This window comes from Barbus barbus, assembly GCF_936440315.1.
Source record: "Barbus barbus genome assembly, chromosome: 11".
Classification (NCBI taxonomy): Eukaryota; Metazoa; Chordata; class Actinopteri; order Cypriniformes; family Cyprinidae; genus Barbus; species Barbus barbus.
Window position 1 is genome coordinate 19167345 of NC_136739.1, and position 144179 is coordinate 19311523.

Consider the following 144179-nt stretch of genomic DNA (forward strand, 5'->3'; position numbering starts at 1 on the left):
AACAGCCTTAAATATTTTTTCATTATATTAAATATATTTTCATTTCATTTGGCACTGAAACAGAGTGCTGCATCAATTACATACAATATTTTTGTAGGCCAACCTAGAAGTTTGCATCACCCTGGTTCCCTCAACAAAACTCAAATAGGATTTTTCCTTTGGCTTTTGGAAAAAAATAAGCTCTGTAACTAATAAAAGTTTATGATTCTTACATGTTTTGTTCATCATGATAACCTCCGCAAATTAACAGGTTTTATGAATTTTGAAGCCTAAATACAGTCACCCCGAGCTAATTAAAGGCTATAAAAGAACTACACCACGATTTCAACATCACAACTATTAGGCTTAGGATAACTCATTCAGTCTTTATTTAAAAACATTTTAACTAAAAGTGAAAATAGTTAGAGAAAATAGCTAGCATTGGGAGTTAGATTAGTTTGCAATAGTACAATTATAAACACAATCAGGCTGTAAAAGCGGACTATATAGTAGATAAGTTTAGCATGACGTACTGTAGTCCCATTTAGCCACATGTTAGTAACTACCTTTTTTTTAGACAAGTTTAGACCCACAAGTTTAGACCCTACACTTTAGGTACACCTGTTCAATTGCTTGGTAACACAAATTGCTATTCAGCCAATCACATGGCAGCAACTCAATGCATTTAGGCATCTAGATGTGGTGAAGACGACTTGCTGAAGTTCAAACCGAGCATCATAATGGGGAAGAAAGGGGATTTAAGTGACTTTGAACGTGGAATGGTTGGTGGTGCCAGACGGGCTGGTCTGAGTATTTCAAAAACTGCTGATCTACTGGGATTTTCACGCACAACCATCTTTATGGTATACAGAGAATGGTCCGAAAAAGAGAAAATATCCAGTGAGCGGCAGTTGTGTGGACGAAAATGCCTTGTTGATGTCAGAGGTCAGAGGAGAATGGACAGACTGGTTAGAGATGATAGAAACAGTAACTCAAATAACCACCCATTACAACCAAGGTATGCAGAATACCATCTCTGAACACACAACACGTCGAACCCTGAAGCAGATGGGCTACAGCAGCAGAAGACCACACCGGGTGCCTCTCCTGTCAGTTAAGAACAGGAAACGGAAGCTACAATTCGTACAGGCTCACCAAAATTGGACAATAGAAGATTGGGAAAAAATTTCCTGGTCTGATGAGTCTCGATTTCTGCTGTGACATTCAGATGGTAGGGTCAGAATTTGGTGTAAAGAACATGAAAGCATGAATCTATCCTGCCTGGTCTCAACGGTTCAGGCTGGTGGTGGTGGTGTAATGGTGTGGGGGATATTTTCTTGGCACACTTTGGGCCCCTTAGTACCAATTGAGCATCGTTAAACGCCACAGCCTACCTGAGAATTGTTGCTGACCATGTCCATCCCTTTATGACTACAGTGTACCCATCTTCTGATGGCTACTTCCAGCAGGATAATGCACCATGTCACAAAGCTCAAATCATCTCAGACTGGTTTCTTGAACATGACAATGAGTTCACTTTACTCAAATGGCCTCCACAGTCACCAGATCTCAATGTTTCCAACACCTTGTTGAATCTATGCCACAAAGAATTAAGGCAGTTCTGAAGACAAAAGGGGGTCCAACCCGGTACTAGCAAGGTGTACCTAATAAAGTGGCCAGTGAGTATATATTATTGATGTATTTTATGTCATGGAATTAAATGTGAAAATATATTGAGATTTTGTTAACCATAGACCTTATTTCAGGCATTTAACCAAGAACCCATTAAAAAACCCTTTGTCTGGGTTTTGGCTTACAAAATATGTCCCTGCAGTACTCAACAGAGTCACTTAACATCTAAACCAGAAGCATCACACATCCAACAGTGGCATTCTTGGGTCTAAAGCAAATGAGCTCATCAGCTGAATTATTACTGTTATTATTATTATTATTAGTGCATTAAGTGCATGACACTTCTTAAATAAACCATTTAGGCTAACCCTCAGAAAATCACACAGACATGCCCTATTCTGAATTAGTTACAGCTACATGCCATCATACAAATAATATAAACCAGTATGCTCACCATTAAAGGTACAAATTTAATTGTTTACAGCACTGTTGATGAAAAAGGAAGTTTAAAGGAGGATGTGGGTTTCTAGAAGGACAGAGATGAAGTAAATGTGAGTGGAGAGGAGGAGGAGGAGTCATTAAACCTCCTTACCGCCGCACCTGTCTCCTCCAACAGGTGAAACTTTACCTCGTCTCCTCTACCTGTCTCAAATGGACCCTTGGGTGACTGTTGACCTTACACGTGAACTTGAGAGGCATCACATTACAGCTTTACATTCATCTTCTATAGATGAAAGGACAGTAGCTGGTAAGGGTGTCTGACTTTGATGTATGAGCCGGAGTGACTAAATGACAGCAATTAGTTTTGAAAAATGTTAATAGCTTCATATTAAACCGCAAAATGCAATAATTCAATTGTAATTCTAAATAAATAAATAAATACAAAAAAAGAAAATGTATGTTGCAAGATAAAAAATTAAGCAGAACTACTGTTATTGTTGTTGTTTTTGTATTGTTTTTTTAATTGTTTTATTTCACCTGTTTTACTTTCATTTATCCTTTGCATTTGAGGTTTTGCTCATTAAGTTATTACTTTAAGAGCACTTTGGGTCAACATCTGTTAATATATAACTTCTGTTGTATATATAAATTTGTATTTATAAACTTTGACTTGACTGAATATCATATTTTCACAAAACAAGCATTAGATTTCATAACCATACTATTCTACTATAACAAACAAGCTAATTCAGGGATCATAATATGGGATCATAAAAAACAGACTCAAAAATAAAAAAAAATAATTAGTGTCAGAATTAACGACCCAAAATTATGACCAATAATTATGTGTCTTGTTGCGCACCAAGAAAAATGCTAAGCATATTGGGTCCTGTATTTTGGACGTTTGCATGAGCTGATTGATTATTCAGTTCATGTTTTGTCTCTCAGCTCTGATGATGACAGTCCTGTGATTCGCCAGCCTTGAATCAACTCTCATCCTAAAAATGCCAAAGAAGCCTGAGATCTGAATTTAGTAATCAATGACTGATGAAGGTGATGAAGACGTGAATCAGACTGAATTAATAAAACAAGTGCTTGTGTGAGCGCTGCTGCTTCTTAAGGTAAGAAATGTAGGTTGTGAGCGTGCGATCGAGGGAGTTGAAGAGGAGAAGGGGGCATCTTGTAACCAACATGCGGGGGCAGGAGCTGAACACCCCTAATCATGCCTCAAGCACTGCAGAGAGGAGGAAGGAGACTGAAAGACAGGAATATTGGAAACAGACCAAGGAAATCCTGTTCTTAAGATTGGCAAGCGTAGAATCGGCATTGGAGTCTAAAAAAAATTTAAAATGAGGGGATTTGGGATTTTACCAAGACACTAAACCCAGGAGGAACGGTGTTTGTTAAATTTTTCCTTTATTCCTTAAGTCATTTCCCTTTTGCTCTGAGAGGGGCCTGTAGGGCCCTATGTATGCTACGGAGGTGAGCATGTTTCAGACTGCACTCAGAGGATGCTGCAAAGAGCCACAGGAAACAGCCCTCAAACGATTTTACAGTCTGAGTCCAAAGAAAGCACATCTCAAAGAACAGTCATGCGTCTATTCAGGATCAAACAGCCTTAATTATTTTTCATATTCACAGTAACAGGCCCAACAATACCCCTGACACTAAATATATCATTTCCTCAAGCAAAGATTACATGTTGCTTTAGCTGAGGTATCGAATTACCTAATAAAGACGTGCGATACAGAACGAAAACCAGCCACTCATACGCTCAAATAAGCAACAAATTAATTAAGAGTTCGCTATGCGATGGGGGGAAAATCTTTAATGGCTGAGTCACTCTTGCATGATAGCACAACATAATTGCAGATTATTGCATCATAAATTTCTTGTTTTCATATAAGCCATTTGAGGTGCCACCATGAGGTTTTAGCAACACTTCAGTAAAAACACACATCGGTAAAATGTTTAAATATTTACACTAAATCGTGTAAACAAAATCTGACAAAATCTATCCTCTTAATAATTCACCTACACAAACCCAACATCTGGAAAGAGATGACTCGGTCATCAGGTTTCGTAGAGCTCTGCGCTCGTTAACCCAAAACAAAGCACTATTTAGATCAGATTCATCCGTATGTGCTTTTCTATCAACTGAGAGAAATTAATTAAACAGCACTTGCTTTTCTGACTAACTCAGCGCGAATCTCTATTAAATTTCTATAGCAGCATTAAAACAGTAGTAGAGCCGAAAAAGTCTATTCAAGTGTAAGATTTCACATTTTCATTTTCTGCTTTAGGATGAGCATTGTATTAATATGAGTGTTTCTTTATTATTTTGCCTGCATTCAGACACTGCAAAATCTTAATCAGTCGTTAGCTTTAATTAAGGTCATCTTTAAAAGAGGAAATTTTCAATTAAGTTTGAAGATAATTAATTTCTAATCTACACACTGATACATTTTGCAATAGAAATAGGAATATTTTTGTATGTTTAGTATCTCATGATTTATTTATTCAAAAAGCCAAAGGCTGCCTTTTTGTGGTTAATGGGGATAAATAGAATCTAATTTATGCTTCGTTTAAAAACCAAAGTTGCCTAAGATAGTAAAACATTTTAGGATAAATTAAAATGGATAGAAATTAGACAATTTTGGCATACAGTAACAGTCTAGCGCTATGAAATAACACAGGTATCTTACGAGAAATGTTTGAGTTCATACTGAAAACATACAGTATGTGAAATAACTATTGTAGGCCTTTTTTCCAGGAGAAAATACAAAATAAGATATTTTCCATGTCTTTTTTGTCAATACAATGAAAGTTAGTGGGGTCTTCTATCTGTAGAATAAAGGAAGTCCTACAGGTTTAGAATGACATGAGGGTGAGTAAATGATGTTAGAAATGTCCTTTTTGGGTGAACTATCCCTTTAAGTCTTATTTGAATTAAATCTTATTTGTGAGATAGGATAGGCTAAAACGAACCAGATTCATAATAGGGTAAACATTAAATAAACATTAGGGAGTTAAAGGCACAATGCAGAACTGCTGGAGAGAGTGAGCTGAGCTCCAGAGTCCTGTGATTGTAAATATGAAGGCTCAGTCATCATGGAGGATTACAACATTGTTATTGTTTGGGTATAATTGTTGCATCACCAACAATGCTTGCCAGTTACAGTAATACCATGAATAAAAACTAAAATAAGTGGAGCTCATTGTCATCATTTCGTCTTAATATCTCTGTGCCATCCAGGATAAGTCGGTGCTGCGGTATATATGTCACGCCAGAGTGGATAAATTAGAATTGACACTAATAGCTTAGTAAAAGCATACACAGACTGTAAGCATCAGGGTATTTCAGATCAATCCCAGCATTCCCCTGATCCGCCTTTTAAGGTAAAGGCCTGGGAGGTTGACGCCGCTTCTCCTGTGATGCAACAGGACCGAGAGATATCACAGCTCCAAGCCACCTGTCAATCTTCCATCCACCTCCCGGCGGACTCCCCACCCACCAAAGCCAAATTGCAGCTGGGCGTGCGTGTGCGAGCGTGTCGGGGGGCTCGAGGGACGGAGCACAAAAGAGCGGAGAGCTGACCAGCGCTCAGGTGAAATTGAATTGGAAATCTTCCACGGCTCGTTAGCATAAGAAAGGAGCGTGTGGCTTTAGACAAAGACTCCTCTTCTCATGCAGAAAATCAATCTCTCCTGGGGCCCGGCTATTGTTCATCTCCGCAGTACAGGTGTCCCTTCAATGGTCCTTAATCAAAAGTGTCAAAACAAAGTTAGGAGTTATCTCCCCGCCGCTGTCTGTTGGACTGCGTGCACGCGCTCGCGCACTTCCATGTGCTGCGGAAGGATGCGTGACTGCAACTACGGCTGACGTGAAATAACGGACATATTCCGGCATGTATCATGATACTTATTGATATTTACCTCACTGTGCTTTCCAGGGCTGACACAATAATTGGTTTCCAGGATGGAGAGAAACAGAAGTGTCCTTATGCTCAATAAATGTCCCTCAGAAAGCATCACTTCTCTGTTGAACCCCACCACAGGGGCCATGGCAGCCCATATGTGTTTTTCTCTTAGCAGGGACACCAAGAATTGGCTGAGTGTACTGAGGCTGTAACACAATAAAGTGGGATGGAGAGCAGTGGCCCCCAGGTCTGTTTGCGAAGCACAGATTAAATAAACCGAAATTAAATACAGCAACCTTCTTTCTGAAACAGAGCCAATGTCCGCCATTGTGTGATGGCAACATCCGTCCATCAAGACCTTCAGGACACGCATTAGCTGATCTGAATCGAAAAACTAGGGAGCTGAAATCGACATTTGACGTATTTCTCACCCGTGATGTTTAATGCAGGAGATTTAACATTTTAAATATGGCATCTCCAATAGGACATCCTCATCTTGAGCATCTCCAGAACTGCTGGAGTTAAATCTCCCATGAGCCCACCCTTCCAAAACCCATCCCCTTCTGGTCAGCTCCCCTGGGCATGCAAACGTTGGGTTGATTAAAAATCACTTAATAGAAGAGAAAAAAATAAAGCTGTCTCGTCAGCTTGACGGTTCCACAGAGACTCATGGGACATCGGCCCCGAGTAACACAGTGCTATATTAGAATCCAGCACATATGGCTCATAAGAGATGATTAGATGGACATGTTTCTGTCAGTGCTCTGGTTACACTTTCTATTTCTTTCTCCGCTCTAGAAGCTGTAACTTCAAGATTCAAGGAAAATCCACCTTCATGTCATTCCAATTATGTATGACTTTCTTTCTTCTGTGGAACACAAAAGAAGAGATTTTTTAGCAACAGTTTTATTGACCATTGACTTCCATTATACGTTTCTCAAAATAACTTATTTTATGCCCCACAGAAGAAATAAAGTCTTTGGAACAACAAAGATGAAATGATGACAGAATTTTCATTTTTGGTTGAACTATCCCTTTAAATGCTATGTGGTTCCTCTCATTCTTAACCAACTAACACTGGTGACAATGGATGAAAAGGGTGCTAAGTGACATCCCATAAATAAATGGGTCATTTTGGGCTGATTTGCATCAAGGATGGATAACAAATGTTCTAGCTTTGTGACAAGTGTGTCAGCCTGTGATGGCGTAAACAGGTGAAGGTGGAGCCATGCAGCTGGGAATGACAGGACAAACATGATGTCACTAAAGTCCTTCAATACATCATTAACAGATGGCGGATCTCCCCTAATATTCATCAACACCCAACATGCAGTTAGTGCAAAGACACCCCATTAAAAACAGACACTTTAACAAATCTATCTAACAAAAAAATGTAAAAAGCATTTAATAACAATTATTATTGCAATACTAATTAAAAAAGATTATAAATTATTGTATAAATAAAATAGTATAAAAATAGTAAAACAAAAAATAAAATAAAAACTACAAATAAAAATAAGTATAAAATAAAACAAATGGGGAAAATGTACCTTAATAATACCCAAAGACACTCATATGAGAGACCCAATAATAATAATAATTTAATTGTTGCTGTTGCAATTAGCATTTTAAGTTTTAAGGCACTTTAAAGAATTTCAATAATACCCAATGATACTTTACATTAACTTAAGCACTATGCCACTGACACTCCACAGAACTTCAGCGTGAGGAGTCAGTGAAGCAGAGCAGGTGACAAAAACATTTCTCCTACACAGATAAATGTGTGAGCAGCAGCACAAGGATCACTTCTGAACAAAAAATTGGAAGTCAGTATTAACCCTCTGGGGTCTGAGGTGATTTTGGGGCCCTTGAGATCTTTTGACATGCCCTGATATTTGTGCTTATTTCAGCTACTTATAATATACTATTGACCAACATGTATTTTTTTTTTTGTATTCAGTACAAACTGTGCTACAATAATATGTGACCAGGATGGATGTACATGTTTGCATTTTTTAGATTAAAAAAATTATGCGTGGTTAGTAAGTATTGGGAATTTTTTTTAGCTGAAATAAGGCCATAAAACCCACACTAAATAGTCCTGAATAAGACTTTTGAGTAATCAGTCTTGTAGGCTAGAATATTTACTTCACAATTATGTGAAAATTATTCTGCTTACTCATTCACAGAAAACAATATATTGATTTAAATTTTTAAAGACATGTTTTGTGATTGAAAGCCAATATGCGAGGGAGTGGTAATGGGCTTGAATATTAAGTGATTTTCACCTGAGAGACAAAGAGCCCTCCCCTAAAGCTGCTAATGGGCCATCAGTGTGACTGTGACTGAGGCAGGTAAGACAGTGTGAGGAGATTGAAAAAAAAAAAAAATTATTATTTGTATTTTATTTACAATACAGTATAATCAAAACATACATAATGAAGGTCAAAGACACATTATTGTGCACGCTGATCTAGCTACAGAGATGTGAACAGACTTTGACTCATTCCTGCAACAGATTCTGTTCAACAAGTGAAACAAGCACCTGATATTTACTTGTCTTATTTAAGACCAGTAATGTGAACATAGCCTTACTGCGCCCAGACATCTGACATGAGACTCAGGGGGACACTTCCCAACAAAAAAGGGATCAAGGGGGCATGACAAAAACAGAGCTGCCAGTAATCCCTCTGGCAGCTATATTGGATCAACCCTAATCTGTCTGAAGATGAAGAGTCTACAGTACCTCAGAAGGATTAGATCTAAAAAGCCTCTCTATGTTACCTTCAACCTCTGACTCCAAAGCCTCAAGGGCTACGTCTCAGGCTTCTCTAAGTGAAACTGACCCTAGTCTAATGGACACACACTGTCAAACCAGCGGCTGTGAGCTCTGGCAGCACACTAAAGAGGCTAATTTCTTTGAACACATCAGAGTATATTATACAAGTCCATTTGAACTGCTTTCCATTCTTGATCTCATAACTCTCACCCATGATTGGTGGCTTATTGAAACATTGAAACAAAAACAAAAAATCGAAAAAGTTCTTCAAGGAAACTAGAGTAGAAATATTCATTTTAAAGGCTGCAATGCACATCATTTGCACAGATTTTTGCCTTGATTTTTAGTTTGGACTACGCTACTTGACAAAAGTTAGCAGATTTTGGGCATTCTGAGTTGAGTTTTCACAGACATCTACACAATCTGTCACCTGTCTGACTGATTTCATCCAGTCACAATAGATCAAACATGTTTGATACTTTGTGCCAGTTTTCAAACACAATGTTTTCATTTGTCACGCATCTCCAAGCATTTCAGGGTGCATGTTTCTGTTTGAGTTTCTTGTGTTCAGAATGACTAGTAGTGTATCACCCTCAGTCATTTAGTGTATGAGGCCCAGTTTTTCCTCTGTATCCATTTATAAAGTCGACAAGTGTTTTGAATGCTCAGGGGTTTTAAAGGGGTCATATGATGAGATATCTTGTTTTCCTTTTCTTTAGTGTGTTATGTAGCTGTTTGTGCATGTATAAGATCTGCAGAGTTACAAAGCTCAATGTCTCCCACAAAAGGATTTATTCTATCTAAAAGAGAAGGCTGATCCAGACCAGGCTAAAACGCCTCATTAAAAAACGCCCCCACATGTCTATGTCACAATGTGGGAATATTTGCATAATGCCGCTCAAATGTTCACACAAAGAAAGAAGGCGTGGTTTCAGTAACCGCAATAGTGTCGATGCAGCCAGGGACAGGGAGACACTGTGAGTTTCTATGCAAAAGCAAAAGCACTTTATTCAACCTTCCGAAAGTAGATGCAATTAGAAAATATTTGGTTAAGATTTGTTTACAACAGAACAGCACAACCCAAATGTTCGAATTTGTGCAACGCATTTTATGGAGGACAGTTTTGTGAACCTAGGAGAGTACAAGGCAGGCTGTGCACAAAGGCTATTTATTAAAAAAAGGGTCAATTCCAACTTTGCTATGACAATCTGGCGTTTCTGAATCAGTGACTGTAAGTATGTTTTGATATTAGCTTAAGTATTTGCTACTGACTGTTAAAATACAGAGTTTTGTGAGTAACGCGTTTTGTGTGTGTGTGTGTATGTGTGTGGGGAACAGGGTCACATCACAGCGGAGTGTACAGCCCGTCAGAAATCGTCTGAACCACGGCTTGTGTACTGCAAATACATACGGGCATCATCACTGTGTCTCTCACGCGACTCTGTTCCCCTTTCGGGCTTGCACTGATGGTTAAACTAACTTGAAAGCTGAAGCTTGCGATTATGGAAAGGGGCGTTACATTTCCAACGCGTGCTTGTGGTGTTCGGCCAATCACAATGCACTGGGTCAGTTGGCCAATCAGAGCAGACTGTGATTGTCGGAAGGAGGGGTTTTGTAGAAAATGACGCGTGTGAGAGAGGCGGGGCATAGAGGAACTACAAAATGTACAATATTTGAAAAATAATGTGTTTTTTGAACATTAAAGCATGTCAGCATATTCTGTTACACCAAATACACCAAATAATGATCTTTAAAATAGCATCATATGACCCCTTTAAAATCTGTTTAGATTTTAAAGTCATGCAGTGTATTCCATCCTTAAAATATAACCATGGCAATCTGGAGTGAAAAGCTATGGAATGGGCATTGACTCATGCTGATTTAGTTAGACAAATTAAAAAAATGTAATCACATGCCATAACTCCAACATAGCAGAAGAACCACTAAAAACCTTTAAAAAGATCCAATGTCAAAATTGCAAAGCCTCATAAAGACAATCAACATGCTGAAAGCCACATGAGGTTAGTGATTAGGAGCACAAACATTTTTCAAAGGGTGATGAAGAAAGAAGGGTGAAACATATTTGACTCTGCTTGATTATTCCCATGTCAGAATGACATTGGAAATGACAACTTCACTGGCTGACACTGAGAGATGGACAGCTCTGACGGCACCACAACAGTCAACAGCCGATGAGTTCACCCTCTCCTTTAAAACCAATGTGACTGACAGGAAACACACAGCAATGTTGTTCCATTCACTGAGCTCACAATAGATCATGAACAATGGAAAGAAATCAACAGAAAAGAAAGAGGACAAAATTGCCAGAAAACAACTCTAGTGTACTGTAGAAACCAAGGTAAAAGACAGACAGCGGCTGAGCATTGCTGTAAGGTTACTGTTGATGTTTATTATATGTAGAGAATATGCTTTCAGTTGTAAATGTGTGGCAAACCAGAACCTTAAATAATGGTCATTAATAGTTCACTGAACCGCAAACAACCTGTATTTCTAAGGATGGGGCAGCAAGGTGCTCGTTTCAAACTCTGAGCTGGTCAAGGTGAAACTGCTCCTCATGAGGCAATGTGTGTTGAGATAAAGGGAGAGATACTGCGTGCTATTGAAAAACAAGGAGAAAGAGAAAGCAATCAGGGACTAGATGAGTGTGCGCTGTGACAGGATCTCCCCAGGGTCAGGAAACAATGTCACCTCCCACACAAAAACACTCTTGGGGTCAGCAGAAAATACACCAGGCTGGCCAACATTTGTCTGACTGAAAATACAAGATGATGGTGGGAGAAAGTAAGTGAAAGTTGAACACATTAGAAAATGGGAACAGAAATGATGTACAGAAATGAGCAAAGCATCATGTGGCGTATGAAAACACTAGATTTCTATGAATTGCCATGCTGGTTTTGGATCAACTGAGTGTCCACAATAATAAGGGAAACATTTTGAAAATCAGATTAGAAATTTTAAATTCATATATATATATATATATATATATACAGTATGTGTGTGTGTGTGTTTATATATATACATATACATATATATGCATGGACACAAACACACATATATATATATTTCAGATTTTATGTCCCCCAAATATGTAAGTGAAATTTAATACATTTTTTTTTTTTTAAATCTTGCTCACTTGCTCATCATAAAATATGTGTAAAGTCATGGCAGTGTTTTATGCTGTTTTGAATACATTAATATAAGCATACAAAAAAAGTGAGCATGATGTTATTGGCCCCTTATGCTAAAAGAGTGGACTAAAAAAGCATGGCTGACCAAGATAGTCTAGAAAAGAGAAAAGAAAATCTTGGCAGAGTTAAAGTCTGCAAGGATTGAAGGAAACGGAGATGATGGAAATGAGAAAGGGTGGAGATGAATAGGTGGGATGGAGAGGGCAGAGAGAATTAACTTCAGAGATGGAGAGAAAGAGAGACAGGTGTACTGCAGAGAATAAAATGACATAATGATGGAGTCACAGAGTGATGGAGGGAAACGCTAGATAAAAAAGGGAGTGAAAGGAGAAAAGAGTGATGGGTAGAAAGCTGATTTACATCAAGATGGGCATGACTGTAAATGAGAGGCTCCTCTAGGGATTGTGACTAATTAAAGTGTCCTCTTTTAAAGGGACCGAGATCAGACTGACAGGCAGCTGTTGGGAAATGCTCAGTGTCAGAGGAAACATCCCATTATGCATTGCTTTCACAGACCATCCAACCCGATCCCTAATTACAGTCTGGCCCAGTCAATGTCACTTAGATTCACAAGTGCCAGCACTAATGTGCCATACACACATACATTTATACATATAAACACGCAAACATACATACTCTATATGTGCACTCAGACCCTTGTCACTCAACTCATGGGAAATCAATTTAAAAACGACCACAGCTACACAAACACACACCGGCATACAAACACAGGGTTGTTATGATACGTTATGGTTCTTCATCTCTTTCTGCTGACCTCCGAGCGGAGCGGGTTCAAAAGGACCCGCACACAATCTCGCACAATCTAGAAAAGCTGAAACTAGAGGGGAATTGGATCACCTCTGAGCTGACCCAACCACGGTGACCTCCAGCTCTGTGTGCCCTCTGGCGTTTCAGGGCATCCAATCCTGACCCCTCGTCATCACCTCACTCGCTCCCCTGTCTGGTCTGTGCCCGAATCTCCATACGATCCTGTCAGATCCCATCTAATACACCACAGCGCTGATGAACCATCTCTAGCGGCTTTATAAATGCTCAAATAGGCAGAAAACGTCCTGTCTCTTGGGCCACACACCGAAAAGTCATTACGCGTTGTTATATTGTCTTTCATCTAAAACATGCTCTCATACACGCACACACACCTCCTCTTAGTACGCAGCCAACAACATCATTTTCATCTGCATGCCAACGCAACAATCAATATGCATGAGAGGACTTTTTGATCAGCATGCTGGCTAATACTTTACGTAGCCCATGTCGTCCTTCACAGCATCAAGCATATATGTTTTGTCAGTCAGATACTGTTACAAACATATCAGATTACACACATATGGAGCTATGAATATTCAAAAGGCAAGCGGTTTACCTTATATAGCATACAGTATGATTAGATTTGCATAATTCTGTTTCATTTCAACACTTAGCCTACATGGGCAGGGAAATTGAAACCACACACACACACACACACACACACACACACACATATATATATATATATATATATATATATATATATATGCTTCAAATTATTAACATAACAGTGACTAAGAAAAAGGAATATTAAATTTCAATACTAGTGAAACTTAATCAATACCATAATGTTGATTAGTGCAAAAAATAATTAGATTTTGGTGAGGCATTTACAATAGAAGTGAATGGGGACATTTTTTGGAGGATTTAAACAGAAATGTGAAGCTTAACTTTATATAAGCACTTACATTCATTCTTCTGTTATGCAAACTCATTTTTTAGGTTGTTTTAAGGTATTAGGCAATGGCTTGCCATGTCAACAAAGTTGTAGAATGAAATATACTGATTTTGTAATGTAGTTTAGTTTTACACTAAAATCATGTAAACATGAATATTGGTCCCGTCTATATGTTGAAACAGAGCAATGTAACATTTATGGATTGGCTCCATTCTCTGTGTTTCACTGTAACCCAGATTTTAGCTTCTTTTTCCTTTTCTTTTTTCCTTTTTTATGCGGTGGATTGAGCGCAGCTTCGAACATTCATCTAAGAGTAAATTTTCAAAACTTTAGAAAAGAAGCCCCCAAAAAATCATTTGTCCCACCATGGACCCTTTCAGAGCAACTCGCAACTCTCCAAGCGACCGAAAGCTCCCTCTGTACTCACACGCTTGCCTTTAATAATCCGAATGAATGGTAGGCTGGTAATAAAACAGGATAGGTGCAATACAGGGAGATACAGTCACCTCGCAGGTCAGAGCGCTAATATGTTTTCTGCGCTGCTCTACATATTCAACAAACCTCATAAAATGAAAAAGAGATGGAAGATAAAGGGCTGAGCATGGCAGTTCAGCATTCATCCCGTCATTAACGCCTTTGAATGCGAGCTTTCGCGCAGAAAGACGGATCCTCTCGAAAAATCTGGCGAAAACTAATTCCATTAAAAAAACAATTACAGAACTGAATCCATGTCCCGCTCTGAGGTCATAACTGCCGCTCACCTCTCCATGGTTACTGTTTGTCTGTGTGTTGAGGTAATTATGGGCTGTTTAGGCGAGACCCCAGTGTTTGTGTAGCAGGCCTCAGTCTCTGCATCTGCATGTTACCACGGCTACCCCTGCGGCTTTGTCTCACCATGACCTGTATAATGAGTGTCACATTAGCAACACAACAAATCAAAACCCACAGCTGTCAGCCATATTGTGTCATCCTCTTTTAATTAATATGATAAGTAATGCTTATTAGACGAGTCTGCTTCTTTATCGCTTTTCAATTTGCTCAAATTTAGGCAAGGCTCGAAAAAAGGGGAAGCAGGGCTTTAGGAAAAAGAGCGTCAATACGCGCTGATGTTTTACACCATCCATTACGCTCCACAAACACATGCGTAACGCCAGCATTAGCGCTCATTCAGAGCCATCCCTCAATGAAAACTTCCCATTTCCTGCAAATTGGGAATTCTTGTTTTTCATGCGGCAGGAAAAGTTGCTGGAGCTAATCGCGCCTCATTTTTCTGGATGACATCCTGATGTCTTTGAGGAGACGGAAACGTAATCACTGGCCTGTGTCACCTCCACGCTGACACCCGAACCTTTGCTCCTCGAAAAGGAGTGGAGAGCAAGCCCCAGCTGACAGCAGCACATGAGCTTATGAGAGACTGTGATTAAGCGAACGCTGCTAATCAATGGAACATTCACTTGGTTTCCTGCACCACGACTCATTCCCGACTCGGCCTTAATTGGCCTATTCTCTGGTAAATAAGATGAGTTTGCATCCCACTTCAGCAATTGGCAAAATAACTCACATCTCTGTCTCACCCCACGCGCGCACGTCGAAACATACAAACACGCGTCGACTGGATCTGATTCTGCATCGGTTCTTTGCAGAGAAAGTTCCTTGGCGTGGAGGGAAAGAGAGAGAAAATAAAGAGTATATTTACTTTGGAGGTCGAATTGAATTTGATTAGCGTTCAAAAACTGAGGGTTGCTGGATATGGCAACGTTTGCGCAAACAATAGAAAGAAAATGTGATCTGAGGTAAGGACGAAATGAAGTGAAATTAAGGCCTCCTTGAAATTAGATTTCAGCTGGCTAAGGCTTTGAATATATTCCATAATGGAGTCAACTGTAAATTCTCTTTCAGGCCAAATGCACAGCTAAAGCACCACCTACAAACAGAAATGAGAACTGCACATGGCTTATCATCTTCATATCTTTCCCTTACTATTTCAAGCAATCCCCATGTTCCAATTAGTGCACAAAAATTGTCAAGACCATCTTAATAATGAAAAATAATAATTAAAAGAATATTAGGTCCCACTTTATATTAAGTGGCCTTAACAACTATGTACTTACATCAAAAAGTAAAAAGTACAATGTACTCTTTGTCTTCATATTGTATTGCAAATCACTTTTGATACTACTGAGGTGGGATACGGGTAAGGTTAGGGTCAGGTTAGGTGGTAATGGTAGGTTTAAGGGTGGGTTAAGGTGTAAGGGATGGGTCAACAATGTAACTATAAATGTAATTACAGAAATAATCACAAATTTAACTATAAGTGCAATGTAAATACGTGTATGTACACAATAAATGCATTGTATCAAATTATTTATTTGAATGTAAGTATATAGTAGTTAAGGCCACTTAATATTTAGTGGGACCGAATATTATTTTTGAAAAGAAAACCTTATTAAGTATTTTGGCATCATCTTTTGTTATTATTTCTCAATAAATAAAATATTTGACTGTGTCAAGCTCAATACGTGTCTTACAATATCAGACAATTTGCCAGTTTTATGACAAGGAAAAGTTAGGTCAGGTTTTAAAATGTGATATGGTGCAACTCCTAAAAATCTGAATGATACTTATGAATTAATAATTTGGGATACTTAATTATTAAGATGTGGACACTCCATGTATTCATTGTGTAAGGGAAATGCATTATTATTACATCTTATAGTCACAAAACACGGTTGTTTTAGAGTCACTAAAACTCTTCTTGAAAACAATATAAAAGTTTTTCAAAACCAACATAAACACAGAAAAATACATTTCTAAGAAGCATTTTAAAGTACATTTTCTTTATCTGGACACAGTCATTTTGTGCCTTTGACCCTTTGACCAAAACAATTTAGTTTAAGACTGACTCAAAAGTTCTCCAACCTCTTCAACCAAATAAAGCCATTTAGCTTAATCGTCCAAGCCATCAATTAAACTCCATGTTGTTTAACCAGTTTTGAGATAAACAAATAAATGAAGCGAAAGTCACCGAATCCTGTAAATTGCACTGTCTGTGCTGCACTGACAGAAATGTAAGTGTCACTCAATTTAAGAGAACAGCACTTGTGTCGAAATAGACGCCATTACAGGCCTCTCCATGTAGCACCATTGACTCAAAGCGTCCTCTCTGACAGGTTTGTGTGTGTGCGTGTGTGTAGATGTGTGTATTCGCACTGACAGGTAAAGTGATGGCAGCGCACACCTCCCCTCTCACTGTCAACAACCCTCAGTATTCAAGAGCACACTAAACACCATTACAGATAAAACACACGTAAATATTAGTGCAGTGAGTGTGAGTATATGTGGGGTGCCCAGCGCAATGAGCCGAAACAAAACACGGGCAGACTGGAAGGTCCACACAAGTAAAACCCCTCTGTTAAATATCGTACTGAGCTTAGTTTCTTTAAGCAGGTCAGTGTCAAACTCTATAGCAGAGCATCAGTGGAAGTTGTGGGTGTTGATATAGTGATATTATTCCAAATAATAAGATATAGCTTTAGCTAAACATGTTATGAACAATTGTGGACCATTTTCCATCGATTTCCTCTTTTCAGCTCTTTGATATGGGCTTTGTCGAATTTCTGCCACTTGCACTTAATACAGGCTTTCTCCGTTTTCACTCTCATACGCAAAAGTATGTTTGTAAAACTTGCCTAATGATCAGATTGTGAATTGGGTAATTTCAAAATGCTTAATTGACTGTACTTTGAATGCCGGATTCAGTGTTCATGTGAATGAACAGAAGACAGATTTTAGTAAGAAAAACACTTACACTGATGTCAGACTGCTGTAATATTTTCTAGCATTAATAACAAAGCAGAGCAGGTATTAGCCAGAAATAGCATGAATTACAGTGGGGGAAAACATGATTAATATTAACAAATTTGTGTGAGCTCTTATTAAAATTACTGTCCTTGAAAAATAAATAAATAATTAAAAAACTCTGAGAACGGCAAAGGCAAGTGCCATTCAAAAACTAAAAGAGAAACGAACCACTCTTGTTCTCACTCTTTCGTGTCAAAAAGCATTTTGCTTGAACTCTCTGATCTCTCTCATACATACGTACATATACTTATATATGTGGGTGTGTTGTAAATTTATAAAATTTATCAGCTTTAATATTTTTGTTATCTTTTACATTTTGCTGTTTCATAAATTGTTTTGTGTATCACAATTTCTGTAATGTTTAAATTGCTGAAAATCCAATAAGTTCAATTGCGACAAATCACCCCATAGTGTGACAACATGCCCCTGCTATGTCAACATGTATATATAAAAAACAATGCTTTACTAGGCAATAACAGTGGAAATATTTGATAGCTTCTTTTTGTAGCCAAACTATATGCAAGAAAAATACAAATCTATCCTAAGTGAGAAATATCCTCGTTACATGCTAGATATAATTATATTTACCTAAAGTACATTTTAATATATCGATCAATTTGAATGCACAAATTATCGTGTATTAGAGAGAATCAAAAAGAGTTAACATTATGTCTAAGATTATGCCATTATAGATAGAAAAATGATATTGCATACTGAAAAAAAAAAATTCTTAAAACACTAAATGGAAAAAAATAAGGAACATGGAATGTGTGGCTGAAACCTGTAACTCATTGTGTTACCAGACAGAAGAAAAAGTACTAGTACACCTCATCCCATACCGTCTCAACCACAAGAGAAGAGACAAATTAAGGAAGCAATTCACACAAACTGGCAAATAATGCTATCAACATCACATCAGAACGTCAGCAGACCTCCACTAATTCTTCCCCTAAATACAAAAAGACAGACAAAAGGAGATAGATGTTAGAGAGGTAATAGTCATACATCATCTCCTTTGCGTGCACACGCTGTCAATAGGACTGCAAGGTCTTGACGCTAATCACTACGGTTAGATAAAACTGTGAGGGTTAATGGTCCATATGGCCCTGCAGCACATGAAGGATCAAGATAGCAGCCAGGCCTCTGTATCACTGCCCTCAACAAATCCATCGCTCGTTTGCTCTCTCTGTGTTGGAGGACAGAGGACTTGTTAGGTGGGGGCAATTGATTCAAGCAGAGAGCACTCTTTTACAGCCCAACATTCAAAGCTGCAAAACTTATTGTAAAGTCAGCGGGTGAAAGGGAGGGAGTCTCACCCTAAAGCGCTCCCTTTTGTAACCCTGTCACCTTCGTTCCAGATTTATAATGCTCTATTACAAAAGTGTGCATCGAAGCCCTATTCAATTAGCCTATCAAATTCTTTATAGCCAGATTGTGAATGGGTTATCAGAGTTGGAGATAAGAGAATTTACAGAGCTCGTAATGATTCACAACAAAAGGGTTTACGCACGCTGTGTGCTGCCTGCGTCTTTATTAAAAAAACAAATAACCTTCCCAAAATAAAATCATGCACAATATGCTTAAAAGCATAACAAAGCCATTACGTAACGGTTAGATATAAATCTGACCTTCTTCATTTGAGCAGCAAATTAGAAATCTTCAATATAAAATACACACACTCACACACACATATAAAATGTATAGAATTTATATAATGCTATGTATATAAAATACTCAATATAAAATGTTATATATTTTATATAATTTTTATATAAAATATAAATATTTTATATAAAATATAAAATATACCCACAAAATCACACACAAACATAAAGTTATATATATTGAATGTAAATAAGTATATATAATACTTATTCTATGTCATTCAAATTATGTAAAGATAAATAAAACACATACGCAATTTAAACGTGTATTAAAATATTGAATTCTAATATGCTATTTAATATAGATACTATATATCAGATATTAATTAAGGTAAATAACAATTTAATATATATTATTAAATGACCTTCTTAATTTGAACAGCATATTAGATGTCCTGTGTGTGTCTGTTTATGTACTGTATATTAAATAATACAAGATACATAAATATCAAGTATTTTATATATTATTAATATTTTATTTCGTATTTTATAATGTGTGTGTGTGTGTGTGTGTGTTTATTAATATGCTTACATAGCAATTCAAATAGCATATTGGAATTAAGTATTGTATATACATATATAAATTGTGTGTGTGTACAGACACACACACACACAATTTATATATAATACTTAATTCTAATATGCCATTTGAATTGCTATGTAAGCATATTAATACAACTTAATAGTATATAGTATCATAGTGTATTATACTGAATATCATACATGGAATTCTCTCTCTCCAACGATACAAAAATACGTACTCTGGGCTGCTTAAAATATACATACACATTCATAAATAACTGCTCCAAATATTCTTATACACACACACACACAGATATGGCCAGCTTTGACATGCATAATTCAAAACATAGACCTGCATGTCTCAATTCTGAATGACAAATAGATTGTGACGACTAGAAAATAGCACTAAATTTCCTTTTCACTAATGCAGCCAATACACTGTCCCCTGGATCGATGGAGATGCGCCGTGAGACGCTGACCATTACTGTGATTGAATCTCCACTTTGACGCTCTAATATGGAAGAGACTGTGGTACTTTAAGTACAGCGCCTCTTTTAGGCCTTAAAACAGTCCTTTCGCTATAAAAGATGGCCCAGCTCTGTATAGCGGATCTGTCTCTGCTAATGCGAATCACATATAAAAATACACTCGCTAAGTAAAGCAGCGAGCTGGCAGTCAGACCTGATGTCAATTCAAAAAGAAGTAAAAGCACATACAAACACTCATGCCAAAAAAGAAAAAGTGTGCATGACCTGTGACCCTGCCAAGCTGCATACTGTGTGTGCAAGTGAAGGATAAAAAATGAAAATGCAAATTGCCAGGACTGTTTACCTGAGAGGGAGTGGTTGACATTTGGACATCTGTCAATCAAATATTCAATAGTAGAGGCCGGTAGTGTGCATGGGACTTTGTTGTCATGGATACGGCTGAAGGTAAAAATGTGCAGCCTGCTGGGTCATTCCTTTGACTGCAGAGGCCCTGCGTCCTCATTCAGGTAGCAGCCAGGGGCACGTTCCCATGCCAACGCCCATCTATTTGTGAAATGTAAAACCTGGTAGTAAGAAATAAGATGATTCTTTCCTTTCACCTACGTCTGTAAGTCACGTCGTGTTCAACATTTTTTTTTTATATATCTATGAGTGTGTGATGAGAGGCCATGAAGCCATGTCGCAGACAGAGATAAAAGGGAGATGGCAGTGAACAATTGTGCATATAATGGTGAGAGAATTTTCTGTCACTATACTTGTTATTTTTTAATAAATATCATCTAGAGTTAAACATATATTAAGATTATTGTTCTGCTTATGCATGGTTGAATGCTGGGGAATTTAAGGAGCTTTAATTAAATCTGTTTTCTCCTGATAGTCTATTCAGTGGTTGTTTGCGGGATTATTGATTCCACTTTTGATGTTTAATTGTAAAATAAATCTAATTTTAATTAATCACAATGATGACACTTGCACTTTTTGTAATGTTTGTTGTGTTATTTTTGCTGGATAAACAAAGTGAAACAAAGGCACAGTGTTTGTACCTGGGTTGATGCATTAATTATAGTGCAACAATATTCATTTTTACAGGGTTTTTTTCCTATAGAAAAATACAATTAAATCTGAGTTTTAATTAATTACTCTGTGTTTAAAGTGTATATGCAGTCCATTTTAAAATTAGCATTTGCCAAATACAGGTACATCTCAAAAAATTTGAATATCGTGAAAAAGTTAATTTTTTCTTGTAACTTATATCAAAAAGTGAAACTTTCATATATTTTAGATTAAAACATTTCAAAAGTTTTTTTGTTTTAATTTTGATGATTAGAGCTTACAGCTCATGAAAGTCAAAAATCAGTATCTCAAAATATTAGAATATTTACATTTGAGTTTCAATTAATGACCATCTCTACTGTATAAATTCCAGGTATCTCTTGTTCTTTGAAACCACAATAATGGAGAAGACTGCTGACTTGGCAATGATCCAGAAGACGAACATTGATGCCCTCCATAAAGAGGATAAGTCACAGAGGGTCATTACTGAAAGGGGTGGCTATTTACAGAGTGCTGTGTCAAAGCATATTAAATGCAAAGTTGACTGGAAGGAAGAATTTGGGTAGGAAAAGGTGCACAAGCAACAGGGATGACCGCAAGCTTGAGAATACTGTCAAGCAAAGCTGATTCAAACACTTTGGAGAGTTTCACAAGGAGTGGAAGTCACCACGCTCAGACGTCTTCGGGAAAAGGGCTACCAAGCCACTTCTGAACCCGAGACAACGTCAGAAGCATCTTACCTGGGCTGTGGAGAAAAAGAACTGGACTGTTGCTCAGTGGTCCAAAGTCCTCTTTTCAAATGAAAGTAAATTTTGCATTTCATTTGGAATTCAAGGTCCCAGAGTCTGGAGGAAGACTGGAGAGGCACAGAATCCATGTTGCTTGAAGTCCTTATTTTTGCTGGATAAACAAAGTGAAACAAAGGCACAGTGTTTGTACCTGGGTTGATGCATTAATTATAGTGCAACAATGTTCATTTTTACAGGCTTTTTTTTTCCTATAGAAAAATACAATTAAATCTGAGTTTTAATTAATTACTCTGTGTTTAAAGTGTATATGCAGTCCATTTTAAAATTAGCATTTGCCAAATACAGATACATCTCAAAAAATTAGAAGTCCACAGGCAACGCAGCCATCTACCAAGAAATTTTAGAGCACTTCATGCTTCCTTCTGCACACAAGCTTTATGGAGATGCTGATTTCATTTCCCAGCAGGACTTGGCACCTGCCCACACTGCCAAAGGTACCAAAAGCTGGTTTGATCACCATGGTGTTACTGTGCTTGATTGGCCAGCAAACTCGCCTGACCTGAACCCCATAAAGAATCTATGGAGTATCGTCAAGAGGAAGATGAGAGACACCAGACCCAACAATGCAGATGACCTGAAGGCCGCTATCAAAGCAACCTGGGCTTCCATTACACCTGAGCAGTGCCACAGGCTGATTGCCTTCATGCCACGCCGCATTGAGGCAGTAATTCATTCAAAAGGAGGCCCAACCAAGTATTGAGCACATAGAAATGAACATACTTTTCAGAAGCCTGACATTTCTGTTTAAAATATCCTTTATTGATCTTATGCAATATTTTAAATGTTCTGAGACACTGAATTGTGGGTTTTCATTATCTGTTAGCCATAATCATCAAAATTTCAAGAAATAAAGGCTTGAAATATTTCGCTCTATGTGTAATGAATCTATATAATATAAGGGTTTCACTTTCTGAAAAGAGTGACAGAAAATATTGACCTTTTTCATGATATTCTAATTTTTTTAGATGTACCTGTATAAACAGACAACTGTTCAAGCTTTGTAAAGCGAGTATATCTTTAGCGCGCAGCTCGGATATGTTATAACGGTCTTGCGCGCCCTCTAGAGGACAAAGATAGCTACTGTACGTTACCAGTTCATTACCAGTTCAATTCTGTCACTTTACTCACTGTGCTGTTCCAAACCTTGACTTTCTTCCCTGCACAAAAGGATAATTCACTTTCGTTGTGTGGAAAATAGATGCAAAATTAAAGATGACTGAGGGAGCCAGTGCATAAGATCTGCTTTTGTGTTTCATAGGGTTTGACCTGCATGAGGGTAACAAACCATGGCAGGATGATAATTAATGTGTGAGCTGTCCCTTTAACAGTAACACAGAGGCAGACAAAAAAAATTTGTTTTATGAAGTCTACATAGATTAATATATAAGGAAAGTTCAAATGTCAGGACAAAAATGTATAAAACAGTTTATAAATTCATGCAAACAGTCTAAAACATGTTTTACTGCTCTGTTAAATGTTTGAGGGCTACAGCGATGGCACAAATGCATTTACAGACATTTAATTTGCACAAAACTCCACAAATGAATCGTTTTAAAAATATGAAAAGATTCATGAAATATAAAATTACATCTTTGCACTGTATCTGGAGAGGGTATAGAGCAGTATTAACTTGTATGTGCCAAACCCCTCTAGTTAAATGTTGTTACTGTTTTCCTACCTACTGCTTTTAATTTGCATCCTCGACTCTCATGGAGCAACGCTGCCACCTGCTGTTGAGCTGCAGTACTGACTCGGTGACTCTGACTGCACTCTATATTCATTACAACTTATTTAATGGACGGTTGAATCACACCAGCTGACATGCTTTTCTAGGATATAATTAAGAGAGTTTCAGAAAATAATCTGTGGTCGTCTGACATACAGGTTATGCTCTGACAGGAAAATTACCTTCGCGATGTCTCGGTCATAATCGTCGTTAACTTCACGTAATTACTGAAGTCAGATATTTATCTGAACTTGAAATAACCATCCTTAATTTTTAAACGGTTAAATTAGTTTGTAGCCTACCTAAAAGTTTGCAAAGTTGTCAAATGGGCTACATGAAAACTAGACGAGTGGGTGGAGAAATGATGCTTAGCTTGAAACTGTTGTCAAAAAAAAAGGAAATTAGCTCGCGCTTATTTCAATGCCTCAGAGACATTGAAATATGCAATGGCGTGAATAGGTACCTTTGATTAGGAGTAACTTCACAGATTTTCTTCTATCATTTTTAGCCTCTAAATCTCAAACTCTTTTGAAAACTAATTAGCTTTTTAAGTAAGCACAAGCGACAAAACTCTAAATATCACCACAAAATGCTGAAAGACTCACGTACTGTTGATAGCAGGTGATTTATTTGAGTGTCATCAAGCAGCATTATCAGAAGTTCTTATATAGAAAATCAGAAAATCCAGGAATATGACATTCTAAGTCTTCATCGCACCAGTTGCAGTAGCTGCTCTCAATTTTAAGCAGTTAACAGCTGAAAACTTGATAAATGTTTGTGTCACAAGGATATCCTACAGAGTTCTTGGTTTTTTGAAAAAGCATCCAAGATGGAAACAGCCTTGACAAAATCTGCCATTAACATTTATCTCCACGCCTAATAACTAAGTAGAAGAGCAAGTGATGACAGCAAATTCACGTTGAAAAATGTAATGTCCAAGTGACACAACAGATGTCCAGGTCCACCGACAGTACAAAACTAATCCTTAATAATCAAGTAGACACTTTCAGTTTTGGTCAGTGACAATCCTCTCCTGGTCCTGAGGTTCAAGATCAAACTCGCTGGCGTCCAGTTGCCCTCTGACCGCAACTCTTCACGCACATAATCCACTAGTTTTCCCAAGAGAGAAGAGTTTGGGAGCAGAATCCAACACCGTCCAGAAATTCTCAAGAATATATAGCTTTGCTCAGATTAAAGAAGAGGGGAGGGGAATGTGAGAACAAACGAAAAACCTGACAGGTCAGAATACAGGGGAAGCGCGAGAGGCCTTTGAGAAAGGTCGAAACGAGCCAGCAATTGCAGGAAGAAGAAAGATGGAAAGGAAAGAATCATTGAAGAAATGAGAAGCATGAGGAGACCATGCCAGGAGCATGAGAGAAATGGAGAGAGACGGAGAGAAACTGGTGGTTACCAGAACCACCCACTGTGCAGACTACAAATGAAGAGTCCAGGAACAATCCTTCCCTCCCCTCATTCACAGAGCCATAGTCCCGCACTGCCTTCTAGCCTTTCCACAGCATGAATATATTACTAGCCACACAATGACGTTGCTTATTGTTTATGAATTACTGGCCTGCCTGACAACAAAGGCTATTTTCATAAGAAAACTCTAATTCATTTCAGTTCCTATTTGATTAGAGGCAGAAGAAAAGAAGCCCTTCGGTCATAGCCCCCAGAGGACTGTTTTTATTCAGTCTGTATGAATAGGGCTTTATTGCTCTTCTTTTCAAAAGCTGACGGGGAAAAGCTTTTAGAGTTAAACATTGATGAAAAATTATTGGGCGGCTGTTTTTGTGCAATAACAAACCCTTCCAAAAGGACACTGAGCTCTTATCCTTCCACCACTCACGCTTTTCTTTCTTTTTTTTGGCAAATTGTAAAGCCTGGAAATTAATGACAGACAGTAGAAAAAGAGGGAGAGAGAGAGAGACCAGCTCAGCCACAATGCATGTCAAATCTAAATGATCGCAGGCTACTGAATAGACCAAAGGAGAGAAAGAAAGGGAAAGACAGCGTCTTAGACAAGCGACTGTGTGTGTGTGGGTGTATAGACTGGTCAAAAGCTAATTGATTCCATGTCCACAGAGTCCTGCCATCCCTTTTGCATTTCAACGACAGGTTGTGTGCTTTAGCCGTTACTGTGAAGAGGCTGTTAGTACCTGAGACAGAGAGTTAAACTTTTTAACAGTAACGTTAAACTGCACAACTGTTGGGCTTCAGACCGACATGAATGTCAATAATGAAGGTCTGAGGCATCTTCAGTAACAAATTGTGATATATTATGATGGTAAGGTAGCGCTAGATGTGTCCTTTCCACAAAACCAAAGCGTTGCTAAAAGCGACACCCATCTTCCAAACTCGATATGCTGTAAAAAAGGGAAGCGAACCACAAAGAACAAAAATGAAAAGGCCAACCTGGCATTTATCTGCAGGTTTTATCTACACTAAAGGATAAATCAGGGCTTCCTTTTATCAGGAGGGCATTATGCTCCTTTGTATTTATGCAGGAATATTTAACAGGAGACAAAAGGTGACTTTCTCCTTATTCATCTGTGAACAAGGCAATGCTGGCATTCTGAAAAGCCTGACATTTGAGCTTTTTGCCAACACCAGCAAAATTATATCCTTTCCATTGTAAATCAATGAAGTAGAATCATCGCCCACAAAGGGACTAGATTGCCTTGTCACTGTAATAGAGCCTGGCGCATGCACAACCTTCACCCAGAACTGTTGTGTGCAGACGAAAGACAAGGGCATAAAGTCACCCTTGTCATTGTGCCCTTCCCCTTGACATAGTACAGAAACTTAAAGCTTAAACTCACCCCACACGTCTGTTCATTCACACACTGTTAATACATCTGCAAGATGCGTTATCACATTGCTCATGTGGTAAACATCAGAGGTTAGAGTTGGAGGCTCAAGGTTTTCTCAGTGGAAAAAATGCCTACAGTTATAATTATAGTGAAGTATAAATTAAAAATAAATGCGAGGACGCATTAAATCGATCAAAACATTAACAGTAAAGACACTTTTTGAACTTTCTATTCATCACAGAAAACTGAAATATTAAGTAGCAACTGTTTTTGACATTGCCAATAAAAATTATTTTTTCTTGAGCAGCAAAACTGAATATTCAAATTATTTCTACAGGAAAATGTGAAGACTGGAGTAATGGCTGCTGAAAATTCAGCTTTGCCATCACTAGAAAAAAAACTATTAAAATCCTAATAAAATTTAAAAGTACATTAAACGAGAAGATTTAGTTAAAAATGTTATATTATTTCACAATATTATAATTAAACGATTTCACTGATTAAAACAAATAAATGCATCCTTGCTGAGCATAATAGACTTCTTTCAAAAACATAAAAAATATATTTAAAAAGTGTATTATGACGTAATTTTAAAGCCCAACTAATGCCAACGAAGTAGAGAAGCAAATAAACAACTGTCTTTATTTACAGAATTAATTTACAGTAACATGGAGCCGAGGTAAAGAACGCTAAATAAATATCCAACATGAATTCTGATGAGGCTATTCTATTAGTGTTGCGTAAGGGCTATAGGAATAAATGTCAAGTACAGTAATAAGTCACAGACAATAAAGTCCATAAATAAGAGTTTGGCTTTTGTTTTGGTCTCACTAAGTAAGTGACACTGAAATGTACACAGACATATCTTGCATAATTAAAAAACAAAAAATCCTGGGAATCATAATATTGAACTTCTGTCACAGCTTGAGTTACAATGGCACCTAAAACATGTACTGAACATACCGACATATAAGCATAAGCGTCATGTCCCACATTCAACATTTAGCGTGACATTTGCTATGCTTGTACACACTCACTCTGTTGATTCAGTGATTAAGTATCAACATTTGAGTCATTTGTAAACGATAAATGGAATGAAAAAGTTATCTGTACCACATCATGGAACTATTCACAGATTCAACATCTTAAATCAGAGAGCATCTGAATAAAATGTATTTAAAAATTAAACTTAACAGTAAAATATGATGATCTCTTGAACCTTTGTAATGACAAAGGTAATATAGAAAAACAGAACACTCAAAATCCCAAACATTAGTGGGATGTGTAGACTGAGGTATTGTCTCTCTCAACACCTTAACATCTGGTGAAAGACGAACTTGTCAGGGAAATTCACAGGTTACACTCATGCTACCCAACCAGATTTAGCTACGACTTCAAGCATGCATGATTGTTCAGCTAGAAACTAGTGGTTTTAAATTTCTTCAGAATTTCACGAGCCAAATAAAAAATGAAAATAAAAATCTGCTTGGTGTAGATGCACTAAAAGACCATCTTTTAGAGTTTGAACACCAGAATGAGCCACATAAGGTCAAATATGTAGCTTTGTGTTACTACAGACTCATACCCGCAAACATCAAAAGTGGTTTCAATGTAAGAAAACATATGATAATTTGAACGTTCTGGATGAACTTCAATGTCATTTTAACCATTAATGTAAAAGAACGAAAACTAGTAAGGGGAAACATTGTTATCATAAATTGGTCTCATCCCAAGAAGGATCGTTTATATTCTTTAACATTTTTCTAACTATCCTCTCCAGATCTTTCCGGGCTCTCTGTTCTTCCTCCAGGGATTTCTTCATTTTTTTATAGTCCTGTTAGAATGGTAAGATCATGTAAGCGGGAAATGGGAAATATTAAATATAGATTTCTATGTATTTAAATATTAGGAAAAACCTCCTCCGACCCTCACAGACACTCACCTGTTTAAGTTCTTGTACCTCATCTCTCAGAGCATAAACAACATCCACAAGGCTCCTAGGAAACATTGAATATCAAATATGTCAGTAAATATGTTTTTAATCCATATTGTAGCCCTATTCATTTTGTGTTCTCTTGACAAACATCCCTCTTTTTATTCCCATTATAAACCCTGTTCTGGGAATGGACAAATATGTGGTCTTACTTCTCCTCTGGAAGAGTCTGACCATTACTCTTCAACTCGTCTACACTGAACTTCTCCTCCCCAGGAACTATCAGTGCTGGACAGGCATCTTTCCACTGTCCTGTTTCAAAAGAGAAGCCCCGCAGATTGATTTCAGGAGGTTCAGTTAAATTGGATTAATTGATTAGGTCAGTACAGGACCACTGTGCCTCAGAAAATGGTTTGGACTGGATCAAACTTACACAGGACTGTGCGTGAGTGAGACAGGAGTTAGTCATGCAGAGAGGAATCATCCAAGAAAACTAAAAGCATTCAAAAACCAGAGAATCAAGGGTTTCCTGAAGGCCGGTAAAACTAACCACAAAACAAAATCCATTCATTGAAAATAAGCAGTACATTTATACAAAAAAGCCCCCAAATCAAACAAAAACCAAGCTTTTTGTTATAAAAGATCAATTTTTGAAAAAATAAACATACTGTACAAAACAACCCAAGATTTATTCAAAATGTGTATTACAATGTTTGTGGTATTTTGTCATATATTTGACTCTGCATATATATATAACAAACACAATGTCTTAATTTCAAACCACGTAAACATCACTGAATTATCTCTGTTGAACGGTTTTAAGAATATCTGAATGAATGATACGACCGACAAAAAGGTAGTAAATTCATATTTTCTTGTTCTTTTTTTAACCACAGAATAGAACTTGGTCACAAGAAATCACATAACATGAGGAATTATACTCTTTGTCATTACTGAAATAATTGGCAAGTCGATTTTCTTGTTTGTCTCATAAACACGTCATACATAAAAGAGGAAAAGCATCAAACACTGAGGCGTTGACAGAGTCTGGAATGAACAGTGAAGAACTCTTGACTATTACCATCCACGCACCTGATTTGAATGGATTCTAATAGAATTTAAACCAACATTTAATTCAACATTTTTTGTAAACTTCCATACGTTTTTAACCATAGACACCACTATAAACTTACATGATAGATACAAGCATACAAAAAGTCCAAAATCATTCAAAATACATTTACAAATTGAAAATAAATACATTTATATCACATAAGTATGAACAAAACGTCCCCAGTAATACTGTCCCTGGTGCCATCTGAGAACCATAGTTATGAATTCCTCTCATTCATGAAGCTCTCTGGTAAAAGACCCAACTTCTCATTTCATTTCATCTAATGTTCACATTCAGTAAACAAAGTCCAAGTTAATACCACACATTTCAGATGAATGACAATACTCTAGTATTTACAGAAACATTAAGAGATTTTAGCATCTTTTTTCGTTTACAGCAGAACCTGTCCTTGTTGCCTTCGGAGTGCATCATACCTTCAACAGCATTAATAATTAAACACATCCAGGAACGAGGGAATTAAAACATCATTTTTAAAGGACACTTAAATAAATACCAAATGCGAGGCAAACAAATAAAAGAAAAACTCAGTTAAGTGAGGTTGGTGGTTTTAGGGGGAGTTAAGATGTCAAGGCAACAGGGAACTGCTTCGGGAAAGTGCATATATATATGCAGAAAATAACGATGAGGTGTGATTAATACAACACTAAAAAATAAATAAATAAAAATGAATAAAATAAATAGGCATTACAGTGACAGATCATTAAATAAATAAATAGTTTCAAATAAATATAAAAAGTCACTTGAAATAAGAGGAGTGAGGGGGAGTTTAATTTTGGTGGGAGATGTAGGAGCTCTTACGGGAAACAGAGCCCATCCTGTAACTGTGGGCCGTCCATATACTGTCATAGTCAGAGTCCTCTGAGAGGTCCGAGGTGGCCTCGGGCCTTGAGATGCTGCTACGGCGGCCCAGAGAGTCCACACTGGATTGATCCAAAACGTGGTTATGCATGAGATCAGTGCCTTGCCATGCTGAAGAGGCCGTCCGTTCGCCGATGATGAGAGGGGGATTAAATCATATGAATGAAGGGACGGAGGGAGAATTGCAAATGAAAAGAATGGATGTGGATTGTGCAACCACACAGATGGGAGAACCAATTATACCCCAAGAGAGTAAATGAGTTTTATAAATAAATGATTAAATAAAAAATTATGTGTGAAGATGTCAAAATCAAAATATGGGGAGGAGGGGGTTATGAAAAATAAATGAACATTAAGTATGATGAGGAAAAGAGAGAGAGGATATTGTTATAAGAGATCCCAGAATTATCTTGTTAAGATCAACAGGCTTTAGTTTATTTCTATGTTACACACAGAAAAGTAGGTATGAATGAGGAATGTCTTAGACTAGAGGAAACGAGACAGAGGTGAACAGGCCCGCGTACGAGACTTACTTGAGTTCAGAGTCTGTCTGGTTTTGGCACTCGTGCAGTAGGCCTCGATCACTTTCAGGATCTGAGCATCTTCCTCCAAAGCTACAGTACCTGCGCAGGTCAGAGGTTACATCAGACGCACGATCTTTCACAAACTCTCAATATCAGTAACAATTTAAACCAGCTGACTTACTCTTCCTCAGTGCAAACTCCTCGTCAGACGGCTTCCTCTCTGGCTTCCTCTTGGGCAGCAGCTTTTTCATAGTTTTGGGGCTTTTACTGAGGTCCTGGAAGAAGAGAAGGAACAGAAATAATAGAAAAGGGACACAGAAATTGGTAAAACTGAGATTACAGAGCCATGAGAGAGTGTATGATGTTACTTAGTTAAAGAGTTGTGTTAATTAGTGTTGACATATCAAAATAATAGCGACCACAATATCAAGGGAAATAATCAACAATTGCGATGTTTGTATTATGTTATACTACATTTAACATTTTTTACAATATGTTATGTGGAAGTCCAGCATGCTGCATAATTTTCTTTAATTTGAGCCCAGAATACCTCTTTATAGCAGAGAGCAGCTGAGGGCCTGAGTGGGGGTGCTGGACGCAAGCAGCTCAGACTCCAAGGCTTCTGGGTTTTGGGGGGCTCCAGGGGGCCCCACATCATGGTGCTGTGAGGGGCCCCATGAGAGGAGGGGTGTGGTAAGGTGTGGTAGGCAGGAGCAACTGTCAGGCCCCGGCTTTCTGCATGTCTGGACGGCGTTAGAGGGTGAGATGGGAGCTGGAGGGGTAAAAATGAACTTAACCTTTAAGTTGAAGATAATGGACAGGCAAAACTTAAACCCTAAATAAATTAATTAATCAATTAATTTAGTGTTTTCTATTACACAAAGATATTTTGTAAAGTTCTTTATGTCTGTGTTTACAAATGTGTGTTTTTACTTTTTTGCAAAGCTCTTTGTGCACCTATAAAGCGTAAAATAAATAAAGATAGATAGATAGATAGATAGATAGATAGATAGATAGATAGATAGATAGATAGATAGATAGATAGATAGATAGATAGATAGATAGATAGATAGATAGATAGATAGATAGATAGATAGATAGATAGACAGACAGATAGACAGACAGACAGACAGTATATAGTGGCTATGAAAGTATTAAATACAGACAGATAAAAAATTTTTTTAAAACATTATATTTATCAATATTTAAAAGGATAGTTCACCCAAAAATTTAAATTACCCCATGATTTACTCACCCTCAAGCCATCCTAGGTGTATTTGACCTTCTTCTTTCAGACGAATTATATTAAGCTATATTAAAAAATGTCCTGACTCTTCCAAGTTTTATAATGGCAGCGAATGGGCATTGATATTCAACAGTCCAATAAAAGTCCAATAAAGTACATTCATTCATCATAAAAAGTGCTCCACACAGGTCAGGGTTGTTAATAAAGGCCTCCAGAAGCAAATCGATGCGTTTTTATAAGAAAAAAATATCCATATTTAAAACTTTATAAATCGTAATCTCTAGCTTCCGCTACCTGCTGTACATGCGTTCTTGAGAGAGTGGCGTTCCAGCAGACGACATTGGCATAGCGTAAACTCCGGTGAGAATATTCTAGTCTCGCGAGAATATTGTTTACAGGAGCAAAGGAAGCAAACATTCCTTGTTTTGCTCTCTCCACTGCGCTTCCACATTCATTACTTCTCACCGGACCTTATGCAACGCTTACATCCTACGTGATCCGCTGGAGCGTGCATAAGACAGTTAGTGGAAGCTAGAGATTACAGTTTCTAAAGTTGTTTATACAGTGGGGAAAAAATATTTGATCCCCTGCTGATTTTGTACGTTTGCCCACTGACAAAGAAATGATCGGTCTATAATTTTAATGGAAGGTTTATTTGAACAGAGAGAGACAGAATAACAACAAAAAAATCCAGAAAAACGCATTTCAAAAAAGTTATAAATTGATGTGCATTTTAATGAGTCAAATAAGTATTTTACCCCTTCGCAAAACATGACTTAGTACTTGGTGGCAAAACCCAAGCCAGCAGCCATATCGCCCTGCAGCCCAAGACTGGTTGCCCACTGAAGCTAAGCAGGGTTGAGCCTGGTCAGCACCTGGATGGGAGACCTCCTGGGAAAAACTAGGTTGCTGCTGGAAGAGGTGTTAGTGAGGCCAGCAGGGGGTACTAACCCTGCAGTCTGTGTGGGTCCTAACGCCCCAGTGTAGTGATGGGGACACTATACTGTACAAAGCACCGTCCTTCGGATGAGACGTTAAACTGAGGTCCTGACTCTCTGTGGTCATTCAAAATCCAATGGCCAAATTATGCCATTGGCCTCTGACCATCATGGCCTCCTAATCATCCCCATACACTGATTGGCTTCATTACTCTGTCTCCTCTCCATCAGTAAGCTGGTGTGTGGTGGGTGTTCTGGCGCAATATGGCTGCCGTTGCATCATCCAGGTGGATGCTGCACATTGTTGGTGGTTGAGGAGATTCCCCCCTTTCATGCAAAGCACTTTGAGTACCCAGAAAAGCGCTATATAAATGTAATGAATTATTATAATTATTATTATTGTTGGCAATCACAGAGGTCAGACGTTTCTTGTAGCTGGCCACCAGGTTTGCACAAATCTCAGGAGGGATTTTGTCCCACTCCTCTTTGCAGATCCTCTCCAAGTGATTAAGGTTTCGAGGCTGACGTTTGGCAACTCGAACCTTAAGCTCCCACAAAATCAGCAGGGGATCAAATAATTTTTTTCCCCACTGTATGGATATTTTTCTTACAAAAAAAAGCATCGATTCACTTCAGAAGGCCTTTATTAACCCCCAGGAGCCGTGAGGAGCACTTTTTTATGATGGGTGAATGCGCTTTGTTGGACTTCTATTGGACTATAAAATGTCAAAACCCATTCACTGCCATTATAAAGCTTGGAAGAGCCAGGACATTTTTTAATATAACTCAGATTGTGAGTAAAGCATGGGGTAATTTTCATTTTTGGGTGAACTATCCCTTTAAATTCTATCTGTGTGGTTTTCTAAGATGTGATGTTAAACAGGTGACTCACTGTGTGGCAGGGAACAGTGAGGGGTTTCATGCTGGGAGCCGCCATGGTGGTTTGCTTGATCTGTCGGTTCAGATGCTCGAGCCAGTCTTGCAGATCCTGTTTGTTATAGCAGATCACCTGAAGTCTCTCAAACATGCTTCCTGTTGATGAGTCAATGAATGACTAAGAATGATCAAAAACACTTGACTGTGTCCTCCTGAACACAACAGATCTGTCAGTTTGTCCTTACCTGAGAGTTCAAAAGTATTTTTATGACTTTCACAGTCTTCTAATAGGGTCACCGTCATCCCGCTCAAAGGCAGCTTGCCCTGAGAGAAACAAAGCAGACGTTTTCTCTTTGTGCAAGTGCCATTTTAATGTTTGAAAAGCTGTGGTTTGAGTGGATTTTAGGGGTGGTGGAGCGAGGATAGTGAGAATTATTTGGCTGTGTACTAATCATTTCTGACAGCAGCTGGTTTCTGACCTGGTAGATGAAGCCACTCATCCTTGGACTGGCAGACAGGATGAGCAAAACATGAGGAAACAGCAGAAGGTAACGTTCATGCTTATCCTAAAAAAAAACAAAAAAAAACTGTAATACCACACAGCCATTATAACTGTAGGACTATAAATCACAGAGGAAAAACTATTGGCATTTTTGTCAATATGAATCAGCAACAGGTCTATTTACTTGTAATGCACTTGTGCTGTAAATAACATGTTTCCACGACTTTTATTTAATAAAATTTGTATCCAGAAAATGAAACATGATTGATTCATACGGAATTCTGAGCCATAAAAACCCACTGCACAAGCACATCACTACTTACTCTAACCTTATTAATAACAGTAATTATACAAGGCTACCTGAACACAACTGATAGTTGTGGTTGCATCAACATTATTATTATTTTTCAATCAGAACGGTTTGTGATTGCAAACAAACATTTTTTCAGAGGGTTTTGCAATTTTTTTATTTTTTAGATTTAATAGAAGAGCCCAGAAGCCACTTTAATAGTTAAATTCACAATAAAACAGAAGCAGCAACAGATATTTTCTTCTATATTTTGATGTACATCTCAGTAAAACAGATTGTCAAAAAAGAAAATGCAGGGCAGAGTTTATCCATTGGTTGTTCGATGAAGGAAGATCTGAATGCGTGTTTGCGGATGATTGCAAGAAAGGGGCGGAATTTAAGAAGACTAAGTATTTTGAGAAGTCCCGCATACACTGCCGTTCAAAAGTTTGGGATCAGTAAGATTTTAATGTTTTTAAAAGGATAGTTCACCCTAAAATTTAAATTCTGTCATTAATTACTCACCCTCATGTCGTTACAATCCCGTAAAACTTCACAAATTAACACAAATTAAGATATTTCTGATGAAATCTGAGAGCTTTTTGACCCTGCATAGACAGAAAATGCAAACATAGTAAGTCAGAAAGCTCTTGGATTTCATCAAAAGTATCTTAATTTGTGTTCCGAAGATGAATGAAGGTCTTATGGGTTTGAAACGACATGAGGGTGAGTAATTAATGACAGAATTTTATTTTTGGGGTGAACTAACACTTTAATGTAGTCCCTTATGCTCATCAAGGTTGCATTTATTTGAGCAAAATACCGGGGGAAGAAAAGAAAAACAGTAATATTGTGAAATATTATTGCAATTTCTAATATTGGTTTCCTATTTTAATATACTTTAAAATATCATTTATTTCTGTGACGCAGCGCTGAATTTTCAGCAGCCATTACTCCTTATTTATCAAAGAATCCTGGAAAAAAGTATCACAGGTCCCAAAAAATATTAAGCAGCACAAGTTTCCAACACTGGTTATAAATCAGCATATTAGAATCATTTCTGAAGGATCATGTGACACAAAAGACTGGAGTAATGATTCTGAAAATGTAGCTTTCCTTCACAGGAGTAAATTATTTTGTAAAGTATATTCAAATAGAAAACTGTTACTTTAAGTTGCAATAATATTTAACAAAATTACAGTATTTTTCTGTATTTTTGATCAAATAAATGCAGCCTTGATGAGCATAAGAAACTTTTTTTTTTTTTAAAACATTAAAAAAAAACTTATTTTTGAATAGCACTGTATGTGACCAAAGAGAAGTCAGATGTTTCACTGGAAGAGCGATTTATGACATTTTTATCAAACATTGTCAAAAAAATAAATATAAATAAAAACCTGCATGAATAAATCTTTCACAATATGATTAATAACATGCATTTAGAAAAGGGTGAATTTTCATTTCATGCTGACTGTGCATCAGATCACCTCACAGCTGTGGTTCTGGACCATGGCCTGGCTCATATACAGCACTGAACCCAGGGTCTTAATGTCTTCCCCCTCCCACAGGCGAATCGTCTCAGTCAGGATCTGAAGCTCAAGCTCCTTGCGCTTCCGCACCTCCTGACATTGTGCCTGTAACCATGGCAACACAATATGTTAAGAAGGCTGGTTGCTAGCAGAATGATCCACACCTAACTGCAGCAACAAAGCCACGGGACGCCAGTCTGCTTAAGAACATTAACTAGGCAGTTAACACTCACTGAGAGATTCTTGAAAGCCGTCATACATTTCTGAATTTCTGTCCTGTCTGGATGACCCTCCTGAAGAGGGAAGAAGACCGTGTCACATTTAAATGCCACCAACCATTAAAATCTTAACAGAAATCACATAAACTCAATCTCTCTCTCTCTCTCCTACCTCCATGTGTCTCTCCAGTTCCTTCAGTAATGTGGGATATTTGTCAAGTCTCATGAAGGGTTTGCTGAGCCCAGAGGTCAGCGTGAGAATACCTGGTATTGACGCACCCCTCCCCTCCATGAACTCCCCGAGTTCCTCACTGCAGGGAAAGAAATGAGAAGTTATCACCAGTTATCATCGTAGAGGCTCTCTGTGAAATCAGGCCACAGTGTGGTGGTGTACCTGTGATCGGTGAGAATACTGACTGCCAATGGGTGGTTGGAGCAATAAGACACATAAAGAGACCTCATCTGGGGCATGAGATTCAGGAAGAACCCTCCCACTTTCTGCTGTAGCTCTGGAAGCCTTAAATCACAGAACATTGACGAGAATTATTACACAAATATTGTACTAATATTCTTCGAATATTCTGCTTAGGATTTTTCCGAACCTAGGATATAAATCTATATTCCCAATATTAACAACACATTCTGCAATTAATTAATCCCAAACATCTTAAATTTAAAGTCTCCAATTATTTTGTAGATAAACCACCATTTAAAAGTTTGGAGTCAGTAGGATTTTTTGGAAGAAAAAAATGAATACTTTTATTCAGCAAGAATGCATTAAATTGATCAAAAGCAGCAGCAAATATATTTATAATGTTACAAAAGATTTCTATTTCAAATACATGCTGATGAACTTTCTATTCATTAAAAAAATGAATCATGCAATTTATAATAAATGAATTTTAATATATTAAATTAGATAATACTATATTAAATTTAATATATTAAAAGTTAATACATTTATTATTTTTATCTTTGATCTTAGACAGAATATATGTATATTTAAGTGTAAAGTTTCTACCAAAAAAAAATAAAAATAACATTAATTCACTTTAATATGCTCAATTTACTTTCTTTGAGAGGCATAAATTCATAAATAGTTTTGCTGGTAAACTCAGTTAGCATTTTCCAAACTTATTGAAGGAATTACCAATAGAGGTCAGTGTAAACATTAGAAAACTCTAGTGATATTCAAATCCTTTTAATGGACCTCAGGTTACTGCCCAGGTCTATTTTCATCATCTAAGAGTCGAAACTTGATACATTTGATTGAGTCTCAGTTTCACTAAGTGCTTCGGCCCTCCTGTCGTAAATTACTCAGAGGCTATTAAGAGAGGGGCCGGGAATCACACGGCTGCTCACAGTTAGCATAATACTCACTTGGTAGTGTCCTCCAGTGACTGGACCAGAGTCTGCTGGAAAGTGCTGATTTCCTCCAGGTTCCCGAGAATGACACTTACATCTGAGGGGCTCAGTCTATGAGAAACAATAAGAACTGTTAATCAGTGTTCAAACATTTTACGCAAATGATAAGAAAACTTCAGGGGGCATGATTACATTTTTTTAATCACATTATTTTCTTAATTAATTACACTAAATTAACACATTACACCCAAAAGCCAAAGTCAGAGAATACAGAATAAACATGAATTTTAAAATGTTATCTTATTTTTTTATTGGTTGTGTGTTTCTTCAAGAGAAAAGCAAAGCTTTTTACTTTTCTGTCATCTGTAGAGGTCTCAGGTAGTTGGTCAAAAGGTTCTGGAGCTCCTTTGAATACTCTGTTTCAGTTTCTAAAATGTTCTGTAGCACCTGAAGACAAACAATCAACAGCTATTTTTAGATAATATATTTTTAACACAATGATTACAAATCAGCTGCGCTCATTCACAAATCAGTTGAGTATGATTACTATTTATGCACAAAATCTCCAAAATTAAGCAAATCAACCTGGTGAGCCTTGAAAAGGGTAAGTGATGGAAATGTGCTTACCAGGTTATAGTAGGTTTTACTGATGGATGTGGTATCAAAACCTTTGGGAGGGCTTTTAAGAGTTCCAGATTTAGGGGACACTTGTTTGTATGTAAAGACAGAGAGTTTTATTAATGGTGCACTGTGGATCAAGAGAAGACCATGTTTAATATATTTATAACAGTCCACAGCAAACTGACACTTACCAGACCCTTTAACCTCTCTGACATAATTACTTGGAAACCAGCCTGTCTTGCCATTGAGGGATCCTTCCCACCAACCCCCTTCTTCCGTGCGAGTAACATTGATGATGTCACCCTTACTGAAAGAAAGCTCGTCCTCATTGGTCTGCTGGAAGTTGAAGCGAGCTTTAACCACTAACTGAGCGATACTGTTCTCCGTCATGTCCTATGAGAGATAGAGAGTACTTATGTTTACATGATGCAGCCTTATAGTGTGCTAACAAGTACCAAAAATCAAAAATGACCCATTTACATGAATTAATCAAACCTATGAGCACTGTCACCGCAACGCCAACAATTTTATTTAGAAACATCAAACGAAAGACATCTTTGCTTTTCTACTGTAATACACCAACATGACAATTATGCACTGGGGTGTCAAGCTGCTCTTCACATACACAGAAATGTTATATATTATTGTTCAAATTTTGGGATCAGTAATTATTATTATTTTTTCAAGAAATTAGTAAGAATTAAATTGATCAAAAGCAACAGTAAAGACTTTTATAATGTTACAAAAGATTTCTATTTTGAATAAATGCTGATCTTTCAGACTTTCTACTCAAAGAATCCTGAAAATAAAGTATCAAATGTGTCCAGAAAAATATTAAGCAGCATTTAAAACAGCTTTGCTGTGTTTTCAATATTGATAATAATAAGAAATGTTTCTTGAGCACTAAATCAACATATCAGAATGATTTATGAAGGATCATGTCACTCTGAAGACTGGGGTAATGGCTGCTAAAAATTCAGCTTTTCATTAGAGGAATAAATTCCATTTTAAAACATATTCCAATAGAAAATGCTATTTGAAATTGTAATAATATTTTACAATTATTACTGTTTTTCCTGTATTTTTAAGCAAATAATTGCAGCCCTGGTGAGTATAAGACACTTCTTTCAAAACATGTTAATAATCTTATTGACCCCTAACTTTGTTAATGTAGTTGTAAAGCACATGTAAATGAATATTTGATTGAGATCCGCTGTGGCTGGTTAAGTGTTCTCACCCCAGTTTTACTCACAAGGCTGCGGAACTGATTGTGGAGCAATTTAGAAGATCGGCCCAGTGAGGACTGGGAGGCCAGTGATTCAAACGACTTGATCCGGTGGGCAGAAGAGTGACGGGTACATACAGAGTCGCTGCCTATGCCAATATCTACACCAACAGAGAGAACACAGAGGAGAATAATAACTAATGGGAACATCTGTAACACTGTCACACATAATAAGAAGAGCACATTAGCAACTTTGAACACATTTGAAACTTTTGATAACACTGTAATTTGGGGCTTTAAAGTTACAGTTTTGATTCTTTGGGGGTTTTTTATATCAAGTTTTTTAAAATGACTCAATTTATATTATGAAAATCTAAATAGGATCATTCTTACCAGCAGTAACTTTATTGAGGGCAACCAATGTAGTGAGGACTCTGCTGAAGTTGTGGCCCTGAAACAGGTCACCGGCCTCAAAAGGCTACAGAGAGAGAAAAAAACATTATATAACATCATTAATCTAGACCACCTACATGTCAGTTAAAACTGTAAGAGAACCATATAGGAAGTTTTATTAACCAATATATCAAACCCGTTGTAAACATAAATACCAAATTTACCAACGTATGTTTTTATTAAAACATATAATTAAGAAAAATTCTTGAGAAGGATCCCAAAACTAATCTAGTCTTCCAAAACATAATGGACAAATAAAAGTCGCTTTGTGATATCATTGTCATATTCACAATATTGCTTGCCAGCAAAAATTGTGAATATTGTGAATATTTCATATATGTCATCCAGACCTGTTATGAACGATAAAAGAGTCCACATACAGCATCTATTGAAGGCAATCATCAAGCATTCTTGTGTGTGTGCCGTTTGGCCTCTGAGCAGGTGGTGTGGTTAGAGGTCACTGATGTCTCTTTGCTCATGAAGTGAGAAATCGGATTTGTTCAGCTCTATATGGTCTGTCCTATGTTGATCTTTGCCAGTGATGGACAGTTATGTGTACTTCTATCAGTGGCTGTGTGCATGAGAACTTCAGGAGAAAATATCAGCTTCCGCTCTGATTACAGTTTATGCCCTGAGAGAAGCAATAACAAGTGTGTGTGGATGTGAATAAGTGGACAATGCATCATCTTGAGGGCTTTGACTTTAAAAGTAATACTGCTCCTTCAGTGATTTACTAAATCACTGTAGGAATATGTCTGTTTTAAAACAATGACCTACTTCTTCAGCTAACATATAAGAACATCCATCATAGGTTTTATGATAAATGTTCTTCTATGCTCTCTCACCACCATAAATCAATGAAAAATGTTATGTCAATTAAATGTAATCAGAAACAAGTCTGGGGTCAGTAACTCTGAAAAAAAAAAAAAAACTAATACTTTTATTTAGTAAGCATCCATTAAATTGATTAAAAGTTACATTATCAACATTTATAAATGTTACAAAATATTTATATAAATACAAATTTGTATATAAATTTTTATAAATGCTGTTCTTCAGAACTTTCTATTTATCTATCCTGAAAAAATGTGTCTCAGCTTCCACAAAAATATAAAACATCACAATTGTTATCAATATAGTAGTAATAAGCTAACAATAAGAATCAGTATATTAGACAGATCTCTGAAGGATCATGTGACACTGAGTAATGGCTGCTGAAAATTCACCATCACATGAATGAATTATATTTGAAAATATGTGAAAATAGAAAGCATTTATTTTGAATTGTAATAATATTTCACAATATTACTGTTTGTACTGTATTTTTGAGTTGTTGTTTTTTTAAATGCAGTCTCAGGGAGCAGAAAAACATTTAAAAAAAAATGCTACCAAACCTATGAGCAGTATTGTGTATGACACAATAAGAGCCTTTCTTCATATTTATCATATTTATAATACATTACAGTTTCAAGTGTGTCATAATGTGAAGGCGGACATATTCCTTTCACATCACACATGTTTGTTTCCAGTAAATTCCAAGACAAACAAACACAAACAAAGAATTAATTAAAATCTCTCTTATTTATTGCATATAACTCACTAGATTAAAGAATTATATATTTGGATATTGCTGTGCATTATTTAATTAATATTTAATTGTGGCGTGATCCCATTTAGAGTGAAATCAAACATTAACAACAGTGGGAGTTGTGTGACAGAGTCCGAGCAAAATTTACAGCCAGACTGGAGAGCTAAAAATGTCATCATGAAGTTAAGCTTGAGATCACATCATCACAGCTGAATGAGCTCAGTGCTTCATGGCGAAGGAGCTTCAGAAGAGGCTGCTCATAAGGCAGAGCGAACTGGACACAGATTAGCGAAATCCTGTAAACCACAAATTTGGAGCAAAGCGATAAGCTTTCATCCCAAGAGGTCAAAGAGTCTTACTTTAATACAAAAAAGTACAAAACAAACTCTCAGACAATTAAAAAAGCCTTTCAATCAGGCCTAGTTATATCACATAACCTATATGCCTGTTTTTAAGGATTACATACATCCGATAACAGGAAGATATACACATATTAGTGGTGATTGTAATGTGCCATTAAGAAGAACTACCTTGGTCAATTATCTTTTGCTTTTAGAGGAACACATGAGTGGAATAGACTCCCAGTGGAGCTGAAAGAATTAAAACATTTAACAGGACACTGTGGTTTCTCGAAAAAGCTGAAAATATGGCTATTGACCCATCAAAATTGTGATCATTTATAGTGATTTATGGATATGGTATGGTAGTCTGTCATTTTGTTTTAATATTCTTGGTTTATTTTATTTTCTGCTCTCAAATTTTCTTCTTGTTCTTAATTTGGTGTATTAATATTTTGTTTATATTTTCTTCCTGTCCTTAACATCAACCTGCCAAAAGGGACTACGGATGAAAATTAGCCAGTGTTGGCTAAATCTGGTGCATCTTACATATTGTTTGTGTTATTAATGTCCATTGTCCCTGATTAAATAAATGAAATGGAAATGGAAATATGGGAGGTTTTTCATTTGGGAATGTGCATACAAATCATAGGCTGGAGGCATGACAACAATAACATGTCCTTGCAATATCTGTGACAAGCGCTCACAGCTGTATTCTTTAACACATCAGACTAAAAAATAAGTGTTTACTAACAGCTCATTTCTATTCCAAAATTTAGCACACTGTGATGGTGCTGGTGATGACAGCGTTGAACCCCAATGGAGCCTTGGGCACTGCCAGGTCAAACGAATACCTTTTAACAGGTCAGAAAGGAGCAAATTACTGTCACAGAGGTGCAACAGCAAACGCGAAAGCAAGAATGCTCCATATGAGAAAACTCAAACCTAAACTCACACAATGTAGAGGAGGTAAAAAGCAAAGCGAATTGTGGGAAAGTATACAAATGCGAACAAACCCTGAGGTTAATTCATTAACACAATCTCCAGCAGAACAAACACCTCTAGAGATCACAGCGTAGAAGCAGATTTAGATGCACACCAGGCACAGCATTAATCTCAAAGATGGAGTAATGATATCCACTGAACTTGAGAAAAGATATTGTCAGTACTTGTTTAGATAACGCATCAAACATTACGCGGCTATAAGAGCTCCATATGTGACATGGGCCTCAACTTCCCACATCTAGATACACTTGACAATATATTAGCATTACCCTGAACCATCTGTTCCTTAATAAATGTGCATAGATCAAAATCCCACTAGCCTTTTGTATATCTTTCTGTCCACATTTGTGAAATTTGAAATTATTAGGCCATTAAGTCTAACAGTGGACAGAAGAAAACTGTACAGAGTTAACATAATTTACATTATAATACAATCAATATTAAAGTATAACTTAATATTATAATTAGTTTTAACCTACAATAGCACTGACAAATAAAACCCAATCATTTAATTTAGCAAACAACATGTCTGTAACATCACGCTTAATATTTTTCCCATACTGTATAGACCTCAAAATGTCTGTATGCATCAAAATATATATTTGCCTTTATATTTTTGGAAGGACATGCCTTACAAAATGATCATAATATTAGGGGTACTTGGAGTTAAAAACAAAAAGTTGAAATACATTATGAAAGTCACTTTTGTTGAACTTAACCAAGCAAAAACAAAGCTTGAATCTATACCAGAGCTTCAAATTCATGCAGACTCAAATTAAACTGTAACTTACATGAATGGACAAAGACACGCTATTCATAGATGACACAGCCCTATATGCTGTAGCGCAGCAAAATCCAGATATGTTATTGACAAAATTACAACCACAATCAAATAAACCCTAGCGACGTCTTCAAAACATTACCAAGCTTTTGTCCCATCAGACTGTGACAATGAACCGATGTGCAGGGCATGATCTCACTCACATGGTCCAGACAGAGTTGCGTCTCCTGTGTCTACTGCATGTCTCTTTTGTTGATTGTTTTCATTGTGGCGCCAATGCAGCAACATACAGTAGACCATAAATACACCAACTTACCTCGACGCGAAACGCCGCGCAGCCCTTGAGAAACTCCGTGATGTTGCTCAAGCACTCGCTGTCGTTCTTGGGATCTTGGTAGATCTGAGGGAAACGGGAAGAGCAGTTGAAAACTGTGAGAGCCTGGCTCGAGTATCCTGTATGAGAGTCCACGGGCTGACTGCCTGCCTGACTACAACCACCACATCCACACACACATCACGAAACAGATCTGCAGCACCGTGGAGATGGACAGCTGGAAGCGGGAGGAAGTGACGTTTGCAGATGGACGCCGAACACAATGGGACGTGGTCAACACACCCCTGCTCTAGCGGGGGAAATTAAAACGGGTCCGTCAGTCAGAGCAGGTATTTTGAGAGGTAAATGAGGGGAGTGCATTCTGATTCACACAGCAGGCATTTGTATATGTGACCCTGGACCACAAAACCTGTCATAAGGGTACATTTTGTGAAATTGAGATTTAAACATCATCTGAAAGCTGAATAAATGTGCTTTCCATTGATGTGTGGTTTGTTAGGATAGGACAATACTTGGCTGAGGTACAACTATTTGAAAATCTGAAATCTGAGGGTGCAAAAAAATCTAAATATTGAGAAAATCGCCCCAAAGTTGTCCAAATGAAGTTTTTAGCAATGCACATTACTAATCAAAAATTAAGCTTTTTATGGTTGGAGATTTACTAAATATCTTAACGGGACATGACCTGTACTTAATATCCTAATGATTTTTGGCATAAAAGAAAAATTGATAATTTTGACCCATACAATGTATTGTTGGCTGTTGCTACAAATATACCTGAGCGACAGACTGGTTTTGTGGTCCACGGTCACATATATCACAATTGGGGTTCTGGCAGTGAATTTGCCGCTCTGTGATTGCGTTTTTTAAAGGAAAATGTCAGGTCGTCACATTCGAAATAGACAAAACTCCAGCGTCAATGTCAGTGACTAAATTGTTTGTATACTGCAGCATGAAAGGCATATGGCATATGTTGACAATGTGTTGTGAACTGACCAACATACACTACAGAAAGGAAAACACGTGGTGGATTGGCACTGAAATGTGTCTGGGGTGAAACCAGAAGGAATTTAAGTCAATATATTATTTTATATCTGTAAAAAAAAAATTGTTGAGTCACCATTTAGCTTGTCAGATTGAAACCTATAGGCACTGAGGATCACTATAGGCACCTTTTAAACTAGCTAATTTGGATATCTTAATGTGTACTTGATAATGAACTTCAAAGACATATTTCAAGTGCCTCAAAGTCTTTCCCTTTTAATGGGGTTACTGGGGGTAACAGTTTTTTAAGTTCTTTCAGGGACTGCAGTTTGCTCCATTTTGTAGGTTCCCCAGAGACGTGTGCCTAGAGGTTCTCCAGAGGGTTCTGCCAGTGTGGCAATATATTTCTCCTTTTTTCACTACAAAATCATCAGACTGGGATAAAATGAATCCTTGTACATTTTTAATGGAAGGTGCCTGCCAACCCACTCATCCTTATCTGAAATAATCATAGGAATAATAGTATCTACAAAACAATTGAATGGAATGCAAATAACAAAAGTATTTGCATATAACAAACATATTTTGTAGATTTTAACATTTACATGTGCAGTTAGATGTACAGTTAAACACATTTCATCATGTCAATTTAAGAAGGGGTAGTTCACCAAAAATGAAAAGTCTGCCATCCCTTACTCACCCTCATGTCGTTCCAAACCCATATGTCTGTCATTCGTCTTTGAATCCCAAATTAAGATATTTGTATGAAACCTGAGAGGTATCTGTCCTACTATTGAAAGTCCATTCAACCTAAAATTTTGATGGTTTAAAAATTTCATAGTCATTATAATAGAGATGCATGTGAATCAAGTGATTTAATCTAAGTCTACTGAAAGTCTTAGGTTTCATTAAAAATATCTTCATCTGCATTCTGAAAATGAACAAATGTTTTATGGGTTTTGACATGAGGGAGAGTTATTGATTACAACATTTTCATTTAGGGTGAACATTTCTTTAACATAAATACCTAAAACTGCAAAATGTCATTCTACATGTAGGCCAAACCTCAAATGCTTCCACTAACTTGGACGGCATGAAGCAAAATGATGGTTTTATGTTATTGTTATGGCAACCAGATACATTACGATCTGATTTGCTGAGAGATGTTCAAGAATGAAAGTATCAGCAAATCAAATCGCAATGTCAATAAAGCTTTCCTTCTTTGCAGTGTCATCGTATTAGGAGCTGCACATGATACCTAAGACTGTGTGGCTAGGAAACGGATGCTTCATTTTAAGTCAGTGGGCCTTACAGTTGAAGCTAGCATATATTTACATGTTGTAATGAATTGTCAGGATCCTTATACGTCTGAACACCCTCATATTTTCTCTAAAATATTTTCTATTCTTTTAGAGATACAAAATGGACAAATCTAGTAATGGCAGTAACTGCCCATTGCAGGAGACAAATCTGCCTTATACATGAAAGCAAGTATCAAACAGACTTATTCTCATTATTGCACAGAGCATGTACCAGAAGAATTAAGTGCGTATGATAGTTTTGTTCAATTATTGCTTATTTTCAGATTTTGATAGTCAAAAACACTGACAGATATGTGGGTCAAAACATCGATGTTTATGTGCTGATGATAATAAAAGAAGTGACATGAGTCATGCAAGTAATATTTATTTATTTATTTTTATGTTGCATTAAATGACAGTTGCATAACAGGTTAGTTTTGTTGCACTCTGACTTATCATGTGGACAGTAGCCTACCAACAGAAACATGATGCTTCTGCCCACACCGTCTAAAAAAAATGTCAAGTGCACTATTATTTCTTTTTCCACTTTAAATATGCAAACTTTAGATTTTTGTTTTTTTACTTCCACATAGCTCTCTTGCCAGGATATACACCTGCTGTAAACATCCTATTGTTATGTTCACAGTGAGAGTGTTCAATTTGATACGCAAACCAGATGGAGCTTGAAAAGAGGTTATTGCTATCATATACTGTTAGTCATTGTCAGAGCTGACCCTGAATATGACTGATTTCTTAAAATGCACCCCCTCTGTATACACCAAACCAAGAAGGACAGACTCCATGCATTATTTATGGAAAAGACTAACTGCTTTAGAAAACATGCTGGATATCATTATACCTGAGTGGTCATGTGCTGTTTTAATTATAGAAAAAAAAATGCATTTCTAATTTGAATTCTGCTTCCTCTAAGAGGCATATTAAAATCTTTATGCCTCATAGATTTGCATTTACCCTCAGGTATCTTGTTCAGTGGAATATATTGTTTTCGCTCTGATACTATGAATTGTGTTATCGTGTGGTTTAATGTTATTGCATTCTGATTATTTCTGTGCAATTTAATAGGGATAAGAAAATGAATGCCATTTGTTATGCCTTTCCAGTTTGCATTGCATTGCATTTGACAGAAGCAGGGGCTTATGGGAATTAAAAAAAAACACTGTTTCTTTAAACGAGAGCGCATCTGCTCTTTTGTCTATTTACTGTCTATGGCGGCCCATCTCCAGTGTAGGCAATATAAGCGAGGGTTCATAGCTAACCTTGATAATACCTAACAGATTAATGCTATTCATACACAGCCATGTAATGCGATTTGCACGCGCTTATCCTCAGGTTTCCATAGCGTATACTAAGTAGGTTATCATTTACATCTCACATGGTTAATATATATGTTTTACTGGTTTTCTATTAAATATGACAGTCAAATGCATTCAACATTTAGCTTGGTACAGATCTCACAATAAAATCGACGACTGCCAATGTTGTTGCCTGGAGCAACAGCAGCACTAGCGCGCACTGAACGCCTCTACAGAACTGCTGCTGCTGCAAGGGCTGCGTTTACATTCATTAAACATCTGTTGTGACCTATATATAAACTATATATGCCACTTGTGTTATAAAAAATATCAAAGCGCGTGTAGTGTGAAGATTACAGGAAAATGAACAGTGAAACGCGGTGCGCCAAAGGGAGGATGCGCGCTTACTTTGTCAGTAGTGCCTGGACGCAGCCGCTCCAGCAACCTGCACAGGACGACCCCATCCTTTAGCGAAGACTGCAGAAATCCATCGGGGTCCGAAATGGTCTTTTTTGGTGATTCCAAAACCCCGAGCGTAATGAGCCAAGTAACCGTTTGTTCCGCCGGATTCATGGCCACACCAGAAAGGTTGATGCTCTCAGTATACCGATTGTAATGGGGAAAGAATTAGGCGGTCTGTTACTAACCAGTCGTTGAACTGGGCACCATTTTCCTCTAAAACGTGTTGTTTGAGGGATGGCGCATTATATGGCGCTCCATGGAGATGAGTAATGCTATCGCTTCGCTCCCATTTCCTTTAGTACGACAAGCTGTCAAACGCCTTTCACTGGAATACAGTCAGCGCACTAAACCTGCATCTTCCGGCAGATGGCATCACAGCATATGTGACCAGTCGGCTTCGCATCCTGCTTTGCATGTGGACTGCATGGGTTCACCTGGGCTCTTTGCATGACTAATGTGTCGTAACAGAAAGATCTAGTGCACATTTATTACAAGATCTATTTTTAGAGATTAGTGACAAGGAGCATTTGGTTAACGACTTTAATAAAAGGATGTTGTGAAGTATTTCTGTACATTGTGAGAGTGAATGCATGGATATATACAGTATAGGGGATACGATATGCAGTCTTCAACCCTCCCGTTATTGGGCAGGTTATACGATACTGTTGTTTTTATCAGAATAATATAGTTCATATGTGGTCCGCAGGGTGGCGTCCTTTCACAGTGGTTCGCGAACATCTCCATGAAGTACCCCCAGCCCGAGATTGTCCTCACTGCAAAACACAAGATCCAGGGGGCGTGGTTGAATCTAGATCCAACTCCTCCCACCTTACATATACCTGAACCTACCCGTCTCCACCTCCTGATCCCTAAACCTACCATTCTCCACCCCCTAGATGTGGATCCAACCCCGCCCCCTGGATGTTTGCTCTGCAGTGAGGGGCTACTGCCCAGCCTTGAACATTCTCGGTGCTTTCCAAACGGGATATATGGCCCTCCGAAGAGCACTTCGGAGTGAAAACAATCATGTCCGCCGTTTTGTAGGGTCGTTCCAAACTGAAGTGCTCAAAACTAACCAGGACTAGCCAGAAAAAGAAAAAAAAACAGATTTAGTTACTCATTTAATTAAAACTCAGAATATGACGCAAACCTGCAATAATTAAACGTTAACACAAATGTATCTAATCCCATTTTATTAACCAATGTCTTTGCTGCTGATCTTTGATCTCCAGTTCAACCATACTAATTTGACTTTAGATAAACTAATAATTGTGCTTTATTGTTTGTTTGTTTTTATTGCTGAAGAGTGTTGAACCTTCTTCTCCAGCGTTCAACTGTACAGATGTGAATTTACTTTTCCTTTACTTTTACTTTTACGCTCACTCCTGCTCCCTCCTGAATCATCTGGCTAGCTACCTAGAGGAATCTGAGTTCCCAATGGGTCACCATGGATACCGGTGGAGTTTCAGTACCCATCTCAAGAGTCAGCTGAAGGAGAGAAGCAACCCCTCTGTGGCTGGGAGAGCAGAACATCATGTTTTAACAGGCCTGCCATGGGACTACTCACAATCCCCCAGACCCACCATCTCTAGTAGCTGTAACCAAGGATGCCCTTGCATCTCTCTAGGTGGACCCTCGCCCCTTTTTAATTTCTTTAAACATTTTGATTCAATTTCACATTGAAGTATACTGTCTTAATCACTCTAGTTTTCTAAGTGTCCTTTTTATTTGTCTTTGCTTATTTAAAAAAAAATATATCAGCGTGTCTACTTGTAAAATACATTAGTGCCACCATCTTACACCATCTGAGCAAAGAGTGTCTATATTTTATTGCCCATCTCAATAGTTCTGCATTATATGTAAATGCAATACCATATGTATAAAAGACACAAAAATAAGGCTGTGCCTGTTTATTGTTTTAAATGACAGTTTTATGATTACAGTTTAAATTATGACAACAGCGTGTTATGTATCTGTTCCGTTTTGTGTAAGAGTAAACAGGACAACTAAAACTCAAGAAAATATTCTTCCTGTACTAAAACATGCACATTCATTATTCATGAAACTCTCATACACAAACATATCCTTTTGTCAAACGCTTGTAAGTGCTTTAGATTTAAACAAGCTTCACTGATTCATTTTAGTCCAATTTTTACACTTTTCTATGATTTTTATTTTTTTAATACAGCATGCTATTAAACTTATCTTTAAACTTATCTTTCTCTCACACTGCCTCTCTCTGACACTTGTGCTTTCTCGGTTTCAATCAATTTTTGATTATTTTTGTCCTCCAGGTGTGGCTCTCTCTTCATGAGGGTGAGTAATGACTGAGAGGTTATAAGAAGAGCGCTCTGAGTAATGAAACCACAACTGTGAGAAAGAAGGATCAGCAGCACATCTGGGACATTCCTGTTACTACCATGCACAAAAACACGGTTTGTGCAAGATGAGTTGCAAATCACCTTAAGTCATGCAGACTGATTAGTAAATTATTACTTTTCTTAGTGATCAGACTTATTTTATTTGGTGCATGGATAAAAATGTCCCTTAGAATTAACAATAAAGCAGCAACCTGAGCCAAATCTAGCCACAATATCATAGAGATCAGAGGGTTGACTCTTTTTGGGCTAGTAAGACAGAAATCTACACCCTAGAAACCCATGGTATCATGCATATATATATATATATATACATACACACACACAACCCAAATTCCAGAAATGTTGGGATGTTTTATAAATTTGAATAAAATTAAAACTAAAAGAATTTCAAATCACATGAGCCAGTATTTTATTCACAATAGAACATAGATAACATAAGTATTTAAACTGAGAAATTTTACAAGTATGTGGTTTTGCATTGTCTTGCTGAAATACACAAGGCCTTCACTGAAATAGATGTCATCCGGAGGGGAACATATGTTGCTCTAAAATCTTTATATACCTTTCAGCATTCATAGTGCCTTCCAAAACATGCAAGATGCCCATACCGTATGCACTTATGCACCCCCATACCATCAGAGATGCTGGCTTTTGAACTGAATGCTGATAACACGCTGGAAGGTCTCCCTCCTCTTTAGCCCGGAGGACATGACGTCCGTGATTTCCGACAAGAATGTCACATTTGGACTCGTTTGACCATAGAATACTTTTCCGCTTTGAAACAGTCCATTTTAAATGAGCCTTGGCCCACAGGACACGACGGTGCTTCTGGACCATGTTCACATATGACTTCCTTTTTGCATGATAGAGCTTTAGTTGGAATCTGCAGATGGCACGCCGGATTGTGTTTACCAACAGTGGTTTCTAGAAGTATTCCTGGGCCCATTTAGTAATATCAATGACAGAATCATGCCGATGAGTGATGCAGTGTCGTCTGAGGGCATCCAACAAAGGTGTTCGGCCTTGTCCCTTACGCACAGAGATTTTTCCAGTTTCTTTGAATCTTTTGATGATGTTATGCTCTGTAGATGATGAGATTTGCAAAGCCTTTGCAATTTGATGTTGAGGAACATTGTTTTTAAAGTATTCCACAATATTTTTTCACACTCTTTCACAGATTGGAGAGCCTCTGCCCATCTTTACTTCTGAGAGACTTTGCCTCTCTAAGACATCCCTTTTATAGCTAAACATGTTACAGACCTGATGTCAATTAACTTAATTAGTTGCTAGATGCTCTCCCAGCTGAATCTTTAAAAAATATCTTGCTTTTTCAGCCCTTTGTTACTCCCGTGCCAACTTTTTGGAGACCTGTAGCAGGCAACAAATTTGAAATGAGCTCATTTATATTTCCAGAATTTGGGTTGTGTGTGTGTGTATATACACATATATATATATATATATATATATATATACAGTATATTGGGGGCTGTTTTTAATGTGTCAAAAAAAATTGTCAAATTTATCTTAATTCATTCTAGTTGTTTTATGTTATGTGTACATATGTTTTAGAAGAATGTAAATGGCTGTATTTTCTATAAACAGGCCACCAATGAGTCAAGCTGATCAACCTCAAACACATCCAGTGCAAATACATAATTTTTTTGGAAAACAACAAATCAAGATGGCTAGAATGTGTAGGAAATCAGTAATTTTGAGATTCTTAGTCTCCTAATATTTTTTATTGGACAAGGTTATCTGTGTCAGATGTCAGGAAAAGTTGTAGCAAGTCTCACAAAGCCACAAAAAAATGTCATAATGCACTGATGTTCCTTTTTTGGTGCAGCTACAAGAGAATGCAAAATCAGTTCACAGAGAGAGTGCATGTCGCATCACCGTAAACTGTATCGTGGCTTTCATGATGCATTTATATCCTTAAAGATGTTAGGCTCTGTTTGCATTCGTTCTTTTCAGTGAAATGTATGAAGCAATGTGAGGGGAGATGGACTCCAACAGATGTGGGAGTCAGCAGTGAGTTACACAAGGTTATTTCTCAGCACACATTCAGTCAGACACATCTGGAAATTCAGTGGAAATCATTTCTTGCCTAATCCTTTTCTGTGGGCATGTAGGTTGCATGCATTCCATTCTTCCTTCGTCTTCACGGATGGCTAGGCTCTATTAGGCCTATGTCTTGTATATTTTAAAAGATATATGCGTTTGCGTTGTTAAAATCATAACTGAATGTAGGTGAGATCTTCCTTACAATAGATAGATAGATAGATACTTTTTTTGTTCGCTTTCCCTGAGGAATTCATGCTTCAGTTTCTCGGTGACTATGTTTCCCTCCTCCCCGCTTGCTTACGCAGGAGTGTATCTACGAGCATCGCCGTCATAGTGCTCTGACGCGATGTTTGGGTGACAACGCCGAGCCTCCGGTACATCAGCTTCCGCCCATCGCGTGCTTCCACCGACCGTGCCTCTGATGCGTGACCCGTTGACGCTCGTTCTCCTGCGGTGCGCGGTGCTGCGCTTCTGTACCTGCCAAAATGGACAACTGAACAATCGACCTCAACATGCCCACCATTAATGGAAGTAAGGGAAAACTTTCAAGTGTTTGTTTCATGCTTCAGCACGCATCCCAGGTTAGTGTCATACAAACCTAATGCGTTTAATTCCATTGTTTTTCAGGGAGAGACCAAAACATGACGATAACGACCATTTTTGTTTGGTGTTATCCAATTTGCTCTCTATAGCCTATTAGATTTTTTTTTCTTGTTAGGCTATTAATGATGAATTTCTACCGAGCATTTATGAGTGCAGTCTCGCGCAACGCTTTATTTTAATTACAAACGTCAACTTCTTTAAACATCTTTAAATTTAAACAAAACACAAACATTTTGTGATATACCTGTTATGTGCAAGTATATAGGCAAGTGATAAATAATGGCTGTTGTTTATTGTTTATGTTTTGTCTATGCTCCGAAATGTACTTTACACTAGTCGCGTACAGTTGCCATGGTTACCTAACACGATTTCTCATCGCCAGTCTTTTTAACGTTAGGTACAAATAGGCGCCCTAACTAACTTCCATTCTAACTTTAGTCTCCGAAATGTTTGAAAATGCTGATTATTGCTTTGTATGTTAGTAATAATGGGAAAAGATCTGTAGGCTAGTTAGAAGAGTCATGCTTGTCATATCACTGACAGAACTTCTGAGATGTGATGCTTTATGGTTTTGTCAGTTGAACTGTTTTCCGGTGTGAATCCCTTTGAGCGCAGCTTGTTTTCGGTTTTACTGTGTGACGCGCGCAGCTTTGATTAGGTGGTGTAACAAAACATTCAAATTCAAATTTTTAAAAAGCGACTTCCTCTTCTGTCACCCCGGAGAGCTTCTTCGATCTATCAAGGCAATCATCACCTGCCTCTCCTGCTGTTACATCATGTTTATCTCTGCGCTTTAGTATCTCGGTTTGGACTTCTCCACAGAGACTCGATGGCATCTTGGGGATTTTGCTCTGTCTGACTAGGTTCGCTTGTACTAATATTTACTGACGCATATTTGAGTACAATAGTAATTTTAAAAAACAATCCTGGGAGAAGACGAGTTGAAGATCAGCTGAGGGCGCAAAGAGGATCAGTGCTAAGTGAGTAGGCTAAGGTTAAATACACCTAGTTTAGCTTCTGAATTTTGGGAATCTCTCTCTCTCTCTCTCTCTCTCTCTCTCTCTCACACACACACACACACACACACACACACACACACACATTCACTGCTGCACTCGTGCAAACACACTGGCTTCATAGATGACTCATTCTCAGTCATTTTGAGGGTAACAAAACAGATGCTGTGAAGAAGGCCTGTTTAAAAAAAAATAAGGGATCATCAAAAAAAAAACATTGTAATTTCCTCCTGCTGAGAGTGAGTCAGCCCCTACACTGAGAGCTTTTGAGGACACTTGTGTATATTTCAGTTCAGACAAGTGCATGTGAGCAGACAACCATATGGCATCCAAGTCTCCTGCAGATAAATGCAGATGTCAGCTGTGCAGCGTTATATTCAGTTGCAGTGTATTCCTAAGGTTTCATTACAAATATGGAGCTCAGCTTATAATAAGTGGTGTTACATTGATTAGTACTGATTGGAAATGACCTGACTGCTCAGATATTTTCCAAGGTTGCACTGCACATTATTTTTGTATAGATATCTGTGATATCTTTCTATAAATATACAGTAAAAAGGCCTTAAATTTAATTCTTTAATCCAAACTGTATTGGAATGTCATAAAATGTGCACTACTCAAAATAATAATTCATTAGGGGCCAAGCCCGAAGGGCTATAGCCCCTATTGTATCTGTATGTTTTATTATTAGGGGCCAAGCCCGAAGGGCTATAGCCCCTATTGTATCTGTATGTTTTATTATTATTATTATTTTTGGCCCATGGGGCTCTATGGCAGCCCTATGAAGGGAACATAGGAAAATGATGAAATTTGGCACAATTGTAGAGATGGACATGAATAGTGATCTGACCAACTATGGGGTCTCTAGAACCAACTCTATAGCGCCACCACCAGTTCAAAAATGCAACATTGAAATGGTAATAACTCTTGAACCCCTTGTTCTAGAAAAATAAAACTTAGTACACCTGATTACACTCTTCATGCTGATCCCATTCAATAGCTTACAGTAAGACTCCACCCATTACAGTAGCGGCCATTTTGAAAAGTACAGTATTCTGTCTGTTCGCTACTACTCCTTGAAAATTGATTCAATTCTTCCCAAAATTGACTCAGATGATCTTTGGACTGAGCCGCACAGAAATGACTGAACAGATTTTTTTTATCCATCTTTGTTCAAAAATTATGATTTTGTGAACTTAACGAAGTCGACCCAAAATTGGTTCAGAGCCTGTATCTCGGCCAAACTTGGATCAATCGAAACGAAACTTGGTACGCTTCATCAACACCATGATCTGAGGGGCCACGCCAAAGTTGGGAACAGCGCCACCTATGGGTCGTGAGATACCAGAAATTCACATTTTTGCGTATAACTTTTGAACAGTAATTCAGAAAATTATAATCTTTGTGTCTATGGATTCCTTGGGTCATGACGAAACAGAAGATGTCAATTTTGCCAGGATTGGCTGAACCACGTGTCCGCCATTTTGAAATTTGTTATAAATTGCAATATTTTTTGAACCATTTAACATATCGGCACAAATATCGGTAGGGATCATCAACACCATGTCCCGGAGGGACCACAGAAGTCTGAAGACAGCGCCACCTAGTGCTCCAGAGATATAACTATTCTAACAAAAACACTTATAACTTTTGCAAATGTTGTCCAAAATGTGTCATTTTTATGTCGTTTCGTTCCCTGAGTTATGCCGATTCTGACAATATCTCATTTGTCATTTTCCAACATGGTGTCTGTCCGCCATTTTGAAGCAAATGAAAACCAGTGTTTTTGCTACTCCTCCTTCAAAATCTGTCCAATTGTTCCCAAAATTGACTCGGATGATCTTTGGACCGAGCCGCACAGAAATGACTGAACATAATTTTTTGAGTACTAGTGAAAAAAAAAGTTATGATATTGCGAACTTCACGAGGTCGACCAAAATTGGTTCAGAGGCTGTATCTCAGCCAAGCTTTGATCAATCAAAACAAAACTTGGTACACTTCTTCAACTCCATGTTCTGAGGGGCCATGCCAAATTTGGGAACAGCGCCACCTATGGGTCGTGAGATACCAAAATATTCACATTTTCGCTTATAACTTTTGAACAGTCAGTCAGAAAATTATAAGGATGTCAATTTTGCCAGGATTGGCTGAACCACGTCTCCACCACTGAAATTTGTTGGCTTATACTAGTGATCTTAGCATTCTTCTAAGTTACAGGCTAAACAATTACCATTCTGTTTAATGTGACTCTTCAGCTATCGAATTAACCATAAGCTGCGTTACAATTAACTTTACTTTGTGTTAAGCTGCTTAAAATGCTAAATAACGTTTCTGTCAGCTCATTCTCACACCTAATCCTCTCCTCAGCAGCCTGTCATATGTGTAACAACCGAGTGGCTCACTCTGCTAAGACACTTCCTTTGAAGGTCAGGGATTTCTTTGATTTGGGTTCGAATCCCACATAGAGCAGCTTTATAAAATCGTGTGTAATGTTGTGCTGTTTTGATTAGTTTCTTATCCAGACAAGCATGGTACAAATATGTATTGCTCCTGGATTAGAAATGCATGTTTTTATCCATGCTGTGATCATTTTTATTTAAACTCCTGTTTGTTGTAAGTTCATTCTCACCAATAATTACAAAGTGGCAATTTTTCACATTCGTTCAGTTTGTTCCATCTTTTTATTAGTATATTGCTGCTCTTCCCGTTCTGCACCGCTCTACGGGCCATTCGCAGGCTTGGCCCCGGAATCGCTGCTTGTAGCTATATTTATTATTATTATTATTTTTGGCCCATGGGGCTCTATGGCAGCCCTATGAACGGAACATAGGAAAATGATGAAATTTGGCATACTTATAGAGATGGCCATGAATAGTGACCTGACCAACTTTGGGGTCTCTAGAACCAACTCTATAGCGCCACCACCAGTTCAAAAATTCAACATTGAAATGGTAATAACTCTTGAACCCCTTGTTCTAGAAAAATAAAACTTAGTACACCTGATTACTCTCTTCATGCTGATCCCATTCAATGGCTTACAGTAAGACTTCACCCATTACAGTAGCGGCCATTTTGAAAAGTACAGTATTCTGTCTGTTCGCTACTACTCCTTGAAAATTGATTCGATTCTTCCCAAAATTGACTCAGATGATCTTTGGACTGAGCCGCACAGAAATGACTGACCAGATTTTTTTTATTCATCTTTGGTCAAAAGTTATGATGTTGTGAACTTAACGAAGTCGACCCAAAATTGGTTCAGAGCCTGTATCTCGGCCAAACTTGGATCAATCGAAACAAAACTTGGTACGCTTCATCAACACCATGATCTGAGGGACCACGCCAAAGTTGGGAACAGCGCCACCTATGGGTCGTGAGATACCAAAAATTCACATTTTTGCTTATAACTTTTGAACAGTAATTCAGAAAATTATCATCTTTGTGTCTATGGATTCCTTGGGTCATGGCGAAACAGAGGATGTCAATTTTGCCAGGATTGGCTGAACCACGTGTCCGCCATTTTGAAATTTGTTATAAATTGCAATATCTTTTGAACCATTTAACATATCGGCACAAATATCGGTAGGGATCATGAACACCATGTCCCGGAGGGACCACAGAAGTCTGAAGACAGCGCCACCTAGTGTTCCAGAGATATAACTATTCTAACAAAAACACATAACTTTTGCAAATGTTGTCCAAAATGTGTCATTTTTATGTCGTTTCGTTCCCTGGGTTATGCCGATTCTGACAATGTCTCATTTGTCATTTTCCAACATGGTGTCTGTCCGCCATTTTGAAGCAAATGAAAACCAGTATTTTTGCTACTCCTCCTTCAAAATCTGTCCAATTCTTCCCAAAATTGACTCAGATGATCTTTGGACCGAGCCGCACAGAAATCACTGAACAGAATTTTTTGAGTACTAGTGAAAAAAAAAGTTATGATGCTGTGAACATAACGGCCTCGACCAAAATTGGTTCAGAGGCTGTATCTCAGCCAAGCTTTGATCAATCAAAACAAAACTTGGTACGCTTCATCAACACCATGATCTGAGGGGCCATGCCAAATTTGGGAACAGCGCCACCTATGGGTCGTGAGATACCAAAAAAATCTAATTTCCACTTATAACTTTTGAACAGTCAGTCAGAAAATTATAAGGATGTCAATTTTGCCAGGATTGGCTGAACCACGTATCCACCACTTTGAAATGTGTTGGCTTATACTAGTGATCTTAGCATTCTTCTAAGTTACAGGCTAAACAATTACCATTCTGTTTAAAGTTACTCTTCAGCTATCGAATTAACCATAAGCTGCGTTACAATTAAATTTACTTTGTGTTACGCTGCTTAAAATGATAAATAACTTTTCTGTCAGCTCATTCTCACACCTAAACCTCTCCTCGGCAGCCTGTCAAACGGGCAGTGACCGAGTGGCTCACTCTGCTAAGCCGCTTTCACTGAACCTTTTAGGGCGTGGGTTCGAATCCCGGTTGGCTCAAGCCCAGACCACGAGAGGTCCTGTGGCCAGAAGCGGTTCAAATATTGCTTTTGTTCCAGACGTTGGATCTTCTGTGCGTTTGTTCTTCTCATCCCAAGTTCTGTTCAGTTTTGAACTTCTGTGCTTCTGAACCAATCTGTTTTTCTATGTACGTTCCTTTTCAGCTTTTTATTCTCTTCTCGCTCTGCGCCTCGCTACGGGCCATTCGCTGGCTTGGCCCCGCTAATCGCTGCTTGCAGCTATATTTATTACTGTAACTGGTCAATCTCATAATTTTATATTAAATAATTTTTGTATATAATTGACGAGTAAGTGTGTAATTATATAATAAAATACTTTTGGTAACACTTTATTTTACAGTGTCTTTGTTACTCGTACACAATCAGAAAGAAAGGTACAAGCGCTGTCACTGGGGCAGTACCTTTTGAAAAAAGACACCCTAATGCATTTATCCCTAAAGGGTCCATTTTGTTACCTAAATGGTACGTATTAATACCTTTTGAAAGGGTACTGTCCCAGTGAGAGCTTTTGTACCATTTTTCTGAGAAAGGTACAAAATTGTAATAACAGTAAATTATGCATAATTTCATGAAAGTAACCCTAAATCTGTAACAAGGACACCTTAAAATAAAGTGTAACCATAATTTTTAAATCAGTATTTCATGTAAGTATGATAATGCACAGTCAGCCTGTCATTACTACAAAATAAACGCCCTCCATGCTGGGTAAAACCCTTCAGGCACACCAGTAGGGCTGCAACTAACGATTATTTTGATAATCGATTAGTTGGCCGATTATTCTTTCGATTAATCGATTAATCGGATTAAAAAATATTGACCAAAAAAAACACTATTCCACATTCTGCCCAATGTCCTTCAAACAAACGTGACAACTGAATGCTATGAAAACATACAGTGCTTAATTTATTAGACCACTTATCATAATAAAGAGAAAACATATTTTAGAAATTTGTCAAAAATTTGTTTAAATTTAAAAATGTTATTGTCATTTATTAGACATAATAATAAAAAATGGCCTCATAACAGCTTGCATTCTTGCTGGTATTGTTTATGTACTTTTTGACTGCAATTGGGTATCGCGAAAAAAAAAAAATACTCAAATAAAAAATACAAGAAAAAATAAGTGCTCTGGTTTTCTTTCATAGATAACAGCAATAATGATATTATAGCATTAAAAATAGCCTACTACTGTTACTAAAGAGCTTACACATATTGGAGTACTAACCAGTACAGAAAGCCGAAAAATGATTTTGGTTATCACCAATACTGTTACTTTAGAGCAGCAGTGGCACAAACCTTACATAAACACATTGTTAAACTTACATAAATGTGTTAAGCATTGTAAAAATTGAATATAGTTTAAAGTTCCTACTCTCATACAATATTTTAATTTATTTTAAACCTTAAATTAACTTTCAACAACAGATAATTCAGCACAATGGATATGTTTGCGCTGAAAAGCCTATTAATTGTCTCCCTCTCTACTGTGTTCTGTCCGTCTGACGCGCGTGCGCGCGCCCGCCGCGCCGGCGCTCATTCGGTATTTTAAACTTAACACAGACTGTCAGGACGGACCTTTATACAAAAATGGAAATGCTCGCGTGAATTTGTGGCATTTATAGATAAGGATATGACCGTAAACTGAACGTTTTTGCGCTGAGGACGCACACGCATCTGTCAAAGCGCCTGACAGGGCAAGCCATTACTCTTATGCATTAACTTAAAGCTTAAAATAAAGAATTATCATGTTTTGGGCAGCTTGGATCACGTGCTTCTCCGGCAGAATCTCATTCTGTTTCCTCCACTATTTTTAGATGCATTTTGCCCATAGAAATGCATTATTCAGTGCCGTAATTTGACTAACCAGCTGAAGTTGGACGTGCACTGTGGGCAGACCCGATTAATCGATAATGAGAATCGTTGTCGATGATTTTCATAATCGATAATAATCGATTTTATCGATTAGTTGTTACAGCCCTACACACCAGCTCATTGTATATTATGTTGTAATTGTTTCTATTTGATGTGAGCTACAGCTTTTTCCTCCATCACGTCAGTTCTACTGCAAATGTCGGTTTGACTCCCATTCAAAATACATCCTTAAATGCTAATGGGTTATTCAAATCAAATAATCACAGCAGCTCTTATCCAGACTGGGGACAAATTGTCTTTAGAGTCATGCTTTATGCATAACTGCACTTAAGTATTGGTTAAAAGCACCATAGTGTCTCTTCTTTGCAAACAAAATCTACAAGACACTTTCACCCTGACACTGTAAATTAGCATTGGAAGATCATATGACAATCTCTACAAAAAAGGGTTGGAGCCACTAAAGCTGAGTTTATTTTAGCTGAATTGTGTGTTTACAAAAGATATTATGCAGTTTTGCCCTTCTGGCTGGGATATTAATGAGGCTGCTTGATCATTTACTGAATGAAACGGGGGAGTATTATTCTATAGATGAATTACTAACATAGCACTTGGATTACTCCTACCTAGATATCTAAATGAACAATAATTCATGTGTGATGTCTGCTGAGAACAGATCCACTAAAAGGGCAGATATGAAATGCAGCAGTACTGATTTTTGGAGGGAAATACTTATGCAGATTCAAATCTTTGGTTGTAGTCAGTGGTTTCCAGACATCTGATTGAGATGTAAAATGCGTTTCTGTATGTTAAGGTGAAGAAATTATTTGTTTGTTTAGTAGTTTTCTGTTGAAAGCATTTTAAAATCTAACAGAAGATTTACTACATCTTTTTTATTAAGGTCTTGTTTCATGATCACTTATTAGATCAAACAGTTTGTGTTTTCACGCATATGACTCTTTGCCCCAGTTTTGCATGGGCTAAATGTTTTAGTAAATGTAAATGCAGTCTTCGATATCACAGTTTTGATAAGCAGAAGTCGTGTACGTGTGCATTGTTCTGTACTGTATGTGGGATCATTGCAGTACAGTACAATACAGCACTGGGTTTCTCATTTTATCATATTATGGTCTGTTACCATCAGTCTGAATTCTGTGTAGGTGAACAAGCACATAGCATAGATGTGTAAGTCTTCCCAGGGCTGGTGTTGTGGTCATAGGTATTTTTAGAAAGAGCACAACAGGTGTCTCTGCAAGCATTAGTGTGTGAGTCTGTCTGTGCCTTTTCAAAATGGTCTTTTAGTTGTACTCTTTCAGTTGTAGAAATGCCAAATCAACAGTCTGCTATGATTAAATATTCCTCAACAGAAAATTGCCAATAACATAGGAGTTCCTGAAATAAAGTGAATAATACTTGGGTGGTTAAATGGTCTTAATGTGGTAGCATACGAGTCATCTCAGCTCCACATAAAATATAACAGCTTTTTTTTATCTAATTTTATTTTTTTAATCAAATTAAGTTTAATCTTTGATTTAGTTTTTTGATGTTTATTCGTAGTATTTTAAATTAGGAAAAAATCAAAGTGGAAAAGAGAATGAGTTGTTTTTAATATGTTGTAGACTGGCTCTGGCCATTTCAAAGCCAATAAAGAGTGAGAGGGACATACATAGAGAGAGAGAGAAGCATTTGCAGGTTCACCTGGGAAGCCTTGTTGTTGGTGAGGAGAGATGGGTCCTTAGTGACTAAAGGGAGCGAGAGAGATAATGAAGCAGGTGGATGAGAGGGAAGAGGGAAGAGTTATGCTCTGGAGGGAGGAGTGTGTTTTCGAAATATTGCTACAGGCTAGGAAGAACGATTGATGTGTATAATGTATGTTTACAATATCATACTGTTCTGCAGTTCGACTTTAGAAGTCTGTTGAAGACATGGTGGAGTTTAAAAATGAAAGGCCATCCAGTACAGTTTATGTGTGTATAGTGTTAAGGCATCTTTAATTTTGTACTAATTTGGTAAGATGAAGAGTAGACCTAGGATTGATAAATAAGTTTGCCTAAAGTTTAAATGTCTGTTGCTGTAGCATCTGAATAACTGTAATGTAAATGAGACATTCTTTCTCTTTTCCAAGTTTAAAGGAATATTTCACCCAAAAATGAAAAATCTGTCATTTATTTTACATGAAGTTATTTCAAACCTGTAGGAGTTTACACCAAAGTTCGCTAATGTGACCATTATTAGGTTGAGTTCCCCAAAAAGTGTAAGAAATATAAAAAATATTGAACATCTTCACCATCTTGACACATGAAACATTGGCTCATCCATTGACCATCTCTATATGACCAAAGTTAGAACATGGAAGTGTAAACAGTATTTTATTTTTATTATTATTATTTTTTTTTTTTTTTGCATTAGCCAAACTTGCAGCTGTGTTCAACTTAGCAGCATGGATGCTAAACAATCATTTGTTCTGTTGCATACATTATCAATTAGTAGTCACCCATGTGTAATTTATTCAAAAAAATGACTCAATGACTCAGTTCTGACTCAATGTTTTACACTTAGATAAATGACCTTCAGTCCATAAGCATTTAATTTGAGCTTGTAATTAGTACAGTGTAATTGTATTTGTAATGTAATTAATAAACTGTACATCTGTTTTCCTATAACGACTATCAGATTGCTCATGACCTTTTCATAGACTGCTTCCTGCTCTGTACCACACACGCATGCTCTAACAAAAACAGCTCCAGGCACAGATTACACAATAAATGTTTTACTGAGGAATTAATTTAATCACACATATTATCAGAGATGCCAGAAACGTCCTCAAATCCACAAATACTGTAAGTTCTTTATCAAAAAGGTCATGCATTCTTGCTGGTGTATGTTAGGTCATTAAGTGGATTAACAGTTGTTCTTTAGGAACACAGAATCTACATTAAATGAAGCATTACTTCTGCAAAACACTGGAATTTAAAATCAATACAGCAGCCAGGTTAAAAGCAATATATGTATTGAAAAGCATCAGCTAAATGGAGGAGCTGCTGCTAAAATCCTAATTAATTGATAGTTTGATGAAAGTTTTTTTATGTTTTATTATGGATTTTATGTGTTTTTAATTTGTATTTTTTAATTTGATCATTTAATATATTCTGGAAAAAAATAAATAAATGAGAAGATCATCTATCATACTATTACAGAAGGTGTGATCATAGGGGAATTTCAACCAAAAATGAAAATTCTGTCATTTACTCACCCTCATGTAATTCCAAACCTGTATAAACTTTCTAACGTGGAACGTTGATAACCAAACAGTTTTGGTGATCATTGACTTCCATTGTATGGACAAAACATACTGAGGCATTTCTCAAAATATTTTCTTTTGTGTTCAGAAGAAAGTCATACTGTTTTGTAATGACATGAGTAAATGATGACAGGGTATTCATTTTTGGCTGAACTATCCCTTTAAGTTAAGAGTTCCTAAAAATGGCGTATAGAAGAAGCTTGTAATGTTTTGATGCGTCAAAACACAACACAACCATCCCAGCCAGTGCAGCCCTTATGTAATGGCCTCTAATGGGCAAAAAATATATATATATCAGTAGATAGATACATTTCAGGAGTCCATTAAAGATACATATTACATCTGAGGACATCTCTGTCAGTTGCATATGATAATGACTTTAAAAGTTAATTTTCCAAACCAAGTCATTTTGACTTTTAACCTCCGTCCTCTCATCTCTCTTTAGGACATGACCCAGTCCTGGCCTTACCAGCAGCCCTCAGGGGAAGGGGGCACTCAGCATTTCCTGTACTCACACTCTAAGGTACGCACAGGCTTTATTACAAACTGCAGGCAAGTGTGATAAATTCACAAATATAATGCACCAACTCTGCTCTGTCTCTGTATGTTTATCTCTTTCTCCTCCTCTCTTTCCCTGATGGGGATTATGCTTGCGTTGTTTATTTGCACACACTCATAAATCTGTGTTGTTTAGTCACTACAGAAATTATGCAAATTGGGTTGCAATGCCCCAAGCGGAATGCAGGCCAGTTCTAGGGATTGTACAGTATCTTTCTACCATACGATAAAGAGTCGATTTTTTTAATGCCGAAAATATGATTTAATTTAATGACACCTGGTTAAACTGGAGTTCAGGGGCTTAAGGTACAAGGTTAGGTGCTAAGATACAGTGTGACAGTGTTTAGTACAGTTTAGTGAATTAACCCCTCTGTAAAAAAAAAATGCTGTTTGTGTTGATTTGACCGATTTGTTTTATTCTGTTTATCTGTTTTAGGAGGGAAAGCAGCCCAATTCACGACACAGACATGGTAAACATGCTGGATTGATGTTTAAAGCTCTGTCTTATATATGTGTCTCTCTCTAACTGGGATGCTCCAAAATTAATTCTGACTGATACCGATAAGCTTATTTTCATGTTATGGCCAATAACCGTTACCTGTATTTTTTTTATTTGTTTGTTTTTTTAGATCATTTCGAATGTAACAAGTGAATTTGGGCACCACAACATTGTAATATACAATATAAAAAAGGGATAATTATTTTGAGATTACATTTAACAGTGTTATGAAATTATTAGTGTTTTAAAGAATAACTTTAAATGAGTGTTAAATGATGTAAAAACAGGAGAAATGTACACTACCTTTCAAGAGTTTGGAGCGGGTAAGATTTTTAATTGTTTTAGTCTCTAATGCTCACCGTGGCTGTATTTATTTGATCCAGTACAGTAAAAACAGAAATATAATGAAATATTATTATAATTAAAAACAACTGCTTGTAATACATTTTAAAAAGTTTATTTCTATAATGGCAAAGCTGAATTTTCAGCAGCCATTGCTCCAGTCTTCAGTGTCAGTGTTTTTTTAATATTATCAATGTTAAAAACAATTATGCTGCATAATATTTTTTTGGCAATTAAACAGTTAGGCCTCTTTAACAAATAGAAAGTTCAAAAGAACAGCTATTATTTTAAATATACATCTTTTGTAACTTTATAAATATCTTGAATCAGTTTTGATCAATATAATGTGTCCTTGCTGAATAAAAGTAGTAATGTCATTAAAAAAAAAGTCTTACTGACCCCAAACTTTTGAACAGTGGTGTAAAATCAAACATTCAGTGTTGACCAATACTTGATAAATATAATTTAATACTAAACCGATATGGTATAGATATATTGTGCATGCCTGATGTGTGTAATAAGAAGCTGGATTGTCATCACCTGCTTTACTTTGAGATATCGCTATACATAGATCACATCTGTATATGTATACACAGCTGTACTAATATAGCAGTGTTTTTACATTCTGCTCCATAATGCTGATGTATCTCTCTCTCTGTGGCTCGCTCAGTGAGGGATGCTGTCTCTATGAGGATGCCCTCACGTCCACTCGTGGCCCCTCATAAATCGTAAGTGGGGTGCACAGCACCCAATCCGTCCACGGTAACCAAGCACCAGGTTGTGGCTGAACTGCTTCTGCCTTTTCACTATATTACACCATAAATAACTGACGCTGTGCATTGAACATCTGTGCATATTGGTGTGTATAATTAGATTGGGCTTCCTGGAATTTAACTGCTTTGGACCAACTGCTGTGTAAAACCAGCTTCACATGAAGGGTTAGGCCAGTGTTATATCTTCACCGTCTCGAACCACCATACCAACTTCACTGACCTCATAAACTTCACTGAGTTAGTATCTAATTACAGAGCATGTTAACACAGTAGGGTAGAGCCTAGAAGCAAACTACCGTCACATAACATCACTGTTCAACATTAGAGTGCTGTGTTTATGACTTTTTTCTTTGAAGCTTGTAATGTGATATCATTTCATATGGTTAGACTGTTTGAGGCATCAACTCACACATTTAATACACACATACACAGATGTGCTGCAGATTGGCAGAACGAATAAGTCTCTTTGTCAAGTGAGTGTGACATTCTCTCATGTTTGACTCTCTCTTTGCCCTCCCAGCATGCTCGCTGATGACCTGAAGCTCAGCAGTGACGAAGATGACAAGGACGAGGTAAGATGCCTGTTAAGATTGTTGAAGGAATGGGCGGAAAAAGCATATATCATAGTATCAATAACTCTTGCACTGTTTGTGCTAACTGTTAGCTTTGAGCACAGTCCAGCTCATTTGTTCATTCATCACAAAATGCATTTACACACAGTCACCTGGCTGCGGTGGCATTTGTGTTTGCATTTGCTCTCTCATTGCAGCACTATATTAACATGTTGCCATTCTTTTCTTTAGAGAGCTCAGTGAGCCAGAGTATACTAATACTAAAACACTTTTTTGTTTATCTTAGCATACTGCTATTTATTGTAATTAAATATTCTAAATGATTTAATGTACACTACTGTTCAAAAGTTTGGGCTTTTAGGGATTTGATAAGAAGTCTCTTAAGCTCACCAAGGCTGCATTTATTGTATGAAAAATGCAGTAAAGACATTAATATTGTGTAACAATATAACACTTAAAAATAACTTTAGCAAAAAAAAAAAAAAAAAAAAATATTTTTTTTAATATATTTTAAAATGTACTTTTTTCCTATGATGGCAAAGCTGAATTTTCAGCATCATTACTCCAGTCCTCAGTGTCACATGATCCTTCAGAAATCATTTTAATATGCTAATTTGGTGCTCAAGAAATATTTCTTCTTATTATCAGTGTTGGAAACAGTTGTGCTGAAGATTTTTGTGGAAACCATGATACATTTTTCAGGATCTTTTGAGTATCAAATTTAAAAGAAAAGTATTTATTTGAAATAAAAATCTTTTGTAAATTTGTAAATGTCTTTTTGAAATTTTTAAATTATCTTACTGACCCCAAACTTTTGACCTGTAGTGTCAATCCTTTTGTTTATATTACTCCCTATTGTTTGCGCCATATAATTATGAGCCAGTAACTATTAATCATCAAATCCGCTGTAAACACTACCTTTATAAACATTAAAAGAGGTGACATTTAATTTAACCAAGCTGAGGGGTTGCTAAAAAAAACATCTCACTTTTAGATCATTTCAAGTGGGTGAGCTATTTACTTTATAATTAGTCTAATTTGACCAGTTAAACCGATTCAGGCTAATTTGTGGTGCTACATGAGAGAACTGTTCAGTATTTAGCTGCTCCTCCCTCAAATTCTCTTCAGTAGGAGTTCTATTAAAAACAAATTATGATCTCATGTTACACAGTTTTTTAGGAGGCACTGCCTTCTTGCCTCCTTGGGAAAAACGGCACTGCTCCATATATTTGCTGCTGAACTGACATGGTTTTCTGAAACTGAGAAGTTAAATATTTGACTCTAACTTTAACCTACAACACCAGTTCCTTGTGCGTGCGTGTATCTCATAACAGGAGTCCAGGTTTATGAGTCATAACAGTCTGAGTCATAAAATACACCAGACTCATGACCTTTCTGCTGTTACTGCAGGACTATGGATTTTGCTTTGGTCAAGATGCAAGTAATGACCATGAAGTTGAAGATTCCAAGCTAAAAAGCTCTCATTTATTAAAATCTTGTTTTTTTTTTTTATTCTTATCTGTTACATAGGGAAGTGAGCAAACAACTTCCTGGGCTGATAATAACCGGTAAGTGTGTTTTTGTGATGTTTTGTTTGCTTTGTTTGTAACTATACTAGGTCTCATTATTATCCAGTGTTTGTCTCTGTATGTGTGAGTATGTGTATTACATATCGAAGAGGTCAGAATATGTGGAATGTGACAGCTGGATGATAGACCAGCCTCTGTTTCTTTTGGTCTTTCAACATGTTCAACCCAAAAAACACACAGACACCACTTGAAGGGTTTAGTCTGCATACTTTTTGGAATTGAGGAATTGAACTTGATAGTCGAGATTGTTGTACATGTAAATGCATCTGAGTGTGTGACCTTAGAAGAGCCTCTACACTTCTCAATCCCTCTCCATTGTTTGTATGTATTGACTGACAGCTTGGCAGGCCAGCAGCAGCACCACACACACACACATGTCAGAAGAGTGAGGCATTCTAGCTCAGGGTCATCAGGATCAGACCCCTCCAGCGAGTGGGAAAGCGATCACAGCCAGCGATCACGCAGCCCGAGCCCAGGGACACACAACCGGTGCAGGACACCGACCCAGCAGCGGACCCTAAACTGCAGCACAGAGGTATGCTGTAGCATTTTTTTTTTGCCATGCAATCTGCTATTTCTCATTGCCTCGCTTTCTGTTTCCCAGTAGTTGTTTTTAGCGGATGAGGTAAAAAAGGGATGGTAGGGGGTGGAGAGAGGAATGTGGAGGGGCGGCCGCTGAGACTTTAGAATCTGGGTGTCATGTCAACATGTGGTGCCCCAGATGACTAACTAGATAGGAAGTAGTACATGTCAACATTGATTTCGTCACAAAAAGCAGAACCTAAAGGGATTGGTTACCCAAAACAAAGAAAATTATGTCATCATTTAATCGCCCTCATGTAGTTCCAAACCTGTATTATTTTACAAAACAATGTTAGACTTCACTAACTTTAAATGTATGGACAAAGTACACAGACATCTTTCAAAATATCTTCTTTTGTGTTCCACAGAAGAAAGAAAGTCATACAGGTTTGGAACAATGTGAGGGTGAGTAAATGATAACATAATATTCCGTCATCAAAGAATCCTGAGCTGATAACAGCTACATTTGAAGGATTTAATGCTCTAGCAAGTCTTAATTTTTTCAAGAGAAGGAGGGATTAAAAGCTCTAGTAGCATAGCGCTACACCACCATATGAATGAAGGTGTCTGTGTGACACAGCTGGCTCTATTACTGAACATGCCATCTATTTGGAACCTGTGGAGAACGGAGGAGGGAACACCATGTGTTTTTCATCTACGTGTAGTCATGTAGTGTCTCTGAGGAGGACGGCTTGGAAACGCCACACGGTTCCAGGTAGAGGGGGGTTTGTAGGGAGGGGCAGTGGGAAAAGGGCACAAGAGATGCAGTGTCTTTGCTGGAAAGAGGGAGAGAGGGGAAGGGGGAATGTTTGAGTGGAGGAGTAAAAGTTTAAATTAGCTCTGGTCAGCTACTGGAGGCAAGCGAGGAAAGCTCTGTCTGCCCTGCAGCTCAAGTGTGCTATCAAGTGAGTATTTGCTATGATTTTGTGGCGTTAATTAAAATGTTTTGTAAAGTCAAAAGTGAGTATAGCTTATTTTATTACTCAATAAAGTGTGATTATGTTGTCATACAGTATTTATTTTCAATGCCGCTTATTTATTTCTGGTTTGTAATAGTTTGGAGTAAGTGAACTGAATAGGCATTGTAATGGTTAAAGCAGTGTGAAATTGAAAGAAAGTGTTTGTTAGGGTTTAAGAAATCTCCAGTTTTCTGGCCTCTCTCTCGGTTACCCTCTCACCTCCATTTTTTTCCCCTCTTTCTCCCACTGACACACTGGCCTGTTTACATAAATACTCATATTTCCTATTCATTTATTCTAATAATTTCTCATTGCCATTTTTCAGTAATTTTTCCCACCATACATTCTTAGTATCATATTGTTGAGTAAATATATTGTCATGAGTCAGATATTGCTTTATGCGATCTTCTGCTCACATACAATAGTTACTTTACATCAGTAGGGTAAAGGATTGAGACGTTTAATAGGTTGAAGTTCTATCCAATATTCCTACGATTAGCCTATAAATGCCATGACTGTGCATCACCACTATGATTTTAAATGTGATGTTCACTTTGTTAAACTGTCAGCTATACACTTCTTTGTTAAAAAGGTTCTAGAATGTATTCACGGTTATACTGTTGTCATCCTCAGTGGTCAAGAGTTTATAGTCAAGAGCAGATTCACTGATAATCATAATCTTGTCAAATATGTTTTGTAATACAGATCACACTGGATTTATATTGTCACATTAATGTATTAAGTAATATTACTTTACCAGTTTCATCATTGATATATTCTCTGTCTTGAACTCATGTCCTTTCTCTGTTCAGACGGAGAGTCCACCAACCACACAGTGGCAACTGGACAGGTGGCTTGAGAAAGTCCCTAAAAATCATCAGTCATCCGACCACGATCCAGGTGGAGGACAGAGACGGACTGCGAAATCTGACTGTGGCCGAGGACCATCACCTGGAAGATACTGGAGCAGAGACTCTGAATCCAGACGGGATTACAGTCCATGTGAAAGTCCGGTCCCAAGTCCAAAATTTGACTACAGCCCCAGAAACAGTCCTTGCCCCAGCCCAGAATACAGTCCATGCCCCAGTCCAAGAATTAGCCTTGTGCCGAGCCCAGTGCCAAGTGTGTGCCCAAGTCCAGGAGAGAGCTTCCAAGGGAGTCGAAGTCCCAGCCCTTTACCTTTACACCCTCCCAGAAGCCCTAGTCCAAGTCTCTCATCCACCGCAGTACCTAGCCAAGGTACATATCTTCAGGTCCAGCCACCTCAACAAGAATGTCCCAGGCATATTGCGCAGCCAAACGTTGCCTCTAATGCAGCACATCGTCCCAAAGTAAGGCCATGGGTGCCTCCGGACCATAGTACCAACCAGAGAAAGGAGTTTAGACCCAAAGACTCTAGATCCAAAGACTCTCGATCCAAAGACTCCAGACCTGGTCCTCCCCAACAACCCCATCATTCTGAGCTCAGCTCAACAGAAAAGTCACACAAAGATCTCACACACAAGCTTGAAGCCAAAAACTCTGAATCCACAAGCAAGCAAAGGTTTAACTCACCTTCGAACCCCATTTCAAAGCATTCGTCAAAGCAAAGACCAAGCGTTAGCCCAAAACCACAAGCCAGGCACTCATCTACAACTGACCATAGTATTGAACATAATCACAAAAGCAATGAAACTACAGGGGTGTCAATCCACAGTTCTCACTCCAAATCGGGCCATTCATCTCATTTTAATACTCTAAAGAGTTCAGACCGTGGTCCCTCGTCAAAGTCCAGGGACTCATCCCGAAGCGAAGTCAACAGTCGATCTAGTCACAGCTCGAAGACTAAATCTTTCCCAGATACAAAGCAGTCCAGATCTAAACAGACTTCCCAAAAGAGTTCCAGCCCAAAGCCCAAGGTCAAACTTGGGGACGCCCCAGTGCCCAAAACCGGGCATTCCCAAAAAGACCCAAAGCCCCGAGAGAGAGAGCGAGAGGTGGACAGCCGAGGCAAGGCACAGGGAGCAACCCTTGTGCAGACCGGCAAGGAGCAGAGACAAAGAAGACTGGCGGAAGAGCAAGTGATAAGGCGTCGCTGGGTTCGGAGTTCTGAGGAAGAGGAAGACAAGGACGATAGGAGAACAGAGGAAGGGGAAAGAGAGAGGAAACGAAGGAGGAGGAGGGAGCAGGAAGTTGAATGGAAGGCAGTGCAGCCCAAGCAACGACCTCACACCAACAGCCAGCATCACACTCAAAAGGAATACAATGGACACAACCTTGAGGAGCAGAGGAGGAGGAAGAAGAGAAGGTGGAGCAATGAGGACATTTCCTCAGGTCCTCATGTGACTGACACTAGCCCTTCTCCTCCACTTTCTCCACCTTCGCCTACTCCTGTCATCAAGCCCACTCGCCCATCATCTTTCTCATCCTCATCCTCCTCGTCATCCTCATCATCTTCCTCTGATTCAGACTCTGAGTCTAGTCCACCCCTGAATGTTGCCAAAGTCCCTGCAGATTCAACATCAAACCAAAAAACTGTGTCAAAAAGGAGGCTTGACAAACAGGGTTCAGACACTGGTGCTCACCCCCATGGGTCGAGCTTAAGCACCCCTGAGACACAAGGTCGGGGCAGACACAAACTCTACACATTGGTGCCTTTTGGCCGAACTGAAAAGTCCCCCACTGTTGCACATCGAGGCCTGAAAAAACTTGTTGTGAGGATTGACCTCTCGCTTCTGGGTAGAGTCCCTAGTGTAGATGAGATTACCGAGAGACAGTCCTCGTCTTCAGCTTTGTCAACGGGAAAGGCAAAAGAAAATACATCGATGAAACACTTACACCACTTGGACCAACTGCCTGGAGATGGCAGAAGTAAAAGAAAAGTGAGGAAGAAAAAAGCATCTTTATATTTAATTAATGCATTAAAATCTGCAATTCTTTAAAATTCTTTTGAATTTGAGATGTGTTTATGCACACATGTAAGTTTTTTGTGTTTTACTTTATCAGGCTGAAAATGGAGATGCTCAAAGAGAGAATAAGAGGAATCACTCTCGTGCAGATAAACTACCGGTGTCAGTCCACAATGAAACCGAGGAAACCCTCAACAAGCAAAATGGGTATATTTAGACCTAATCACTTAATTTGTTTTTAATGAGGAACTTTTTTATTTTATGCATCAGTGCTTTCTCTTTGCAGAGACAGTTTAGGTAATATTAAATAAGCTGTTATGTTGCTCTGAAAGTATTTTTTTCCAGTGCTATTTTGTTGATTCAGAAATTCAGAATAAATATGCTGCCAGTTCATGTGATAAGGGGATGTCCACGAGTAATTACCACTGTAAACATATTGTTGTTCTACAGTGCTGCTTTAGTACATTTAAAGATATCATGGGAAGCCCCTATGACAAAATGCAAACATGAAAAAGGTCAATTCATTGTTGTTCTTCTTGTCCACTGGGACATGATGGCATAATGTTTACTGTCTGGCTCATGCTCACTGGATGATGTCCTTTTTATTGCTGTGTATGCAGATGTCAGGATGATTACTTTTATTCCAAGAGGCCTGTATCCCCATTGTCTCCTCCATCCGGCATACTGGAGCTCTCAAAACCCTCAGTAAAAGCTCAGCATGCAGAGAAGTACCACACATCTCCAGAAAAAGACAAAGATTCAACAGCACAGAAAACACAGGTTCTTAAAATTATGCTTCTTTCTTTCTTTCTTTCTCTTTCTTTCTTTCTTTCTTTCTTTCTTTCTTTCTTTCTTTCTTTCTTTCTTTCTTTCTTTCTTTCTCTCTGTCTTGTCTTCAAAGAGCTATATAGCCAACCAAGAACCTTATATGGCCAGTCCTGGAAGAGGATTCTTTACTGGACTACAAGGAATGTAACAATTGTTATAATGTAATTTATATTAATGAACAGGACCATTGTCTCAACAGGTTCAGAAGACACAGCCCAAAGTAGAGGTGGAGTGTGTCGGGGTGTCAGGACACCTCCAGTCAGGACACCTCCAGTCTCTCTCTGGATCGCTGGTTCCTCCATCAAACCTTCCTCTTCACTACAGAGGAACTGTACCTATCAGTGATGTGTGAGTTAATGCCTGTTTCATTTAACAATGCTGCGGCATTTAAAGGGTTAGTTCACCCAAAAATGAAAATTATCCTGTTATTTACTCACCCTCAAGCCTTCCTAGGTGTATATGACTTTCTTATTTCAGACGAATCCAATCGGAGTTATATTCAAAATTGTCCTGGCTCTTCTAAGCTCTATAATTGCAGTCAGAGGTTGTTTCTGTTGCACAGTCCAAAACATGAAAAATAAAGTGTACGAATCCATTAAAAAACGTGCCTCACACGGCTCAGGGGGATGAATAAAGGCCTCCTGTTGCGAATCCATGCATTTTGTAAGAAAAATATCCCTATTTCAAACTAAATAAACACATCTCCCTCACTTCATCTAACTGTTATAAGCGGAAGCCGTTCCGGTGGATGACGTAGGACGTATACGTCGTGTGATTAGTGACGAACGTGGAGAGAGAACAAAACAAAACGCTGGTCACGAATTAGAAGCACTAAACGAGGATTTGTAAAAAAAAAAAAAAAATGTTAGAAGATTTCAATATAAGCCAAGAGGAGATTGGTTTTCCTTGGCTAAAGAAAGGAAACTTTGCTTCCTTTCCTCCTCTAAACAAACATTGTTTTTTGCGAGACTCACACATGCATGCGCTGCGCCAGCGTCCTACGTCATCCGCCGGAAAGGCAGTCTCTCGTGAACGCACGTACGACAGATAGCGGACGTTACACAAAACTGTTTATATCATTTTAAATATGGATTTTTAATTGTATTTTTACAAAAACGCATCGATTTGCTACAGGAGGCCTTTATTCACCCCCCCCGGAGCTGTGTGAGGATTTGTGCACTTTATTTTACGTGTTTTGGACTGTGCATCAGAAACACCCACTGACTGCAATGATAGAGCTTAGAAGAGCCAGGACAATTTTGAATATTACTCCGATTGGATTCATCTAAAAGAAGAAAGCCATATACACCAAGGTTGCCTTGAGGGTGAGTAAAACATGGACTAATTTTCATTTTTGGGTGAACTAACCCTTCCCAAATACCTTCCCATAGTTCTCACCTAATCTCTCCTTACTTCCCTTCATGTTAGCTCTCATCATGCTGAGTACTACATGCATGAGGCCAAGAGGTTAAAACATCGAGCAGACGCTATGGTAAGACAGCATTGTGAACATACACATTATTGAATATTACCATTAGACAAGACTATTACAGAGGTCAGAGGTTTGCAACCTTGGATTCACAACCCCACATACACTCTCAGGAAAAAAAGGTACAAAAGCTGTCACTGGGACAGTGCCTTTTACAAAAGGTACAAACATTTACCAATTGGGAACAAATGTGTGCCTTTTTAAAAAAAGTGGCAGCTTTTGTCTTCTTTTTTTCTTTTTCTTTTCTCCACAGTGTGGAGTTGCCTGAGATTAATGTTTTTTTATGCTGTAAAATTACCTTTTGTTAAAAAGGTGCTTTTTCAATTGCTTTATGACAGAGAGTGGAGTCCCAAGGATTATAGTCACAGACCAAAACAAGGATGAAAATCTCTGGTCTATGTCCTCTGTAACTAATTCATCAACTGCTTTATTTTATGCTTTTGTCTCTCTATGCCTGTTTGCAGGTGGATAAGCTAGGAAAAGCTGTGAATTATGTGGATGCTGCTTTGTCCTTCATGGAGTGCTGTAAAGCCATGGAAGAGGGACCGCTGGAGTCCAAGTCCCCCTACACCATGTATGCTGAAACTGTGGAGCTCATAAGGTGTTTAAGAGTTTTATTTTCTCTTTCACCCTCTCTGTTGCTCTTTTTTTTTCAGCATTTTGCATAGGCCAGATATTACATGACTGGGTAGCTCGTTGTGACAGGCTTCACACTGACAGTATTTTACCTACAGCAGATGTGGGCTTTGATTAAGTGCTGTGACAGGATCAACAACAGGCCACAAAACATGCAAAAACAATGTCAAATGATTTGTTGTTTTCACAACAACTGATAATGATAGATGCCAAAATAGAAATGGCCAGAAAAGGCCCTATGTTTGTCAGACGTTCTGTATTGATTTGACATGTTCTATGTGTTGGATAGATACGCTATGAGACTTCAGAGTCACGCCGGCCCTGTAGCCAGCCAGGAAGACAAACAGCTAGCTGTACTATGGTAAATCCAACACTGCAAAGATCTTCAACTGTCTGTATTATCATTTAGATTTTCTTGATTGTCAAAGTCTGTTGACAAAACACAAATTTTGTTTCTGGGTTTCAGTTTCCGCTGCCTTGCTCTTCTTTACTGGCAAATGTTCAGACTTAAAAAGGACAACGCTCTAAAATACTCCAAAGTGCTGCTGGACTACTTCAAGGTAGGCAGTTATCAATTATTATACATCAATATGTAAAAAAAATAGCTGCCAATATAGTTTGTTCAGTGATTTACTCATTCTTGTAACTGTTTTTACTTTGACTAGAGCTCTCCAAAAGGACCTCACAAACCCCCTCCTTGGAACAATGCTGGAAAGTAAGAGTTAATCGTAGTTAGGCCTTACACAGCCACTGTGAGACCTTTATGTTGTGTTTGGGTATCAGTACATATGTGTTTTTGCTTTTACAGGGGAACTGTAGCTCCTGCCTCTATTTGCTCTGTCAATATAATGGGATCTAACACAGGCAGCTCACAGAGCAGTGTCATCAGCATTCCCCATCGTATCCACCAGATGGCAGCAAATCACCTCAACATTACCAACAGTGTCCTGTACAGTTATGAGTACTGGGAGGTGGCTGATACCCTGGCCAAAGAAAATAAAGGTGAGTTTTGATTCAGTTCTATCTCATAGGGGCCATTTTAATAATTTAGGGAAAAAAATATATGTATATGCTATTTTTTCATGTATTTTCTTATTTTATTCTATGTTTTTAAACATGACATTTTATTTTTATATTTACTGTTATTTATTATTTTTTTTCACAAAAATACCCTTTCTCACAGTGTGTATTTATTTATTTATTTATTGATGATAAATGACAATTCACTGATAATTCAACTAATGGCAATTTATTTATTCTCTCTCACTCCCACACCAGAGTTTTTCAACTATCTGAACACACTGACTGGGCCCTTGACTCTACATAGCAGCATGGCCCATATTGTCCAGTACACCAGGCAAGGGCTGCAGTGGATCCGGATCAGTGCTAATCTATCATAATACCATGTACAGACATTCTCAAACTTCACAAATCACTTGTGGAAACAATGTTCTGAATTAGCAAAACATTTTACAGTTATCTGCACTCTGTGACCAAGGAGTCTGGGTTTTAGGTCAAGACTGTTTTTAAGCCCAGACAGATATGAAGAAAATCGTCTGCCATAGTTTCATGACAAGTCACGTAGCATCATGTCATCATAAGGTATTAAGGAACGGACATACTTCATGTTACTGAGCATTAAATGTCAAAATATGTTAAGACAAGGTGTCAGAAATAATCAAGTTATTAAGCAGGTCAAATCAAAAGAATCTTTGTTATTCAATCTTAGCACTTCTTAATAAATGCTTACGGAACGTTTTGAAAAGGAACCATTGTCAGCTAATTCATCAAATGCTGCTCTTCCAAAATGTGCCACATTTTTATATAAGAAATTAATTTTAAAAAGCTTTTATTTTCTGTATGAATTAAATTGCCGTTACAAACCTCTTTACCGGATTAAAATCATGTTTTTATGATGGGGTGTTGCATTAGCTAACTTTCAGCAATTTTTTTTTTTTTTTTTTTTTTTTACATGAGCCTTTTTTAACTTCTTATGTCAAAAACCGTGCATGCACAAAGTCTCTTTAAGATCTGTGGATGTGATTCATGTTTTTTCTTTGTGCAATAAGTCTGAGATTTTTTACAATATGTGTCATGTAGATGTTTTGGTGCTGCTTTTCAATAGCCAGCATAAAGTCATGTCAGTCTATGCAAGACTTCTTGTGGCATTGTGAAGTTGTTGTAAAGTTTAAACTGTAAGAAAAAAAATAATCAGGACTTTTGTAAATTATAGTGTTTTTACAGGAGATGGTAGTGGTGTTGTTCATATAATTAATGATGATGATGATGAAGCGCAGCAATCCATTAGTGACTTTTCAGACCTTAGCAGAAGATCTCTGATGAAAAACAAGATTATATTTTGAAACAACATGCAAACCAGCAATAACCTACAAATGAAAATAGACTTAACACATTCTAGTCTCTGAGATTTTATGGATACCATTTTATCAAAACCTAAGGAAATAAAAGCAGGGATGTCCTTGCATAGTACAATGTTTACTGTATGTAAAATATAAAATAAAGAAAAGTGTGTGTGCGTGGGGAGGGGGGGTATCTAATTAATTGAGGAAATAATTGACAGATGAATCAATTTTTAAAACAACCCTAAATAAATTCGAAATCTGAAAAATGTCTCAATTCTCAATGAGAATTCCTACTCACTTGATTCAGGGCTGCAACTAGCAATTATAAAAAAAAAAGATGAGCATTACATGTAAAATTAAATAAACAATACATACAAAATTAGCTGTAAATAAGTAGCCCTACTTAGAGAATAATAAAAATGCCAATTTAATCTATGCATAAACATTTAAGTGTTGTGGATCCATATGCATCTTTTAATGAATAAGATGAAATTAGCTCATAATGCATAAACTAATTATTAACCTATACAAATACATTTTAACAATGAAAGTCAAATGTGTTGAATTTGTAAAAGTAGGCTACTGTTCATTGTTAATTCTGATTAATAACTATTGCGTTAACTCATGTTAACATTTAACATCTTTACTAAAAAGTGATACAAAATGCTATTTTATTTATAAACATATAGGCCTACATTATTTGAAGTTATTAGGCTTTTTAAAAATAAATATTTGATTTAATTTATTATGTAAATGAAATATTTATTTTAAATGTTTAACATCTTGAAAAGATCTACTTTGGCGAAAGTCCCTTCCCCTAATTTTTCTGCTTGTCTTTTTGTGATATATTTACCCTGGGAGCAGATAACCTCAGTCATATCATCTGTCACGGTTTACACACACACACACAGGGATCCTCCTCCTGTTGTAGTACTCCCCATGTTGCCCGTCCGCTCACCACACAAGACCTTGGGAGTGTTTTTTTTCAGGCCATAAGGCGCGTCTTTCTTGCGCGATCTGGCAACACCGAGTACTATCAGCGACAACGCACTGCTGCTGGATCCGTGTGTATGTTTGGCTGCCGTGCGGCCTACATGCTGTTAGCACGCATCTATACAACACATAGCGCCAATATTTTGCTTAGTTAAAGCATAAATGGATTCCGGAGCCGAGAGAGCGGAGCCTGGAGACAGCGAACAGGATGAAGAAGATGTATATGAAGTGGAAAGGATTATTGACATGCGACTGGAGGAGGTTTGTAGCAGAGCTGTGGATGCCATCTTGCTAGCGACGTAGCATGTCTCTATTACTGTCCTTAATAAATACTGCACACACGTGTATAATTCATAGGATAAGGCCAAAGGAATAGTACAAAGGGTGATTTTATGGTATGCTCGCCTTAAAACACCAACTTCCCGCTGGGCAGAGAGGCTGTATTCACTCGTTGTAACTTTCTGATGGTTAGCTCAGGTTAAGGCGCGAGCCAAATTCAGTGTCAACGGCTCTTGTTGTTTACATCAGATCAGCTTAAAATCTAGATAAATTTCCACTTGAAACCCCGTACTAAATCTATCCACGGCCTAAATGAGTGCCGGACACTACCAGTGGCGTTTTATGCGGAGCTGAACGCTGTTTACAGCAGTGACAGTCATTCAAGGGCTTATATGCGCCTTGTTTACAGCATCCATACACGCGCTATTATATCTGGAATGACACATTATTAGTTCTCTTTGGATAGAAATTAATGGAAAACCGAGAGACTTGTGGTCTTATGCGCATGCATCTGATCACACAACATGCAAGTTCACAAGTGTAAACTTAAAAAAATACAAATAAATCTCTTACGAACATATACGTTAATGCTATTATAATAGATGAATCACGTTTGTCTTGCATGGGCCTAATGACGGGAATGCGTAACAGTGATTCAGCATTTTGCTTTATAAATCATTTATCTTCATTAGTATAGATTATATGAAATTCTTGGTCAGAAACAAATATGACTTGTGTATTAAATTAAATCAATACTATATTCAAAACTACCTGTGATCAGTGCACAAGATGTCATAACACAAAGGCTATACTTTAAAACCCACTTTTATTAAATGATTGGTTAATGGGTTTATATCATACAGCAACAAACATGTTAAATATACAATACTATTCAAATGTATGGGGTCAGAAACATCTAAAAGAATGTAGAGAATGTATCACGGTTTTCACAAATATTAAGCAGCACAACTGTTTTCAACATTAATTATAATAAGAATAAAATAATAAGGATAAAAGCGTCTTCTAAATGACTAAAAGTAAAGCGTGTAAAGACCATCTACTCTACCGTGCGACTCCACCGGGCTAGGACACCGGCAAAGGATATAAGTATCGCTTTTTATTTTTATTTTATTTATTTCTTTTTTCCCTTTTTATGTTTACTATTGAAATGTTGTTGTTTGCATTTGTCAATTTTATTTAATTTCTGTATTTTCTTAAATGGGTGTGTATAGAGTATTTACACCGTGTTAACTTTTAGTTTTAGTTACTTTTTCTTATTTGTAAGTCGCTTTGGATAAAAGCGTCTGCTAAATGACTAAAAGTAAAGTAATAAGAGTTTTTTTTTTTTTTACACCAAATCAGCACATTATAATGATATATTTGACTATCACTGTTCTACTGTATTTTTGATCAAATAAATGCAGCTTTGGTGAGCATAAGAGAAAAAAATGATTACAAATGCCTTTTGAACAGTAGTGTATAACTACAATCAACTCAGAGAAAGCAGATACCAATTTCTGTGACTGCGGAAGGTCACTATTATGTTGTCATTGGCATTAAACCCATAATTAGATGGTCACAGAAAGATATTTGATTACATAGAAAAATTTGTCATTCGTTTGCCCTCACATTTTGAATATCTGATACATTTTAGCCATTTCCAGTGGTATTTTTGTATTGAGACCTTGTTCATTTGTGACCCTGCAAGAAAGCTGTAATAATATACAGCTTTATGAATGAGAAATATTTCTATCTGTGTCTCTGTGTGTCAGTCTCAGCATCCATCACTACTTTATCCAAGTGGTGTCCATTCATACTGACTGCTACGAGAGACAGTCAGTGATGGCTGAGAGCCAGTAACAACCACTCTCAGATCAACTGACAGCCTGTGCTTACTAGACTACTGCGCTTTGGCACACGCACAGACAATCATGTCTTTAACTCGCTTGTTTACATAAATACAGTGATTAACCGCTTCTTACTGTTGCTTGTTCCTGCACAGAGGCAGTTGTACTGGAAACTTGCACTCTAATCTAAGCCAAGGCTCTTGAAATAGGTGCGAACCTTCTAGCAGTATCTTACACTTTAAGACAAAGACAGATTTGGGTTAACGTACAACAGCCATAAAAGTATGCGGAGTTGCTTGGCAAAGTCGTGAAAACGGTAGATGTAAAAGAGGAAAGAGATCCCATCCACTCTGTCGAATGGGATTAAAACACATTATTGGCTTTGCTCTTCAGCTATTATAAATCCTCCAGATAGAGTCACAGGAAATAAGAGGAGCAGGGAATCAGCTGTGTTTGTTACTTAGCAACGCAGCAGATAATGAACTTCCCTTTGAAACTAACCTGTGGTGCTTGGGATGTGTCTGCTAAGCATTAATTACTGCCTTAATGTCTCTTAAAAGCATCACCCTTCTCATCGTTCTCTCATGTAGTGCATGACACTAGTGATAATGTGAGATAGACGTCTGACACTACAGCCTTAGTAGTATTTTTATATCATAAAAACAAAAAGTTAAATTATAAGAAAATATGTATGGCATGCTGTATCTTCTCCTCAATCTGTGTTTTTGAAGTACTGGTCAGTGTTACTTTTGTATTATTTATATATACTATTGTATTATAGTTCTTATCAATATTTTTAAATTAGCCTTTATTTGTGTATCTTCAATTTTAGTTTTAGTAGTTTTATGTTTGTCATCATCATTATTGTTGTTGTTATTTTATATTTGTATTGAGTTTTATTTTTGTATTTATTTTAACAGTTTTCATGCTTCAGATTTAATGTATTTTAAAGTTCTCTTCCATAGACAAAAAAATAATCCATCCACACTGTGAGTGAAACTGGTCTTCTTGACATAACCGATCAACATGGCAAAATAAGTATCAAAAGTAATTAAAAGTGCAACAGGGAGTGCATGTGTATTTCAGTGCAGAGTACAAAAGCAAACTGCTTTGTGATTTGTAAATTATAGCTGTCAAATTATGGCTTTTAAAGCCTTATATAATGCATTTGTTAATTTTGTTGCATGTGCTCTAACTGTAGTGAGACTGAGGTAAAACTGACTGGATCAGAAGCCTTTGTTGTGTTCGACTTTTCTCTCCACGCCGCAGCTGACCTTAACACTTTTTTTTAGGATTTTTCAAACCTAAACTAACAGGTGCTTAAATAGGAGGTTTCATCACCCTTTAATGAGTAATTAAACCTGTATGTTTTTAAAGGTGCAGGCGGTGATTGTCTTCGGAAATTTTTTTTGTTATGCTGGTTGAAAGTCTCTTGACATCCCAATAGCAATCATTAAGTTAAGTGGTCTAAATGTATTTATATATTCTGTGGAAGGCGTAGGACCAAGAAATGTTCGTCCAATCAAAATGCTCGGAACGAGCTCACTTTCCTACCTACCTGCCAACATGTATTTGTGTACCTCTGCGCACCTGATTCGCGCAGACAGGAAGCGTCATAAGCGCGTTCATTCACGTACGTTATGCAGACAGAGCGAGAATGGCAGGCAAACATCAACAACCTGACCTTCCTTCCTGGTATCGTAATACTGTTACTAACTGTACTATAAAGTTTTCTTACTGGTGAATGACACATGATGTATTGTAGTAATGATCGTCTGGTCTGTTCGCGTTTATGCGTTCAGGAGGCGTGGCTTTGGAGGGTGATTTGCAGGGAGGGTGGGACGTACGCTTTCAGTGCTATCAGGCTAAAGTTAGCATTTTCCAAGATGCCCTACTGCACGTTACTGCCAATACTGTCTGGAGACTGTAGATATCCCTCTGGCAGGCCATGATCTTTGACCTCTGACATTTTTACAGGGAGTGGTGCTGTACCGGGTGCGATGGAAGAACTATTCATCGGACGATGATACCTGGGAGCCTGAGGCACACTTGGAGGACTGCAGGGAGGTGCTGCTTGCCTACAAGAAGGTCCTCTCTGAGATGAAGCCAAAGAAGGAAACTGGCATGGTGAGACTGTTTAGATGTGTGTTCACATGATTGCAGTTTTTCTAAGAGCTTGTACAGACAAGGCAATATCTGGTTTTCTCTGTGAATATTGATTGTGCTCCATTGTACCTAGAAGCTGCCCATGAAAAGTGATCTGTTCGATGCTGATTCTGAGAGTGACAGTGATAAAGAAAAACACAAAGAATCACCTATAAAGAAGAAGAAGAAAAAGAAGAAAGTGGAGGAATCAGATGATGAGATGACTGTGAAGGAAAAGAAGAAGAAAAAGAAGGAAAAATGGCGGGAAGATAAGCCTCTGCCTGCACCTGAGTCTGATGAGGAGGAGATGGAGAGCAGGGATCCTTCCCCTGCACCTCCTAAAAAAGACATAAAGAAGAGGTTCATTGAATCTGATGAGGACGATGCCCCAGTTACTCCCAAGAAACAAAAGAAGCTTGACAAATATAAAGATGGAGGAAAGCAGAAGAAAGAGAGTGGAGAGGACCGCAAGAAAAAGAAAGTAAAGTCAAAAAAAGAGATTGATTCTTCGGATGAAGAGGATGAGAAGAGTGACGTGCCCTCTGAGTCCCACACGGATGATACGACGAACACAGAAACAAATTATTCCTTCAAAACCACTACTGCAAAAACCACAGACAAATCTGCGAGAAGTGAGAGTGGAGGTGAACTCAAGCAGGCCAAGCAGAAAAAGGCCAAGTCTGACCTGAAGCTGCAAGGTTTCAAAGACCTGATTCAAGAGAAGAAGCCTAAAAAAGTAGAGGTTTCAACAGCCACACCTAAAGAAAGTGGTGCAAGCAAGCATAAGAGCCTTACTAGTAGCAAGAGCACTAGCAAGTCTTCTCGCAGCGAGGAAGAGCCCGACTCCAGTGACACAGGGGCAGCTACATCCGCACCCAAGTCAAAGGTTAAAAGCAAAGGGCAGGAAGCAGCCCCACCTTCTCAGAAGCTCTCATCTACATCATCTTCCTCCTCATCCTCCACAGCATCAACAGCCCCCATCAAGCCCAAAGAGGAGGAGCCGAAGGAAGAAGCTGGTGAGAAGGGAGGTGCCTCTAACTTGTTTGAGAAGTTCCTGTTGAACTGTGAAGCAAAAGATCGTGTACCAAGGAGACAAGCAGACCAGAACAAGAATGCAACTCCAAAGGTACAGGTCTAAAACTCTGATGTAACAAATTCTCTCACTTTCCTTTTTTGGCATTTTTGTTATAAGGTACTACACCTGTTAAAACAACTAGTACCATATTATTATTATGCTAATTCAAAGAAAAACGTGAAAGAAGTCTCTTATTATCACCAGGTGTTATTTGACCTAAATACAGGAAAAAAATTATATAAAAAAAAGTTTAATATTGAGAATGTTAATCATTATTACAGTTTATTGCAAATAAATTCTCACATGTTTTCTATTTGAATATATTTTAAAATGTAATTTATTCATGTTATTAATTTCAGTTATCCAGTCTTCAGTGTCACATGGTCCTCACAGAAATCATTCTAATATGATTTAATGCTCATTTCTTATCAATATTGAACACAGTTGTGCTCCTTAATAGTTTTTTTTTTTGTGAAAATATTTTTTTTTCATGAATCTTTGTATTTACTATCACTTTTGATTTAATGTGTCCTCATTAAATAAAAGTATTAATTTCTTTACATATCTTACTTCAATTCAATGATAGTTTAAGTATTAACATTTTTTGTTACAGACTTGAATGATTTTTTTGATAAATGATGTTTGTGATTTGACTTTTTTCCACTTGTTTTACAGGGTGCAGGGAAAAATGACAAGAAATCAAAATTGTCAAAGCAGTCTCCTGCACGGAAACCTGATTCAGACAAGACTGAGAAGGCAAAAGATGGTAAAATAAATTTGTAGCTCAATTCAATTTTTAATGGTCTTGTTTTTTGTTTGATTAACCACTATATTATATTAAACACTATATGTTCTTCTCCTACCAGTGCCTCGACCTGGTCAGAGTCCCGTCTCTATGGAGATCGATGAGAAACAGGAGAAGGGAGCATCTGAGATGGAGAAAAGTGATAAATCAGACGAGCCGGCCCCCAAGTCTAAGGAGGAATTACAACGAGAGCAGAGAGAGGAAGAGCAAAGGAAGAGGAAAGAAAAGTTGGAAGAAGAGGAGAGAAAGAGGAAAGAAAGGATTGAAGAAGAGGAAAGAAAGAAGAGAGAGAGAATAGAGGAAGCCCAACGGGAGAGAAAAGCACGCATGGAGGAGGCACAGAGGCTTGCAGAGGAGGCCCGGCAAGAGCGGCTGGAAAGGAAGTCCATGACTGAGTCAATAGCGTCTCCTGACTCAACAGAAGACTCCAGATGGAAGGACAAGAAGAGGAGAAGGAGGGATGACAGTGAATCACGGGTCTTCACCGCCTGCGATGACAATCAGGACTCTCAGGAGACCATGGAGCGCTCAGACAAAACTCCTGGTTTGTATTGGCAAAAAGAAAAAAACATGTCTTGAGACCCCTGCATTCTGTTCATTTGCACTTGGGATTAGGGATGTCCAACAGCGATCGAGTACTCGGCCGTGACAGCGATGATCCATCATGAAAACGATGATCGTGGAAAAAAAAAAATCTGATTGGTTATAGCAGCGCTTTTTGGCGGCACCCTTAGCTCTGATTGTTTAGCTTGCAGCAGCATGCGATTCAAGAGAAGAGAGAGAAGCTTGGCTTTGAAGTCACGTAGTGATGTCTGGGTTAGCTACATACATATCTGATTAATCTAATATAGGATGCATTGGGATATTAAAATTTATTCACATGCAGCTGAATGCTCTGTATATTGCCAGTATTTAATTTCATGCTCAAATGCAATGCCCGATATTAACAGTTATTTGAGATGGTCATATTGCTTTTAGATGTTTCTTTTTCAAAAAATACTGATCCTATAATAATGCAGCAATGATTTTTTTTCCGTCATATTTGTTCAACTGTAGGCATACTTCAATTAAAATTATTTTCGTACTTCGTATGGCTTCGAAAACACGCAGGCGATTTTAGGAATCACTTGATAATGTAGATGAAAATATAGCACACATCTGCCATAAACATTAATGACATAAGCATTATAATGAGAACTTTATAGGATGTGAAATCTATAGTAAATTCCATCCTTACCTGTGTTTCAGGGCATTGTTGAAAGCGCATCACGGCGGGAGCTCTCTCTCTCTCCCTCTCTCTCTAACTTAAAGTTCACTGGCATATGCATCCTTTTGTGCAGATACAAGTTGTAATGTTAAGTTTATGTATCCAAGTTATCTGATTAATATCATAGGAAGTGTCATATAGAACAGGTTTCAGTTTATTGGCATAAAGTCAGCTTCACCTCAGGCAGCTATTCTCTAGATGCTTCTTTTTTTTTAATAACATTGCTGCATCATTATCATAATCTAACATCTAATCGTGTTCATGTTTTCATAGACATGTTTTCATGTCATATTTTAATTTTTAACATTCATTTTCATAACAGTCTTCAGATATTTTCATTATCTCCATTACGGTCATGCCCCGCCCCCCAGCACATGCCCCCGAGTATCTTATCTATATGTATAATAGACTATGCATGTGGTAGCTAATATAGTGGGGAACCCAAGCTGTTTTTGTGTCCCTGGATGCTAATGCTAAAGTGTTTCTGTGTGACAGACAGGGGACCGCCATCTCTTAATCTTGGGGTGGAGCTCAAGCTGGACTGGATGACACTGGAGGACTTTCAGAAACACTTGAATGGAGAGGATGAGAATCTCTCTCCGCTGGCCTTAACTCCCGGTGAGTGATACCCACACAGAAAACAACAGCACAAATCCCTCCTGAATGGCATATTTCAGGCCCATCTTTCATTTATTGTAGCATTTCAGTTTTCAGTTGATTTAAATTTTCTTCATCATTTTCCTCTCCTCTTCTCCCTGGCTCTGCTTACCATGTAACTTCCAGCTGAGCTGCGAGAAGCAGTGAAGAATGGGAATTACCTGTCGGTAAAACGTGCACTTAGTTCCAAAGAGGACTACAATCTGGACCAAGAGGTATGTTACTTAATTCCTTTTCGCTCTTTCTCTTATTTATTTTTTTTCCCTCTCTGCCTGTCATGGGTTAACCATTACTGAGTCAGTGTTTTCAGTCATACATACTTGTCTATAGTACCTACAGAAAACTTTTTGCAAATATTTGTTAAAACATCTAATATAATATAATATTTGTATTGAATCAATAAAGAAACATACTTTTTGTATCAAGATGGTGTAATTAATCTACTAGCAGAGACTAACTGGGGCTTTTGCAGGGCAGCCATACCTTTATCCCTCAGTGCAAGTGCTGTTTGGGAGGATGCCATGTAAACATCTTTCAATGTTTTGTGTTTATGTTGCCACCTGCAGGACTCTAGCGGCATGTCCTTAACACTGCTGGCTGCTGCAGGCGGTCAGGATGACGTCCTCAGGTTGCTCATTAAGAAAGGAGTGAAGGTCAACGCTAGGCAGAAGAATGGCACCACTGCCCTGATGCATGCTGCTGAAAAGGTGCAGAACAACACTGCTCTGTTCAGGAACTCTCTTGATTACCGTTTTCACTCCAATCAGTAATACAAGAGAGTATTAGTATATTTATTTAATAACTCACTGTTGTGTTTGGTGCAGAACTTCTTGACGACAGTGGCCATTCTCCTAGAGGCAGGAGCATCTGTAAATGCCCAAACTCTGGGTGGAGAAACAGCTCTCATGAAGGTGAGAAGGGTGTTATATTAGTTAGATCTCTACAAACAGAAACTGGTTTGTTAATGACCCTATGATCGATACGCTATCATTCAAAAGTGTGGGTTCATTAACATTGTTATAAATGTTTTTGAAAGAAAAAAGCAACTTAATCTCTAAGATTAAGCTCATCGAACTGCATGTATTTGATCAAAAATACAGTAATATAATTACAATTTAAAATCACTTTTAATTTGATCTTTATCAAAGTCATTACTCCAGTCTTCAGTGTCACATGATCCTTCAGAAGTCATTCTAATATGCTGATTTGGTGCTCGAGAAACATTTATCAATGTTGAAAACAGTTGTTACCTAATATTTTCTTTGAAAACTGTGATGCTTTTTTCATGCATTTACTTGTTGAAATTGTTTGTAACATTATAAATGTCATTGCTGTGACTTCTAACCGTTTCTCAATTAGCATCCTTGCTGAATTTTTCAAATAATAAAATAAATTATCAATTATACTGACCCAAACTTTTGTATGGTACTATAAATAGTTTTTTTTTAGTTTAGAAGTTATTAAATTTCTGTTTGCACTTTTAGGTTATAACATTTGATATGTACTGGGTGCTGATTGTTGAATTACTCTTTCTAAGGCTTGTAAGAGAGGCAATGCAGATGTGGTTCGCCTCCTGTTGGAATATGGCGCTGACTGCAACATCTTGTCTAAACACAAGAACACTGCCTTGTACTATGCCAAACTTAGCAACAATTTGATGGTGTATGATCTCGTCAAAGACCATATGCAAACGTGAGTGTTTAATTGCTGCATTATTCAAGCACCTCCACATATATTTAAAGATACAGAACACGTGAGATAAAATCAGTGAGATAAAAATCTCACTATTAAAATAAAGGGCATATGTGAAATGCATCTTGCAGGTTATCAACTGTGGCGGAGGAGACAATCAGAGCTTATTTTGAAACGCGGCTGGCCCTGCTGGAACCTGTATTCCCTTTGGCTTGCCACAGATTGTGCGAGGGACCAGATTTTTCACTGGAATTCAACTACAAACCCCCTCAACACACACCCGGAGAAGGTGAAATACTCGCTTTCTTCTGTTCTCAATTACTGCAGTTTTATTTTCCGAATTAGTGTGCCATTATTGTGCTTTCTGTCTCAGGATCTGGCATCTTGCTTTTTATCTTCCATGCAAACTTCCTTAATGAGATCACAGCTAGACTCTGCGGGCCATGTAGTGTCCATGCTGTCGTCCTGAATGATAAGTTTCAGCTGCCCATCTTCTTGGTAAGACACTGATGTTACAATCAATCCTTATTCAAGTGGATTGTTTCTTTGTTTTGTCTCTCTTACACTGTGTGCTACTCCCCCTGCAGGACAGCCATTTCATATACTCTTTCAGTCCTGTTCAGGGAACCAACAAATTGTTCATCCGTCTGGCAGAGTCACCCACAGCAAAGGTACCTAGCACTGTAACACATTATTATTTATACAGTTATGTTCAAAATAATAGCAGTGTGTTTAAAAAAGCGAGTAAAGTTCAAAATCCTTATAATAACTTTTACTTCAATACACACAAATGCATTGGGAACATTGCACATTCTATTCTAAATCAATACATGAAGAAACATTTAGCAAATTTGTTATTACTTTACAGAAAGTGGGGAAAAAAAGGAATATTAGGCTGTTCAAAAAAATAGCAGTGTCTGCATTTTTCTTTACAAAGTCAAACGCTTACTGTATAAACTGAAAAATGCTTGAAGATTTAGCTTTCTTGTGAATGACTGAACTAACATTTTAGTTGTATAGCCACGGTTTCTAAGAACTTCACATCTGTGTTTTATGGAGTCTGGCACCTGTGAACAGGTATTCCAGCCCAGGACGATTGCACTACATACCACAATTCCTCTGCATTTCTTGGTTTTGCCTCAGAAACTGCATTTTTGATGTCACCCCACACATTTTCTATTGGATTAAGGTCTGGAGATTGGGCTGGCCACTCAATAATGTTAATCTTGTTGGTCTGGAACCAAGATGCTGCTCGCTTACTGGTGTGTTTGGGGTCGTTATCTTGTTGAAACACCCATTTCAAGGGCATTTCCTCTTTGGCATAAGGCAACATAACCTCTTTAAGTATTGTAATGTACTCAAACTGATCCATGATCCCTTGAATGCGATAAATAGGCCCAGCATGTAGTATGAGAAACATCCCCATATCATGATGCTTGCGCCACCATGCTTCACTGTCTTCACAGTGGCTTGAATTCAGTGTTTGGGGGTCGTCTCTCAAACTGTCTACGGCCCCTAGACTCTGAAAGAACAATCTTGCTTCATCAGTCCACAAAATATTGTGCCATTTCTCTTTAGGCCAGTCAATGTGTTCTTTGGCAAATTGTAACCTCTTCATTTTTTCAACAATGGGACTTTGCAGGGGCTTCTTGCCGATAGCTTGGCTTCATATAGGCGTCTTCTAATTGTTACAGTACTCACAGGTAACTTTAGACTTTCTTTGATCACCCAGGATCTTATCATTGGCTGAGTCTTTGCAATTTTGGCTATTCTTTGATCCATTCGAATGCTAGTTTTCCGTTTTCTTCCACATCTTTCTGGTTTTGGTTGACATTTTAAAGCATTTGATATCATTTTAGCTGAGCAGCCTATCATTTTCTGCACTACTTTGTTTTCCCCTCTCTAATCAACTTTTTAATCAAAGTACGCTATTCTTTTGAACAATGTCTGGAACAACCCATTTTACTCAGATTTTCAGAGAGAAATGCACAGTACAACATTTGCTGCCTTCGTCCTTAAATAAGGGCCACTTGTTTGACACCAGTTTCTTCACAGAATGATTTACCTCTCTAATTAAACTCCACACTGCTATTATTTTGAACATGCCCATCTCAATTAATGATTCAATTACACAGAATCAACAATTGGCAGTTGGGTCTGTTGGTTTTCTATTACTCTGCCACACCTACTAGTAAACTATTTGCCATGTAGAAATATAATTTATACCAAAAACTGTGATTGATCTGGTTAGTAGATGTTGGACTGCTATTATTTTGAACACAACTGTATGAGGTTTAAATACTTCATGTATGCCTGAACATGCACCAAAGTAGGGCGTGCTGCGTTTTGATTTTGAAACGTGCAGTGCTCATGTTTATTCAGCTGACACAAATAAATCAATGTATGGGAAACCCTGGTAATGTTAGCTTTACCTACTTGTTTTCTACTTGTTGCTAACTGGGTTTCCGTGGTTCTTTGGAAATATCAGGGAAGTTAAAGTTAGCATAAAATTCTATTTTTTAAATGCATGTTCTTGATCGTTTTGTGAACATTTAATCCTTATGTTCATTTTTGACCTGGTTGTTTTTTATAAAAAAATATCGCAACTTGACCTTTCAGTGAAATGGCAGACGTTTCTAATCATTTAGACCAGTTAATTGCATTCAGATCTGCCTCCATCCAAACAACAACTGACAGATAGAACCAAGTCCTGCCATACATTTTTTTTCCTTTTTTGATAATCCGTTTCCCTCAGTTGTACATCAGCATGGAAGAAAAGATCTTATGCTACTTCCATTAAAATGCAACTGGAATGCTGATTTATTTTTTTGCCTCAGTCATGGCAATAAAAAAAATGGTCTGTTTCATTGTGTTTGGTTCTTTTTAATGATCCATTCTGAATGATTCTTTCATTTGATTTTTAAATATCCTTATTGAGTAATTCAGACTGCAAAGGTCATGGAAAAGTGGAAACTGAGCTTAGCAAGCTTTATGATATTTAAAATGTAATAATTAGGACATATGTGTTTCACTTTTTCCACAGGTTAAACTGCTAATTTGTGCATACAGAGTCCAGCTACAGTGATGCCACAGTCCTCCCTTTCAGGTCAAAGGTCACTGCAGAAGCTCAGCCTCCCCAAGAACTGAGACTTTTCCTACACTTGACACATGCTGAGCAGGAGACAGTTTAGAAGTGGTTATGTTTTACTTTGGGGAAAGACTTTAGTACTAACAGTTCAATAACAACAGTCACAAATCTCTTTTAATTAACAAGTGACTTTTAATACGTGCTTGGTTAAGTGTTGCAAGTGTTTGAGTTTCTGGAGGTCTGATTTTGGATAGCGACTGCATCACACATGAAGGTCAGCAAATGTGACAAATTGGGTTTGTATCTGAAGGTCATTTGTAAATCTTGTTTGTAAAGTGTTCCTTTTATTTTTTTCCTTTTAAATAGAATAATTTATCACTCCAGATTCACCTACTGTTTTGTTTTATGTTCTGTTCTGTTTAACCCGACCACACGTTCACCTGATGTGCTTCTGTCTTCATTGCTTGTGCAGAGTGAGTGATGGAATGAATGAGCAGTTCTTGTCTCCCTGTTGCTTTGTGCTCGTGGGACTGACTAAACTGGACCCAAGTGTAACTTTGAACTCCAGAGTGGGTGCTTTAAAATACAAGTTTCCATATTTTATTTCCTGAGACTGTGATGTTTTTTTTTTAAAGGCATGAACTAGTGGCATGAATCCTAAATTGGGCAAAATGAAGCCATTATAGTTGAAGAAATATTTGAATGTATACATTTGGGTTGTGAGCTATTTTAAGGGCTAGTTTGGCATTGAGAGGAAGATTGAAGTCATCCAAGTAGGGACTGATCAGTAGAACAGGTTATTTTAATACTGATTAGTAGGGAATGTGACCCTTTGCATGTATGTACCAATGTGTTGTCAGGCAGGTTGTACATCAGCTCAGTTTAATTTCTTATTAGATTTCGCATTAGAGTGTAGTTATGTAACTGTTCAACATGCAGCACATGAGCTCAGGTCATCTTCTGGTACTGATCATACAGATTACATGAGTGTAGTTTTCACAAGCATTATGTAAAGTTATTAATGACTGAACTAAGAGTCAGATCGGGATTGCACAGCTGGGCTCATCTCGAAAGAGCTTTGAAGCGCAGTGACGTTCTTTTATTCTGTTGCTCATGGCCAACCTCTCTTTGTCCCGTCATTGTATTATTAGTAAGTGAGAGAAAGATTGCTCATTGATTCACTCCCTCTTTTGACTACAGTAAATAAACTGTACATATATTTCCATTACAATCAATATTTTGTGTTATCTCCTTTTTACTATAGCAACAATAAATAAACAGTTGCTCTCTTAATTGGTGCAGCACTAGAGACTTCCATCCCTCTAATTTAATTTAGATACACATTCAGTGTAACAAAGGAGACTGTGTTTCAGATGTACGTTAGAATTTGTTCAGATGGGAAAGATAGCTTATTGCCGACATGGATGTGATTGAACTGTCGTCAGCAAGGGTGTCCAATCCTGGTCATGGGGGGCCGAATGTGTAGTTCCAACACACTTGCCTGGAAGTTTCTAGTAGGTCTGAAGACCTTGATTGGCTGCTTCAGGTGTGTTTCATTGGGTTTGGAGCTCAACTCTGCAGGACAGTGGTTGGAGGCCCCTGGTCTTCAGTCTATATTCTGTAAAGCAGGAGTGTCCAAACTTGGAGGGTTTAGCTCCAATTTGCCTCAACATACGTCCCTGAAAGTTTCTAGTATGTCTAGCAAGACCTTAATTCACTGCTTCAGGTTTGTTTACTTGGGGTTGCAGCTAAACTCTGCAGGACTGGATACCCCTGCTATAAGGGGAGCAGCAAAACGACGATCTGGATTTTTGACATTTTCCAGTTCACTGGATGTCTTCAAACTAATAAACACTGGATTACCAGCCAACAGCTTTAAGGACTAAAAATGTAAATGTACAAAAAGTTTATATAGGGAAATATTACAAACATTTCTGAAAACTAAGTCGAGCTGGGTTATTCTTATTAATCATATAATTCTGATAAATGTACATGTTGTTCCGTATCTGGCACATGCATCACAATATGTACACCTTAACATTATTTTTGCTGTAGTCACAAGGGTATATTTTCCTTGGTCTAGAAGCAGAGACTTTAAAGTGTGTCTTAAAACAAGCCAAAAGTGCACAGTGGTTCAACAGAATGGAGCTGAGAGGATTCACTACTGATATCTTAAAAATACAAACGTTGGACAAAATCAAATACGTTTGTTGTATCTGTCATAAAGTTTTGAAATGTAATTAACGTTTAACTCCCTATTACCTCACATTGTAAAACAATAGGCCTATTTAGTGTCTGTTTTGTCAAAATAAGTCTGCACACTAGATCTATTGGTCTTACCTAATGTTCATTTTAATACACACATAGTATAATGTCGGCTCTAAAGCATGGATAATTTTTGACCAATACTAATAACATTGAGTCTCAACGTGATTTCTCGTTTAGTGTGTATAATTACAAATAAATTCAGTAGCATTTAGCAATTTTGCTTTTCACTCTGTATTGCTGGATACTACCGTTAACACAATATACATCTCTATTATTTGTCAAAGCGTTCATTTCTATTCCATTGGGATGAAATCGGTGTCGAATTCTCTTTCACCAGAACAACTTTAAAATATAATTTACAAATCTTGCATGACTTAGATTAGCTTCATCAAGATATGTAAACGTGTGTCATCCTGTTCCTGCTGATCTCAACACCTGTTCTAAATGTTTAATCGCTGCTCAAATGTTTTGGGCGTGCGTGCACGCGCTAGCGATGTCTGATTCGTAAAGGAATCATTATTTGAGTCGATTCTTTGAAAGAATCAGCTGAACCAGCCCATAAACCGGATATGAATGATTCGTTCGTGATTCGGTCAGATCTGTTCTCGAGTCAACAACTCACTGACTCAAACCGAGAACCGTCTCTTTTGAACATATATGATTCATAATGAGCCAAGAAGCGATGAGATCATTTCGAGGGAGCTGAGGATTTGACCGATAAACCGTAAGTTACTTTAAGAGCAAGAAATAAAACGTACTTGAAAGGTTTTCAAATGTGTTGTAAATTGACATTATTTAGCATACAAACTACACGTTTCAGGAACTGAATCATAGCTATAATTTACGTAACTTGAACACATGAAATCACAATAAAACACTTTTTATATTCAAAAACGTAACAGAAGCATAAGGTGCCTTTTTATGAAACGTTTTGTAACCCTGGGCTTTCAAGGACCACGTGGTGGCGTCATGGCGTAAAAAGAATCACCGAATCGTGTTTTTGAACCGAGTCTTTGAGAGGAACTGTTCGAAAGATTCATCTAAACGAGTCGGACTTCCCATAATAACCAGCGCGTGCACGATCCCGTGTGAGTAGCTCGAAGAGCTCGTTTCTCCTCCCACGCGCCTGGAACGTCCGTACGTTTTCACGCATGCGCGCCAGGATTTATGTCAAGGCACAAAAGTGGCGCTCTATCGTCTCCAGCTCTACTCCGGTAAGAATTTCTCTGGCGTTTTGATGCTGAACTGCGCGTAATTGGCCAAAGTTTTCACAACTATGTCTGCGGCGGAGCTCGAGCCGAGGAAACCATCGGGGTCACCTGTGTTTGTACGCGAGGGTAATTTAACGTGTAATTTTACCCCGCCTGAGATTTCCCCCCTCCGCCGTGGCAGGGTGCTATTGCCTATGCTGTCGCGCATTGTTTCGCTCGCTCTCTAATGGCGGACATGAGGCAGTGCTACCCGCTGACTGAAGGGGGCAAGTGATTTACCAATTAGTAAATATCGCTTGTTTTTGTAGCTGAATGTGATTACTAGATGTGCTTTTAGCCCCTAGTTAATTGGATAAGCTTGGAATATGCAGTGAATTATTTGTGGCTAGTCACCTATAGGCGTTATAGTTGATGTTTCTGATCAGTGCAGCGCCCCCACAGGGCACCACATGTATTGCCTTTTGATTGCCATGGGTAAACGCTTTTGGGTAACTTCAATTAAACCTTCACTCAAGTGTAAAACCAGCAAGAAAACTCAGTTATCGTAGAAATCCGAAAGGAAATCATAAGTATAGGCAAAAAAGACGCATTTTCTGTATTAATGTGATGGAAGTGTTATGCTTTATAGCAAGATTCGAAATTGGTCGCAGTGTTCTATATGTGTTATTCAAAAAATGCGCGCCCTTACGCATCTATTCGAATACATGAAATTCAAATTTAGTTTCCCTCCAGTTTTCTCGCGGGGATTATTTCCAGATAACTACTACTGACAATTTTTTTTTTTTTCACTACAATAACAATGGCGCAGTCTCGGAGGCTCTCCTCCCTCCAGTTCGCCGCTAATCCATTGGCTGAATGCGCCAGAGAGGCCAGGGGTGGGAGCACAAGCGACACATGGGCCGGGGGTTTTGCTTGAAAAGGGGCAGTTGGGGTAGATTGCGAGGCTCCTCCCGCCTGGGGGTCTCGCCTAGCAAGTTTGCGGACCCGTTGACTTCCCTTGAGTTTCCTGAATATAATGAAATCCTATGAAGCACAGCGTGTTAATGTCGTCATCCGGTTGCCTTGACAGTGCACGGATCGCGGTCGTGTGTGTGTGTGTGTGTGTGTGGATACGCAGGGTCCGGAGTCAAGGGCACGGCCCAGCGGTGAATGGTAGGAATAGCCCCAAAAATTACTTGATTATGGTGATAATTGATACAATTGGTGCTAAAGAAGTGCAGCTTTATGGGACCATGCAACTGTGATGCGTTTTAGTAGGGACCTTTGGGAAACAGTTGTGTTATTGCTCAGAATGCAGACTTGGCACGGGCATGGCGCATATGCATGTGATTATATCACGTCTGAGAGGTGGATCAGTAACACTGCATATACTTTCCTCTCTCCAACATCCTGATCATGACATCAGTCTGCAGGGAAAGCCCACAGATTCAAAATGCTAACTTGTTTGTCACATCTATTTGAGCAGTGTTTTTGTATGTGCTGTTTGGCGTTTCTTCCATAAGGAGTCTGTGCCGGCATTGCATCAACATTAGGATCTCAGCTGAAATGAGGCATTCAGTGTCAAAGTCTGGGAATGGAGGGAGATACACTCCAAGCTCTGCATTGCAGTCCAGATGTATTGAAGTTCAACCAAAAGTCTTTACAATGGATGGATTGTTATAGTAGATACAGATTTCCAAATGCAAAGTTGTAGCACATTTTTGTGTTCTACAGTGCATTTCGGAGACTAAACTGTTGCAATCTACATTTGTCATCACTGTTTTTTTTCAGAGAGACCAAAATATTTGATGTCAGTATGTTTCTTTTTTTTATTGTTTGTTTGTACTTTAAAATACATGTTGATAGAAATTGATTTCATTTTTATGTGACAACAAAGATAGTCAAATGGTCTTTGTTGAGCTCTGTATCGAAAGCCTAAATGGGTCATGTGTTAATAATAGGAAAGTTACTGTTAATTTACTGGCCTGTGAATAATTTTGGTTGCTTAGTGATGATCATTTTATGATGATGTCATGTACACTTGGTGACTCGAGTTTATAATTTGAAGTTCTAAAAACTGATAATTAATAATAATTAATGTGATGTTCCAAATCTTTTTCACAGTCTCGCATTTCAGAATTTAAAGTTCTTGTTTTTCTGTAATTTGAAGTTCTTTAATAATATAATATAATAATTTGATGTTCCAAATCTTGTTTGCTTTCTTGCATTTTGGAATTTAAAACTCCAAATCTAGAGTTCCAAATCATTTTAAAATGTATTGTTTTTCATAAATTGGAGTTCTAGAGTTCCAAATGATTTTCATTTTGTTGCATTTCAGAATTTGAACTTCACCACTTATTTTATACATCCTTTGTTGTAATTTGAGCTTGTAATAATCCCTTGACATCTGTCATTATTAAAATGAGTGACTTGTTTAATTTTGGTAGGCTGTAGCTGGATTGGTCATATTTTGTTAATCAGTTTAGGATCTTTACGAAATAAAGGGATTATTGATCAAGAAGCCATTTTCTTTTCTATTCATCATTCATGGCTCTTTTTTTTTTTTACTTGCTCAGGTAATTGTTGACCTCATTGTGTTTGTGTCAACAGGTGGTTGCCTAAGCGATGGATGGAGATTTGGAAGCCAGGGCAGATGTTGAGGAGGCAGGTACAGTCACAGGGGGGGAGGAGGAGGGGGAAGGACATATGGAAACCACACCTAGAACAGAGCTGACTCCATCTGCAGAAGAGCCACAGACAGAACCAGACCTGCCCAAAGCCTCAGAAGACAATGATGATGATGTAGTATTGGTGGAAGAGCCTCCTGCTCACTCTCCGGGGAGAGTCCAGCCCCCCAGTCCCACACCTGCAGAGACCCTCGCTGCTGCCAAAGACTGTGCGGAGTCGGCTACCACGGCAACAGCTTCCTCCAAGGCGCCCAGTTCTCCCGCCTCTGCAGCTACCACCGGCACAGCCGCATCCACAACGGCCAAAAGCCAGAGCGAGCCAATCGTTATCGACGACGAGGAAGATTCGGAGCTCAAGGGGGCTGCCTCTTCCTCGCTGCCGCCCCCTGAGACAGAGGATGCCCTGAGTAGCACGGAGCCTGACTCTGAAATCAAAATCACTAGCGTTACAACGCTGGGAACGGACTCTTCGGCGATTGCCATGGCAACGTCAACAGCAACGCCACTGGCGCTGTGCGCTCAAGAGGATATAAACCTCATGATCACAAATGTGACGTCGCTGATAGGCGAGGGCAGTCCAGCAGCCGCCCGGTTAGAGAATTTGGAGGGGGCTGAGAATGGTCTGCAGATCAGCAGTGCGTTCAGCCTGAACCCAGAGGCCCAGCAGAACCAGGGTACTGCCGGCAGACCTTCTTCCACGTTCAACCCGGGACGCATCGGTGCTGCGAGCCAACCTGTGCAGAATGGAGAAACGGGGACACACCAAAAATCTGGTAATTCGTCCACATGTATCTGCTGTGTCATCCTTTGTACAAAATATATGTACATACATTTTGCTTTGTCTTGCTTCTCTAGTACTAGGGCCCTATGAAAATCCATTTTATTTTTCCCCAAATTCCATTTTTTATGTTTTAATTTCTGGATTTCATTTTTTTCCATTTAAATTTTTCTAGACTCTGTTTTAATGGTTAAATTAAATTGTGCTAATCAAAAAGCATGTCTAATTAGTCACAGAAATGTAACTTATTATATTAAACAGCAATTGATTAAAAGTTTAACAAAAATTACATTTAAGGCCATATGAATTTAATTTTTTCTGCTAAATTCTGGTTAATATATATATTTTTAATATTCCTATAAAAATAGTGTTTTAATGATAATTTTATTAGCAATAGTAGTACTATCATTAATATTTCTATGACGATTTCTTCAATTTAAACTACTTTTATTTTGACGGGTTGCTGTGAAGACCTTTGTTTCTGTTTGTTTGCTATGACGATGGTTGTTTGATAGTTTTACGCTAAAAAAATGGTGAAATGCTTATGAAGTGACTGTAAGAGCAGTTCTAGAGATTGTTCTTGTATATTGAGGAGACAGATGCTGAAATCACTGCAAGCGTCTCACACACGTTTTCATCCACACAGAGATGCGCAGAACTTGAATCCTTGCAGGATTCATATTAAAATTATATTTTTGCAGCTTAATATCCACAGGCACTAGTCCATGTCATGTTTTAATTTAAGTGTACTGACCTACTTTTGATGTATCATTCCAAAATTTGGCAAATTCATGACATTCGGCGTTATTCAGTTAATTCCATTTTTATGACTGGATAGGGATCTATAGTAGAGGTTTCAGTTTCCAAAAGCAGTGCACCATTATGTAGTGCAAAGATTTAAGAGTTTAGTAGGTAAGATGGTATACTGACAGACTTCTGGCTCTGCATCTGTTGTTTTTGTTGTTTAAAATCACTGTTACAGAAGCAGTGACAGATCTTTTTCTTTCGTATTGTGACATACATCAGAGTATTCAATAAACAAACTGTTTGTTGAATTAGGAAAAATATGGGACAGGGACTTGGTTCTATGCGTCGGTTGTTGATTGGTTTTTGAGATGTGGGTATTCAATTTAAAAGTGGATGCAGATGAGCACAAATTTGTAGGGGTGGGTTTAAGAATGCTAAATGATTGGAGAAGTCGTGCATACATGATCATAAGAGAAGTCTGTCGTTTTCAGAGGAAGGTCCAGTTATGACATTTTGATTAAACATTGTGAGGTCAGACAATTAAAAAGGAAAAAAATGAAACGCATAAACTGATGAATTGTTCACAATAAATTCTGTAATATGCATTTAGAAAAATAGAAAATAAATTTGTGTGCTTATTTTACAGTAGTTTAAGGTTGTATTCTTTGTTACCAAGATTCACAAACCAGAAGGTTTTACGGTGGTCTTGTCATAACATGAGATTTAAATCCTTTTTTTTTATTTTTATTTTTAGATTCATGGATCTCCCAGTCGGCCTCTTTTCCCCGTAACCAGAAGCAGCCTGGAGTGGACTCACCATCTCCTGCAGCTCCTTTGCCCAAACCACCCTGCCAGTCGTCCTCAGGATCCCAGCAGCCGCAGCGCACCATGAAAGTCACATGCGCCAACTGTAAGAAGCCTTTGAAGAAAGGCCAGACTGCATACCAGCGAAAGGGCTCGTCCCACCTGTTCTGTTCGACAACCTGCCTGTCTGCCTTCTCCCACAAGCCCGCTCCCAAGAAGAGCTGCACCATGTGCAAGAAGTATGACTTTTAAATTAGTTTGAGCTAGGGGTGTGCGATATGACGATTTTTGATCATGGACGATAAAAATGTCTCCACGATCTGCTTTTGAAGAAATATCGTAGTATCGTGCTACAGATACATTGTCAAATACAGTTCTGGCGCCTCCGTCTCTATGTACTGTACAACACGACATATAGCAGTAGAGTTACTCTGACAGGACACTGCACTTATTCACAATCGCAAAAGTACATTATTTGCTCACAAGCCTTGCAGGTTAAATGTTTCATTCGCGCGCTGGTCTGACGTGCGCTCATACACCTGAAGCTCGCGCACTAAAAAGCCTGTCTAACAGCGCCTGATTACTCAACTAAATTATTTTTTGCGCTAATACTGTCAAAACACACAAGGTTTACATACAGACTCAGTTGGTCATCTCTAAAATAAAAGTAAATAGTTGAGAGAGAAACGGATGTGTGCCTGTATATTAGATGAGTGCAGCTCTTAAAGGGACAGGACACTAAACATGCTGTCTACTGTCATTTAAAGGGACAGTTCACCCTAAAATTAAATTTCTGTCATTATTTACTCACTCACATTTTGTCCCAAACCTCTATTAATTTCTTGTGCTGAACCCAAAACAAGATATTTTGAAGAATGAGGGTAACCAAACAGTTGCTGGTCCACACTGAATTTGATGGGAAAGAAAAATCCTATGGAAGTCACTGTGGATCAGCAACTGTTTGGTTTTCCACCTTCTTCAAAATAGCATTTATGTTCAGCAGAAGAAAGAAACTCATTCAGGTTTAAAACAACTTTTGAGTAAATGATGGTATAAAAATAAAACATTATGACAGAATTGACAGACAGATGACTAGTTTTGGGGGGAACTATTCATTTAAAGTTAACAAAACAACAAAACGCAAAGAGAAAAATCACTCACTATTCTTGACTGAAAAACTTTAATACAGTTGCTTTAGGAATCAGTCTATGTAGTGTTTTATTTTTATATTTGTTCATTCAATTTCATTGAATGCTCTGCTAAATACACCTATTGTACCTGGAAATAAAGCACTGTTTGTTTTATTTGTATATTATGTGTATTTGTAATGTGTATCTTTGTTCTTATTTTTTAATAAGAAAGATAAAATAATGACAAAGATTTTTATCTTCGCCCACTTTGGCCTAAATATCTGCCATGCATCTTTGTCTTTCTAGTTTGGCTGTAATGCTCAGACAACTTGTAAAACCAAAATAGTAAAACTAACATGACAAAGAATCGTGATAAAATCGTGAATCGTGATATGATATTTTTCCCATATCGCCCACCCCTAGTTTGAGCGCGTAATCTCATGTCTGAAAGTGATAACTTAACCACTCTTGTTTGTACAAACTCATTGGTTTGATGTTTTGTTTTTTTTCTCCCAATCAGAGACATTACCAATATGAAAGGAGGCACCATAGTGGCCCAGGTGGACTCCAGTGAATCATTTCAGGAGTTCTGTAGCACAGGCTGCTTGGCAGCTTATGAAAACAAACAGAATCCTCAGAAGAACCAGCTCAAAACAAAGTGCACCGTCTGTGGAAAGCTCACTGAGGTCAGACAATTTACATTCTGCTATATTTTTTATTTTGTTTGAATCTCTCATACAGCCATAATAACCAGCTGAAAACATTACTATGTCTGCAAATTATTTTATTTTATTTTTTTGTCAAACATTCGTTTGACATGCAGATATCTTCTATAAGAAATATTATTGAGTGTGGTCAGGCAGATTGCCAATTCAGGAATCCAGGACTCTGTGCTTGCATTTTTGTGTAATATGCGCAGACAAACCTTTAGACACAGGTGAAGCTGCTTGATTCATAAAATATATATATGTGTGTATATATATATATATATATATATATATATATATATATGTATATATATATGTATATATGTGTGTATGAAAAAAATAAAAATCTTTTAAATATTATAAATGTACATTACATAATGTACATTTATAATATTTAAAAGATTTTTATTTAGCTTCCTTTAAAAAAAAAAAAAAAAAATCCAGCAACTGTTTTCTACATTGATAGTAGTTAGAAATGTTTCTTGAGCTCCAAATCAGCATATTAGAAGAATTTCTGAAAGACCTTGTCACTAAAGACTGGAGTAATGATTCTCAAAATTCAGCTTTACATCACAAGAATAAACATTTTAAATATATAATAACATTAAAAAATGTTGCTCTGTATTTTACCGTATGTGTACTTTTATGTACCTACCTAAGAAAGTACTGGATACTGTACTGTATATAAGATAATTACATGGGACTGTAAAATAAAGTGCTACCAAAATTTCTATGCTAAACATACAAAATATTTTTGATCAAATAAATGCAGCCTTGGTGAGATTAAGATTTCGAAGAGTAGTGTATGAATCATATTTTCATAACTGTTTGAATGTATTAGTACAAGTAGTCAATAAGTCTAATGAAGTAATGGTTGTTGAAGTTGGCAGTGAATGAAAATTTGTCTATTTTCTAAATTCATGTTATGGATTATTGTAAACAAATCATCTGTGCGTGTTTTTTTGTTGTTGTTGTTTGTTTTGACCCTGTAATGTTTAATGTAAATGTCATGACTGGATCTCTGTTTCAAAATGACCGATCATTTAGGCCACTTAAACCCTGCTCTTACAATCATCTGCAACGCCCACATCTCCAATAAACAAGCCGAGGGTTTGTGCACTCTTTATTTTTTTTATAAAGTAATATGCCTGTACACTGTAATTTATAAGTCCTACTTGGAAAGCTTTGATCATTAATAATTAATTTTGTTACATGGTGTTTGCCCAGTAGGCCTAACTATTAATAAGAGCTGCACCGATGATGGCTGAAAGGCAGTCATTGTGAATTGGGTGATAATGGTGAATTAATGAATTCTACAATGGTGAAGGGTCATTTAATATTTTTTATGTGAATATTAAATAATTGTGACATCATGATAGAGCTGGATTATTCCCATTGAAGTCAACTAGGTTGTATACGCTGCAAATGATGCAATCTGCTTTATCGTGATGGTATTATGTTGATAAATTTGTTGTTTTGATTGCATTAGAGCTTGTTTGTCTAAATAATTTTTTTTTGCTCACAGTAGAGCACTGGAATCTTGCATTTGGATGCGCTTCCATTGAGGAAGGATGCTCAGAATCAGTGCACATATTCAGTGCATCTGTAATACGAGTTTATTGCACCTGGATGAAAAACCCAAGTACTGTCATTTTCACCCACTTTTCATTGTTGTCCATTGTAGAATATCATTTTCGAGCACTATCAAGCCTCCAGCCTTGTAGCCATGGTTACTGCCATCCTTGACTGTATTTGTGGTGTATCCATGCTGATCACCTTGGGAACAGCGGCGAACAACCATTACACCAATTTAGTAGTCAATGTGTTGATTTTACAATGTTATGCTAATCTATTACTTTTAAATGCGCATTGAATACAATACATTTTTTGATGTACGTCTTTTTGTATCTTCTCCAGATTCGACATGAGGTGAGCTTTAAGAACGTGACCCACAAGATCTGCAGTGACTCGTGCTTCAATCGTTACCGTATGGCTAACGGGCTCATCATGAACTGCTGTGAACAGTGTGGGAACTACCTGCCTAGTCGTGCAACAGCGAACCAATTTTTATTCATCGATGGTCAGCAGAAACGCTTTTGCTGTCAAAATTGCATCAGGGACTATAAACAGGTCAGTGTTTGTGTTTGGTTCACATCCCACAGTGATGTCTGTTAGCATGCTTTAGTAGTAAAAATCCAATTTTGCTTTATTTAAAAAAAAAAAAAACTTTAATAATAATGTTACAAAATAAAAGTCAAACAAAATCAGAAGTATTACTATTATAATATTTCATTGCAAAATAAAATTTAAATAATTGTTTTTTACAGTACAACTGTAACATTAATATTTATAGCTATCTTCAACTTTGTACTCAAATGCACATTGTAAGTGAGCTAAACTCAGAGCAGAGATGCGTTTGTGTGGAGCCACTGGCTAATGAGCTGCTCACATGTAAATGAACACAGTGGAGCGATTCACTCTGGAAAACGCAGCATCTATTTAATTAAATCCCAGGCTTTGTGATTTGATAATTGCACTAAGCCATTTCATCATTTCGATCTTATTTTGATTAATCGTTCAGCTCTAGGTTTGATGTTTTTAGTGCTTACTCTCAATTATTATTATTTTTTTTTTACCACAGACTCATGGGAAGATAGTGCAGTGTAGTGGCTGTAAGGTGATGTGCAGATCATTTGATGCCACTCAGTGTATTGGGTCAAATGGAGCCATGGAGTCTTACTGCACCACAGCCTGTATGACCAAGAGCAAATTCGCATCTGCTGCACAGAGTGAGTAGATAATCACAACCCAGAGCTGATGCTGTCACTCTCACTCCATGGGTGCCATACGGCCTACATTTGTGTTCTCCTAATGCCCAAGTTTGATGTGGTTTCATAACACGTTGAATATGCAAAATGTTGTCCATATTTGTTCTGCAGTACATATAATGAACACATAATGTCAATATCAGCTCCTTTCACAGGCAGGCAGTTTGATTCCTGCTTTAAGATATGTACCTATTACAAACTCTGAGTAAGAGATTTGAGGTCAGGAGAACGGAGTATCTGTTATAAATGTCAGCTCATGTTTGATCTTGTTTATATTTGTAGATTCTGAGCCCTCATGCCACTTCTGTAAGAGAAATGCATTACCTCAGTACCAGGCAACTCTACCTGAAGGGAAGGTTTTGAGCTTCTGCAGTTCACAATGTGTCACCAAGTTCCAGGTACTTCAGATGCCTTTAAAGCTTGTCATATCTGAAATTTCTGGATAACCTTGAGTAAATGTGTCATTAAACGTAACAGAATATACATGTTTAAGGACAAAATGGTAATGTTCTACTGGTGGATTTATTATCCAAATGTCCCCTGCAGAATGCCACCATCCAAACATTAGCCAATGGGCAATTTCCTGCTTCAGCTTCTGAGAACATCCAGCTGAAATGTAACTACTGTCGTGGTTCCTTCAACCTGAAGCCAGAGATTCTGGAGTGGGAGGTGAGATCTCGCACATACATTTCAACTAGCCCATTTTTTTTTTTAGATGTTTAACCCTCTGGGGTCGACAAACGCGGATACGCGTTTTGTGGCAGATTTTCCTGATAAGGCAGAAATGAGCTTGAATTACTCTGCCATTTTTAATATTTATTTGTATACACTCATAATAAAAACTAAACTTTGTGCTTTTGAATAATAAAGAAAACAAACCGGGTGCGCTCTCTGCCTTCTCCGTCTCCGCGAACTGCAACTCGGTGAATTCTCAACACACAGACGTGGGAGTTATATCTATAAAAAACTTGGAAGTGTCTACTTTTAAATGAAGGAAAAAGAAAACAAATGAAAACACATCGAAAACAAACATTCTGTGATTTAGTAATCCGTATGAAACCAACACGGTGTTCAGTCTTTCCCGCCTAACTCATTATCTCTAATGCGATCCCGCCCCCTCGCGGCTTGCACCGTTCATATGTAAATATCCATGTGAGGCGCGTGCTCATGAAGACGCCCAACACAAACAAAGAGTGAGAAGATCGTTCATCGCAGCTACTGTTCGTTTCTGGAAGACGATGCGCTGAGTAAAGGCTGGATTGCCCTCAAAAGAAGAACAATATTTCATTCAGAAGAGAAGATCGATCTGAAGTGTAAGTAATGTTTCTTTTTTGCATTAGTTAACGTGTTATTGTGACATAAACATAAACGCATTACTAGATGGGTTGTTCCCAAACTACAACATGATGAATGCTACGCATCTAAGAATGTTTAGACCATGTTTATTATTAATAATGTTCACGATTATATTTTAATAGCGTGCTAATAATTAGTTTCTCAGATATAAAATATCCTCTTTTTTTTTTTTTTTTTTTTTTTTTTTTTTTTTTAGTACAAAGTACATCCTTTTATAGTACAAAGCATGCATGAGTCTATGGCTGCAGAATCATATCATAGGCTACTATAAAATCATACATGATGTTCAGTATGGCTATATGACTACAAAATCATAGTTGGGTTTTTCCCAAACTATAATTCCTGACTACAATGTTTGAAATTGAGTAAAACATTTTGAATATGATAGCCAATTCATTGTATTTAAATTTCTTACGGCGCGATGTTTTCATGCTCTATATAAAACAAAACTAATATGAATGTATACAGTAACATGATCAAAGCTACAAGTCCGAGTATGTTTAGAACATGTTTATTATTAATAGCCTACTCTGTTCAAAAGTAGGTTTTAATAACGTGCTAAACAATAATGATTAGTTTCTCAGATATAAAATGTATTTTCTTCGATAGTACAAAGCATGCGTGATTCTATGGCTACAAAACACACATATATATATATATATATATATATTTTTTTTTTTTTTTTTTTGGTGTTTTTATTTTATTGAACTGTTTTCCTCAGAGTGCTGTACCAACATCAGATGTTCAACTACACTGATATTCTATGGTAAAACAAGATCCTTGACTACTGATTTTTTTTATTTATTTTTTTTGAATACATGGAAAGAAGCAGAAACACTTAAATAAAACACGTAAATATCAGGTATGATTTACTTGTGTCACTTGTTGGGCAGAATTTGTTGCAGGAATGACACATTACCAGTCCAAACTTTTTGAACAGTAAGATTTTTAATGTTTTTGTAAATGTTTCTGCTCCCCAAGCCTGCATTTATTTGATCCAAAATACATAAGGTTGTATTTGCTGAAGCAGTAATATTGTGAAATATTTTTACTACTTAAAAGAACTGCTTTTTATTTCAATATATTTTAAAATGTAATTTATTCCTGTGATCAAAGCTACATTTTCAGCATCATTACTGCAGTCTTACTCCAAGTGTAACAGTATACACTATACCATTCAAAAGCTTGGAGTCAGTATATATAGAAATTATTTGGCACACAAGTGATGATAAATAAATTATCATGTTACAAACTGTGCTGTTCTTCTGAACTTTCTTTTCATCAAAAAAACCTGAAAAATCTCAGCTCTTTTCAACAATAATAATGTTTTTTGAGCAGCAAATCAGAATTAGAATGATTTCTGAAGGATCATGTGACTGGAGTAATGATGCTAAAAAGACAGCTTTGATTGTTCCTAATAAACTGTTTATCTGCACTTACAATTGAATCTCAAGTTATTTTGTGTGATAGCTAAATATATTGTTAATAAACTACAAACAAAAAATATATACATTTATTTTGTCCTCATTCTTTCTTGTAACTCTTCCCTCTCAGTCACATACCTGACTGAATGGCTCATTATGCGGGCCTTTGTCTTCTCAGGTGTGAATGTGAAGGTTGACGCCTTCTTGCATAGACCTTTCTACTCAAAAAGTGTCTTAGAAAATTTTAATCAATATATTGTTTTCTGTGAGCAAGTAAGCAATATGATTTTCATATAATTTTGAAGCATAAACACTAGGGTACAAGATACAGTTCTCAAAAGTCTTGTGAACAAATGTTCTGTATGCGTTTTATGGCTTTATTTCAGTGACTTCAACATTTTAGTTTTTCACTAACCACGCATAAAGGTTGCTTTCTCAAAAACACAATCATGTACATAAAGGCTGTTGACGTATTATTGTAGCCCAGTTTGTGCTGTTTACAGTGTTATTAGACTTTAGCCATTTATGTTTATAAGCAACTGAAAAAAGCACACGTTTACATGTCAACTTCTCCAGGACCCCAAAACACCCTCAGACCCCAGAGGGTGAGTATTTCCCTCAAAATTAATTCAAAATCAAATTACGGCTCGTATAACAACGTGGTATCACCATACAAGCACAGACTTCAAAGATCTGGACACAAAGGGCACAAAAGTCCTATCAAGTCAAGTCTGCTTTATTGTCAATTCTTCCACATGTACAGCACATACATACAGAGAATTGAAATTGCGTTACCCTCAGACCCTTGGTGCATACAGTTAACATTAAACACGTTCAAATACAGATAATACGGTTTAAACATATGTACATACAACTCTATAGCTATACAAGTAAGGACATTGTAGAAAAAAAAATAAAGAAATGGATAGTGGCATAAGGCGCATGGCAGATAGTGCAAACCAGTTAAATAAAAACAAAACTGTGCAGATATATTTGTAGTGCAAAAAGAGCTTATCAATCTGAGAACATTGTAGAAAAATAAAAATAAAGAAAAGATAGATAGAATAGATGGTGTGCAAGCCAGTTAAATAAACCAAAACTGTGCGGATATATGTATAGTGCAAAAAGAGCTTGTCAGTCTGAGGACATTGTAGAAAAATAAAAAAGATAGATAAAGTGACATGGCAGAATAGATGGAGTGCAAACCAGTTAAATAAAACAAACATATCTAAGCACCATTAAAGTAGTCCAAGCAAATGTTGATGTTGATAGAGGGTAAGCATATTATGGTGTAATTGATTTTTGGACGAACTGTTCTTTTAAGGATTTGAGTAACCTATGATTGAAATGTGATTATATCTGATCCCTGCAGGATAAGGTGTATCAGTTCTGCAGTAAGGCCTGTTGTGAGGACTACAAGAAGCTCCACTGCATAGTGATGTTCTGCGAATACTGTCAGGAAGAGAGAACTCTGCATGAGACTGTGAAGTTTTCGGGTGTGAAGAGGCCCTTTTGTAGTGAAGGTCATTATTCTGTTCTGAATTTCTGTCAGAGTTTAGCAGTACATTGTCCTGTGATTAAATCTACTGCTGTTCACATCATGACATGTTGTGATTTTATCTTCAGATTCTGAGGACAATGTTCTAGTGAATTTGATATATTAAACTTTACTGCATTTATCCATCATGACAGGAGTGATATTTCAGGCAGTGTTTTTGTTCGCTCTGCAGGTTGTAAGTTACTGTTCAAGCAGGATTTCGCCAGGCGTCTGGGTCTAAAGTGTGTCACTTGCAACCACTGCACTCAGATGTGTAAGAAATCTCTCACCAAACAAATAGACGGAGTGAGCAGGGACTTCTGCAGTGAGACGTGTGCTAAAAAGTTTCACGACTGGTACTACAAGGTACACTGATCTTGCCAAATTTGATCATTCATAACTTTGGGATCATGTGATCAGGCCCTGGTGGTGGTGCTGCTTCTTCACAGACCGCTGACAAAAATGGCTTCCTCTAGATTAAAATACACCCATTAAATGTATGTCTATTGTGAGGGATTCATTTATATCTTATCAGAGATCCTGCATATTTTGAATTGTTTCTGTTGTAAATTATTGGTTATAATAATTTGTGCTGCAGTACTTTGAAATCCCTACATTTCTGTGCCGTGTCCACTAGGCGGCGCGCTGCGACTGCTGTAAGGTACAGGGGAACCTGACGGAGTCTGTGCAGTGGCGTGCAGAGATGAAGCAGTTCTGTGACCAGCAGTGTCTTTTGCGCTTCTACTGCCAACAGAACGAGCCCAACATGGCCACGCAGAAAGGCCCAGAAAACACAGCTTTAGGTACAATTTAAAACCCCCTGCAAATGTGCATGTCTGAATCATGCTGTCATGTTTAAAATGAAATCCTTTGGTCCATTTACAGGGTTTGGAGGAGCAACCCAAGCATCTAAGATGGTGAGGGTGTTGTCAGTTTTGACTGAATCACTGTTAAACACAAGAAGCTACAAATTGGCATGTTGCGTAGTCGTTTAGATTGGCTCTAGTCCGTTCTTGTTGTGACTGTTGCAGTCGTTTACTCAGGGGCCTTTATCGTATGCTGGGGGAGGGATCCTGAAGGATGTGAAGAATAAAGCTGTGCTCTGTAAGCCCCTTACCATGACCAAGGCCACCTACTGCAAACCCCACATGCAGAGTAAACCACTGCAGACAGGTGAGTACCTTCTGTTCTGTGACAGTAAAAATGCACAAACCTTTTCTGGAAAAGATGGAGGTTTATGTGCTTCTGTCTTTGCTTCTCCTCAGATGAGGCAGGTGTGGAGGGCTCAGGAAAGGAGTATGTTCCTGTTCCAGTCCCTGTTCCCATTTACGTCCCAGTTCCCATGAACCTCTATACTCAGGCCACGCCCACTCCTATTGCAATACCTGTACCGGTAAGAGCTCCCTCACAGAATCTGTGTTTTTAATTGCATTGTTTTGATATTATTTGTACATATAGTTTCAGTAAGGTTATGTCAGTCATGTTTCTCTTCCAGTTGAAAATACAGTACAATTCGTAGTCAAGTTGATTCGTGAAAATGGTTCATATTGTGCATATAATATTATTTTATTAATTCATGTTTTTGTAAATTTATTTCAATTAATAATGTATAAAACAAATGTTTTATATTATAACTTGTATTGAATTTTGTGTCTTTTTTTTTATAAATTAATTTAATTGATGTATTTTATTATTCCTTTATCTATTTATTTCATGTTCCTCAAACATGAGAATGTTCTGAAAATTCATAATGGCAACATGCCTTACCTCATAGAACTGACCCTCATTGCCTCTGGCTTGTTTTGGTACTTTCAGGTGCCTGTGCCAGTGTTTCTACCAACCACGCTGCAGAACGCTGAGCAGATTGTGAAGGCCATCAGTGAGCTCAAAGCCAAAGTCCCCTCTGACCCTCTGGAAGCTGATCTAATAGCAATGGCTGAAGTGATTGCACAAGAAGATGAGAAACCCAAATGCTCAAGTAAGAACATGTTAGGTGTCGTCTGCCTTTGACAGGACTCTACTTGTGTTTGTAACATCACTGCCTTCACTTCAGCAATTAGCTGCTGTTGGTTCTCATTTCTCAGCGTTGTGACACTCTCTAGTGTCAATTTTACACTTCTACCCTCATAAGTCTGTCATTCCCCTCCATTCATACGGCAACATTTTGAAATGAATACAACATTTCTAAATCCAAAAGCCTCTTCTCTTTTTCTAGACATCAAATGTGAAAAGAGCAGTAGAGAAGTGAAGATAGAAAGTGTAAAACATGAAAATGGCAGTGACGGCTCAGAAGAGGAGGAAGAAGACAAGTATGAACCAGATTTGGACCTGGAGAAGGACCTGCCCTTAGGTACAGTAGCGCTAAAGGAACTCGCATGTTATTGCGAAAGATTAATGACCTTTTTATAATATTTTGCCTTTTGCAATCTTGACAATGCCTACATTAAATAGTATAAGTATATTTCTCTATTAAACTCTCTGAATATATAATCACTGTTTCAAAACCTCATAATCATACGTAGTAAAGAAGTGTTGTTCTGGTCTGTTTCAGCATCCGAGCCCATCCTGGTTGAGCGTCTGGATACAGACACACTCTTCTCATTGCCTCCAGTCATCTCTGAAGAAAAAGAGAAGACGCCTCTGCCTAGAACCAGGAGGAGGGTAATGAACACATCTACCCCTATCTCACTGCATCCAGTGCTGTCCTGTGATTAGAAAACCATTTGCTGTTCACATGCTGATGTGTCGTGATTGTTGAGGTTCTTTATGAGGCTTGTGGCGTCACAGAGGGTGATTTTTAACAATAACTGTGTATGCTGATGTTTCTGACCTACTGTTGCTGCAGGGCCAGAAGAGGCGGGCAGTAGAGGAAGAGTCTTCTTCCTCGTTATCCTCGTCACCAACGGTAGAGTCCTCGGCAGCAGACAGCTCTTTTTCCTTGAACGCCAGATACGGTTTAAATGCATGGAGGAGATGGGCCACATCTGAAGCCTCGCCATCCAGCCAGTCCAAAGGAAAGGAGAGGAAACAAGGTATTAGTCATGAATGATCTTTACTAGCTTAAATTAGTTCATTCAGTTTGATTTGTAGATGTTGTAATGCCAGATAGACCCAGGGACATTTTCAAGCTTGGATGGTTTGTTGAGAGACTTTTGTTTGGTTTGAATGTGCTCAATGATTATAACTTCTCTGCTGTTCACATTCTGAAACCGTTTTGTTGATCACTTTGAGTTATGAGGGCACTTTTTTCCATCCATCTGAATTGAACATAGAATCAGACTTTTGTAAAAACAGGCTTTATGTCATGTTTGTGTAAACAAGCTTCTTAAAAAATCCTCAAGATAATCTTAAATGTTTCTGTATGCTGTACTGATGTTGTTTAAGGTTCTTTTTTGTGTGTGTGTGTGTGTGTGTGTGTGTGTGTGTGCGTGCGTGCGTGTCTGTTGAACAGTTAGTCTCCTGTCCCTGAGCCCAGCCGAGCTGAATCAGTCTTTATCGCACTTTGTCAAAGAGGTGCGTCGACCCAATGGGGAGCGCTATACTCCAGACAGCCTCCTTTACCTCTGTCTCGGCATCCAGAAGGTGAGACTGTCTAAAGCCTTTAGGCACATTACATTTTACATTTACGCATTTAGCAGACACTTTTATCCAAAGCAACTTATACTGATAAAAAAAATGTATAGCCTGAATGCACTGGGAATTGAACCCATGATCTTTTGCGCTGCTAATGCAATGCTCTACCACTGAGCCACAGGATACTTTTTTTACGCGTACATCAGTCGTACATACAGCCTTGCAAAGTATACTTCATTTGACTCGTACGCATACACAGACGTTCAATGCATGCACTTTGCAGCAAATTGCGAAACCTAACTAAAGAGACCACGATTAAGTAGTTAAGCTGTACTTAAAACTAAACTCTGATGCAAACTAGGTCTTCGCTTGAGCTCTCCTGATCTAAGCAGTGTCCAGTGATTATATCATTTGCTGTTCACATCCTGAAACATGCTGTTGATGCTTTTGGTATGAGGACACATCAGACTGCTTATTGGAGACTTACCTGTCAACTGTTTTTGCAAACAAATGTTTTGTTCTAATATTTTGTTTTTTAGCATTTACAAGATAAAGGAAGGACAGATGACCTCTTCGGTGAGCCGCAGTACCACATGTTTGGGGAAGAACTGAACAAGCTCCTCAAAGACTGGCAACCCAGTGTCCTTCCTGATGGTAAAAACACTGTTTAAAAGTGTGAAGAGATTATTGTAATGTGACTGACGTTTTGAAATGTCCAGTGATTTAAAACTTGCTGTTCACATTCTGAAGTGCTGTTGACTCAATCCAACTATGAGGACATTTCTCATTAATTATCTTTCTTTAGCCTGATTTTGAAAGTGGTCTAATTGTATTGCTGATTCTAAATATCAGTTTGTAACTGTGAGTGTTTTTTTTGTTGAGGTTCTCGGTGGGGTCGTGTTGAAGAGCAGCATCTGTGGAGCAGTGGGCAGATTGGGGAGCAGACGCCCTCTGTCCTGCTGAGATCTCTCTTTTATCTCAACACCAAATACTTTGGTCTTCGAACCACTGAACAGCACTTACGCCTATCGTTTGGAAATGTCTACGGCCCAAGCAGTTCCAAACCACACAGCCACGAGACCACTGTCTGTATACGCATCCCCTCCATCTCACAGGAGCAGCACGGTGCGTTCATCTGAAGCATTATACATGGCATAATTCATACATTATCCATTAGTATTGCTATTATTCTGTAACCAATTTGTTGTCATGCTTTTGTGTATAGTAATACATTTCTGTTTGAGCTGTTTGCTTTGGACAGTTTTGTCTGTTCTGCGCACGATGATGAACCTCGTCTCTTCTTCCATAGAGCAATCAGGAAGTAAGAGGAGGCGTAAAGACGACTGTGACTCAAACTTTGAGGCGGACAGTGGTTCAAGAGGATCTGCCCACTGTCCTGTTAAGAAACATGAATGCCGACTGTATGAGCTTTACCTTTCGAAGTGGTAAGTAATAGGGGTGGGAGAAAAAATCGGTTCACCTATCGCGATTCTTTTTTAAAATGATTTAAAAATCGATTGGTTTACCAATCTCTTTTTTTTTTTTTTTTCATTTTATTTTTCCTAAGAGGTGGTGGAGAGAAGTTAGCGCTTTGTAATTCCAACAGAGGGCGAAATGTATGAAACTTAATCTGAACCCCGAACTAGTGGTTGACCGATATATCGTCCAATATTTGTCTTTTTTTTTTTTTTTTTTTTTTTTTTTCCCAAGTTCCAAAAACGGTGCACAACTGAGATGTTCCCAAGTAAAAACAAAAATCGCAACACACAGCAATATTGAATTGCAATACTTGTAGAATCGAAATTCTGAAAAAAACGCAATACATATTGTGTCGGCACCCAAGTATCGTGATAGTATCGAATCGGGAGGTCCCATCCCTAGTAAGTAATATATCATATAACAATTTGTTGTTTATGCATTTGAAGCATAAACAACTTCAAATGATATTGTATATTTAATTATGTTGCTAATTTTGCATTTAGATTAGATTGCTTTTGACTAGTGGTCGACCGATAAAGGTTGTTTTTTGTTTTGTGTTTGTTTTTTTGACTGCCGATATCTTGGAAAGCAGGGTGGCCGATATAATTTAATTTATTTTAATTAATATTTAAGAAATTCTAAATTTGAAAATGGATTAAAAAAATAAATGTGTAAAATAAACATAATTATACTTTAGATGACAAAGTATTCTTCACAAAGAAATAAATATTTAATAAAAATAGAATTCAAAAGGAAGTAAACACTGTAATAGGGTACTCAGTATTCTGGGATGTTTGTGTGCTTTGGGAATCATATTTTTTTAAATAAAGCCAAGGTAACACTCATTTTACATACAGCACACAGTGAAAATGACATGATTATGGCAGTGGGAAAAAGCATAAAGCGCAGCATAATTTGAAATCACGAGTTTAAAGTTTGTCGATTGCGCATCTACAGTGAAGCTGAACTCTCCTCCTGTCCGCACTCAATTCACATGGACCGACCGTCATGCAGAGAACACGCGATCATGCAGGATACAAATGCACACTTTATAAGATCTCCCAGCTGGATTCAACTAGTCTGCAAGGTTTGTGAAATTAAATGTTCATTAGTCATTCAAAGATCTGTTTAAATGATATAAATCCGAGTTTGCTGAATGCTGAAGGCAAACGAGAAAGTATTATAATGTTTGCCTTTCTATTACAGGTACATCTCAAAAAATTTGAATATCTTTTTAAAAAGGTCAATATTTTGTCACTCATTTCAGAAAGTGAAACCCATATATTATATAGATTTAGGGCTGGGTAAAAAATATCGATTCTCCGATTTTAATCGATCTTCAGTTTAACGCAACGATATCGATTCGGGAAATCCCCGAATCGATTCTTAATGCGCCTGCTTCACGTAAGAGGATATGAATATTCACCTCTCGTCCTGAAGGTGTCACCATCTATAGATATACTTACCTGGCAGGGGAGACACCATGATCAAGAAGGCGGTTCACCCAGTGCGAGGCTTGGCCACGGTGTGTGTGTTCACTGCTGTGTGTGTGTGTTCACTGCTGTGTGTGTGTGTGTGTTCACTGCTGTGTGTGTGCACGTTGGATGGGTTAAATGCAGAGCACGAATTCCGAGTATGGGTCACCATACTTGGCTGAATGTCACTTCACTTATCTTTCGAATTGCTCCACTAAAAAAAACAACTGTGTGCACCCTATTATTAATGTAGATGTGTATTTCAGTAATAAACTTAAGTAGGAGAGTTTCAGTTACCAGCATTTATATCAAAATATGGATCCCATGTCTGCAAAACTAACATTTTAAATGAAATATTGACAGCGAATCGATATCGAATCGAATCGAAATCGAATCGAAACCATAAAAATAAGAATCGAATCGCAGAATTGGTCACAATACCCAGCCCTATATAGATTCATTAAACATGGTGAAATATTTCAAGCCTTTATTTCTTGAAATTTTGATGATTATGGCTTACAGATAATGAAAACCCAAAATTCAGTGTCTCAGAAAATTTGAATATTACATAAGATCAATAAAGCAAGGATATTTTAAACAGAAATGTCAGGCTTCTGAAAAGTATGTTCATTTCTATGCACTTAATACTTGGTTGGGCCTCCTTTTGCATGAATTACTGCATCAATGCGGCGCGGCATGGAGTTGATCAGCCTGTGGCACTGCTCAGGTGTAATGGAAGCCCAGGTTGCTTTGATAGCGGCCTTCAGGTCATCTGCATTGTTGGGTCTGGTGTCTCTCATCTTCCTCTTGACAATACCCCATAGATTCTTTATGGGGTTCAGGTCAGGCGAGTTTGCTGGCCAATCAAGCACCGTAACACTATGGTGATCGAACCAGCTTTTGGTACCTTTGGCAGTGTGGGCAGGTGCCAAGTCCTGCTGGAAAATGAAATCAGCATCTCCATAAAGCTTGTCAGCAGAAGGAAGCATGAAGTGCGCCAAAATTTCCTGATAGATGGCTATGTTGCCTGTGGACTTCAGAAAACACAGTGGACCAACACCAGCAGATGACATGGTAGCCCAAATCATCACTGACTGTGGAAACTTCACACTGGTCTTCAAGCAACATGGATTCTGTGCCACTCCACTCTTCCTCCAGACTCTGGGACCTTGATTTCCAAATGAAATGCAAAATTTACTTTCATCTGAAAAGAGGACTTTGGACCACTGAGCAACAGTCCAGTTCTTTTTCTCCACAGCCCAGGTAAGATGCTTCTGACATTGTCTCTGGTTCAGAAGTGGCTTGGTAACCCTTTTCCTGAAGATGTCTGAGCTGGTGACTCTTGATGCACTGACTCCAACTTCAGTCCACTCCTTGTGAAGCTCTCCCAAGTGTTTGAATCAGCTTTGCTTGACAGTATTCTCAAGCTTGCGGTCATCCCTGTTGCTTGTGGACCTTTTCCTACCCAAATTCTTCCTTCCAGTCAACTTTGCATTTAATATGCTTTGATACAGCACTCTGTAAACAGCCACACCTTTCAGTAATGACCCTCTGTGACTTACCCTCTTTGTGGAGGGCATCAATGTTCGTCTTCTGGATCATTGCCAAGTCAGCAGTGTTCCCCATTATAGTGGTTTCAAAGAACAAGAGATACCCGGAATTTATACTGTAGGGATGGTCATTAATTGAAAAAATACTCTAATATTTTGAGATACTGATTTTTGACTTTCATGAGCTGTAAGCTCTAATCATCGATGTAATGAAATGAATCACTTTACATGTAATGAATTTAAAATATATGAAAGTTTCACTTTTTGAAATAAGTTACAAGATAAAATTAACTTTCACGATATTCAATTTTTTTTTAGATGTACCTGTACTAATAATATAAAAGTAATCATTAATACTTTTTTGTATACCTTTTAATTTTCGTTTAATCTGATTATCAGACAGACTTCTATCCATATTAGACAGAACTGTTAACAACGACAGAGAACAAGAGGGAGAATGTGAGCGCTGTGTGCTCAGGCGCTGCCGTTCTCAGCGCCGTCAAAATAAAAGTCCCACCTCGCACGCTTCGGCCAAACAGAAAAACTTATCGGCTGGTATTTTAAAAATGCCAGATATCGGCCGATGTATCAGCCTTGGCGATATATCGGTCGACCACTATTTTTGACATCACTCAGTCAATAATGAAAAAAATGAAAACGCTTTTAAATTTATTAAATCTTGGGCCAGTTTCAAAATGAATGTTTTTCATATAATACATGCTGTTTTCTGAAATTATTTTTAAAGCTACTGATTTTGTTTTTGTTGTTCATGTGTGTTTTAAATAATAATTGTCTTTTTGGTATCTGCCAGGTTTCTAATATCACTGAATCTCTATTCCTGTTAAATGAACCCTAAGGGATCTGACATCATCTCTCTTCCTCTCTTCTCAGCCCAGAGTCTGTGAGACAGAGGACAGATTTTTTGTACATGAAACCAGAGGTCTCTGCTTCCTCGGACAGTCTGCTGTGGTTCAGCTCGACGCCTCTAGAGAAGAGCGCTTTGGCTAGGCTCCTGGCTCAAGTGCTGCTGGTCAGAGATATCTATAAGGACAACCAGCACGAAGAGGAGGGAGTCTAGAGGCAGATGCACTGAAGACTTCTTACTATGCTGTCATGACACCCTGTGCATCACTGACGAGCTGCTTTCCATGTCACACCCTGTCACTCTCCCTTTAAACACACTGATCCCAATACTGCTAAGAGATGATGTCAGGATGGATATTGATATTGGTGGGATTACGCTGATTCAGATCAGTCTTCCCAAAGACCCTGACCCTGAGGAGTTGAGGTTTTCTCCAGAAAAGTGACCTACAGGATGCTGCTTTCTTCTTCCTCTCCCTCCCCCCTTCTTTTCAATTTGTTGGAAACTTTGGTTCATGTAGCATTACTTGTGAGGCCGCTGTGGTCTGAAAATATTTCTGCTAACAGTCTAGTCTGTTAGCAAACAGAAGACAGGAACTTTGGTCCTGTGAAGCAATGATTCAAGGAGGATGGTGTTTTATTTTTTATTTTTTCTTCCTGCCCAACAAAGCCTTCTAAATATAAAATTTATTTATTACTGTTCATTGACGTCTGTTAAAGAGAGCGTCCAAGATTTTCTAACGGCAGGGCAGGGTGCGTGTGTTGGACTCTGTGCCATGTGTGCAATTTCTCTGGCCTTCCATAAGAGCATTAAAACCTGCTGCAGCCCTGGACCTCTTTGTGCGAGTGGTATGAGTGTGTATGTGAATGTGCGTGTGTCTATTTCCCTTTCCTGTTGTTTTGAAGTGGATTGAACGGGAGTTAGTGCTGCGCAGCCAGTACGTTACTGGCATTGAACCTTTAAGTGTGAAACTATTCCTCTGAACAATCAAGTATATGAAATTTGACTTTGAATTTCATCCGCAGCATTACGCTGATTACACGATAAGCAGAGACATGTTGTCAGTGTTTAAACATGGTCATAGAATTTGCTCTGTACCCTTCCTGGAGTCGAGTAATTTGAAGGATGTGCGTGTGCACAAAGCTCATTAAATGTTATGTTCAAAACACTTAGCTTATGCAAGAGTAAAAGTGATTTATTTATAAGGTACAAATCAGTGGGGTTTGTTTTCATGGTTTTTACGATTATTTCCTTGACCTTTTCTACCAATAAATTACAAGCTAATTTCTTCGTCTCATAATGGTTTACCTTAAGACCCTTTTAAAAATCTGTTTTCTGTTTAATTAGGACCATGAAATGTGAATTTTCAGTTTGTCATTTTGTTTACATCCCTTGCCTTCCATTGGATTGTAAGCGTTAGAAGTGTGTAACTTAAAAGATGTGAAGATGTTTTGTGCTTGTTAAGCAAAGCTCATCATTAGGTGTATGGGGTTTTGAAAATTGTTACACTTCGGCACTTTACTCATCCTGCATCTTTTTTTGCAGTGAACATTAATAATTACATCAAACCATGCAGCTTCAAGAAAAAGTTCATGGAGAGGTGAAAAGCTCCACTAGATTAATACATAGAACGATTTATACTACCAAGTTTGGTTATTCTTTACGTTTTAATATAACCCTAAAGTTATCAATTTAAAAAAAAAAAAAAAAAAGTTCTTCAAAAAAAGTCCCTGTAGATTACAACTCTGAATATTGCAAATTTTACAAGGTGCATCCTGTTATTTAAAAAGTTTGTTAGACTTTTTCTCTGTTCTTTATTTTGTTTGACTTTTTTTCCCTCCTCAATTTATTTTAGTGTTATAAAGACAGTCAGACAGGTACCCATTCATACCAAGAACGGTAACTACAACAATAATTCTATTAGCATCTACACCAACGCATGGTAACATTCAATTTATTATAGAAGCGCACGCTGCAGTTTTGTCACCTGCTGCTTTGAATGCTCAAACTCTTTAAAGCAGCAATGGATTCTGATTTGTTGTTACTGTTTTTATTGTTCGTCAGCTGGAAAACAAAATATATTTTGGAAGTGATTCCATGGATATCTTTCCTTTCAGTCTTATTCATTATTCTTATTCTTATAAATGTGGTGCAGTGGACCCTATTCTCAGAATTAAGAATAATAATTATCCAAACTCTTCACCTTTACAATTCAGTTGTTTTAGATCAAAATAGGTCACCTATGAGATTTGCTTAGATCCAGTGAGAAAGTGTTTTATGGGGAGGGGGGGGTCTTACAAGGGTAAATAAAGAACTGGGGCCATTGCAGACTGGTCATAACTTTTTTAAATTTAGTTATGAAAAGGTAGATTGGTCTTATTTGTATTGGAAAAGTAAGACTGATAACCACTAACTGCTAGTTTTGTATAGCATTTTCCTTACTCTTTACTAAACTCTCAAGAAAGGGTAATATTTTATGAATTTGATGTCTGAGATGTGGGAACAGGGAAGAGACAGAGGGCAAACATTTAGCATTTTAGGTCTAATCAGCCAATATTGTCTTAAATAGCCTGCATGGCACTTCATCTTTTATAACATGGGATTTTGAACAAATATATTCATATATCTAGATTTTTGTAAAATGTTGCAAAAAGTTATTTTTTGTGAAAAAATACAGTTTTGGACATAAGGTAATAAATAATATTTTTAGAAATACCTTAATGTAACTACAATTGAGCATGTAAAACAAATATTTTTTTTACCCCCTTAACTGTTTGCATCTCTGTTAATAATTAGAGCGCTTCTTAAAACTTTAAGGCCTTTTCATCAAGGTTGACAACTATAAAGAGGTAGTTCACCTAAAAATGAAAAATCAGTTTATTCAGCCTTATGAACTGTATGGCTTCCTTTTTTCTGTAAAACATAAGAGATATTTTGAAGATTTTTTTTTTTTTTTTTTTTGGGACAACCGTGATGTAGTTTGGCACAGCTGGTTCAAGCAATGGCACATGAGGGTTTTTTTTAAAACCAAATTCAAATAAGTGTGTGGTAGTTTATATACTGATCAGCCACAAAATTAAAACCACCAACCTAATATCATATAGATCCTCCTTGTGACGCCCAAACAGCTCTGATGCATCGAGGCATGGATTCCACAAGAAACTGGTATCTGGCACCAAGACATTAGCAGCAGATCCTTTTAGTCCTGCAAGTTGCAAGGTGGCAGCTCAGTGGATTGGATTTGTTGGTCCAGCACATCCTCTAGATAAGGGATTGCCCAACAGGTATATCTACATAAATAACAGCACCACCTCTACGTATTCTGTGTTTCGGAACAGCAAACCGTTTCTCATCGCGCTTTGTGAAATAAAGACTGAACGGCGGCTCAAACCCGCTGTATGAGTAGCTTATGATACGCAAACTACAGCCCTCGGCTGGATAAAAGAAGCCAGTGTCACACCAGTAGCCTAAAGTTTTGATGGACGATTGTAATCAAGGTAAAGGTAATTACAGTGATATACAGTGCATTAGGCGCGCGTTGTGTCCATTATAATGATGCGCAAACGAACCTTGGATATGCGCTCTCGGCGCACTGATCATTATAACACATTTCTGCTTGAATACAGCTCAGTATATTCACGTAGTTGAATACAGCGATTGTTTTATAAGGGATGCTCGCGTGTTTTGGAGAAGTTTGCTAGGATCAGTGGTGTTTATGTACATTTGGGTATCAGACGCTCCAAACAGCGTTCTGACAGAGGAACTATTCGCTGCGGCGTCGAGTTCCGAATGGTTTCATTTTTCATTTGTATTCTGGTGTGTTTAATGATTCTGAATGGACCCGTATGGACCGTAGTTTATATGCAGTCCTTTGGCATCTCCCTGTGGTATTGTTTGGTATGACTCGTGCTTATATGTTAAAATTACTATGTAATTGAGCTTTACATACTTTTAAGTTGTATAGAATATCTGCAGTGACATTTTTGCAAAGTATGTTTGCAAAAAAGAACATGGAATATTTAAATCTATTTTGAATTTGTTTTGTTTCAAAATAAATGTAATTGAAAAGTAATAACAAATACAAAGGTTTTAGTGAATAGAAAAGTTTGGGCTTGCAGTATTGATTTGGAGAGGAGGGGGTCTTGGAGTAAAAAAGGTTGAGAACCACTGCTTTGTAAATGCAGGCACAGTTCTACGTGGGCACTAAGAATGGAACATTATTTTATTACTATTTTTTTTTTTATTAAAAATTAAGTGAATGCAATATAAAGATACATCCAAACAAGCATATTTATTCATGTATTTTATTTATTTATTTATTTTCACTTGGACCCTGCCATCAGAAAACACCATTGCTTTGTATAAAAGCGTCTGCTAAATGTAAATGTAATGTAAATGAAGGAGTGAGCACGGTCTGCAACCATCTTTAGGGAGGTGGTACATGCCAAAGTAACATCCAGGACCCAAGGTTTCAGCAAACTGAGCTACAGTAGCTCCTCTGTGAAGTCAGATCTGACAGCCTTCACTCCCCACATGCCTCAATGAGCCTTGGGCACCCATGACCCTGATGCCAGTTCACCGGTTGTCCTTTAATGCACCACTTTTGGTAGGTACTAATTACTGCATACCAGGAACACACCACAAGGCTTGGCATTTTGCAGATGCTCTGTCTCTGTCGCCTAGCCATCTCTATTTGGCCCTTAATATCATATTGTCCCAGAGTGGAGCCAGGCCTGCTGTTGTGATGTAACGTTGGATTAAATCTATATCTAGGTCGTGCCGCATGTGCTCTTTCTGCCAGACCAGTGGCATGAGCTCACTTGGCACCAATGGTTGGTATCATCTCCTCCCAAACAAACACATGGTTCACAGACCAATCCCCTTGATGGACTTTATTCTGGCAGGTGTCCCATGTCATTGACCGTGCCAGGACACAGGGAAGCACAAGGTCATTGCAGTCGATGGTCATGTGACAGGAAATGGCTTCCAGGAGGATACATGATGTCCTGTTTTCACTAAGGCTGCCAGAGTTGTGACTGACAGGCAGTGGTGTTATTATGGGCAGTACAGCACTCCCTCTTCAGTATAAATAAGAGTTATGCTGCATGCTGGTCTATTTATACGGCAGTGGAGCTGCTGAGGTGTAAGTGGAAGGAGGAGATCTGCAGAAATGAGAGCTTTTGTCATAGAATGTGTTCAGGTGACATTTGAAACAACATATTTTATAAAATAGTAAACAGCTTTACTTGTAAAATCATGCCAGGAAGACATTCATAGACCATAATGGTTAAGGCTAGAAGGGATACAGCTAAAGCTACTGGGCATGCGCACATCAATATAGCTTCATTTTTGTCAGAATATACAGCAATAATTATTGTTTCTGCAGTATTTTAAGGGGTAGGTTTAGGGTTGGGGTAGGCGTGTAGATGTTAATAAAACACAATATAATAGGTCGAAAATTTAATTGATCTTTAGCTTCCGGTTTTTGCTGTATCCCTTCTTGCCACAACCGAAGATAACAGTCTTTCACACAAGCACTAAATAACTGGTGTGGTTAGATTAGCAAGTTTCCACTGTCAAAAACATCTTATTTTGCAACGCGGAAGTAAATACGATGACGTACTTCCTTATAATGTGTTAGACTTCCGTTTCGCTACCTTGTAGGTAAGGACTAAGGAGCGATGTGGGGAGAACACACAGAGAACGCTGTTAAACGCCGTGATGGTAAATATTTACCACACCCGCGGTGTATAACACAGTGGGAGGATGAAATGAAAAAGTGGCCTGCCATAACTTATGAGGACATTTTCAATTATTTTGTGTTGTCGCTCGGAGTAGACGGGTCTTCGATGCGGAATTATAAAAGCACTGAGGCATATCAGTACCTGCACAGCGAACTCAAAATAAATTGCATCTTGACATTATGATTTGTGTTTGTGTGTGTGCATATACAGGGAGAAAAAAGTAATATAAGATCTTGAAAATATTTGTGTACAAATAGTATATTTAATGGTCTGTGCATTGAGGAAACCACACTGAATAATTCAAAACAACTACACAATGTATCAAATTAAATTAGTAATGATTAAATTACTAAATTAGTAGCAGTGAATTTGTGGTTTTATATACACAATACGGTACAATAATAATGTACAACTGATTATTTCTAGAACCACTGTCAAATCAGTGGAGTTCAACGTATGGAAATTTCGGTGGTTTCTTTAAGTGTAATGCTTTTAACCAAAGCCGACGAGCTTCTTCGCCCTTCGGAGGTGCGTGCAAATCATAGGGTGCCCCACATCCACATTCAGCTCTTGTGCGTGGATTATGATCAAAACAAATGTCTTGCAGGTATTTTTTACGTTTGAACCAGCTATTATGACACCCCCTAACTGCGCAAAGTACGCCAGTCTTTCTGTAGTCCATATTAAAAGTTAACTAGCCTGTAAAATCTACACAGTCGACGCAAAACTACGTAATCATAATACAACTAATATTACCGGAAGTGCTTTACCGGAAATCTGACACATTATAGTTCGAAAATGGCGGCGTCCGCGTTTACATGAAAAATAAGGTGAATATTGTCAGAAGACAAAATAATTTTCAAACCAAGCCGCTTTCTGCTGGTAAACAGTGAATCCGCAGAGATCTGAGTGGAAAATATTTCACCCTCATGCAGAATTCTGATTCTGTGGATTATTATTGAAATTACTGGATTTTGCCCATGAAATTTAGCTGAACAACGATAAATATGAATGTACCTTTAATTAGGTGAATTCAGGGATTGTAACGAATCAAGTATTAAACTCCTCTTAACTGCACTGTACAGTTATGGAATGCCAAAGCTCCCGTAATTAGAAATAAATAAATAAATGTACAAAGAAACGTAAAAAAAGCAAAACTAAAGAAATAAATGTACAAAGAAAAGTAAAAAAGCAAAAATAAATAATTATTTATAATTTTATTTCCTTATGTATGTTTTAATTTTTTTCCACATTTATTTCTTTTTTCTTTTTTTATTCATACATTTCCACTTTTATTTATTTTCATATTTATGTATTTATTTACGTATTTATTGCCACATTTATTTATTCCCACATGTATTTATTTACACATTTCTTTGTCCGTAGGGTAATGAGGAGGGCGTGTTTTACCGCAGGAATAGCAATCGAGCCAGAGTAGTCGAGGGGTAAGCTTTGAGACCACAGTGACACCTTGTGGTGCCCAAACGAAGTACAAGAAGTGTATGCTACATGACGCGCATGTTGATAGTGTGGGATGAATGACTTAGATGGGCAATATGGCCAAAGTATCATGGGTTATTATTTCAGTTTCACGTGGGGGGTTATTTCGGCTGGGAAGCGCGCATGCATTTGCTTGTTCTCGCGAAAGCGTGCAATCGCTTTCCTAGAAGGAGGCATCAGTTGCTGTAGAAGATTTGTCGCCTCGTGCCACTTCCCGTGTTGACAGTCACTGTTAAAATAGCAAGATTTTCTGTTATTTATACTACTTATTTAATAGTGGAAATTATGGCCACCTTATTGGTATAAAGCCCTCCCTACACCCTAACCCTACCCGATACTCTTATTTTCAAGTTTTTGATTATTTCCTTTATTTTTATTTAAAATAAATGCCTTTCTGATGCAAGATCTTTCTGAGATTTGAAAAGGGAGAAAAATAAAGTTCGGCAAACGTGGACTCGAACTCGGGTCGATCACGTCAAAAAGCATGCATTTTACCTTCAACGCCACTGAAAATAATACTGAATTTGCATTTTTTTGACTAACTCAATGACTAACTCAATCACACGTTATTGGGCGGAGTTAGTAATAGTCTTTGCCAACGAGAGGGCTATTTTCGCTTAGTGTAAATACTGAGACACTAACATTTACTATGTTAATATGAAGGAATATCCATATTGATTTTTCACTGGTTTTTTACCTGCATTTTAAATTAGGCATTGTATTTCGTGTTTTGGGGTTACACAATGCATAACGGATATATGGATTTCTAGCACCTTTTCAATTTTTCTAGATATTTTTCTTACAGTGTACTAACTGATAAACAATCACAGGTACAAGCTATAAGGTTTTAATTTATTGCTACAATAAATTAACAATTATGTAGCTAACTGAATTCATGCTAGGCAATCTTTGGTGTCCTCTTTCTGTGTAATTTAGATGCAACAAAAGTTGCCAATAAATTTTAAAAATAGCTAAATTTGTTGCTAGGTGCTTTTGGAAGACAAAGTTGCTAGGGTAGTCTGAAAAATGGCTAAATTTAGCAACAAAATTGCTAAGTTGGCAACACTGCTGGTCGGGAGCATTTCCGTTGTGTTGTGGCTTATTTGTGTTATGTTGTGAGTTTATGTTTGTTTTTTATTATCTTCTAGACACAAACAAAATCATACAGTTTGTTGAAATGCTACTGCTTCTGTTCTATGACAAAATTAATTTGATAAAAAATGGTTGGCCTGTACAGTCCTAAAGCAGCTCTGTGTAGTTCTGTGTATTTTGGGGACTTCAGAGCCCTCTAGAGTTAAATGAGTTGAATTCACAGTTATAAATACATACATAAAAAAGTCATAAATATGTCGTATTATGTCGTAATTACAGTGAATAGATATTTACAGCATTGTTGCTACCGTAAAGCAACCCATTCTTTTCGCGGTATTATTTAGTCACTAACCAAACTCTCAGGAGAGAGGTTTTAGGGGAGCGTGGGAAAGAAACAGAAGTCATCCGCTCTGTTAGAAGTTTGTGTGGCATCAGAATGGTTATGAAACCTATATTTCATGGTAAAAAAATTACGTACAGTTGTTTTAAAGATGACTTTATTTGAGGCCAAAATATTTATTTTGCTGTGGGCTCTATGGGCCAGTAAACAAGCAATCAGAAACAAGCAACATGCAAAAACCAATTAGAGCCCCTTCGCAACCACATAACAATGTGCTATAACCAATAAGAATATCCAAGCAAATGCATAGTAACATTAGTCAACAAAAGCCTCTCACATTTTCACAACTTGTACCTGAGGTCTTACCACTATTATTTTGTGGGAAAGTTCTTTTTAGGCACCATTTCTTGGCATTTGTTTATTCATCCTGAGCTGGCAGCACTCTATGATCAGATTTGTCATAAATGTTGACTGTTGAGCCTGGAAAGTGTAGACTCGATGGAGTGAGTTCAAACAGACACAGTGAACTATGAGGAAGTAAATCAGTTGAGAGGTACCTTGATTCAGTTTATTTGTGGCACTGATTCATTTGGGGGTGAACTGGGTGGGAAAATGTCATAGTGCTTTATTAGTGATTAAATTGAGACATCATCACAGTCACAGCACAATCCGTTTTCTAATTTGATAGTTTAATTACAAATTATCAGCATAGAAATGTGAGTAAAAATAACATGAATTTCATATTTTCTTAGTATTTTGGTATGTCCTGATTTCCTTAAACATCCAACAGTATGTGTAGAACGTGATTTGCTTAAGTGGAAGAAAATCTGACATGATGTACAGAAGTTCAAAAGAGCAATGTCACAAATTTAAATATTTGATATGTGCCCTATTCACTTTCATTTAAACTTTACTTTTGTTTAAATATTTCTAAATTGTTTATTTTACAGGTTTGAGATTTTCAGACTTGTGGACTTTTTTATAAATGTTAAGCAAAAACATTTGAGCCCTTTGATACCACGGCTGGTGTTTTCCAGCATGTGTCCCTTGCGGGGCATCCAGCTGGGGGCGTCCTACATTGGGCGTGCGTGTTAGAGCCAAAATTAAACCAGGGCGGGCTGAGGAGGAATGGAGACATTAAATTCTTTCACATTTGGGCATGAGTTTTGTTTCCAGATAAATGGCCATCGCTTTCCATCAGGGCACGACTCTGATCCCTGCTTCAGGACCACTGGAATGTTGTCTCTGTTTTGTTTTGTTTTGTTTTTCTTTTCTGTTTGAGTGACGCAAGGCACGCTGAGGTTACCCCACCTATTTGAGTGTGCTTGTGAACTTTGGCACCTCCCTGAGTTTGTGAGCGTTATGTGTGTGGATGTTTTCTATACTGCACAGCGCACAAATCTGCTTAACATTTCAGTTCAAAAATCCAAATCATGTACACGAGAGATAAATCAGCGGCTAGAACGAGAAGGCACGTTTTGTGAAGGCACGTGCAGGTATAACAAACCCTCTTTTTTTTTTTTTTGAAGAGGCAGCTTTTTTCTTTCTTTTCCATCAGTTAGAGTTGGCCAGACTCCAATAACTTGTCCCATTGATCTAAAGCAAAAACGACCCTGAGCGTGCACACAGCTGGCCAAGCGAGAGGGCAAGCGGATGTAAAAACATTTTTTCACCCTCGTGGGTTTTTTTGTTTGGGCTCAATCCCCAGTCCTTTCAGGGGACATAAAGAAAGTGCTGCCCTCAGCAGGGTCATCTGGGATAGAGCCGCGGCAGAGGCGAGAGGCAGACTATAGGTGGCGATTAGGCCCTCTAATGTGTGATGAATCCTTTTAGAATCACATGATATGAACTAATGTCACCATTTAATTATAAAACAACAGAGAGCGAGCTGAGGGAGGAGGAGTTTGTGTTGGAGGGGGGATTGCAGTGACCAGCTGTACTAAAGTGAGAATCGCCAGTGTGGATGACCACCACAATTCTCACATTTTTATTTGTACATGAGCTTTAAAAAGCATGTTAATACGGCCCCGCTCATGTAAGATGTCAGTCGGAATTACACTCTTGGACACCTGTTGTCCCATCCAGCTCAACTTCAAGGGCTTATTTGTAGTGATGTTAAATTTAGGATGACCTATCTAGTAGAAAGCAGTGTGAGAGTATAGCCCGTTTTAAACAGAACAACAGTCCACATGCACATTGTGACTGAAACACTGATTCATTGTCACTGCCATTTTCCCCTTACATACTTCCTCTTGTTTAGTATGTTAGCTTGAGTTCAGACATTCTCTGTACTGAACTAGAATGGTGCTGGAGTCTGTTCACAGAGAGATCTGTGCGCCATGCCTTTGTCTTCTGGGTCATTCTACAATCGTGGTGGCAGATGCTCATACTTTTAGCTGGAAAAAGGTCAAACTGCAATGCACACTATTCCTATACAATACCAGGTCCCACTTTATATTTGGTGTGTTTAAATATTATACGTAATAATAGAATAATGAATTGTTAGGCACAATGTACCTATTGTGTTCATGTTGAATTTATAAACACTTTTGCTGCTATTGAAGTGGGATATGGGTAAAGTTAGGGGCAGGTTTGGTGATCTGGTTAGGCTTAAGGGGTAGAAGTAGGGTCAACAGTGTAATATACAGGATGCTATTTTCAAATATAAGTACAATGTAAAAATATGTATGTACACAATAAGTGCATTGTATCAACTGATAAATTTAAATCTAAGTCCATAGTAGTTAAGGTCACTTAATAGAAAGGGTCCTAATATGATATATGATTTTAAACAAATTTGAACTGTAACTTATAATATATTCAATCTTAACATTTTGATATTTTTGCCACCTCTTCTTATGTTACTGCTCTATAATACAGCAGTAGTACAAAGAAGTTAGAAAAAAATATTTGTACATCTACCTACAGTAAATATAAATATAGTGATTTGATATACATTTATATAAAACATTTGATTTAAAAATTTAATTAATTTTAAATATCATGTTTCAGGTTTTTTTAAAACAGTTGTTATCACTATATGAAAAACACTTTAGAAGTTACCTTAGTGTTACTCTATGCCTTAGACATTGTTAATAAAAAAATATTGATCATTTATATTTTATTTATAACCATGCTCTTCTTTAAAACCTCAAAAATCAACGGAAAGAGATAGGTAATCCAGAATTAATTTTGTCCAACCCTGTTTGACTTTCTTTCATCTGTGAAATATTTAAGAAATTATTTTAATAAATGCTGATATCCAAACCCTCTTGGTGACCACTGACTTCCATTGTATGGACAAAAATAAATATATAAGCACTGAGAGATTTCTCAAAATATCTCTTTTTATGTTCCAGATGAGAAAGTATGGAAACAGGTTTGGAACGACATGAGGGGGAGTAAATGATGACAGAATTTTTACTTTTGGGTGAACTATCCCTTTAAGCTGTCGTTTATTTGTCCGTGGTGTTACTACTTCCTATTACAATTAATTAGGAGCAAGAAAATAGCAAATGACAAAATAGAATGGCAGCCAAGGAAAATTATACTGAAAATGATACATTTTTAAGTTGTACATTTATTTAGTGTAGTTTTGATTGCAATGAGATAATGGAAATGAAGTAACTGGCATCACAGTTGCTGTGTTATAATGTTGAACATCAACGGTCATTAACTGCACATGCACACCTTGGTCCAGACTGGGCCCCAAACATATTGAGTGGCTTTCCTAATATAAACAACACAGCACAGTGGTATTCAGGCAGAGAGGCTGCATGAATTTCCAAGGTGATTAAAGGCTATAAATAACTGCCTGTGTGTTTTTAGTTCTAGGATGGTGAAGCCAAGTGCTCACATGGACACATAGACCCTGCCCTTCGGAGATAGCATTGCAACCTTCAACCCGCAGACAACCAATCGAATGACACCCCTCAAACACTGGACTTAACACCTACTGCATATCACCTCCTCTTCAATGACTGGCTCCATGCTATTTTTCCCCACAAACCCATGCTACAACTGTCCATTTTATTTGATGGCGCTATTTTACTCTTCTCATAGCAATCATTGATTACTGTCCTTATTCTTATTATAATATATATTGATACTCCAAATTAGCTCTGTTTATTGAAACCATCACATGAGGTTTGCTAGTTTCAAATGTGCATTGTCCCTCTAATCCTTTGGCCCTAAAATAACCCAACACACTTGTCCTCTCATAGATATCTAGACACCAAGCACATGAAACAGCCAGTGGAGCTTCAACTGCTGCTTGTGCGTGCGTGCGTGTGTGTGTGCGTGCGTGCGTGTGTGTGTGCGTGCGGGTGCGTGCGTGCGTGCGTGCGTGTGTGTGTGTGTGTGTGTGTGTGTGTGTGTGTGTGCGTGCGGGTGTGTGTGTGTGTGTGTCACAGAGTCTGTTCCCACAACATGTGCTGACTAAATGCAATAAGTGTCATTTAACAGACCAGTATGGTGAGAATTAACGTTCTCTAAAGTTGAACTCCACTGTTAGATCTGATGTTTTCAAGCTGGTAGTGTTGAGATCCACCTCCTCTCAACATGCTTTCACTGTAGCCTCCAATGAAACGAATCCATTTAACCTTCTTCCCGGTGCTGATTTATATTATGATATATTTTTGTATATATTTAATTTGATGTTTATAGTTTATCATTTAATGTCATTTACTGTCAAATTTGACTAGCTATAGATTTAAAAAAATAAATAAATAAATAAGATGATGGATCAAGTTTTTCTTATAAAGATCCTTGTATTACAGCGCCGGTTTTTGTAATATTTCTTTTCCACCCTCTCTGATGGACAGGGCTTTTAATATCTCGAGGGAACATGGTTTAGCTACAGTTGGTCAGCTATACATAGCTAACAATTTTGCATCCTTTACACAACTTCGAGAGAAATTTGACTTACCCAGCTCCCATTTATATACTTTCAGATACGTAACTTTATTCGTAAGCAGTTTTCTAACTTTCCCTTTTTGCCAAATAAAAATATACTTGATATTTTAGACCTATATACATCTTTGAAAGGGGTTATTTCTAAAAATTTATACTATAATTAACACAAAACATTCCCCCTCAATGTGCCCACTGAAGGCGCTCTGGGAGGAGAAATTGAATTTGATGCTTGAGGAGAATATCTAATTCTTGCCTGAATAAACTCATCATCCATAAATGCTAGACACACTCTCATTCAATTTAAGGTATTGCACAGAGTCCATTGGTCTAGAACTAAATTAAACAAAATATTCCCTGATTTTGACCCAACCTGCCTTCGCTGCGCAACTGAACCAGCTACGTTATTGCATTCTTTCCGGTCCTGTCCGAAACTGTCTCTGGAGGAAAGTCTTTAGATGCTTTTCTGTTATTTTTTCTTTACCATTAGACCCCAACCCCTTAACAGCATTGTTTGGTAGTCTGCCAGAATCTGTCAATTTAAACACTTTACAGCAGGGCTGTCCAAACTTGGTCCTGGAGGGCCGGTGTCCTGCATAGTTTAGCTGCAACTTGCCTCAACACACCTGCATGGAAGCTTCTAGTATGCCTATACAGGTCCTTCTCAAAAAATTAGCATATTGTGATAAAGTTCATTATTTTCTGTAATGTACTGATAAACATTAGACTTTCATATATTTTAGATTCATTACACACAACTGAAGTAGTTCAAGCCTTTTATTGTTTTAATATTGATGATTTTGGCATACAGCTCATGAAAACCCAAAATTCCTATCTCAAAAAATTAGCATATCATGAAAAGGTTCTCTAAACGAGCTATTAACCTAATCATCTGAATCAACTAATTAACTCTAAACACCTGCAAAAGATTCCTGAGGCTTTTAAAAACTCCCAGCCTGGTTCATTACTCAAAACCGCAATCATGGGTAAGACTGCCGACCTGACTGCTGTCCAGAAGGCCATCATTGACACCCTCAAGCAAGAGGGTAAGACACAGAAAGAAATTTCTGAACGAATAGGCTGTTCCCAGAGTGCTGTATCAAGGCACCTCAGTGGGAAGTCTGTGGGAAGGAAAAAGTGTGGCAGAAAACGCAGCACAACGAGAAGAGGTGACCGGACCCTGAGGAAGATTGTGGAGAAGGACCGATTCCAGACCTTGGGGGACCTGCGGAAGCAGTGGACTGAGTCTGGAGTAGAAACATCCAGAGCCACCGTGTACAGGCGTGTGCAGGAAATGGGCTACAGGTGCCGCATTCCCCAGGTCAAGCCACTTTTGAACCAGAAACAGCGGCAGAAGCGCCTGACCTGGGCTACAGAGAAGCAGCACTGGACTGTTGCTCAGTGGTCCAAAGTACTTTTTTCGGATGAAAGCAAATTTTGCATGTCATTCGGAAATCAAGGTGCCAGAGTCTGGAGGAAGACTGGGGAGAGGGAAATGCCAAAATGCCTGAAGTCCAGTGTCAAGTACCCACAGTCAGTGATGCTGGTGTTGGTCCACTGTGTTTTATCAAGGGCAGGGTCAATGCAGCTAGCTATCAGGAGATTTTGGAGCACTTCATGCTTCCATCTGCTGAAAAGCTTTATGGAGATGAAGATTTCATTTTTCAGCACGACCTGGCACCTGCTCACAGTGCCAAAACCACTGGTAAATGGTTTACTGACCATGGTATTACTGTGCTCAATTGGCCTGCCAACTCTCCTGACCTGAACCCCATAGAGAATCTGTGGGATATTGTGAAGAGAAAGTTGAGAGACGCAAGACCCAACACTCTGGATGAGCTTAAGGCCGCTATCGAAGCATCCTGGGCCTCCATAACACCTCAGCAGTGCCACAGGCTGATTGCCTCCATGCCACGCCGCATTGAAGCAGTCATTTCTGCAAAAGGATTCCCGACCAAGTATTGAGTGCATAACTGAACATAATTATTTGAAGGTTGACTTTTTGTATTAAAAACACTTTTCTTTTATTGGTCGGATGAAATATGTTAATTTTTTGAGATAGGAATTTTGGGTTTTCATGAGCTGTATGCCAAAATCATCAATATTAAAACAATAAAAGGCTTGAACTACTTCAGTTGTGTTGTAATGAATCTAAAATATATGAAAGTCTAATGTTTATCAGTACATTACAGAAAATAATGAACTTTATCACAATATGCTAATTTTTTGAGAAGGACCTGTATAAGAGCTTGATTAGCTGCTTCAGGTGTGTTTAATTAGGGTTGGAGCTCAACTCTGCAGGACACCGGCCCTCCAGGACCGAGTTTGGACAGCCCTGCTTCACAGGCTGACAGTGTAGCCTTTGCGACTCTACTGGCTAGGCGACTTATGAATTGAAGTCAGCAGCTCCTCCTCCTTATTGCCAATTGGTTTTTGACTTTTTACATGCTCTCAGGATGGAAAATATTTGGTTTGCAATTAAATAAAAGCCAAAACGTTTTTTTGAAAGTCTGGAGCCCTTTTCTGGAATATTTTAATGAGACAACTGTATCTTAATTTTATTTATTTGTTTATATTTATTTAATTTTCCCTTTTTATAATTTTTTTTTATTTATTTTCTTTTTCTCCTTTCTTTCTTGCTTTCTTGCTTGTATTTGAATGTATAATTATGCATCACTGGTGTTCTTTTTTTCCTAATCTGAATTAATGTGTTATATGTAGATATGTGTATATCTATATTATTTGTGTTATATTACAATATTACAATATTTGCTTCAAACTTTCTGTCTGACCTAAGATGAACCAAAAAAAAAATAAAAATTGGTTTTCCTTTTTCCTAATATATTTCCCGCAGTCTTAGGTTTTTGCAGACAAGGTGCCCCTGTTCCAGTATTTAAACCCTGTAGCCAGTATAAACCCTCTTTTTTCTTTTTGAATTCTTTTTTGTATTAAATGTGGAATGACCACAGACTGTACAGATCTGTTTTGTCAGGCTGTTCAGCAGCAGATAAAGCTACTAACAGATAGCTAAACACATTAAAGCTTCTTAAAGGGGCAACATTTGTACTTCTACTTTCAGATTATAAATAGCTTGCTAAAAAAACAAAGCAGCATTTGTCTTACACAAACAGAATCAGGATTTAAATTATTGTCCGTTTCATACATTGTATGTACATGACATAGATCATCCTCTGGCCTGCGCGGATTTGCAATTCCCTCACAGAGGGAGGACTGTGCGAATTGTGTGGGTGATGTGTCATTTCAGTGTCCCTCATAATTCAGTCTCATTCTCACTTCCCCTCTAGGAATCTGGAGAGGAGGACTGATAAGCATAAAGGTCAGAGGTCAACGAGTGCAAGTTCTCGTTTGAGATGTGCTTAGGTTTCCTCTCATTATGGTGTTGTTCTTGATGGTTTTGGCCTGGATCATATAAAATTGCATAATGCCTTGTCAAGGCTTAGGATAATTAACTTTTAAAATAAAGTCAGGGTTGGTTAAAAATGACTAAATTAATTAATTACATTCTAACCTTTAGAAAGATCTTTCTGTGAAAGTTTCTTTTTCCCAGTCTTTTTTTAATAGCCCTCTTACAGAGCCTTTTTAGTGAACAAGCCAGCACTTGAAAGCATTTAACATCAATAACATTTAATGTGAGTTTTGACGCCTGCCGTGTATAACTGAAAAAGACAGAGTAGCCTACATTTATGGTACAAAAAGTTTATTTAGTAACAGCTTTGTAAACATTTGAGGTAAATGAACATTTACATCAACTTGTTCTTATAAAATTTAATACACAAGGCACTTCTCTTAAGACAGCATTGAAACAGGCTGCTGTTCTGAGCATATGTAGGTGGTTCATTTCCCTGATTGGTCAGAATAATCAGCTCTGCTAGAGAAAATCAGTTCAAGAAGTTCAAGAAATGAGTGTTATCTGAGAATAATGGGCTGCAACTAAGTACACTACAAACGGATCGAGATAGGAAAGAGCTGGCTGGCTGGCCAATTCTAATTCAGAATGGATGAAATGCTATAATGCACAAAGTTCAAATTTTCTGCGGTCCTTTCAGGCCACCACAACAGTCCTAAAATAAAACATGGGAAACGTATATATTTCTTATACTCTACAAGTGCTGTTTTCTAAATTACATTTGATGTTATTTAAGTGGAATAATACTGCCATCAACACAACGACTTTTACCATTAAGACATTTTCCTTTAAGGATCAAAAATATTTCCTCCTTTCTATCAATGTAAGAATTATTGAACAGTGTCTTTTGCCTAAATGTGCAAATCTTCAACTATTTACCAAAATGTAAACTTTAAGAACCAAAAAATGACAAAATAACACACTTTCGTTTTAGGATACATTAAAACGGCAGAAAATAAATAACATATATCTGTAATACTGTGATCTGATAAAAGCAAAAGTAATACTGTCCTAAGCACAAACTCTGCGTGATGAAGTAATGTACCATTTCTATTTCAGGGCTGTCTGTCTCTTTAAATGCATTGCAAAAATATAGACCTGGTAATAAAAGCAATGTACACTGTGTTTGAATGGGTTTCAACAACAGTTTTTTAAAGGTTTCCAAAAAATATATATATATCACGTTGTGCTGTCAAGTTGATGTGAGTTGTTATGTTTACAGAAGGCATGTTCTATACAACAGCAGTAGTAGTCAGTGAAAATGAGGGCCTCACAGTAACCTGAAACTGGACCAAAAAACGGGGGATAAACTCCATATCAGCATAAGACACTTGCAGCATCTTTTTATGTCCATTTTGAAGTAACTACTTTTTGGCAACCATGAACTGACTACAGAAAAGCAATGTTTTTGATAACTGTTTTTGTACTCATTCTCAACCAATTGCTTACTTTTTTAGAAAATGCTCAAACTTTTTAAAATAAAAACCAATACGGATTTCAAATGTCACATGTAATGAGAGTTAGTACTCCCCTCATCTGATTAACTACTTCAAAAGTGATCATGTATTCCTGATGGCAAGATTGGACATGGCCATATATCAAAACTCAACTCGAACAGAGGAGCAGGATGTAAACTTCAGATCTTGGGATTGAAAAAAAGAAAAATAGAAACTTGGTCCAGAGAATACACAAGCTATATGAATTAAAACTCTGCACCATTCACTAGTACAACAGTTATCTAAATATTTCACTTGCCTCAGTTATATGCTCATTTTTTCAGTGTATGGATGACCTTTTCTCTGTGATGCATTAAAGTTTGCCACTTTAATCAAGCAATGTGCTTTTTACTTTTTTATTCCTCAACCTTTTGATTTCTCTTTACAGTGAGGAAATGTAGAGACAGATGCTGGAACAACAAAGAGAACATTGTTAAATTGGGTGTTAATAAATTTGACAACTTCTTTCGATTACTTCAACTACTCTCTTTTTTCCCATTTGTCTCATATCCTATTCAAGTCTTCAAAAATACTTTAAAAATAATAATATATGAGACTATGTCATTGTCTACTAAATACTCAGAGTGTATTTATGTTGTACTTTAAGTGTATTTTTGCTTATTTGTAACCTGTATTATTGTACTGCAAACATTTTATATTTGGTGACTTAATATATATTTAATAAATTGAACAGACTGAATGGAAATTTTTCCATTAAGGCATTGTCATAAGACTAATTTAAGTGACATTTGTTTAATGAATCCTTGAGATTCTGGTGTAACATAACCTGCATCAGATCTGCTGCTCCATTCAGCTACTGCATAATAATAATAATAATTCATTACATTTACATAGTGCTTATCTAGGCACTCAAAGCGTTTTACATTGTGAGGGGGTATCTCCTCATCCACCACCGCCACCACCACCATCCTTGATCCGCATAACACTAAGCAGCATTCAGAAGCCATCTTTCATAAGCCATAAGAGATGACTAAACTCTTTGTAATTTTACATTGCAAAATAGAATTAATGAATGGAATTAACGTTTTCGTTCCAGCAATCTGCCTCTTTCTTCCTCATGTTTTTTGGTGTATTTTTTGTGTTTTTGTCCACAAAAACCTGTGTTTTGAAGTGGAGAGCCACTACACCGCCAAATCATTGGGCCTCGCTCTCGCGCTGCTGGCTTTACTGGCCCTGCTCAGTCGTCGAGCATCAGTGAAAATGATGGGCGGCTCGTGCATCTCCACCGTGGTGGTGACATGCCCCTCCTCCGGCCCAGCGCTCGAACCACCGCCGGGAGTGGTGGGGGCACTGGCATGCTGAGCGGCATCTTTGGCTTGCCGCCCGTTATCGGAGGAGCGAGACGAGGAGGAGGAGGAGGAGGAAGGGGAGGGGGAGGCGGCGTTCATCTCCCGAGTCTGCTGCTCGGTGGCCAGATTGGCCCAGTTCTGCTCGGCAGCCAGCCTGTGGTTGTTGTTGCTGATGTAGAACGACGAGGACTCCTTCAGCTCTTCGCGCAGAGGGTTCATCTTGAACTCGGCCGTTGAGGGCACCGACACAGGCTGGAGGAACGCTCCGCCACCCACTGCCACCTCCGTGTAGTCTGGCGGGTAGCTGAGGGTGGCAGGCGCAGTTCTAGAAGATTCGGCCTCCGTTTCGTCCGCGTCGGGCAACAACTCACGGTCGGGGGCGAACTCGTTGGTCATGCCCTGTTTGACCTTCTTCCATCCGAGGTGATAGATTTCGAACAAATTCAGCAAAAGGGACACGCAAGCCACCACAAGCATAAATATGATGAAGATGGTCTTTTCCGTGGGCCGGGAAATGAAGCAGTCCACCATGTTGGGGCAGGGCCACCGCGCACACTTATACAAGGGCCGCAACTGGAAACCATAGAGGAAATACTGACCTAAAATGAACCCCACTTCAAACAGGGTCTTGAAAATGATGTTGAACACGTAGGTGCACAACAAGGCACCTCTAATGCGGATTTTGCCATGCTCGTCTCTGATTGGTGGCTTCTCCTTTTTGCCGCCGCCGCCCCCACCCCGTCCACCAGACTCCCCTCCCCCTCCGTTTCTATACAGGAGTTCTTTCTCATCCTGGAGCTGACTGGCCTTTCGTAGCTCCTCCTCGCGCTCTTTCCGCTTCTCTTCCATTCGAACGATGTGCAGGACATGGCCCAGGTAGATGAGTGTCGGCGTGGACACGAAGATGATTTGGAGCACCCAGAAGCGGATGTGGGAGATGGGGAAGGCCTCATCGTAGCAGACGTTCTCACAACCGGGTTGCTGCGTGTTGCAGGTGAAGTCCGACTGCTCGTCGCCCCAGACCTCCTCGGCTGCCGCTCCCAACACCAGAATCCTAAAGATGAAGAGTACAGTCAGCCAGACTTTGCCGATCACGGTCGAGTGTTCCTGTGCATTCTCCAAGAGCCGTCCAAGAAAGCTCCAGTCACCCATGCTTCACGATTTCTAGCCTAGAGAGAAAGTACAGTCTGAGGGCAAGAGTGAGAGAGAGAGTGTGGAGTCAGGTGAGAGAAAGGGTTAAAGGGGAACAGAGAGGATTCATCAGAACTAGTTAACAAAATAACGTTACACTGTACACGAGATGGTTTGGATCTTCTCAGGCCTGCACTGCCCACTCAAACAGGCACAGCTAAAGGTGAATTAACATAAAAAACACACTCAGCCCTCATGAACTCACACAGCATTTCACGGTTCTGCATAAGATCCAAACGGTCAGTCCTGATGAAGCACTCCCCTGCACAACTTTACCAAACGACGTTTAGGAAAACCAAGCAAATCAACCTTGCCATTGATCACTGTAAATATCACATTAAAAAACAAAATGTTTGACATTAAACTGGCTATTTGACCCCTGGCTATATAGCTCTCTAACTGGCTGCTATGAACCTGTCATGCACAGTGTAAGCAAACTCTCTCTGGCTCGCTTTCTCTCCAGCCGCTGACACACACACATACACTCGTACACACACATTTTCACCACACTCATACACACAGTCTCTTTCTCTCTCACCTGTTCGCTTCACTGCCCAGCAGGCATGTGCTGAGATCGACATTATAATGTTCAAAAACAGTTGAAAGCATTGACTGGACAGTGATGCGTGATAGAGACAATTTCAGGACATCAAGGTGAAAAATGCAGTGAAATATGGAGACAGGGCACTGCCAAAACCAGGCCACTTTATAGTTGTGAATCTACACTCAGATCATGTCTACATTAGTATAATTAATTGCCAGCTAAAAATGAACAATTCATGAATTTACCCTGTAGGTGCTGTAAGTGCTTTGAAAAACTGATGAATCCAGAAATGTGTGTCATGTTATTATAACCTAAGGATTTTGATCAACACAGATTTCATCTGTATCATTATGAGCTCAAATAAACAAGAAGATTTAACAGAACAAGTTTGAGATATTATTGTCATTAGTAAACAAAGAACCCTAAAAGAGCAAAATATACAATCGGAAGAAAAATATATTTACTTACTAAAATGATGTTGTACTGAGGGCGGCAAATCCATCGACTAAGGTTCTAAATCAAGTCTATGACCCTGAAAGAGAAAGTGCAAGTTACATAATAATAATAATAAAAGAAAACAGTTGTTTATTAATTGATTTTACATTTAACTTGGTTTATTTTTACATTTATATATCTTTATACATAACGTTATATAACTAAAATAATTATTTATTTAGGTTTAAGAAAAAAATATACTAGTTTCGTAGATAATAACAATTTTAGCCCTTTTATTTATTTTTTAATTCCAGTAAATTAAGGTCTAGCATGGCTCATTTCTATCAAATTATCCAATTAAAAAAATATTTTAGTTCCCAAGGCAGCTATAATTTTCATTACAGTTATTAAAGTTATTAGTTAATAATTATCAAATATCAATAATACTTAGTGTCTTTGATCTATCAGCTAAGCATTTCATCAGAAACTACTTATGTTTATATAATTAGCTGATGATAGTAATTGTCCACTGTTCTTCACTGTACATCCAGCTCAAATTGTCAGAGAGAGGCAGATTTTCTATTCTTTGCAGTGATTATGCGCTCATACCCGTCATCTCAAACAACAGCTTTTCTTGAAATGTTTCTAAATGATGTTAGCTGTTAGTAGAAACCATCCAAACTGAAGTCTAAGTTGATGGCCTTCCAGTTAGCAAAAAGTCATATGAATTAATGTGGGATGTAAAAGGATAAAAGATTCGTAGACCTAACTGAAAGCATACCTTGACTGAAGTAGGCAAACTTATCTAAAGAGAGCAATATCCAGCGGCCACTGGTGCCACAGTTTGAGTGCGTTGAAAGCATAAAGACCTCCCAAAGGTAGCAGGAGCCCTCCCCGCTCCCCCCGTTCCCAAATCCTGGCAGCACTGCCAGCTTACCAAACTCTTTTGAAAGTGGCCGGCCAACTTATTAATTCACAAAAGTTCTTCACACATAGACCCGAGGTCAAACTCTCGTAGAAAACCTAGTTTTTCATCGCAAACCGAGTGTGGGGACGGGGTCTCACCAAGCGCAGCTGTCTCCCGTTCCCAGCCATCGCTACTGTCACTTTGAGTGGTCATGCAAGAGTGCTGCGTTCAGAAAGTCATCGGCCAGTCAGCGCGCACGCCACGCCCCTGTCAACTGGGGTAAACTCATCGCCACAACTTACTCAGAATGAAGACAGATGCTTTATTTGACTTCATACCACATAATATTCTAAGAATAATAATAATAATAGTTTAATAATTATTATTATATTAATGATAGGCTATGATAATAATAATAATAGTTTAATAATAATTATTATATTAATGATAGGCTAATGATAATAATAATAATGTTGGTAATGATTGTGATGATTCTAATTATTTGAAATAATAATAATAATTATTATTATTATTTGCTTGTACAGGCTGTGTTCCAAGAGTGTTAAGATTTCTTAAGACAAACAGAATTTAGACGTTTCACTGATTATATCAATCCGCGTTCCATTCAGCAGTCAGTCACTGATGCGTTGTTTGGCAATTTGATTCTGCTTTGGAAATATTTTCGTTAGCGGAGTAAAAATGTATCAAAATAACTGGCCATGTTGAGTTTAAAGTATAAGTTTATTTTTGTTAAACTCTTGTTTCTATAACTGTTTTACAATTGCGGAACATAATAATAAAATTACCTGCCGTCAAATTAGTTGTGCAGATGCTCAGATGCAATTTAATATTTTCCACTGCAGATACAGAAAGGCTACTTTAGAATTTGAATTATTAGTTTATAGTAGAAAAAAAAAAAAAAAAAAAAAAAAAAAAAAAAAAAGTTTATAGTAATTTAAGCAATTACTAAAAGCTGGTTTGTGGTAGTAAACTGGCAAAAAGACAAACGTGAGTCTAGTCAAAAAGTATCCAGTTATGCAGCAGGCCTTTCCTAAAATAGAATAGAAATGCACCGCCCTCCATTGGTTTTTCCCACGGGAATTACAATAACGACAAACAGCAAACATATAATAAGGTTTTTATTTATTTATTTAGATATTCTTATAAAAAATAAGTTGTTGGCCAAAATTTCAAAAGAAATTATCAAAAATGATCACAGGCCACTTTAGGAAACAGCAGAAGATTCCGTGGAAACTTAACAAAATGTGGTAACAATAATTTCCACGGTTTAATCACGGCCTTAAAAACAAAACTGGTCACCGCTGACTTGTAGAGCCTCTCAGAGAGGAGAAAAACAAAGCAGAAGATAATGGACAGTTGGACCACGAGCTCTCACCTGTCAACAGGTGGATGACTGAGAGTCCACGCCGCTAGTAAACCTTCTCACGCCACTACAGCCTTATTTGTTAACAACCTAATTAGGCACTGCGGTATGCAGATATAAAATCCCCGGTAGGGGTCAATGCAAGGTAACCTTGTGAAACGACTTAAAACTAAACACAGATGTGCCGTTGTTGAAGACATTTAAATTATGTGGCAAAATAACCACATAGAAAAACATAGAAAACACAAATCATGCTCAGCTCTGTAAATTATATAGTCAAAACTGTTAATGGGTAATAGAAAGCAAAATAAATTGCGTTTAAAAAGAAGTAAACAAAGCAAAACTCAATCAAGTAAAATTAAAAAGAAGCATTTATATACAATAGGCTACAACATCGTGTAAATAATCCTTCAAAGAAGGACACTCAATACTGTGCAAAGACGGTCTCTAAACTTCATTTATGTCGTTGTGACCACTAGGAGTCACTCTTGGGCTTTTCTAAGGCCACTAGACTGTGAGGCTCTTGAGAAATTTGGAAAATGAAATTCATCAACCTAGAACATTTTTACAGACAATTCAGTGACGTACGTACACCCTAGTTGTCTTTTGGCTTGGGGGAGGAATGTTAGCTCTGGAATGAAGCATGCTTGAAATCTACTGTCGGGTTATGCCAAGCTCACACTGCACGATTTTAGCCCGATTTTTCACTCGCCGACAGGTTTTGATAAATCGCCGACAAATGCCCGAAATCGGAGGCAAATCGGTGCTCGTTCACGCGAGTGACAATCAGGCAGTGTGAATTATCAATTAGGCTTTGTTGTTTTCTCAGGGCAGGGTGTCAAAAACAAGGTACAAAACATACTAATTCTAACGCTCTAATGGCATTAGAGAAGTTAAAACACTGTCATACAAGCCTACACTCTTAGAAGAAAAGGTTCTATCAGGCGCTACATATTTGGAACCCCTAAAAGATTCTATATAGAACCCTTTTTAAGGGTTCACTCAAAAGAACTCTTTGTGACCAGGAAAAAGGTTCTATATATAGAACCCTTTAGGGGTTCCCATCATGGGATCATTGATAAGAGACCATAAAAAAACAACAACTGAATGGAATGTTAACTTGCACAAATAAATAAACTAAATAAACAAGTTAACTTGCTAAAAATTATTATTTTTTTTTTAAATAAATACACATGCAAAGTTAGAATGTGAAACGTTTGTCATCAAATAGTACCGGTATATTAATGACACTCTTATTTTGCATCTCACCACCAGATCATTACCCGTTACCTTAAATAAATGTCAAGTATTTACTCCACATTATAAACCAAGTAGTCTGACGGGTTTTTTTTTTCACTTTTTTTTTGTATGCTGCAACTTTCCCCAATTCT

General features: G+C 37.9%; 5 protein-coding genes across 19 annotated transcripts; 3 read left to right on the top strand and 2 right to left on the bottom strand.

Moving 5' to 3' along the window:
- Window positions 1-27238: 27238 nt before the first annotated feature.
- On the bottom strand, window positions 27239-48864 carry LOC306876812 (rho guanine nucleotide exchange factor 7-like). Of its 3 annotated transcripts, XM_079428225.1 has the most exons (22): window positions 48387-48798; window positions 44363-44446; window positions 40275-40359; window positions 39894-40042; window positions 38848-39049; window positions 38663-38742; window positions 38388-38482; window positions 38051-38146; window positions 37065-37187; window positions 36843-36981; window positions 36686-36745; window positions 36411-36557; window positions 34612-34698; window positions 34378-34456; window positions 34149-34288; window positions 31623-31844; window positions 31254-31347; window positions 31082-31171; window positions 30489-30659; window positions 28768-28867; window positions 28565-28619; window positions 27240-28456 (listed from the first exon to the last, which is right to left on the bottom strand). In XM_079428225.1, the coding sequence occupies exons 1-22, from the start codon at window positions 48549-48551 to the stop codon at window positions 28334-28336; spliced, it is 2586 nt and encodes an 861-aa protein (XP_079284351.1). In that variant the 5' UTR covers window positions 48552-48798; the 3' UTR covers window positions 27240-28333. The 3 variants fall into 3 exon arrangements, with proteins under 3 accessions (XP_079284350.1, XP_079284349.1, XP_079284351.1); XM_079428224.1 differs by lacking the exon at window positions 30489-30659 and having other exon boundaries at window positions 27239-28456; window positions 39909-40042; window positions 48387-48864; XM_079428223.1 differs by lacking the exon at window positions 30489-30659 and having other exon boundaries at window positions 27239-28456.
- Window positions 48865-53394: 4530 nt separating this feature from the next.
- LOC306876588 (uncharacterized protein) lies at window positions 53395-78390 on the top strand (the record flags this gene model as incomplete). Its single annotated transcript, XM_079427884.1, has 18 exons — window positions 53395-53463; window positions 64632-64742; window positions 65181-65214; window positions 66256-66313; window positions 66879-66930; window positions 68461-68498; window positions 68859-69054; window positions 70873-72921; window positions 73046-73155; window positions 73569-73728; window positions 73976-74124; window positions 75205-75268; window positions 75730-75866; window positions 76191-76262; window positions 76368-76461; window positions 76567-76616; window positions 76710-76903; window positions 77180-78390. The coding sequence occupies 18 exons, from the start codon at window positions 53395-53397 to the stop codon at window positions 77299-77301; spliced, it is 3759 nt and encodes a 1252-aa protein (XP_079284010.1). The 3' UTR covers window positions 77302-78390.
- Window positions 78391-79136: 746 nt separating this feature from the next.
- Window positions 79137-93428, top strand: LOC306877071 (M-phase phosphoprotein 8-like). 2 transcript variants are annotated; one of them, XM_079428609.1, is made up of 14 exons: window positions 79137-79518; window positions 83361-83510; window positions 83623-84654; window positions 85279-85369; window positions 85470-85952; window positions 87171-87293; window positions 87459-87547; window positions 87899-88039; window positions 88157-88243; window positions 88870-89024; window positions 89156-89313; window positions 89398-89522; window positions 89612-89695; window positions 92068-93424. In XM_079428609.1, the coding sequence occupies exons 1-14, from the start codon at window positions 79420-79422 to the stop codon at window positions 92107-92109; spliced, it is 2859 nt and encodes a 952-aa protein (XP_079284735.1). In that variant the 5' UTR covers window positions 79137-79419; the 3' UTR covers window positions 92110-93424. The 2 variants fall into 2 exon arrangements, with proteins under 2 accessions (XP_079284735.1, XP_079284736.1); XM_079428610.1 differs by having other exon boundaries at window positions 79141-79518; window positions 83626-84654; window positions 92068-93428.
- A 1518-nt stretch (window positions 93429-94946) lies between these two features.
- Window positions 94947-120201, top strand: LOC306877152 (zinc finger MYM-type protein 2-like). Of its 8 annotated transcripts, none has more exons than XM_079428702.1 (24): window positions 94948-95104; window positions 98181-99030; window positions 100537-100825; window positions 102237-102402; window positions 104341-104553; window positions 105065-105212; window positions 105534-105649; window positions 105798-105920; window positions 109404-109554; window positions 109762-109934; window positions 110206-110371; window positions 110454-110485; window positions 110612-110741; window positions 110834-110961; window positions 111384-111546; window positions 111784-111918; window positions 112120-112229; window positions 112414-112600; window positions 113020-113150; window positions 113681-113795; window positions 114024-114266; window positions 114451-114586; window positions 115578-115707; window positions 118537-120201. In XM_079428702.1, the coding sequence occupies exons 2-24, from the start codon at window positions 98196-98198 to the stop codon at window positions 118651-118653; spliced, it is 4137 nt and encodes a 1378-aa protein (XP_079284828.1). In that variant the 5' UTR covers window positions 94948-95104; window positions 98181-98195; the 3' UTR covers window positions 118654-120201. The 8 variants fall into 8 exon arrangements, with proteins under 8 accessions (XP_079284832.1, XP_079284828.1, XP_079284827.1 ...); XM_079428701.1 differs by having other exon boundaries at window positions 95067-95104; window positions 110600-110741; window positions 118537-120195; XM_079428703.1 differs by lacking the exon at window positions 94948-95104 and adding an exon at window positions 95589-95717 and having other exon boundaries at window positions 118537-120195.
- Window positions 120202-135798: 15597 nt separating this feature from the next.
- On the bottom strand, window positions 135799-141625 carry LOC306876818 (gap junction alpha-3 protein-like). 5 transcript variants are annotated; one of them, XM_079428232.1, is made up of 3 exons: window positions 141563-141625; window positions 140531-140594; window positions 135799-139514 (listed from the first exon to the last, which is right to left on the bottom strand). In XM_079428232.1, the coding sequence occupies exon 3, from the start codon at window positions 139477-139479 to the stop codon at window positions 138160-138162; it is 1320 nt and encodes a 439-aa protein (XP_079284358.1). In that variant the 5' UTR covers window positions 139480-139514; window positions 140531-140594; window positions 141563-141625; the 3' UTR covers window positions 135799-138159. The 5 variants fall into 5 exon arrangements, with proteins under 5 accessions (XP_079284358.1, XP_079284357.1, XP_079284360.1 ...); XM_079428231.1 differs by having other exon boundaries at window positions 141279-141615; XM_079428234.1 differs by having other exon boundaries at window positions 135799-139496; window positions 141279-141611.
- Window positions 141626-144179: the final 2554 nt, after the last annotated feature.

Coding starts and splice junctions, on each gene's coding strand:
- LOC306876812 (XM_079428225.1), bottom strand. CDS start 48,551: ATGAATCCGGCGGAACAAACGGTTACTTGGCTCATTACGCTCGGGGTT. Junction 34,699..36,410: donor TCCAGAACCACAGCTGTGAG/GTGATCTGATGC, acceptor GTTTTTTTTTAG/GATAAGCATGAACGTTACCT. Junction 28,457..28,564: donor AGGTACAAGAACTTAAACAG/GTGAGTGTCTGT, acceptor CCATTCTAACAG/GACTATAAAAAAATGAAGAA.
- LOC306877071 (XM_079428609.1), top strand. CDS start 79,420: ATGGATTCCGGAGCCGAGAGAGCGGAGCCTGGAGACAGCGAACAGGAT. Junction 84,655..85,278: donor ACAAGAATGCAACTCCAAAG/GTACAGGTCTAA, acceptor CTTGTTTTACAG/GGTGCAGGGAAAAATGACAA. Junction 89,025..89,155: donor GTCAAAGACCATATGCAAAC/GTGAGTGTTTAA, acceptor TGCATCTTGCAG/GTTATCAACTGTGGCGGAGG.
- LOC306877152 (XM_079428701.1), top strand. CDS start 98,196: ATGGATGGAGATTTGGAAGCCAGGGCAGATGTTGAGGAGGCAGGTACA. Junction 111,919..112,119: donor GGAGAAGGACCTGCCCTTAG/GTACAGTAGCGC, acceptor GGTCTGTTTCAG/CATCCGAGCCCATCCTGGTT. Junction 114,587..115,577: donor GAGCTTTACCTTTCGAAGTG/GTAAGTAATAGG, acceptor GCGCATCTACAG/TGAAGCTGAACTCTCCTCCT.
- LOC306876818 (XM_079428232.1), bottom strand. CDS start 139,479: ATGGGTGACTGGAGCTTTCTTGGACGGCTCTTGGAGAATGCACAGGAA.